The 114,574-nt window shown below is 44.8% G+C and overlaps 1 protein-coding gene and 1 long non-coding RNA gene across 6 annotated transcripts; one reads left to right on the top strand and one right to left on the bottom strand.

Moving 5' to 3' along the window:
• Positions 1 to 4,377: 4,377 nt before the first annotated feature.
• RALY (RALY heterogeneous nuclear ribonucleoprotein) lies at positions 4,378 to 85,982 on the bottom strand. 5 transcript variants are annotated; one of them, XM_061127093.1, is made up of 10 exons: positions 85,849 to 85,982; positions 50,408 to 50,490; positions 12,042 to 12,306; positions 10,852 to 10,924; positions 10,620 to 10,667; positions 8,450 to 8,616; positions 7,651 to 7,764; positions 7,247 to 7,443; positions 5,967 to 6,015; positions 4,378 to 4,741 (listed from the first exon to the last, which is right to left on the bottom strand). In XM_061127093.1, the coding sequence occupies exons 3-9, from the start codon at positions 12,295 to 12,297 to the stop codon at positions 5,971 to 5,973; spliced, it is 900 nt and encodes a 299-aa protein (XP_060983076.1). In that variant the 5' UTR covers positions 12,298 to 12,306; positions 50,408 to 50,490; positions 85,849 to 85,982; the 3' UTR covers positions 4,378 to 4,741; positions 5,967 to 5,970. The 5 variants fall into 5 exon arrangements, with proteins under 5 accessions (XP_060983076.1, XP_060983079.1, XP_060983077.1 ...); XM_061127096.1 differs by lacking the exon at positions 85,849 to 85,982 and adding an exon at positions 78,388 to 78,419; XM_061127094.1 differs by lacking the exon at positions 85,849 to 85,982 and adding an exon at positions 59,081 to 59,104.
• Positions 85,983 to 86,463: 481 nt separating this feature from the next.
• Positions 86,464 to 92,763, top strand: LOC133045041 (uncharacterized). Its single transcript, XR_009690109.1, has 2 exons — positions 86,464 to 86,521; positions 87,104 to 92,763. It is a non-coding gene; the product is annotated as an uncharacterized LOC133045041 (long non-coding RNA).
• Positions 92,764 to 114,574: the final 21,811 nt, after the last annotated feature.

Raw genomic sequence — 114,574 nt, 5'->3', positions numbered from 1 at the left:
TCTAGGTGCTTATATATATATTCACTTCCTCAGCTCAGCAATCCTCTGAGGTAGGTACACTGTTATCTCCATGTTACAGACGAAATGGTGACTTAGGATAACTAACTCACCCAAGGAGCCACACAGTTGGTTAATAAGGAGTGAAGATGTGGTCCCAGGCATTTGGGCTCCAGACCCTGTGCTCTGTAAGAGCTGTAATAAAAGTAGCACATGGGAGGGGCCGGTGCTAACTCAAGCCAGGAAGGTGTCTGCAAAGGTGACTTCTGAGCTGAGCTATACAGAATACATAGCGGTTAACCAGTGGGGTGAAGCACAAGCTGGAATCAAGATTGCCGGGAGAAATATCAATAGCCTGATACGCAGATGACACCACCCTTAGAGCAGAAAGTGAAGAGGAACTGAAGAGCCTCTTGATGAAAGTGATAGGGGCATGAAAAAGCCGGTTTAAAACTCAACATTCAACAAACAGATCACAGCAACTGGTCTCATCACTTCATGGCAAATAAATGGGGAAACAATGGAAACAGACTATTTTCTTGGGCTCCAAAATCACTGCAGATGGTGACTACAGTCATGCAATTAAAAGACACTTGCTCCTTGGAAGAAAAGCTACAACCAACCGAGACCTATTAAAGGTCTAGATCAACCTAGCATATTAAAAAGCAGAGACATTACTTTGTCAACAAAGGTCCCTCTAAAAGACAGGGTTTTTCCATTAGTCATGTATGGATGTGAGAGTTGGGACCAGAAAGAAAGCTGAGCGCCGAAGAGTCGATGCTTTTGAACTGTAGTGTTGAAGAAGACTCTTGAGAGTCCCTTGGACTGCGAGGAGATCCAACCTGTCAATCCTAAAGGAAATCAGTCCTGAATATTCACTGGAAGGACTGATGTTGATGCTGAAGCTCCAATGATTTAGCCAAATGATGCAAAGAAATGACTTACTGGAAAAGACCCTGATGCTGGGAAAGATTGAAGGCAGGAGGAGAAGCGGGCAACAGAGGATGAGATGGTTGGATGGCATCGCTGAAACAACAGACATGAATTTAAGCAAACTCCAGGAGATAGTGATGGATAGGGAAGCTTGGTGTGCTGCAGTCCATGGGGTCACAAAAAGACATGACTGAGTAACTGAACTGAAAGAGCAGACTGATGGGAAGTAAAAGACTAGTTAGGTTATTGTAAAAGTCTTTAAGAGATAAAAGGGGCTTAACCTACTGAAGGAGTGGGACAAAAAGCAGGTTAGAGCTAAGACGTACCTTGGAAAAACTAACATAATGCTGACATGAGCAATAGGGTAAACAAATACACCATTCTCCAAGATGCAGGATTCATGAAAATAAAGACATCATGTGTGTGTCTCAGTCATGTCCCAACTTTGCAACCCCATGGATTACATATAGCCCGCCAGGCTCCTCTGTCCATGGAATTTTCCAGCTAAGGATACTGGAGCGGGTTGCCATTTCCCACTCCAGGGGATCTTCCCAACCCAAGAATGGAAACCTGAGTCTCTTGTGTCTCCTGCATTGGCAGGTGGATTCTCTGTAACTGCACAACCTGGGAAGCCCAAAGATGGGGAGGGCAGGGCTCAACTGAGGGTCCTTGTGGACATCAAAGTGCAGCTATCAGGTGGGTCTCTCTATGTCCCCTGGCACTCCTGGGGAAGATGCAGTTAGAGGTAGAGATGGTGGAGGCATGAATGTAAAGTCTGAAGCCATGGGTTTGGGGAGCCAGGAACTCATACAGAAAAATGATGAGGTGCCAGCGTAAGAGGAAGAGTCAACAAAGGAAATTTGAGTATGTAGAGGAGGAGAGCCAGAAGAGGCGTGTCACAGGAATTGGGAGAGGAATTTCAGTTTACACTACATCCACCTAAAAAGTGGCTGTGGAGATTAACTTAGGGTAAAACGTGCCTTTTAGATTAATAACAAACCCTCAGAAGTGGTTTACTGTTGTTATGTAATAATTATTTATGAAGACTGTGGCCACAGGTAGAGGGATTTTGATTTGCCCAAAGCCAATCAGTGGTCCAAATGGGATTCAAACTCAGAACAGCTGGCTCAGAATCTTTTGCTGTTCTATTTTTGTGGTTTCATCAGATGGCCCGCTGCATATACAGTGTCCTTATGGGGGCTTCCCTGGTGGCTCAGACAGTGAAGAATCTGCCTGCAATGTGGGAGACCTGGGTTCGATTCCTGGGTTGGGAGGATCCCCTGGAAGAGGGCATGGCAACCCACTCCAGTATTCTTGCCTGGAGATCCCCATGGACAGAGGAGCCTGGCAGGCTACAGTCCGTGGGGTCGCAGAGAGTCAGACATGACTGAGCAACCAGGCACAGCACGTGGGACAAGATATGACCTAGCCAGGGTTAGCTAACACCTGACACTCACAGACCCATGTTTCAGTTGCTTGCCCATAAAAAACATGACTAAACTATCTTGTTACTATTTCCTAATAGTCTTTAAAAACTGCTCCAAATCCTCAGAAAGCACTCTAGCAGGTGCTACTGAATGTTTTGAATTGACAAGTGAAATGAAGCCTGAGATAGGTTAAAAACAAATTATGGTCATAAAGAGGAATTTGGGTTCCGCCATACAACTTGTGTTGGCCAGTGGAATGTTACAAGCATCACACGAGGAGCTTGATGAGCATCTACATATCAGTGCTTGCCTGTCTTGCTGGCTAGATACTAGGAGTATGTGGCCCCCACCATGCAACCACTTGACAAGTGGGTGGCTATCTCAGACCAATGAGTTTCCAGTAATCTGCCAGCTCACTTCAGCCACACGAGAGCCCAGATGAGATAGGCAGAACAATCACCCAGCTGGTTCACAGCCCAAATTGCCAAGCTACAGAATCAGAAGCAAATTAATGTTCACTAAAGGCACTAAATTTCAGAGTGGTTTTGAAATAAGGCCCACTTAACTGTCTAGGCCAACCCCTCACACAGATGAGCAAACCGAGACCCGGCAAACAAAAAGAACTGCTAGGGTCAAAAATCTTACTGGCAGCAGTACAGGCGGGAGAGTCTTGGTTCCCAATCCAGGAAACCCAACAGCAATGGGAATCTACTAGAATCACAACTGATTCTTTAAGATCTTGAAAATATCTAGAGAATGTCAGTCCTTTGGGCAGAATCACATATCACATTTCTTCATGATCTTTTGTTTTTCAAAGGTTGGAAAGAAAAATGAAACCTACAGAGCTCTCCTGGTCCCAGACACAGGGAGGACAGGCCTGTGTGTGCAGGGTTTTGTGGATGTGAACCTCCCGACTCAAGGGCCCAACTCTGGGCTTTCTTAGTGGCTGAAGTAGTTCTGGGGCTTTTCCAGGGTGCCAGGTTAGGGAATCCCAATACCTACTCCAGGGTATTTCCTGGTCCCAGGGTGATCAGACAGGGCCTCTGGGTAGGGCATATGCTTCCAACCCTGGCAAGGGTTTTCTCTGCTCTTCTGGTGGCCTCTATGCCTGGCATATTAAGCAAGCACGTGGCCCCTGCTGTTCTACCTGTCCCCCCAGCTCTGAAAAGTAAGTGCCTCAGTCTAGCATACTGAGTAGGCCCTGTGCAATCTGGAAGTGTTATATACAGTACAATGGACACACAGTACTAAGCTGTGGGGACACAGGAACATGGAGTCAGTCTCCGCTTAATGTTCACCAGGCACCAAAACCCCTTCTTTAGACTCTGCCCAAGTCCCAGTCCAGGGCAGCACTTCCCTGCCTTGAACAGAGAGAGATGTGCAAGGGGGGGTCAGCAAGAGCTGGGCTTGACCTTCTGGGTGCAAGGACAGACCACAGGTTCAGGGACGAGAGTGCTATGCTGCAGCAAGGGCCCTTCACGGGTAGAGGCGCTTCCAGCAACCCTTTCCTCTGTCTGGACACCCTCTTCATCTCTCCAGACTGACCAGTTCCTCAGGGTTACTTTTCAGTCCAGGTCTCGATCTCTGACTCGTGGCCTCAGCTACTAGCCTCTCTCCCCTTACTGCCCAAGATCCCTGTGAAAAAACAAGTGTCCTAAGCCAGGACCCAGAAGAGGAGAAAGTGGGGAACTGTAGAGCCATTTTAGAGTTGGGAAAGACCAGACTTACTGAGATTGAGGCCTGAATCTACCACTGCCTGACCAAGAGGATCAAAAATCGTTTGGTACTTCAACCAGTGTTCTTGTGGGCACTGACACATTTGACCCTCCCCGACAACACTACTGGTCATTTTAATCCCCATGGACACTACCGCCCAGGAAGATCAGTATTTGGCACCCTGGACAACGCTCTCTGGCAGGGAGGAGTGAAGGGGAGAACAGAAGGGCATGCAGCAGACCTGCTTTCTGATTGGACAGGAGGCCCTCGGTTCCTTCACAAAAAAAAACACAACCACCCCATCTCAGAGCAAGTTGGGATCCAATCTCTTTATTGTCAAGGTCCCCTCCCTGTGGGCCCCACCCCCCTCCAAACCTATAGAAAAACCCCAAGCCTGGGAATGTCCTGGGGAAGGGAGGCAGAGTATAGGGAGACTGTGCTCTGCCCTCTGGCCTGGGCAGTGCCAACAGGGAGGGTGCGTGAGGAAGGGATGCTGATAACTCCACCTGCAGAGAATGCGCCACTGGCTGATACACGTGAGGGAGGTGGTGCCTGCAGCCAGCTCTCCTCTGGGACCCGCTGGGGGTGCTATCCAGGGGTGGGTGCCCAGCTTGAGGCCTGGTACAGTGTACGCCTTTCTCCTGCTGGTGGCCATCGCTCCTGTCAGACTGAGAGAGACAAGAGAGAACTAAGGCTGAGAGGAAGAGCCCCTCTGTGCTCTAGGTAACATGGGCTGGGAAGACAAGAGTGCAATGGCGCTTGCTTTTGCAGACACAGGTATGCCTGTGCCCTCACTCTGGCTTCCTAACTTTCTGGCCATGAAACCTTGGGTGAATCTCCTCCTTCCCTAAGCCTCCATGTCCTCACCTGAGTCCCCAGCACCTCTCCTTCAAACTGGCTGAACAAGGTACAACTTAGCCTCCCAGGTAAAACAAATCACAAAGACTGCCTAAACTTAAAGGTATGGTGGAACATACACACACTCGTAGCACGAGTGTGTCATGCATAAAGATATCTCTGTTGTTTGAGACCTTCCTCCACCCAAGTCTGTCATACCCTGGAAAGGGTCCCCAAAGGAATGGGGCAGAGTCTGGGCAGAGCTGGTGTGGCCTGGCTTCCCTCTAGGGTGGGGCAAAGCAGGGTGGTAAATACCAACCAGAGAGTGAGCCTTGAGGCCACACAGCAACGGGTTAGAATCTAGGCTCCACCAATGACCACCCTGGGATCCTGTGGGGTATGTGCTTTATCTACTTGCCCTCTTCAGCGTGTCAGTCTCTACATCTATTACACTGGCACAATCACAACCCTGCGGGGCTGGGACACACAACACAGGACACTTCCTCCCAACAGGATCCAACCCCAGCCCCTAAGGCTGGCATAATCACCACCCTCTGAGGACGAGCAGCTCCCTGTCCCTACTGGGCAGAGTTGGGACTGCAGCTGCAGGAGACTGGCCCATTTCCCACACACCAAGGACAGCAGGTGTTCTGCCCCTGCTAAAGGTGTTCCCTTAGGTGCTTTTCCCTCAGTCCTCAACAGGCTCGGATACACATCACCTCTTCCACCGTACCCCTCTTTCACCCGCTGCCTCTCCAGTCCCTGTCATTCTGCTCACACTGGGTGGTAATGGTCTGTCTTCCTCCACTAGACTCAGAGCTCCTTACAAATGGGGACAGGGAACGCAGCTGGACACGTGCTGAGGAACTCCTGTTGGGTAGACCTGGCTAGCCCAACCATGATTCCTGATCCACGACCCACCAAGCCCCACCACAAATGGGCATGGCAGGATGGCGGGGGACCAGAGAGCTTTCATTGATGGACACAGCACTACCCTGCCAGGTCTACTTCATGGCAGGCCCTCTACTTCACCCTTCCCCACCAGGACCCCCATACCTGCTTACTGCAAGGCCCCATCCTCCGCGTCTGTGTCCTGGCTATGCTCCTGAAAGGAGGAGACAACAAAGGACCACACATCACTTCACGGCAAGTCTGTCCTGCCCTGGGGCCCAGAGCATATATGGAGACCACATTCGGAAAGGGGGAGGGACAGTCAAAGGGAATAAGTACAGCACCAGTCTAAATGAATAAACAAGGCTGCCTCGGGATTCCAACAGGGTAGTCTGAGGGCCCCTCAGGATAGAGAAAGGACCAGTCAAGAAGTTCTAGGTGTGGCAGGGGACACATTCTCCACAGAAAGACTTTCTCAGACTGGAGCAGACCGAAAGCCTAGTAGACTGGTGAGTTCCCCATCTTAGAAACATCTAAGCCTTCATTAGGACCTTTATGAAGACTATGCCTGAAAAGAGTAAAATGGGGTCTCTGGCTAGGTTCAAATAAGAAGAGACAGGCTGGGCACGAGGAAGACTTCTCCACTGTTATGGCCACAAACCCATCTATCGTCATACCAGGACCCAGCCATATGAAAACCCACTCAAGTCCAGGCTCCAATACTGCCTCCACCTTCATTAGCCACAAAGCCCTGGGACAAGGTACTTGACTCCTCTGAGTTTCAGTTTCTTCATGGGGTAAATGTAACAAAAGTAAAACTTTGAACAGTTCAGGGCTATTGTTAAGGTCAAATGAAGTTAAAAACTGTGAACTACAGGGCCTGGTGCTCAGTAAGTATGACGTAGAGGAGTAGTAGGCACACCTTGCCTTCAGAATCTGGTCGACCTTTCTAACTTAAGAGGAGCTCCTTGCCTCAATCTGAAGAATTCCAATACCAAACAGGAAGCTTGCTAGCCCCATCCTGAGACAGCCTGAGTCAAGCTCAGGCAACAATGGCTTTTAGAAAATTCTCAGGTGGAGCAGACCCCTGCACTCCCTGTGGTTGCCCCAGGCAATCCCCCTCTCCTATTCCCTGGAATTCTGCAGGCCATGAGCCCTTGACTCTTCCCTTCTCCAACTCAGGTGGAAGATGGAGTCTAGAATGGGCCTTGGGATAGAGACAGGGCCACCACAGTCTTCTGTGGGGTTTCTGACTGACAGCTGAAAGAGCTAAGTACTCTCTGTTCATTTCCCCCTCTTCCTCACAGGATTAGAACCCCTGGCAAGGAAGGACGGAGCGCACAGGGCGACCAAGCAGTCAAGAGGTCCCCCCCTACTCCCTGCAGCCCTCCTGCAGCCAGAGGTACACAGACCAGTCCCAGCCACCCCCCAAGGCAGGCCCTCACCAGCTCTTCCTCGCTGTGTGTTAGCAGCCCCTCCTCATCGCCATCGTCTCGCGCCTGTGCTTCTCCCTGGGGCGTGCCCGCCTCAGAAGCTGTGTCTTCCGGGGGGGCCGGTGGCCGGCTGCTGCCACCAGTACCGCTGCTGCCGCTGCCACCACCACTGCCGCCGCCACTGCTACTCTCGCCCTTCTTTTTGCCATCTTCAGGGAAAGGGATGAGGAAGGGAGAATAAAACTCAACCTGGGGCACCTGCCCAGGGGAGCACCTTGGTAGAACCAAGGCCTCAGCAAGGTGGGTCCAGGTGGGATCGGAGGCCACAGCCCCTTCTCTGCCCCATGCACCATCCTCCCCATGCTCTGCCCTGTGCCCCTGCTCACTGATCTGGGCAAGGACCCTTGGAAGCTGACCTGGATTGGCCTTTTGCTCCTCGGCAATCTGCTCCAAGCGCCCCAGCAGGGCGTCAATGTTGGACTTGATCTGGGTCAGCTCTGTCTTGATGGTCTGCAGCTCACTGCTCTTTACTGAGAGTGGAGGGAAGTACAGGGATGTCAATGGGGGCTGGGAGCTTGACGCTAACACTAGATCTTAGCCCCATTCTGTCAAGCAGGAAGATAGGCCAATGGCAGAGACGGTCCTCATCCATGGTCTTTTTCTGGCCAGGGAGAGGCCAGAGCTGCCTGCGGCACCCCCTGAGACTTTCTGGAGGCCATTCCTACAGTGACCGGCCTGGATTTCCTCCCCACCCCCAGGAAAGGGACAGGGATGGATAAAATGGGGTGTGTGGTGTATACCTCTGTGGGCACCTGAGCAAGCATGTTTCTCTGCTATGTTATAGGATGGTATCTGTCTTTCAAGATATGTAAAATGTGAGTGCCTTACAATCAGATTTCCTGAGTGCCTGACCACATGTGCAGACCAGAATGACTGTGGGGAAGCGAACCTGTGTGGACCTGTCCTTGTCCCGACTAAAAGATGACACTATTTCCTCACTGAACTCCAAGTCACAGCACTGGACACAGCCCCACCTCCACAAATGTTAGTCTTTTCCTCGTAGAAATGCATGAAAATACTCACTTGGTTGTATTAGAGCAGCAGAACTGTGGGAGATTTGTTCCTTTATCTATTTTCCAATGTAAAAAAATGCGATTCTATTATTTTGCTAATGACAAAATGAAAATTATCTAGGAAGAAGATAGAGTCACTCACACTTGATCTTGGCTGTGCCGGTGGTGATGGCTGTGGAGCGGGCAAAGAGCTTGACAGGTATGGTGGTTTTGACACGTCGGACCAAGGGGACGGTGACCCGGGGTCGCTTCACAGGGACTGCTCTGGGCACTGGCACTGGTGACAGGCGGCCCCGATAGTCGAAGAGCCTGTGAGAGCAAATGGGCCAGAGGCTGCAGCATGGCCTGTGGCCAGCAGGGGGCACTGTGGCCTTAGACCAACACATGTAGGGCTGAAGGGCTGGGCAGCTTGTACTGCATACCTTTGCCTGCTCCCAGTAAGTCCTGAGGGTGAAAAGGAAGGCCTTTCTGGACCTCAACAGCTACTGGGATCCTTACTACAACCACCTTTCCTACCATCCAGGCTGAGTAAGGGCACGGGAGGTGACAGGGGTTTACAGCCCCATTCAACAGAGGAACAAACTGAGAACTGCCCCCAGACAGACTTCCTAGATCACCCTAATGCCCAGGCCTGCTCAACTACCTGACTTGCCTTCTGCTCAGTCAACTTGCACCCTAAGCTCTGATCAGAGTTTGCAAATATCCCTAAAGCAGTACAAATGCCCAGCTGGACAGAGGTGTGGGAGTGGGAGTCAATTCCTCAACCTGCCTGAGCCTCAGTTTTCCCACATGCCTAGGGAGGATGACCACCCCAAATTCTGTCCTCCCACATCCCCACAAGACTGCCGTGAGGGTAGAACATGAGAGAACTTAGTTTAAAACACAAAGTTGTGATAGGTGAAAGGCTAGGGTACTGAGACCCTCACTCAACTCAATGGGCCTATGACTTCAGAGGCATGAGGCTGGACTCCAAGCCCCTTTCCTCATTCTGGGCTCCCAATCACCATATCCTTCTCACTCCACTTAGGGGGTGGGGGGGGGGGGGTGGGGGGTGGTGGCAGGAGGCCCAGTGGAGTATCAAGGTTGAGCAGCTCAGTCAGACCCTCTGTCCCAGACAGTATGCTGCCCCCCGAAGCCATCACTCATCCCTTTCCAGGAGGGCTTCTTTTCCTTATCAGGCAGGAGCTCCCGTACACTGAGTAGGGGTTTCTCCCACCACTGCTGCTCCTACCACCTCCCTGCAGCATCACTGTCCTGATGACAGCCAGGAAACCTGCCGACAGGAGGCAATGCAATGACCCATGCCTAGGTAACTCCTTTGTTTAGGGAGCTCCTGCCCTGGGGTGACGATGGCTGGAGATGGAGAGTCTCTGGGAATGGATCCAGTCCCAGACCCTGCATTTCTGCCCCTAAGGGGAGGGGGCGGCTCTGGCCTTGGTCAGAATCTCTGAACCACAGAATCCCAGAGCTGGAAGAGCCCTGAGGGATCACCTGATGCAAGCCCATTTCAGACTGGGAGGGGATGTGCCCAAAGTCACGTAACTCCTTCAGTGGCAGAGCTGAGATCAGCACCCAGGTCTTCTGACTCCCAGGCAAGGGCACTTTCTACCACACTGCACTGTCTCCTGAATCCTCTCTCAGGTGAGAAAACTGAGACTCAGAGAGGTTCTGTTCTTCCTGGACAGCCTGGGGAAGGCTGAGAGGGTGGGAGGGAGACAGAGAAGTGGAAGGAGAAGTTTGGGCCAGCCCCCACCATGATTTCCACAAGAATGTGGCTGGTGCCATGGAGGTTGGGGTCTGGGTGGGTTTGGGGGTAGGTCATAGCCTACCAGGCACTAATTCAGACTTCCCAAGGAGGGCTGGCCCCCTGGGTATAAACACAAGGCTAAGCGGCTCAGGCTGAGTGCTGCGGTGCCTTCAGCTGGCTGGACACTCAGGGAGTTAATGAGGAAACTGCACAGCAGCGTGAGGGCTCAAATTCCCCGCACCTGGCCCTGTGCTCCAACTTGCTACATGTATATGTCCCCTGGCTGGCCAGTCCCATCAGGTCTCACCCCAGGACCAGGAGGAAGAGGGGCAGTCAGAGAGCTGGGAGACAGTGTGGGCCGGGGAGAGCTCTGGCCTGGGCACCTATACAACTGGACCCTAGTCCCAGCTCTGCCACCAACTTGTGGAGCAGCCCTGGGAAGATGACTATCCACAACTCTGGGCCTCAGTTCCCACTTGGAGGACTGAGTGGGCTGCACCAGCAATCTCTCAGAACCCTTCCAGCTTGGCTGTTTCATGCCTGGGCACGCCCCTCCCCCGCTCACCTGTCGTAGAAGTCGTCCCGGTAGTAATCATAGTCAAAGCTGTAGCCACTGGGGAAACAAAGGGGAGAGGGCCGGGGCTTAGAGATGGCCACTCAGCCCACTCTCCACAGGCCCTCATCTCCAAACACCTCCCCAAATTCTAGGCTTGGCATCCCATCACCACCAAATCTCCCTCTGTGCAAAGAGGAACCAATCCCACCCAGACAGAGACAAACAAGACAGAGCGCCCCACCTGTATATGGCAGATGCTGCTCTCTTTAGCCCCTTGGGTCTGTTGGGCTTCGGCTCTCCAGCCATGTTGATGTCTATATGGAGGGAAGAGACAGAGTCAGATGCTGATATATTATCAGTGCCCATACACCCATCACCCCCATGGACATGTACAGCAATGTAAGTGTTTACACGAGATGCACATGGACTGTACTCCCTAACATGGACAACAGAGGTCTTCATAAATAAGACTCATACATTACATACACATAACTTTACATGTTCTTATACATTCAGACATATGCAGGCTTACAATCATACACGCATACACAGTGTACATCAAATTATATGCATTCCCAAGCTCTCTCACATAAGCACAGACATCAAACACACACCCTCAGGCATATGTCCACGTATCCAGGAAATAAGATCACACACTCAACTTCACTCACACTTGGCTCCAGCATCCTAAACGTAACTGCCCATATGCAAATGAGCACCAACCTTTCACTGAACATCTTTATGTCTAGAGTAGAGTTCAACAGATCTCAGGAACTCAATAAACACTTGGTAAATGAATATATGTACATCTGCTCACATACTCAAGTACATTCTGATACTTGGAAAAAAGCTGGCTGGGCACTACATATATACCCAGAAAGTAAGGTGTGTGTCCACATATTCTCCACGTGACTAGTTACATACACATACCACATATTTAGCAATACACATATACATATCCCTTCTCAAACATACACAAATACACAGAAGTAAGTGAACATATACAAACACTATACATGCTTCCAATGTGGCCACATCACACGCATGTAACACCAAGACCAAGCTTCACCTTATGCTCCCCTCCTCCTGGCTCTCAGAATGGGTTCTAACCCAAGCCAAAAGCAGCCCAACATAAGAGGCTGTGCTAGTCCACTCTCCCCTTTCTCTGGGGAATCTGCATTTTAACTGGAACCCTTTCACTGTGAAAGCAGGGACAGAAGTGTTTGCCTGAAACTTCTAAAATTCTCCCACACAGGCACTACCATAACTTAAACATAATTAACTTAATAACTATTTATGTTAAAACATCTCAGACAGGGGTAGTGGGTTATGGGGGACAAGACAGAAAACGGGATAAGAGGGGAGCTAAAGAACGTGGGTCAGCACCTGTCCAGGAGAAATCCTGGGGCAGGGCCATGAAGAGATGCTTACCCAGGGTCTGGCCGGCCAGCACTCGCCCATTCTCTCCCACCACAGCTGCCCGGGCATGGCGCTCATTGGCATATTGGACAAAGGCATAGCCCTTGTGCACAGAACAGCCGGCCACACGGCCATACTTGGAGAAGATGGTCTCCACATCTGACTTCTTCACCACAGCTGTGTTGAGGTTTCCAATGAAAACCCGAGAGTTGATGGATTTGGGGTCATTCTTGTTGGTTACGTTGCTCGTCTGGATCTTCAAGGACATGTTGGCCACCTGAAGAAAGAAAGCCACTGTGAGGCTGGGATCTGAGTTGGGTTCATGGGCTGCTCATGACCCACAACCTGGCTTGTACACTGCATGGCTTTGTTCCTTCCTACACACATGCCCCTGTCACATCCAGCCTCCCCACCTGTGCTCGTTTCACTGGCTGGTGACCTCATACAGGTGCTTTACCTATGTTCTATTATATGATGCTGACGTGATGAGCAGAACCAGGACATTTTACATGGGAGGAAATGCAGTCAGAGGTCACAATGCCAGTGAATAACAGGACAGGAATTTGAACCCTGTCTGCTTGACTCAATTCTTTTTTAATTAAGGTTACACATTGGTTTATAACATTACAAAAGTGTCATATTGACTTCCATTCTTTCAAACCCACTCCTTTAATGCTAATTTTGAATGTTACCCCTTGCAGGATCTAAATTTGAAGATCTTCCACAGTTTTTCTTCTGTTCCTTCAATGTAGAACCACAGCAAAAAGGTCACGGGGTAATTGCAAGTAATGTTTGCTCTAAAACAGTATCATATTATGTACAGTCTGATCCAGACATGGCCCATGGCTGTCTTTATTGGAACCAGCCATTTTAAGAAAGCGAGTTAAACCTCACTGAGCACTAAGGGTGGCGTGCAATACTGAATAATTACAAGACTCCGTAAGTGGTATCGCTATCATTCATATTTTACAAAAACAGACTCCAGCAAGTTCATTAACCTGCCAGGAATAGGCATTCAAACCCAGGTCACCGGTCCATAAAGCCCATTTGTATCAAAATTTATCACTCTCCTTCCCAGTGCTAAATCCAAGTTAAAGACAGTTGAACCAATTATGGGTTTCAACTGCATGGGTCCATTTTATGTAAATGTTTTTCAACAGTAAATATTACAATACTTGCCCATGGCCCATGGTTCCTGTGGTTGGTTGAATCCACAGGTGTGGAAGAACTGTGGATACGGAGGAGGCAGACTGTAAATTAAACACGAATTAAACCCTGTACTAAGGGTCGACTGTACTACAGTAAGTCAGCACATTTATCTGAGTATTGTTTTTAACAAATTAATTTTTGGAGTTATCCATTTTACACTTACTATTAAAATTCTGTTCTCTTTGCTTACAGATGATACTTTCTCTGCTCTTTGCTCTCTACACTCAGGCAATGTTTTTTAATCCCAAAGGGTTGTACAAATCTCTCCTACTCCCCTTTCTGGACAGGTTAGAATCTAGGCACAGGCTCCAAAGGGAAAGGGAAAAGGCGGTTCAGTTCCAGTAGGAAAGGCCTTGGCATTTATATTCCTGGCCCAGTGTTCTGCTCACTGGCATGGGTTGGTGCAACTCCCTTTTGGAACACTCCTATCTTGAATCTGACCCTAAAACTATTGGATACAGTGCTAAAGAACCACCAACCAGTGTGCATAAATCAGCTTTAACTAACCATAAACACCTGCCTCTTTACTTAATATTTGGGGGGAAGAGGGAACTTCTTTTTAGTGAATTAGAGAGGACCTGAGTGTAAGCTGGGAGATCTGTATCTTTTGTCCCAGTAGGGTAGAAGGCCCTTTCTCATCAATCCTCCCAGCTTAAAAGTTGGCACTTTCTGACCAGCAGATGGCACTGTTTGCAAGGAAACCACAAGCTGGGCTTCAGAGATTCTGGGGAAGAACCTGCTCCTGCGGTAGTTCTTACAGTAGCAAGGATACGCTGGGGTCGAGTGTGCATCATCACAGGAGATGAGGGGCTGAGAGGGCACTGCTACTGATGAAGAGCCTGATGCCAGCTTTGGAACTAGCCTGGAAGGACAGACTCCTGTTAATCAGTTTGCCTTTGCATCCAAGCATCAATATGTATTAACCTAACCAGTGAGGGACACATAAGAGATTGCCCACGAAAACACTTAGCATACTGTTTGTATGAAGAAGGAAATGCTCAATGTATGTGGGTTCCACCTCACAGTTCTCAGACAATCCCTCTCCTACCTGGATGACAAGCCAGGTTCAAAGTTCAAAGGTTAATTCCTTGCACATCCATGAGTATATAAGAAATTTGTGGGGCTCCATGAGCATCAGATAACTCTCCCCGTTGGTTCAGCTCAAAGTCATGAAGTTTTGGCCCAGGGAGATGCCACCTGCTTTTGGCTGGAGGGAGCCAACCAGGTCAGGTGTGCGGACCAAGACAGAAAGATGGGCAGGCGGGATGACAGTTCGGAGGTCTACTGGTGACTGCTGCTCCTGCCAGTTACCTGGCAGGGATTGGACCATAGCTGGGTCCCCTCAGACTTCTTTCTGTTCAGCACTGTTAATGACCTCTGCTGCTACTGAACAGGAAACACTGTTGTGCGCCTCTGCTTGGTGCTATAGCGGGATCAGCATTCATCCCTTGGCTGGTGAGCCAAGTCCTCTGGGTTTGGCTCTACCCAGTCTTTGCTCTCATCACCTAGGGTTTGGGACAATGTATACAGAAGGACTTTACAAACTCTGAAGCTCTTTATATGAAAAATTTACTCTGCCTAGTTGGAACATCTCTGTTCTACTAACACAGCCATTTAGGGGCTCATTCTAGCTGAGAGTCAAGGTCAAACTGGAACACATTCTGTCCAATGCCAAGGAGAAGAGGTCAGAAGCAGTATCAAACAGGGGTCAGTTTTCTGATCCACAGAGCAGAGACTTAGGAAATGTACATATGTGGCTGCTCTGCAAAGTCAAGGAGAAATGTCTGCCTGAAGCATGTTCCAGGCTGTATTCCCAATCTGCTTTCAAGGTCTACACACTCTTCAGAGGGCAGGCTGTGCTGCTGTTGTACATAATCTCAAAGGGCAGGTATCTTTGGGGGTTCAGAGGAATGGAGTTGGGGGTGCAAAATGAAAACGAAGTGTGCTGAGACCAGCTCTTCTGAAACTGCCAGGTTCAGGTACAAAATCCCAAAATCAGATATGGTCTTCCAGGGTGTTATGAACATACCAATTTGTTAGCCTCATTTATAAGTTATAACCTTTGAATGTTTAGACACATGGTACGTGGATCTCCATCTGTACTCCTGTTCTACCTTGCAAATGTCAGAGGCAAGCCTGACAAAGTTGCACAGTAAATGCTCAATGAATGTTAGGAGGAAGTGAGGATGATAATCCAGAAGGTGGTGAGAAGGGCTTGCAGTGGCCCTTAAATGGGCAAAGACAAGGGGGAGACTACATGAGACTGAGATTCTCAGGCACCTTTTTATAGCCTAGGACACAAACACCCTGGTCCACACACCAATATCCCCAACTCAATCCTCTCCACACAATTCTATCTTGGCTCTTCCAGGCTTCCCACTAGGTTAAGAGTGGGAGCCCTAGAAAATACCGACATCCTATTCAGCAGAAGCTGCTTGACTTGATAAGCTATTTCCCCCCCTGGGCCAAGCTCTGCCTCACAGATTAGCTGTGTAATTGAAAGCAAGGTGTTTGCAGCCCCAGAGGCCCCATGCTTAGCAATGAGCTAAGGAGAGGTGGGGAGAGGGATTGTTCTTGGAGGTGTGGGGGGGTCCGGTTGGGGGTGGGGGTGGGGATGGAGTCAAGAACCATGCTTGTTTCCAGAGACTTCTGCAATGTCAGATTAGCAGGGACTTTAGTGAGCATGGAGCTCATATGCCCTTATTCTGAGGAAGAAAGGGGAACGGACTTGACCAGGATGCCACAGCCAGTGAGCAGCAGGGCCAAGAACCCCATGGGTCCCTCTGACTCTACGTCTTGGGTTCTTATATTTCATTGTTCCTTCTGAGCTGCTGAGAGACAAGCCCCCAGGATAGTGAGGAGCTTGGAAGAGACAATATAGAAATGCTATGTGTGAGAAAACTGCAGACTGGCTCCCAAATAAACATCTTCACCTTTACCTGCTGAAACAACTGCTGCATAAAAGCTGGGCCCTTAAGCTAATTAAAACCCACCAGGAACACAGGTTTTGAAATGCAATTTACAGCTCAAAGAGACGGGCTTGCTCCTCTAGGCTAATAAGAACAGAGGAAATTTGGCAAAAAACAAATCGTTTTTCCCAGATGAAACATTTCAGATGGAAGCTGTATTGTGGAAGAGTCAAGCCTAAAGGTGGTAAAGTGCCAGAGCTTTGCAAAGGCAGAAAAGCCCTAAAAAGTACCTGCACCTCTGAACCACCCAGAGGGGCATCACATTAAGAATAGCCTCTAATTACTGACTGCAAGCTGTCAAGAGACTTTACATATCTCACCTTACTGTTAACTCTCACAACAGTCCTATGAGGAGGTCATTTAGATAGGAAAAGAAGCTCAGAGAGACAATGTAACTGGTTAACAGAACAAAACCAGACCTGCACCCAGGTCTGACTCCAAAAAACCTGTGCACAGAGATGCCTTGGGTATTGATTCCCATGGTGAGAATGTGTCACCCTGAGCTGGTCACATCCTCTCCTTGGTCCTTACCCTTTTCCCTTTTCTACTACAATGCCTCCCATCTGCATAGGATTTTAGTGAAGAAAGTCAGTTTCTATTCTTGGTCCTGACACTGTTAGTCCCATTTTATAGATGGAAAAGCTGAGGATCAGCAAAGATACATGACTTACTTAAGGCCCCCTGTTGGTGAAGGGAGTAGCTGGGGACTCGAATCCAGGCTCCCCGTGTGACACTCCGCCTGCCACTGTCTCTACTGGCCCCAGCACCCTGGCTCTGCCTTTCCAAGCCTCTCAGTGCTGCCTATCAGGACCCAGCCTTCAGCCTGACCTCTGAGGCACACAACCATCGCAACAGTCCCTTCCCCAACTCTATAAATCCTCCTCAGCACTGGATCTCCACTGCTCGTGGTCCTTACCTCCACCACCACCCCCACCCTCCACCATCACTCACCCCCATCCACCCAGTGCTACTTACAGCCTCTGTCTAGGCCAGTTCTGCGGGACAGCTCCAGCCTTATTCCCAAGACTGGAGATGAGTGGTCATACCAGCCTGTGGGCAGACCTCTGCCCTTAGATAAACCTGGAGACATCTGGGTGACTCTGAAGGAAAGCAGCTATCAGTGATGGGGAGACTATTTCTGGAGAAAGCCAAGCAATTGTACTGATCAGTACCCAGGGCCTCTTTGGTCCAGAGCCTTCTGGTTACCAGGCAGCTAGGGATGACAGAGCATCTATTAATCTCATTAAACTCACCAGGCCTCAGCTCATTATCACTGCCCAAATGATCATTACTGGCCAGATAGGACTAATTTTCCAAGGAGTGCTCTCTAGTTCCTGACCATTCCCACTCCCATGAGAAATCCTAGCTCCCAGCAAGCTGAACACTGAGGGCTCCTGGGATGGGTGGGAGTGTAAGGGGTCTAGGTTACATGTCCACGAGGCTTGGCTCTGCGGCTCAGTCACGTAACCTGCAACAAGTCATGAGATTTCTCGGAGCCTTGTCATCCTTATTCTAAAAACAGAAATCATCTTTTTCCTGATTACCTTTCAAATCCAATATGATGTGAAAGTTCTCTATTGCCTCTGTAACATACTGTAGACAAACAGGGGATTACACTTATTTCTATTATTATCGAACTCCTAACCCCTTCACTAGGTGCTGGGAAACAGTGCCCACAGGCCTTGTCCTCTACTTGCTTTTTAAGAAAGCCTTCTCTCTAGGTACCTGTTTCTTGACCGCTTCCTAAAAGCAAAACACTGCACATGAAATAGTAGAAACAGTGCAGGCTCTGCAATCAGAGAGGACTGGTTTCAACTGCAGCCTTACCACTTACAAGATATAAACTTGGTGATGTCCTTTATCCTCTCTGGGCCTCAGATTCCTCAACTGCAAAATGGGAATTGTACCAACCTCCCAGGATTAGACCAATATGTGGCAAGTGCCCAATATAACAGCTGTGACCAGGAGATATTTACAAAAGAAACACAAATGCCCAAATGTCCTGTGCAGAGATGAATCTAGCCTGGCAGTCTGGATCCTCCACATTCCAGCTCTAAAGCCTGACACCCACGTGTCAGCCTCCCAATGCTCCAACTCTTAACCTGAGAATAAGATAGTCAGGGGTAAAGGGCATGCTCTCTCCCCTGTCCTACTATCTTGGACCAAACCTAGAAACTTTGTAAGAGTGCCCCCTCCCCCATGACTCTATGGGCCTGGGAGAAGAAAGAACACCGGTGGGAGGAGTTCCAGGCCTTGCTGCACCACTGACTCACCTCTGAGTCCCACCATGAGGTCTCTAGTCTTACACTCCAACACCTGTATGAGCATCTCTTAGGCAGTGAAGGGAGATCCCAAAGCAGAAACAGAAGGTAGAGCTGGGGACTCAGCCATCTCTCCCCACAGTGTGGTCTGAGTATGAACGACCCCCCCCATCTTGTACTCTTAACTTCCAACCCTGCCTATGGCCTTAGGCTGAGGTTTAGCATTTGTGACAAGCAGCTCTTAGAGCTACCGGGAGAAAGGCAACAAAGAGTGGGGAGGTACAAACTTAGCCCACCAATCCCAAGTTAAGAGTTGGGGGGCTACAAATGATTGTCAACTTCTTTATTTTTGCCAAAGAGGTCATTCTCTCCAACCCCCAACAGGAAGACTGGCCCTGGCTTTGTGGCTGATATGCCATATGACCGTTAGTTTGGGAGCATGTGACCACAAAGGGCCCTTCCACAGTTAATCATTACCAATATTTGCTGAGCACTTACTACATGCTAGGTATTGTACTACATCTTCTGCTGAGGGAGGTGGTATATATTGTGTCCATTTCACCAATGAGTAAACTAAGGGTTGGAGCTTAGCCCTACACAAGCTAGGATATGGCAGAGCTGAGACCAGTCTGTATGAGACAAGGGCTAGTGCTCTCAACCTTGGCCCAGAATGGCTTTGTGTAAGCGTGCACTGTACCTGCCAAGACATCAGTTTCTAACATCTTCTGATCCTTTGGGGAGAAACTCATGAAGCCTTGCTAAGGGCACACTCTCAAGTCCAAGAGCCAATAAGCACTTACTGCGAGCCTGGGGGATGGACTCCTCCCCCTCCTCACACCTTAAGGGGCCGACTCCTCACAGTGATAATGTGGCAAGATTAGTCACTGCTTGCTGTTGGTTGATTATAGCTATTCTTTTCTGTAAATGAAGTTTAAAAGTCATCAAAGGGTTTGTCAGCTGTGACTTATGAGCCTCTTTTCCGCAGGGAAGTCAGGCAGTGACAAATGCCCCTCTCATTCTGCCATCCATTACAAGGCGGAAGGTGCCATGTTCCAATTACTGGAGACCCCGACAAAGTCCATGGAAAACCCTGGTCCAGGCTGCAGCCATTACTCAGACCTGGCAGGACTGCCAGCAGAGCTGCCCTAGGCCCAGACTTCACAGGCTAAGAATGGAGGAAGAGCAGGTTCCTGACTTTTGAGAGTCAGCCCCTCTACTCCATACTTGTGTTATGCCTGGTGGGTTTATCCTAGACACATTTCAAAAAGTCATGTGGGCTGTCTCAAAGTACCCAGAATCAAGACTGTCTGAGACAGACAGACATGAGGAAATAAATAAGGTCATGCTGCTGGTGGAGTAGGTAGGGAATACAATGTTCAAAGGGAAGGGGATAAAACAGCTATGATGTTCAGAGTAGAGACTAAAAAAACCTTAGAGATCATCTAGTACAATCAACTGCCTCAGTACTCAATACCCATTCTATGCTAAGCCCTGTCCAACTAAATGCTGGGGAGCCAAAAACTAATAAAACATAGTCCCTACCACTGAGGGTAGATGAGATAATTAAGGTTTAAAGAAGTGACTTAACCAAGGTCACAAAATAAGTTAGCGTCAGTGATGGAATGAGAAAGCAGGTCTTCAGTGAAGTTGAGAAAGTGGAATGACAGGGAGCCCTCCCGCGTGCCAGGCTCTTTGCACAGAACACGGCATAACAGTCAAGAGTGCTAGCTTCCATTTACATCCCAACTACACACTTACTACAGAGTTGGACTTCTGACAAGTCCTCAACCTATCCAAGTCCCAGAAAAATCAGGATGATAACAAAACTTACTTGAGTGTTGCGGTGAGAATTAAGTAAGATAATACATGTACAGTGCACAGTAGCAGGCACATAAGTATCCAAGATATTATTTAACGTCAAGTAGCTCAAAACAATTTGAGGTAGGCATTATAAATCTGATTCTACAGACAAGAAGACTGAAGCTCTATTTCACTTTGACACACTAAGTAAGCCAGTACTTCTCAAAACTACTTGTGGTGAAGAACCAGTTTTTTGTTCTCTGTTTAAACTCCCAATCCATTACAGACCAATACATTTGTAAAATACGATAAAAATATCAAATTACTGTAGAGTCTCTAAGCACTTAGTCTCAATTTCTGTACTCACCACAAACAAGCAAGCTTGCAAACTAGCATTCATCTATTCACTGGGCTACAATCTGAATAGCACAGCTCTAAGTCACGCTCTGCAGTCCATGGGGTCGCAAAGAGTCAGACACAACTGAGTGACTGAACTGAATTGAAGCTCACCCAGCTCTGTCAAGTTCTATTAAAAGCAAATCAAATCAAAGTATAGTTTATTTCATTTTTTTTGAGTCCTTTATGCCGATTTCTTATTTTTCATTTTTTTTGAGTCCTTTATGCTGATTTCTTATAAACTTTGGTGTTACACTAATTTACAAAAAACTATTCTGATCTCTTTTTTCTTTCTTCTCAAGAGAGAAAAGGGTAAGCAGACCAGGGATGAGTTCAAGGATTTGCCACCAAATATTTTAGGAGGTGATTTATCTTGGTCATCTGCTCCAGGTCATACTACATCCTGCAAGCCAAGATGATCTAGGCTTACTAAGGACTAACACCCTCCCTGAAGCCTGGAGGCCTGAAAGGCAGGTCTATTCCTAAAGAAACTAGTACTCCGAGACCCTCTCGCCCCACACTAGAGGGCATGAAGAAACCAGCCAGGAAGGGGAAGCATGTTGTAACTCTTCTTTTTGTTATTTCTAATTTTCAGTCTTTTATCATGGCTTCTCTCTCCTTCTAGGGAGTTTCTTGACAGCAAGATGGGTATCAGGTTCACAGTTCACTCCTGGGTGCCACTGTACACCCAAGAGTATGACTGGTTGGGGCAGATGAGTAGCTTTTCACCAGTGTGCCAAGACATAACAATGTATCAGGAAGCTTCCAGGTGCGTGGCTAAATTCTCCTCAGTGTACAAAACTTCCTTTTCTTCTGAACTAACGGGGTAGTATTATTTTTCAGCACAACCCAGAGCTGAGTAGGTCATATGATGTAGTGTATAGAGGCACGGCTGGCTCCTGTGAATAGGGGCCTGCCATCAAGCAGAAGCCAGAGCCTACATGTTTAGTGCCATGTGAGAAGCCACGTAAGATGGTCAAGAGAGTAATCTCTGAAGCCAAAATGCCTACATTCTGCCACTGAACTAGCTGTGTGACATGATTTTCAGTAAGTATCTTAAGTTCTTTATGCTTCAGTTATCTCACCTACAAAATAGGGGTAGTGATACGTATCTCAAGGGTTGTTGGAGGATAAAACTACCTAATTCACGTTTGGAACATCTGGCACATTATGAAGTATGCTGTTGTTATTAGTATTGTTATTGTTGGAACTCAGAAGAACTTTTTCTCAAGAGTATGAAAGGTGGTGAGTTCTACTGTAACATTAATCTAGAACTGAACTGTGATCAAGGAAAGAGTACTATCACTGTGATGCAATAAATTTTAGTATCTGGAAATGTGCCTTGAACATAATAAAAGGAATCACAGGAGTAGGCACTCATTAAGCATTAAATGAATAAATAAATAAGTATACAGAATAAAGCAGTCCCCAGAGAGTACAACTTGAGAAGGGGGTTGGGAAGAGGCCCCTAAGTGAAGGTTCTCAGAGAGGCCTCTTTGTACTTCAAGGACCCAGAAGGCAGGTTGGACTCCCCTTCTGAGCAGGGTTCCCAGGGCTGATAATGCAAGAACCCTCTGCTTGCTCACTGTTCTGTATCTCCAAAGGAACCCCCACATTCTGTGGCTACTCTATTCTGAACAAGGCTGCTGCAGGTTGTACCATGGTAGTGCATACATCCCCACTTTCCAGACTACATCAGAGGAAACAGAAAGGGCAGCCTAACTCCTCCCAAGAAAGGATTTGCCCTAAGTTAAAACAGTAACTGGGGATTCATAATTCAAAAAATAAAAAAAACAGTAACAGGGGAGAACTTGTCTGGTGGTCTAGCGGTTAAGAATTTGCCTTTGCAATGCAGGGGATGCAGATTCGATACCTGGTTGCGAAACTAAGATCCGTGTGGGGTAACTACATCTGCGCTTGGTAACTACTGAGCCTTTCACCGCAACAAAGGATCCACATGATGCAGTGAAGATCCTGAGTGCTGCAACTAAGAGCCGATCCAGCCAGGTAAATGTAACAAGACAGGATAGAAAACAGTGAAGTATACTTTTTTTAAAAAGTCATAGGGGATTGATTATCAGCTTTGAAATCCTGCTTGCCTGTGGAGTTCCAGGTCCCCAAACCCACTTCCAATAGCTGTGTGAACTTGGGAAGGCCTGTCAGTTCTCTGAGGCTCAAGGCTATTCATCTGTAAAATGGGAATAAAAATTCTTGCCTTGCCCACCTGCAACGCAGGCTGTTTTGCAGGTCTAAGGAGGTAACATATGGAAGGACACTGTTACCTGAGATTGCCACAAAAATGTGGACAGGGATATTCCCTGGGATGGACAGTTCCTGCGTATCTTCCTAGACAGAGGTACCCTGGCAGTTAGCCAGCTGGCTGGAAGCAGGCGGTGGATGGTGCACAATTTGACACTGCAGCCAAGCACTGTGCCCCTCAGGTGTAAGGGCAGTTGATTAAAATCCTTTCATGTGGAATCAATATTTTCCTCATTACCACAATCCTTCTCCTTGAGAACACCTAATGCCACCCCTCACAGCCTCACAAAGGCTTGATCTGGCCGAAAGCATATGCATTTGACATAATAAATATATATATTTATTTCCCCACATTCAGACAGGAAAAGAAAGCTGACCTCTCTCCAGGGTGCTGATCTAAACTTAACTCAGAGCTCTAAGCACCATCCCACAGTGCTTCATGTTTGACCCTAAAAGGACCACTGAGAATGACGCCACTCTGTCCCTCTGGTAACATTAATTTCACAAATATTACTAGGCTCTGCCTCTTAAGTGAACCACTGAGCAAGCCTGTCCCTGTCTCCTGTTTAAGACCCTTCAACAGCTTCCCATCACCAAGAATCAAGCCCAACTCCTTCAACATGGTTTACAAGTCCCTTCACTAGTTAGAGGTTACCAAATCCATATACAACAATCCTCTAAGAGGTTATAAGTCACGCCCACTTTATAGATGAGTAAACCCTAGTGCAGAAAGACAAAAGCAGTTGCCCAAGGTGACATACTGAGCAAGATGGTAAGAATTGACTTCTTCCCTAAGGGCTAGGTATCAGATTCCAAAGTATGGACTCAAATTCACAATAATCTTTTCTTGAACTAGTCTATATGATGCAGTATGGGGATGGGGCATTTATTGCTCAGGCAAACCCTTTCATTTCAGCTTTCTTTGTTGGAAAATGCCAATCTGAACTCTCACTCCCAGAGCATCATTAATAAACTTGGCACAATAACCAAAATATTCATTTTCTTGTAATATACTACACATTTGCATAACTAAATTCAGGAGGACACAAGTATAAAAGTAAACCAATAGATCACAACATCTTGGGGGTGGGGGTGGAGGAGGCCAGCCCTACAACCAACAAGCATAACATGCCCAATACCTAATGAACTTCTAATTTATTCAACTGATGACAGAAGCAGCTGTGGTGTCTATGGTTTTTTTCCCCTCCATCAGCCTCTTAGAATTCACTAACCCTTTCTGGCCCCCTTTCCCCTCACTAAACAAGTTTCTACACTGCAATAGCTAGTTAAAAAAAAAAATTTTTTTCCCCAAAACTTTTGCAGATGTCTCAGCTGCAGGATCAACAGCATGGGCTCTAGCCAGAGACAGACAAGGATCACTTATTTACTTACTGTGTGACTTTGGACAAGTCATGAAACTCCTCGAGCCAATGTTCTCTATTCTTTACTAGGCGTATACTGGCATATACTTCTTCCCTCCACATACTGAATCACTTCCTGGTTCTCACACTAAAACCAAGCCCTGTTGATTTGGCCCCCTGAATATTTTTAAAATGCAGCCCTTCTCTCTCCATTCATATTAGCATTCAAACTCATCCTCCACACAATCACAGTATCACTACACAATTCCACTGCCTAAAATCAAAGTTTTGCTTTATTATTTCAAAATCTCTGGCCATTAATTTTGGTGTCTGTTCTTGTGTGCTTATTTTTTGAATTATCGTAAGTAAATCACCTAAACCTCAACCCCTCTACAGAACAACTATTGTTAGCACCCTGGTATATTTCCTTCCAGTGCTTTTTCTTGTGTATTTTATTTGGATTACATAGTTAGATCATTCATTCAGTTCTGTAACATAATTTTTTCAATTAGCATTATTACACATTATATATATCTGCCTTACGGCCACATAGTTTTTAATAAGCACCATTTAAAAAATATTATCAGTTTTAATAACCCACTGTTTTCCCATGAGTGGATTTGTCATAGTTTAGACTGGTCATAGTTCAGGCGGTCATTTAAGCTTCTTCCGATTTCTCACTATTATAAATAACAGCATCCAAGGGAAAGTTCATTCTGTATACTGGATTATTTCCTTAAGACAGAGTCTCAGAAATGGAATTACTATGTCAAAATGTATGAGCATTTTCATGGCCCAAAGTGCTGTACCAATTTACACTGTATTAGTGCGGGGGCAGGAGGGAGAGCAGGTGATAGTTAACAGGGAAAAGGAAATCTTCACTGTTGTTTTCACGTATACATAAAAATAACAGTCTCCTATGATTGTTACACCAAGTTTTCAATCTACAGAATTTTGATTGCCCCCAAGAAGTTATTGTAGGTTCTTAAGCAGAGCAATAATATGCTGAAAATTTATTTACTCATTTATCAAAAAATCATTTATTGAACACCTGTTTCTGTCAGACACTGTACAAAGTACAGAAATGAACAAAGTATAATCCCTGCCTCCAAATGAATTCACAGTCCACACAGTCCAGCGGTGACGATCTCAGAAAAATCAGAAACTATGTTTCATCTCTTTCATCTCCATAAGGGCTATGACAGGAACATGTGGGAACTCAGAGGCATGTAACTTACCAAAGGGACAGGGTGGAAGGAAAAGGAAGAAGTCAGAGAAAGGAATGATCAAAAAGTTCTGATCTTGTCCACAGTCAAGCTGATGTTAGCCCACATGTAAGATGAGAGAAAACATTTAGAAAAGAGGAAATAGCATAAGCAAAGTTGTAGAAGCTGGACGGTGCTTCTATATGGAGTGAGTAATAATATGCATCATGGTTTGGCTAGAGTGTAGAATCTAAGACTGGATGTTGCAAGAGGTGACAGCAGAGAACCTAGAAGAGGTCAGATCAGAAAGCGGTTGTGGGCTGTTGAGCAGCTTAGACTTGGTGGTAGTCATGAGCCAGTCCCATGGCACACGTAGGGGGGTGCTCAGTAAGAAGGTCCTCTAAGTCCCCAGAGGTGCCGAGAGTCTGAATGGCACCAGACAACTCTCTGTCAGAGCACCCCACCTGGGTTCCTCCTCTTGTCTCACATGTTCATCTTCTCTCGCCAAGCAGTGCAGAACTTCTGAGGTGTTTTTCACATCACCCGAGCACATTACATTTCTAGGCACATGGTAGGGGCTCCAATAATGCTCACAGATCAACTCACTGGAGGTAGCTTGTGAAATAATATACATACTCATGAAACCCTTACTGCCCTGGCATAGCACCTGCCAATCTCAGCAGCTCAGTCACTGCCTCTCCTGGCAGATGTACTGCCTCAGAAAGCTGTCTCCCCTCTTCTTGCTCATTCTGCTAAATTAAAAAAAAATGTGCCTGGGTACAAGAAACTATGGGCTTCCCCGGTGTCTCAGATGGCAAAGAATCTGCCTACAATGCAGGAGACCTGGGTTCCATCCCTGGATTGGGAAGATCCCCTGGAGGAGGGCATGGCAACCCACTTCAGTCTTCTTGCCTGGAGAATCCCCATGGACAGAGGAGCCTGGTGGGCTACAGTCAGTGCGGTTTCAAAGAGTCGGACACGACTGAACGACTAGCACAGCATAAGAAACTATAGAGTAAGTGATAACCAAGGAGTATACTGGGTGGCCATCGGGGAGCTCTGAGGGACATAAATCCTTCCCCAGAGTACATTCCTCAAGCCAAGGACTCCCTCAGCCCTACTGGCAGTTTAGGAGTGCCACCAAAACCCCACCACCACCATAAAAATAAAATAGGTTTTTCCAATTGAGTGTATTAGAAGTCTCCTATGAATAGCTGACTACTTGACCCAGATAATCACAACGGTGTGATCACTCACCTAGAGCCAGACATCCTGGAATGTGAAGTCAAGTGGGCCTGAACAAAGCTAGTGGATGTGATGGAATTCCAGTTGAGCTATTTCAAATCCTGAAAGATGATGCTGTGAAAGTGCTGCACTCAATATGCCAGCAAATTTGGAAAACTCAGCAGTGGCCACAGGACTGGAAAAGGTCAGTTTTCATCCCAACCCCTAAGAAAGGCAATCCCAAAGAATGCTCAAACTACCACACAATTGCACTCATCTCACACGCTAGTAAAGTAATGCTCAAAATTCTCCAAGCCAGGCTTCAGCAATACGTGAACCGAGAACTTCCAGATGTTCAAGCTGGTTTTAGAAAAGGCAGAGGAAAAATAAAAAAATTAAAAAAAGGAAAGGCAGAGGAACCAGAGATCAAATTGCCAATATCCACTGGATCATCGAAAAAGCAAGAGAGTTCCAGAAAAACATCTATTTCTGCCTTATTGTCTACACCAAAGCCTTCGACTGTGTGGATCACAATAAACTGTGGAGAATTCTGAAAGAGATGGGAATACCAGACCACCTGACCTGCCTCTTGAGAAGCCTGCATGCAGGTCAGGAAGCAACAGTTAGAACTGGACATGGAACAACAAACTGGTTCCAAATAGGAAAAGGAGTACGTCAAGGCTGTATATTGTCACCATGCTTATTTAACTTATATGCAGAGTACATAATGAGAAACACTGGGCTGGAAGAAGCACAAGCTGGAATCAAGACTGCTAGGAGAAATATCAGTAACCTCAGATATGCAGATGACACCACCCTTATGGCAGAAAGTGAAGAGGAACTAAAAAGCCTCTTGACAAAAGTGAAAGAGGAGAGTGAAAAAGTTGGCTTAAAGCTTAACATTCAGAAAACTAAGATCATGGCATCTGGTCCCATCACCTCATGGGAAATAGATGGGGAGACAGTGGAAAACAGTGTCAGACTTTATTTTTTTGGGCTCCAAAATCACTGCAGATGGTGACTGCAGCCATGAAATTAAAAGACGCTTACTCCTTGGAAGGAAAGTTATGCCCAACCTAGATAGCATATTAAAAAGCAGAGACATTACTTTGCCAACAAAGGTCCGTCTGGTCAAGGCTATGGTTTTTCCAGTGGTCATGTACGGATGTGAGAGTTGGACTGTGAAGAAAGCTGAGTGCTGAAAAATTGATGCTTTTGAACTGTGGTGTTGGAGAAGACTCTTGAGAGTCCCTTGGACTGCAAGGAGATCCAACCAGTCCATCCTAAAGGAGATCAGTCCTCGCTGTTCATTGGAAGGACAGATGCTGAAGCTGAAACTACAATACTCTGGCCACCTCATGCAAAGAGCTTACTCGTTGGAAAAGACCCTGATGCTGGGAGGGATTGGGGGCAGGAGGAGGAGGGGATGACAGAGGATGAGATGGCTGGATGGCATCACCGACTCAATGGGCATGAGTTTGAGTAAACTCTGGGAGTTGGTGATGGACACGGAGGCCTGGCGTACTGTGAATCACAGGGTCGCAAGGAGTCGGACACGACTGAGCGACTGAACTGAACTGAACTGATTTTCTACATTAATAACATCTGCTTTAATGATGACAAGGATATTAATAGGATTATTTCAACAATTAATAAAATAGCCATTCATTCATGCTCTGCTCGTAGTGGCATGAGCTGGGGGCAAGAGGGTCTGATGTGCTGCCTAAGATCGACCTGAGGAGGCAGTGTTAAAACTATCTATTTAATATCAGCATCCCTTCGGCCTTTCAGCACAGACCCTGGCCCAGAGTGGGTGCTCAGGGAGTATCTGCTGATGGGAATCCCATGTACCACTGTCCCCGCTCCCTTCCTCATTCATGCTTGTTGAGAAACAAAGAAGTAGGCAGTACAGATAATGAAGCCCGAAGACTTGGGAGACAGAAAGGAGACATCTTTGCAAAAGCCCAATCCACTTCAGCATTTAGGAAAGGCTGATTTACAATATAATAAATGATCATTATGATTGATTAATTGTTTATTTTTGTGGCAGATGCATGACTAAGTATTATACTTCTCATTCTTAAACAACTCTTTGAGGTAAGAATTATATCAAGGTCACAATGGACCTTTCTGAGATTCTTTTAGAACTTCTGGGTTCAAACCCCAGCTCTGCCACGTATCGGCTGTATCATGCTGGGTAAATGCCTTAACTCCTCTGTGCCTTAGCTTTCTCATTTGTAAAACAGGAATAATATTACAGTACCTTCCCCATAAGGTTGTGAGAATTTGGTCAGGTAATATACCTGCAAGTGAAGCATTCAGGAATTTTCTAAATGAAATTACTGTTACTACTGGTCCCATTTAATAGATGGCTTCAAATATCACACTCTTTAAGATTGAGAGATATCACACTCTAAGAGATTGAGAGAGAGACTACTTCATCAATAAAGCAGGACCAGAACCAATTTTTGATTTGGTGACGGAAGCTGGGGCCAGAAGGGTTTTCGGTACACAGTCACTGATGTCATGCCCATGATGAAAACTCTTCAGGGTAGCCTTTGTTTTCCATCCCCCTCCTCTGTATCCTGATATGGACATTCTACAGACCTCTGTCGCAGCAACATTTGCTGCACCTTTGTATTTACCTACCTTTCTCCATTAGACTCTGAAGTCCTAGAAGGCAGAGACTCTGTTATTAATCTTTGCAATCCCAGCATCCAGCACTACCCAGACAACCAGTAGATGCTCAGTGAATTTCTGCTAACAGGTGATAGAATCCTAGGTGGACACTGCTTCAGTCAATGGTTTCCCAGTGTTCCTGACAAAGCAGCTCCTTAAGAGTGAACTGTGTGCATTTGATGTTCATGGGTCGAACACAAATCCCTCATCCATCAGTAGGGCAGAAGGACAGGCAAAAAATGATGAGAGAGAAGACAAAGGAGGGACAGAGTGAGAAGCTGGGGACCAGAGGTGTCTTTGTTCAGCAGACTCCAAGGAATAGGAGCTCAAAAGAGAGGCTGAATCTCCAGGCCAGAAACTGCTGAATTGAAGCTCTCCAGGGTGAGGAGGCGGCACAGGCTCCTCACCAAGTAGAAAGCAACAACAGCTAGAAACTGCCATCCTTGTCAGAAATCCACACAGCAAAGGGAGACCCAGTCCACACTCTGAATTATCTGCTGACCCTGAGATAAGCCCAACCACTGGGCCCCACTAGGCTGGCTTCATGCAAAGAATACTGGGCAAAGAGTCTACTAATGTTTAATCCTTTGAGGATCTACTATATGTCACAATTGTACTAGGCACCTGTAATACAATAAAGGTTTATCACTAATTTGCCGTCAGACCCTGGACAAGTCACTACTCCTTTCTCTGAGCCTCAGTGTCCTCATTAGACATGTGGACGATAATCTTTATGTCAGGATTGTTCTGAGTATCAGATGTGTTTTTGAAAAGTTTACTGCATAACTTTGCAAAGGTAAAGGTGGTATTTTTTACTAGAAGGCTTGGTAAATGCAAGGACAGCCCTCACCAAATAAATGCCAAAGACAACTCCCTCTGCCTGGTTCTGGACAGAAACCAGCAGCACATTCCTAACCACTGAATTCCATGGAAGATGGTGATGAAAGAACAGAAATTTGACACATTCTCTTCAAATTCCTCTCAGGATCTTTCCCATAATCACTGGTGTCAGTATTCATCACAGGGAACTACACTACAGGCCTCTTGGATGAGTCCCTTGGTTGCAACTGAAACTTCATAAAACAAGAACAGACTTAAAATTTTGTGGGTCAGAGGCACCTTTTCAGACATTGAGCTAAAATTACCTGATCCCTGGTCTTTCAACTGTTTGGAAACATTTGGCAGCCATTAAGCCTGTTGTTTCCACATTTTCCTGCTTACTAGCACAAACACATCAAAACAGAAAGCTTGATGCTCTAACAATGCTCTCTGATTAGTGGTTTGCAGAATCCTCTGTAATTTTATGATTTGCTGGCTAAAAGAGGAAGAGCAATGGAGTACAAATGGTGGTGTGGCCCGAGAGAGAGTCAGGCACCCTGAACTCTGGTTTTGGTTCTGCTGTGGACTGGCTCTGGAAGCCTGGCTGAGACCTTAACTGCCTCATCCAGAAAATGGAGAACTGAACCAGAGTAGTGGTGCATGAACTCTTTCATGAAAAACCAGTGCTCTTCAAGATGTTAGGGGCTCCAAGGTCAAATAAAAACAGGAAACTTGGCCTCCTCTATCCCTTCCTCCCCACCCACCCCAATCACATGCACACTAAGGCTCTGAGAAGTCAAAAGTAAAGAAATGTACTTTGCATTATCCAGTCTGACTTTTCTGAGATTATTAACATCTCTTCTGAGGAAGACACACTGGAACAGATCTCTAGGGTCTTTGTCAGCTCCAACCCACTGTGATTTGTATTAGAAGTACTCAGCCAGTGCCTGGAGCACCCCTGCTTCCCACTAATTCAGTTCTCTTAACCCAGTGAGGCACTTAAATGATACTCTAGCTTACAGAAATGTATTATATATAGCTCATTTTATTGTAGTAAGAGTACTAATTTTCAAAGATTCAGAATACAAGACACTTAAAACACTAAGATGGGAAACCTGCAGTTACTAAGGTCCTAATACTTGTTCCATTCTGTGTTGGCATTTTTCTATACACTATATCTTTTAATTCTCAGACAGGAGATAAATACTGTTATCCTCTTATCACAGAGAAGAAAACTGAGGCTTGAGGAAATTATGTAGCTTGCCCAAGATCATTCAGCTAGAATGTGATGAACACCAGATTTCAAACGTAGGACTATTTGGCTCCCAAATCTTGGTTCTCTTTGGGGCTCTGCCACCATGAGCACCAGACAATTGACCACTAATCTTCCCTGGTCACAACTGTCAAGTGAGGAAAGTAATCCTTGCACTGCTGCCCTCAAAGAGTTGCTCTAACACTCAAAAGGCAATAATAGATAGGAAAGCACTCTGTAATATATAAAAATATTAATATATAAGGGGCACGTAAAATATTGTGAACAAATGTTGATATTTCCTTTCATGATTTTTTTGAGGTACTTGAGGTTCTTACAGGCTTCCCATCATGAAGTCAATCGTCCTTATTCCAGTCACCCTCTAGCCCTGCTCCCTCAAAATAGAGTTCTTTACACTTTTCCAGTTAGGATTTCAGATAAACAGAAAACATGCCAATTTCTCAGTATTGATTACTCTTTAGGCTATTTGTCAGTCACACGAAGAGCCAATCTGCTGAAGGAGTTGGAAGTAAAAACAGCAGAGAGGGTGGGGAGTGTTGGGAGGCCTGTAGATAAAGGAGATGCCAGATTCCCCTTAAAATGTGAAACATGCCTGGGAAGTAGGTCCAAAGAGTCATTTGGGACAGCAGATCATAGAAGCCTTTGCATTAATCTATCCAGAAGATCAATAAGTATGTTGTGCACAGGGGGAGGAAGGGGCAGAGTTAGCCAGCTTCACTTTGTTCTGGGATGGAAAATACCTTGGCAGGGACCTGAGCATAGCAACAGCAGTAGATGGGTATAGGGCTCTTCACTCATCCTCTAGCCCAGAATGGGATCACACCCTTATAATCCACAATGCTGTGGCCATCTGCTCCCTTCAGCTTCTGGCAGAGTAAGGCCAAAAACAACAGCAGAGCATTCTTGGAACCAGGCCCTGGCTGGGGACAGATAAATAAATAGCAAAAGTCCCTGTGCTCTTAGAGGAAGGCACTGCATCAAGACAGCTTGAGCCTAACCAGAGGTTCTCTCGTAAAATAAAATTTCTGGCTCATAGGGTATATTCAAGAATTGTGTGACATGAATGAATCAGAGGAGCTTTCTTCTATGACTTAGGAGCACCTGTGGTGTCCATCCTCATTCTGGCACGAATAATTCAGTGACTCTGGGCAAAATACTTCACTTCTGTGGACCTCAGTTTACCCACCTGTAAAGCAGGCTCTGTCTACCCCACAAATAGCCTTTTGTAGCCAATGACACAGTAGCTGAGACAGCACTCTGTAAATGGCATGAGAAGGAATAGTGGGAGCTGACAAGAACATTGGAACACATGATCTTAAAAGTTCAGAGCCCAATCTGAGGAAGACTTGAAATAGGCTCTTTTTCTTTCTTCCCATCCAATTTAAGTTGCTTTTTCTCACAGTCAAGTCATTATTTGCATTTCAAGTGAAGGGAAAGGGAAACCAGGGTTACAAGTATGGAACAGAAAAGCTGCCATCTTTCTACTTTTCACTATCTGTTCAGAGCCACTGTACTGCAAAAGACAGCACAAGATCTGGACTTCTGATCCCTAGCTTTTCTTAATCTAAAGCTGTAAAACTATAAACAAGCCTCAACCTCTTTCAGCCTTAGTTTCCTCATCTGTAAATGGCTGAGAAATTTCCTAAGTTATAAGGTTAGGCTTAAGATTCAATTAATGATGAAAGAGTGTTTTGTAACTCACAAATGCCACACAAACACCAGTCATTACAGAGCTGTCTTCCCATCAGCTCATTAGCTACACAGGACAGTGGTTATCACTAAATTGATAGGTGAGATCATCAAACTCAGAGAAAATCCTGATGGTAACACAGTTCAACTCTGACTTCCTCCAACAAAAGTAATTACTCCTTTCATTTATTATAGGAGTTATTTATTAGTTTGTTAGCCTCATTAAACTAACATCTCGGGGGACAGAGCTACATATATTTTATGCATTTTTGTATCTCAGTGTCCAACACTGGCACACCAAAAAGATGCTAATAAATACTGGCAGCAGAAACACATCTAGAACATCCAGGACTCCTAATCTCAGGTATAGAGTTCTTCTAAGAGAAAGTGGCCCCAACCTCATAGGCTGACTCATCTGCTCATCCCTTCTTCAATTCTTCCACCCTAGCAAGACTTTCCATTACTGAAGAGTCTCCCAGCCTCTGTAGGCAGTGATCCCTCAGGCTTGATTACTCTTCATATGCTTCTTTGCCAAGCTAATTCCTATTCAGCCCTCAGATTTGGAGGCCTTTCTAGTCACCCATAATACTGGTTCAGGTTATCTCCTCTCCACCCTCCTTCCCACCCCCTGTCTGTTTTATCATAGAATCCTGGCACATAACATGTATCAACAAAAGTATCTTTTGATGGCTGAATGAATGAAATACTGGATCTAGAAATCCACAAGTGATGCAGGGGAAAGACTCCTGGCCTGGAAGTCAGGAGGACTGACTGTTTCTAATTCTAGCTCTACCACTTCTGTGGTTCAGTGATCTCAGGCAAGCCCCTCTTCTTCTGTGGACCATCTATGAATGAGCTACCATCTATGAATGATCTCAAAAGGTCCTCTCAGCACTGACAATAGATGAGACTTAGACTCATGCTAGGTCCTAACGGTGAGAAACCTCTGAGGCCAGCTGTGTGCTCCAGAGTATGGGAGGCCCCATATCCACACCCCATGAGCAGCACCAGTGCCAAGTACATGAACTGTGCTGTCAGCAGCCTCCCAGCCTGTTGGTTTACTTAATTCCTCCTGATGAAGTGCCAAGAATAAATGGTAGGTGAGCAGCAGAGCATTTTAATGAGTCCAGAGCCTAATGAATCTTTTCCTTCCTGTGTCAATTAGAATTTCAAAGCTAGGATCCCCAAGGACCAATTTATTGGGAACAGAGAGAAGCCTTTTGTTCATCAGCTGCTGCCTGAGCTACTTGCCCTGGCCCTGTATGTCTGCTATGTAACAATCTTGCTTACTCATAGATATGCCACCTGGTGAGACAGACTGCCTCATATTTCTGGGGTCTGAACTTGAGGAAGGAAAGGAGGGGTCAGGTCGACTTCTGGGGGCGAGTGGGGAGGCAGTGAGAGAATCAGAGCAGCACTGACTTGAATGTCACCTCCTAAGGATACTGGTCTTCAAAGAGCTAACAGTAGTTGATCAACTTGCTATTCATCCAACTAAGTATCAGGTATTGTGTGAGACCTATTTGTCTAAGGTATTTTTGAATCCTCATAACAACCCCCAAAGTAGGTATCAAAGGCACTACTTTCTTTTTCTGGCCACACTGTGAGGCTTGCAGGATGGGATCTCAGCTCCCTGACCAGGGATTGAACCCAGGCTGTGGCAGTGGAAGCCTAGAATCCTAACCACTAGGCCACCAAGGAATTCCCTCAACAACACTATTTTACAGACAAAGACACTGGCTCTAAAAATTTTAAAGAACTATAGAATTAGTTGAAGAACTAGACAAGGAACACAATCAGTAGTTGGCAAACAGGGATTTGAACTCACATTTGTGCAAACCCAAAGACTGGGCTCTTTCTATCAAATCACAGCAACCTTGCCAGAGGGCTGGCAGGGCCAGTGGCTGATGTCCTGAATGGCAGAGATGGCCTGTGGGCAGCCAGTCAGGTCATGTTGGACACTTGCCACAACACACTTGTCTTTTTGCAGGGCACAAGCAAGATTGCCCGTGCACTCCTGGTTCTTCCACTCAGTGGAGCTGGCAACTTCACTATTCCCAGAACATAATCCAAATCAAGTCACCATTGACACTAACCCCAGACTCCTATCCCAGAAATCTTTCTTTGGGGGGCTGTCCTGGGTCTTTGTTGCTGCAGGCGGGTTTTCTCTAGTCGCTGTGAGCAGGGTTTACTCTCTAGTTGCAGTGCAGTGGCTTCTCACTGCAGTAGCGTCTTTTGTTGCATAGCAGGGGCTTTAGAGCATCTGGGCTCAGTAGTTACGGCTCACAGGCTCGAGCAGTTGTGGCATACGGGTTTAGTTGTTCCACGGCTACTAAGTGCACTGGCGGGCAGATTCTTAACCACTGGACCACCAGGGAAGTCCCCAGAAATCATCTGACTTATGAGGAGTTGCCAATCCTTGATTTAATACCCCCAGGCACCCAGTTGTCTTGCCTCTCATACTGTCCTCTTCAAATCACACAGGGCCAGCCCAGCTGCCACTGCAAGTCATCAACAGTGGCACACTCCAGGGTGAGAAAGTAAACAAGTCAAGTTTCCAAATGGTTATGAAATGGAATTTTAGGACTCTAGTGGGAAAAACACTTAAGTGTGAGGTCAAGACAGTTTGTCCAAATTTACACAGCTAGAAAATAGCAACAACTGGAACACAGGCATATACACAAACTTAACATGGTATCTGTATCTGCAAAGAGCAAGAGTAATACAAAAAAATGAGATCAGTGGCTTAAAAATATTTAAAAATTTTTAATTTCAAGATAATTATAATTAACATCTCCATTTTACAGATAAGAAAATTGCTCTCTGAGGTCAACTAACTTATCCAAGAGAGAAAGAGCTAAGTGAGGGAGAGGAGAATAAAGGAATTAAATGGGATCCAAGTTAACCTTGGATCAATAGCTGCAAGGAAGCAGGGAGCCAAGGGAAGGGAGGCTGCACCAGGAGTGTTACCAATCCTGGCCTTGCTACTAACTTGCTGCATGGCCCTGAATATTAGCCTCATTTTCCCATCGGCCAAATGGACTTCAGGACCCTGCATCTGGCCTCAGCTGTCCCCTCTCCAACCTTACTCCCAAGGGGCCAAAAACCAAAACACCAAACAGAAACAATATTGTAACAAATTCAATAAAGACTTAAAAAAATGGTCCATATTAAAAAAAAGTATCAGGCACTTGTTGAATGGGCCAATGTATGAACTACTGATCTCTAAGGTCGCTTTCAATCCTGGCACGCTATGATTAACTTATGAGCTTAGAGAACTCAGAAACTCGAAATTCAAGCCTGGGTGAACTTAAGTTTAACCTGTCCTTTTGGCTCCAATTTTTGCAGGGTCTTCAAAAATCATCTCCAAATGTAACAATCACATCCTAACACACAACTGCACTCATGCACAGACAATTATATGTCACTTAATTCAACAATGCTAGGTATGAAACACAGTATTTCCTTAACGTGGAAAATGAGGCCTTACAGTTTAGTCTCAACTTACTTTGATAACTTTAACCCTAACCACATTCCATTCCTGAAAGGCTATGCTCTGGCTACACTGGACTGCTTACTCTTCTCTAAGACATACATGGAGGTTTCTACACCTTCGGTCCTCACTGGTCTCTTCGCTTGGAAGCTATAGACTACCCTTCTCAATGCCAAATACTTCATCTTTCAAGACTATCAAATATCTCATCTTTGAAGTTCAACTCAAATATCACCTCTTTTGTGAAGCCTTCCTTGATCAGGAGGGTAGGGCAGTTAGTCCCCATATTCCCAAAGCACTCCACATGCTTCCATTATAGTGATCATCACTGCCACCTACTTACTTTACCTACCTGTTCTCCTTGATCAGCTATGGGTTCCAAAGGTCCTGACCATGTGTTTGCCTTCTCCTTATCCCTAAGGACCTATCCCTGTGCCTGGCACAAATGCTTATCATATTGAATGCTAACGGCACCACATCTAGCACTTCTTAACCTTCACTGGCAGACTGGATTAGGTCAGTCTTCCTTCCTATTGTCCTGAAGTTGTGCAATACTTTCCCTAATACTTCTACCCACTAACATGAACTCTTACGGGACTGGAGAAGAAACTGAAAAGAAAAAAGAGAAACAGTATTTAAAGAGCCTTGAATGTCATGCTAAGGAGACTAGATTTTATTTCAGAGGTTTTATGAGTAGGAAACTGACAGCAATAAGATATGTATCTTAAAACCTATGGAGCAAAAAAGGAAGTTATATTTCAGGGGCAAACAGTGGAGGTAGGTAACCCCCGGGGCCATTAGGATGCAAAGAGGTCACAGAGTTCCACCTGGAGGAAGTTTGTTTTGAGCAGAGTTTTACTCAGAAAAAGGAAGTTATATTTCACTAGCAAAGACAAGTTTGTTGTTGTTGAGTCGCTCGCTAAGTTGTGTCCCACCCTTTTGTGACCACATGGACTGTAGCCCGCCAGGCTTCTCTGTCTGTGAGATTTTCCAGGCAAGAATACTGGAGTGGGTTGCCATTTCTTTCTCCAGGGGATCTTTCTGACCCACGCAATAGGTACCAAGTCTACTGCATTGGCAGGTGGATTCTTTACCACTGAGCCACGAGGGAAACCCAGGGAGGCAAATTAGTTAACAATTAAGAAGTCAGTGAGAGAGGATTAAAATCTGGCCTTGGATGATAGCACTGGGGATAAGAAAAGCAAAACAGCTAACACAAAAACTCATAATGAAAGCAGTTGCCTACTTTGCCCAAGTAAAACTCTGCTCAAAACAAACTTCCTCCAGGTGGAACTCTGTGACCTCTTTGCATCCAAGATGGTCCCAGGGGTAACCAGAAACAGGGAAAAAAGTCTCCATGACCGGGTGAAGGAGAAGAAGCAAGTCTAAGATTAGCAAAGGTCAAACTCCAAGCCAGTGACCAAGGCTGTAGGAGACAGGTTAAGGTCCTGCTGATGGATGCCAGCTGCAGAAGCTTCAGGAAGGAGTTGGGTCTGTGCCCTGAGCAGAAAGATGCCTTCCTGAATTGGAAGAGCTCTGGCCAGCTTTAATGCCAGAGACTCTGATCATGTTCAGTGGTGTTTTGTTAAGGAAAATTTTTCAAAAACTGGAAGTAAGGCAAAAAGAAAACTGTGTGACCTTTACTTACAGTCATGTTAGGACTTTTTTTCGTATGCATCTGAGAGTCACATGATACTCAGAGAAGAGAATTTTGTTGGACTTACTATTCACAAACAGGGCCCAAATATTTTAAAACTCTGCCAAGTTACAGGTTAATGTATAGAAAACTGAGAAAGTGCACTTTTTCTAAGTAGAGAAGACAACATGAAATGTTACGTTTTCATTAGGACATTAATTTTGGATCTCATTTAGCAACCTCATTTTAATCCTTTTTCCACTAACATAAATCCAACTTCTCAACAATTCTCGTTCTGCTAGTTCCCACTATGAGTTAAATACAACTTAACACACGCTCGCCACATGGATGAGAATTATGCCCTGACATGGTACACACATCCACAGGCCTGCCCACCTACACCTCCCAGGAATGAGATGCCAGGAGGCAAAAGACGCCTGACATCTAGGCACAGGACGTTAGTGAAAGGGAACATGTGTTCACTTATGAAATGACATGAAGTTCAGTGTTGCCAAAAGTGCACAAGGCTGAGAGTCAGACCTGCCACTAATTCACTGTGTAACCTTGGGCCTATTACTGCCCTGTGCTGGGCCTCAATTTCACAATTATAAAATGGGAAAGTTGACCGAAGTCAGTGTTGTTTTATTGCAACCCTGCAGGTTGATGTCAGATGCCTGAGGCTGTTTCTGATGAGGGTGAGGGGGAGGCTGGACCAGTGGCCTCTGGGGCCACCATTGCCACTTCTAACAGAGCAGCTGTTTGAGACATTGAATTATGTGTTTAAATAAAGGACTTCTCCAAAAAACGGGTAACTGTTAAGATCTCTTCCTACTGGCCATAAAATCCCATCATTTTATGGCAAATGATCTTGGGGAAAATATCTCCTCTTAGCCTACATTTAAAAACGTATCATTTAGAAGAGGGTCTCATTAAGAAGGCCCTACCAGCTGAGTAGGAAGGAGTGAGGCAAGGGACCAGTGGGCAGAGGAGGGCTCTCAGAAAAGGGCAGAGACTAAAGGTCTACTCCTTTTGCAAATGAAGATTGATGGGGACCCAAGGCCGCAGACAAGAACTCTTCCAGGAGGGCTGAGACTCATTGACCTTATCAAGACTAAGGATGTGAACTCTAGCCCCTGACTCTGCCAAATAAAGGCAGATGGCCTTTAGTTTCCTTATACAAGGAAGGAAGGATCTCTATAAGTAAGGCACTTTGTAAACTGAAAAGTGATGACAGGTTTGAAGACCTATTAGAGCAATCTTCTTCTTAACTCTTTTATATATGTATGCCTCTGCCTCCTCTCTTGCCAGGTCCCTGAAGGAAGCTCATCATACTTGAGATATTCACACCCCCTGCATTTCAGAGTTGGGCATACAAGGGGCTTATTACTTGAGTATTCCCCTCATTCAGCTTTGAAAATGACAAAGACACTTCTTACTACAGAATCCACGTTCCATGTTGAAGACGGAAACCTGGCCTCTCACTTAGTGATTGGACGTCTGGGCCACACACTTGGATCCTAGAGAACTTGGTCTGAGGCAGGGTAGAGCAGAAGAAATTAATGGGAAAATGCACCAAAGGCATGGAGATATTACCAATTGCCAATTTCTAAAGCCACTGAAGCCCCTTTCTGGGCACTCATGAACACTTTACCCTCCTGGAAAGGTGGGTACTGCCAGAGGCAGTACAATACTCAGGAAAGAGCTTACTGTACTAAATGCATGGGGTCTATGGAGGCAGGAGGACCTGAGTTCAAACACCAGCTCTTTCACGGACTAGGTAGATGACCTCTGACAAATTCATTTACTTCACTGAGCCTCAGCTTTTCCTTCTGGAGCTATTAATAACTTAAGGAGTTACTAAGATTAACAAAGATAGTTTTAATTTAAAGCAGCTATCACAATACCTGGCACACAGTAGGCACTCAATACACATGACTTCCTTCAAGAGGGAAAGAACCAATAGCAAAAGATGACTGAAGAGATTTACATGACAGGTGGGGGTTGGGGGGAACCTAGGGGCCAAACCCTAGCCAACAGCAGATCAGAGCTGTGAGTGGCTCAGAATGGGAATGGGCTGATTTGGAGAGTCTGCTGTGCTATTCTAAGAGCATCTGGATCCTGTACCAGCCAAAGCAAATCAAACAGGAGTGCTTGTGAAGAGCTTGTTTCTAAAACAAGTGCAGGCTGTGTTATTGACACACACCCCAGGGGAATTGAGAAGACTGTTGGCAGAGATGTTAAGAAAACTGACATGCTTTCAGTTCCAATCTTTGCTACTACATACGTAGCTGACCTTGGCTCTAGAGGACAAGAAAACCCTGGACAAGAGACAGAGATTCTGGTTTGAGCTTGACTCTGAGCAGGTGATACCATCTCTCAGGCCTCAATTTTTTTCTTTTCCAAATAACAACAATTCTTTATGTGCTATTATCACTATCCTCATTTTCAGATGATACTATGGCTCAGAGAGATTAAGTTAATTACTGGCAGGAATTTGAATTCAAGGTCTGCTGTCAAAGCAGGGAGTCAAAGCCAGCAAGCAGGATTTCAGCTGCCCAACAAGAAATCAAACTCATGCCCCCTGCATTGGGAATGCGGCATCTCAACCACTGAACAGTCAGGGAAGTCCCTTAGTAGTCTTTCTACTCTATTGCATCATCTTTCAGTGTTAAATAAGGGGGTCAGACCAGGTGGACCAAGGCATTTCTGGACTTGAAAGTTGTATGATTCATAGTGGCTTGAAACAGTGGTTTCAAGAGCTTTCTAAATATTACTCTAGTGCTAGCCTGGCAAGTTAAGAAGCCTTCTGTAAATGAAATCCTCAACACCAAGGGCACAAGCTGGATACAAACCAACATGAGAGCCAGGAAAGAGTGGATGATGAAATTTTAGGAAATCCTAAGAGGCCCGTGGAGAATACACTGCCTAATTCATTTTAGAGATGGGGATATGGAGGCTAAAAAAAGAGAAACAGCTTTACTGGCAACATCACCCAGAAAGCAGGTACTAGAGCACAAGCTGGGCTCTGTGCCTCATGGTCTCTCTCATACTCGATAATGACTCAGTCTCCAACCTTCCAGGCCATTCTGATTTTATCATTGTTTTCTCCTTCCCCGTCCCCCGACCGCCAAATGTTGAGAGATAGGCTACTGCCCCTGCAGCCAACTCCCAGACACTTCTCATCATACTTAGATAAGGACTCTTTCTAACTGTCCCTGTTGAAGCCTTAAGCAGGACTGAAGGTGAGCCTCCTCTTTTGCCTCACCCCCGACTCCTTTTTTGAACCACAGACCAAGTGCCTTTGGAGGCACAGAACTGGAAGAGATACACCAGCAATTATGGAACACCTTTCTGCTTCATTCCCTCTTTTTGGAGCTGAGGAAACTGAGGTTCAGAGATATCAAATACTTCCGCAAGGTTGAGTTAGTAGAAGACTTAAGAGCCTGGGTCACAATACTCACCTTCTACTACAATCTGACACTGAACACATGATATCAGAATTTATTCCAACCACCAGTGGCTGAACACCAATCCAAGCCAGGCATTTTCTCATCATCTCCTATTAGCACCACAATAACTGTATAGGCATTCCTCCCATTTTGCAGAGGAGGAAACTACAGCTCAGAGAGGTTAGTCACACAGGAAATGAATGTCCAAGCAAATTCAAATCTTTGGCTTTATAGCTTCCTCTCTTTCCCCAGCAGCATGTGGCCTGAGATTTTCAAGATTTACAATGGTGGTAAAGATGCAGTTAATTAAACTTCCTGAAGATCAGTTGTAATGTAGATAATGCTGTCTCTTGCCCTACGCACTTAAGTAAAATAACTCTTGACATATTATACTAATTGGGGGGTGGAGAGGGAAATGAAGGTAGAGGGTAACAGTAGAGACCCAGATAACACAAAATAATGGATAGTTCAAAAGAAGCAATTTCTGCTTTTCTGTTAATGTGATCTTTTGTAGAATAGTTTTGGGGCTTTTTTCCATATCTGCCCCATTAAATAATAAGTCCCCTTTTTCCATGTCCTACTCATCTCATGATTCCAGCATCACATCTGCTGATGGACCTTGGCTTCCTGATTTATGATTTCCCGGTTTGAGTTTCTGATCTCTTGGCCTTATTTTCAAGCTCAGATCCTACCTCTCCGCCACAGTCAATGGCCTTAAAACTTCCCTCTAGGAGCTGCCAGCCCCTCCTCTGTCAAGTTTGTTGCTCCAGCGGGACAGAAAGATCCTCTTTAATCTTAATGAAAATTGGGGAAGGAGGGGGACACAGGGCCTAACAGGACCCAGAGTCTTTTGCATACTACTCCTTCCCTCTAAGTGAGCTTGACCTTTTTGTTTCCTATGACAGTAACCCTCAAGAAAACCAGCTGCCTCTGGAACCAAGGTAATAAAATGTGGGCAAAATTCCTGGGTGGGGAGAGAACAGGGACAACTGCTTCTAAGCTGAACTGCTCTGGGGGCTTCCCTCAGAGTTTCTCCACAGAAACCCCTGGAAGCCATCGGATGACTACACTGGCAGACAATGAACCCCTGCCTTACATTAAGCTACAAAGTCCACTTTGGTCAGCCGTTCATGACCCACACCCTGAAGCGCACTGCCACTGCTCCTGCCCCTTCTCAGACTGTCCCAGTCCCTAGGACCATAGTTACTAACATTAATAGTCCCTTACATGCATACAGTATCTAACAGTTTCATACTGCACTTATTTGAAATGCGTCTTTCACAGCTGCTGGATAGAAATTGTTATTTCATGTCTACAGACGAGACGTGAGAAATAGATTCAAGGGATTAGATCTGATAGACAGAGTGCCTGATGAACTATGGACGGAGGTTCGTGACATTGTACAGGAGATAGGGATCAAGACCATCCCCAAGAAAAAGAAATGCAAAATAGCAAAACGGCTGTCTGAAGAGGCCATACAAATAGTTGTGAAAAGAAGAGAAGCAAAAAGCAAAGGAGAAAAGGAAAGATATACCCATTTGAATGCAGAGTTCCAAAGAATAGCAAGGAGAGATAAGAAAGCCTTCCTCAGTGATCAATGCAAAGAAATAGAGGAAAACGACAGGGAAAGACTAGAGGTCTCTTCAAGAAAATTAGAGATACCAAGGGAACATTTCATGCGAAGATGGGCTCAATAAAGGACAGTAATGGTATCGACCTAACAGAAGCAGAAGACATAAAGAAGAGGTGGCAAGAATACATAGAAGAACTATACAAAAAACATCTTCCCAACCCAGATAACCACGATGGTATGATGATGGTATGATAACTCACCCAGAGCCAGACATCCTGGAATGTGAAGTCAAGTGGGCCTAAGGAAGCATCATTATGAACAAAGCTAGTAGAGGTGATGGAATTCCAGTTGAGCTATTTCAAATTCTAAAAGACGATGCTGTGATGCTGTGAAAGTGCTGCACTCAATATGCCAGCAAATTTGGAAAATTCAGCAGTGGCCACAGGACTGGAAAAGGTCAGTTTTCATTCCAGTCCCAAAGAAAGGCAATGCCAAAGAAAGCTCAAACTACTGCACAACTGCACTCATCTCACACGCTAGTAATGCTCAAAATTCTCCAAGCAGGCTTCAACAGTACGTGAACCATGAACTTCCAGATATTCAAGCTGGATTTAGAAAAGGCAGAGGAACCAGAGATCAAACTGCCAACATCCTCTGGATCATCGAAAAAGCAAGAGAGTTCCAGAAAAAAATATCTATTTCTTCATTATTGTCTATGCCAAAGCCTTTGACTGTGTGGATCACAATAAACTGTGGAAAATTCTTCAAGAGATGGGAATCCCAGACCATCTGACCTGCCTCTTGAGAAATCTGTATGCAGGTCAGGAAGCAGCAGTTAGAACTGGACATGGAACAACAGACTGGTTCCAAATAGGGAAAGAAGTATGTCAAGGCTGTATATTGTCACCCTGTTTATTTAACTTATATGCAGAGTACATCATGAGAAACGCTGCGATGGAGGAAGCACAAGCTTCCTCCAGGAATCAAGACTGCAGGGAGAAATATCAATAAGCTCAGATATGCAGACGACATCACCCTTATGGCAGAAAGTGAAGAACTAAAGAGCCTCTTGATGAAAGTCAAAGAGGAAAGTGAAAAAGTTGGCTTAAAGCTCAACATTCAGAAAACTAAGATCATGGCATCTGGTCCCATCACTTCATGGCAAATAGATGGGGAAATAGCGGAAAACAGTGACAGACCTTATTTTCTTGGGCTCCAAAATCACTGCAGACGGTGACTGTAGCCATGAAATTAAAAGATGCTTACTCCTTGGAAGAAAAGTTATGACCAACCTAGACAGCATATTAAAAAGCAGAGACATTACTTTGCCAACAAAGGTCCTTCTAGTCAAGGCTATGGTTCTTCCAGTAGTCATGTATGGATGTGAGAGTTGGACTTATTATAAAGAAAGCTAAGCGCCTAAGAATTGATGCTTTGAAACTGTGGTGTTGAAGAAGACTCTTTAGAGTCCCTTGGACTGCAAGGAGATCCAACCAGTCAATCCTAAGGGAAATCAGTCCTCAATATTCATTGAAAGGACTGAAGTTGAATCGGAAGCTCCAATACTTTGGCCACCTGATGTGAAAAAAACTGACTCATTTGAAAAGACCCAGATGCTGGCAAAAACTGAAGGCGGGAGAAGGGGACAACAGAGGATAAGATGGTTGGATGGCATCACCAACTCAATGGACATGAGTTTGAGTTAACTCCGGGAGTTGGCAACGGAGAGAGAAGCCTGGCATGCTGCAGTCCATGGGGTCGCAAAGAGTTGGACACAACTGAGTGACTCAGCTGAACTGAACTGAACATTGAGGAAACTTTTAAAGGCCACAAATGAGTACCCTTATTTGTAACTGTACTTATTTGGTATCTGCCTTTAAGCCTTATTTCTTTGATGCACTCAAATTTCTGCTTAGAATCTGTCATTAACAGGAACTCGGTAAGGCCTCCAAAGCCATCTGTCTCTGAAGTCTGTGAGGTGGGCAGTGGTCTCCTCTAGCTCTGTATCAGGCAAAATCTCCTAGGAAAGTGAAGAAAGCTTGGTTTTCCATGTATCACCTCACTACCAACTAAACTGTCCCCATCTCAGGCCTGCTCCAGTCAGCATGGGGGCACATAGCCTTTGTATGAGGGTGAGGAATCTCAGGCCCACCCACACAAATCTCAGGTGGTGGTGGGGCACCTGAGGCAGGCAGGATCCAGGCTGCTCTGTGCTTCGGGTTAAGCCCTAGCCCCCTTCCTACTGGTGGCGCAACACTGCGGACCACTTGTCTCCCCCACTGTGCCTGGGTCAGGCCCTCCCTGAAGCTCCAGATAGTTCTCCAGAGACTACTACTCAGGAGCATGTGATAGTCCGCAGGTCAGTCATGCCTGAAGGGGAGTTTCATTTCGGATGCGAGTGCCTTAAAAAAGTAACCTAAGACTTGAGAAACTAGAAAAAGAACAAACTAAATGCAAACCAAGTTAAAGTTAGGAAAAACAAATATTAAAGAAAGAGCTCAGTGGAATAGAAAAACAATGAAACCAAAAGCTGGTTCTTTGAAAAAATCAACAAAATTAAACCTTCAGCAAGGCTGACCAAGAGAAAAACAGAGAAAATACAAATTGCCAAAATCAGGAATGAAAAAAGGGTTATTACTACTAAAAGTATGATCACTACTGACCTTCTAGAGTTTAAAAAGATTATAAGGCAATACTATGAACAACTTTAAGCCACAAAATTAAACAACTTAGATGAAGGAGACAAATTCCTAGACACACACAAATTATCGACTCAAAAGAGAAAAAAAAAACAAAACAGTACATCTGAGTAGACCTATTATGAGAATTTTTGAATTAGTAATTAAGACTCTTCCAACAGAGAAAAGTTCAGGTCCACATGGCTTCAGTGGTGAATTCTATCAAACATTTAAAAACAAAGACTTCGCGCTGGTGGTCCAGTGGTTAAGAATCTGCCTGTCAATGCAGGGAACTTGAGTTCAGTACCTGGTTCAGAAAGATTCCACACACCTCAGGGCCACTAAGCCCATAAGCCTTAACTACTGAGCCCACGTGCCTAAAGCCCATGCTCCAGAAAGAGGGAAGCCACCACAGTGAGAAAGAAGCCCGTGCACCACAACTAGAGAAGGACCAACTGCAACAACAAAGATCCAGCGCAGCCAAAAATAATTAAAATAAGAAATATATTTTTTAAAAACTCAAAAAAGAAATCACAATCCTTCACAAACTCTCCCAGAAAACAGAGGGAAGACTCTCCAGCCTAAGAGACCAGTATTACCCTGACACTAAAACCAAAGATATAACAAGAAAACTAGTGACCAACATCTCTCATGAATACAGGCAAAAATCTTTAACAAAATATTAGTAAACCAAACCCAACATCATACAAAAAGGATTATGTACTATAGCCAAGTGGGATTCATTCTAGGAATCATGTTGGTTTAATATCCAAAAATCAATTATCATAGTGCCATGTTAGTAGAATAAAGGATAAAAAAAACCACACAAACAAAATTCAACATCCATCCATAATAAAACCTCTGAATAAACTAGAAATAGAGAACTTACTTAGCCTGATAAATAGAAGTCTACCAAAAAGCCCTGCAGCAAACATCATACTTATTGGTATCACACTTAAGTACTCAGAAAGACTGAATCCCTTCTCTTTAAAACCGGGAACAAGGTAAGAGTGTCTGTTTTCACCAATTCTGTTCAACAACATATTGGAGGTCCTGGCCATTACAATCATGCAGAGGGATTTTTTTTTTAATGGATGTTACGTTATGTCATTCATCTACTCAAAACTGCCCAGCGGCTTCCTATTTCACTAAGAATAAAGTCCCACGTGATCTGAGTCCTTGTCTACCCTTGTGACTTCTCCATAATCCACTCCTTCTATTGCTCAATTCATCTCTAGCTACACTGACCTCCTTTGTTCCTCAAAACATTAAGCATGCTCCTGTTTTAGGGCCTCCAAACTTATTGAACTCTATGCCTGGCATGTTATTCCCCAAGATATACACACAGCTCACACTACTTCATCTTGTACATATTTCTGTACAGATTTTATTTTCTCATGGAGGCCTTCTTTCATCACATGGTCCCTCCCTATTCCCTTTTCCTGCTTTATTTCTCTTCATACATATTCATTTGTTTATATTCCACTAGAATTTAGGCTACAGGAGAGAAAACTATTTTCTTCATTGCTACATTTCAAACACTTAAAACTGTGCCTGGCACATAGAGGACACTCAATAAATAGGCACTGAATGAATGGATATCTTTAAAAGGAAAAGAAATCCATATTTAAGAGAATGAATAAAGGCAGGGGTTGGGGCCAGGGGGCTGGGGGAAACACTGTCCCAAGAGGCTGAGGAGGACTGGGGTTTTAGGCCACAGCTGAAGAGTCAGTGCAGAATAATAGAAAAAACTTGGCTTTTTAGAGCCAGATTCTTCTAAATTCTAAGTTTATTAGCTCTTCCAGTCACTGCCTGTGTGTCCATCTCTAAGTCTCCATAATTTATAAAATGAGAATATCACCACTTGCCTTTCAAGGTGTGATGAAAATGAAATCAATTTATGTACAGCATTCAATATAGCATCTGATACTATAGCAGACACTGCAAATAATTAAACATTCTTTGATACTACTGGCCTTTAAGAACTATCTTAAAAATTACCTAGCCCTACCTTACTGAAGTGTACAGATGCCTACAGGGCTGTTGCCCTTAAAGTACGGCCTTCATACCCATTTTAACTTCTCTGTCTTATCATTCTTCTTTTACCTCTCCCTTACAGTTGGCTTTCAGCTCTCACCTCTAGCTGCTGCTAATATAGCAGCTCCTCCTCCCCTTTATATGCCCTGTTCTTAATATTCTGGGGGTTTAGAAACCAGATTGTTAAGCTTGTTACAACAACACATAAAAATATGAATAAATTAGCACTGTGCAAGGTCTTAAGGATGACAACGCTTTGCTACCTTTTGTTTTTTAGCAGGATTCTGGAAAATTGAGGATGTTAGATAAATAAGCTACTATGTGAGTATCAGTATATTATACAGTTTTTTACATGGAACCATTCATATTTGAAAAGAATCAACAATGGAACTACTTCGCAGGGCAGTTGTCCTAAGAACAGTAAAACCCAAGCTTGATGCCCAGGCCATGGAAGGCCAGAAGCTAAAGAACATTAGATTAACCAAGACAAAAAGAGATGACAGCAAGTGTCTGGAGATTTAGAAAAGGAGGGAAGGCTGGCCAATGTGGATTTCCAGGAGCCTCAGGTTGGGGCACAGATCCCTCTGTGCACCCTCAGGCAGGCAGCGGAAGAACAGAATGTCCCTTACTACAGAGTACGACTACAGGGTACGAAGAGAGTATGAAGACCTGTATCACTGGCCAAGGGCAAGAGAAATGGTGGGAAAAGTGAAATGGTCACGGCCTCTGATAGGATATGAGGCTACAGTATACATGAGTTTTTCAGTAACAGTAGTGAGGGGTGGCAGTAGGTAGGGAACCTAGGGCCAAAATAGGAATAGCCCTCCTGGTCTAAGATAACAGTAGGTAACGAAGCAATATCCCAATGGAAGCAGTCAGTGAGCACAGACACACGCTGGGGATGGACTCCTTGAAACAGCCACAGGGTCTGCACCGGCAGTGGACTTGGAGCCAGGCTGTGACAGTGTGTTTGCACCTGTGCTCCTCAGCTTGTGCACTGCCAACGCGGCCTGGCTCTGTCTCTGTGCCCTGGAAAGACTGAATCTGCGGAACTTTTCAACTTTTTTCCAGTAGGGCCTACAGCAGAAGGAAAGGAAGAATAGGGCATGGGAGAAAATTTACAGTGTAGATTTCCAAGGCAAAACCTTCCCTTTTGCCTTTGGGGAGTGGGGTGGCTAAAGGTCAGGGACTGAGATGCCAGAGATACCTATAACGCTTTCTTCTCACTTCTCTCACTTCAGTTTTTACAATTCACAAAGCTTTCCAACTTGCATTTCTCATTTGATTCTCTACAACATCCTATATGGTTGGTGTACACAAAATAAACGCGTGAAGGTACATAGAGGCACTCCAACTTAAAAACAGGGAAACAGATTATCCAAAGGTAACTATTGAGAGACAATAAACACCCAGGTTTTCCAACTACAAGTCAGCTCACCAGGTCCCTGTCTATGCTACCACAAGTGCTCATGGGGTCCCAAGTGTTACAGATGTTTTCTTCTCCTTCCATTCACATTTAAACCTGGGTCTCCGCGTGCTTGGAGGTTCTTCCTTCCAGCCTCAGAAGGGACCCCCACCTCTTGCCTGCCTTGCTGGGCCTTTCAAATAACTAGGCCTCCTTCCTGAACCCTTAAGAAGGTCCATCTTCTTGAATTTTATAAGAAAAATCATGATTCCAAGGAGATTAGCAGTCCAAGGAAAGCATGCCAAGACAGAGAGAACAATGGTATTCACAGACTGACCTGGATTCTAAGATCAGCTTTACGGATTTCCAGGTGTAAACCCTGGGTGTATTACTTCAGTTTTCTAAGCCTCAACTCCCTCATCTATAAAATGGGATTTTATATAGTATAAATGAGATCCATAATACAATTGATTCTTAATATGTTGATTTCCCTTACTGTTTCATCATCTACAGTCTTCCTTCTAAAATTCCCTGGACTTTCCCTTCACAAAGCCCCACTCTAAAACTCCATCCCCAGCTCTACTGATGATCCATATTCTGCAGGACTGATAAAACCACAGGATTTCCCGAAATCGACTCTGGGCTTGGTAGGTCACACTCAAGACTGAAATCAGGAGTGTCTATGAAAGGCTATGAAGTCATGTTAAGAGAGCTTGTGGGAGAATGGGTTTAGCCAGGTTCAGGATACCAGGTAGCAAAAAGTAGCAGGCAGAAGCCAGAAGGAATTGAGAGTGCTTTTGCTTTATTCATGGCAAGTGATCCCAGACTGTCTGCCTACGACAGTCTCTTAGGCATGGAGTAGGAGAGTAATTACCTGTAAATTATCTGTACTAATGGTAAAAATAAGCCCCAAACTAGTCAGCCTGTCTCTTGGCCCAAGTTTGCCCAGGTACCCTCACTCACCAGTACCAAGACTGAGCTCAGCCGGCAAGTTCTTCTTTTGCGTTACAGCGTCAGCACCAACTGCCTCAGGGAAGAGGGCTCACCTAGAACAGAGAGAAGTCCGTCAGGGTCTTGCTCAGAACAGGCCTGAGCTTAGGTCAATGCATGCATTTGAAGTTCCTGCCCTTACAGGTCTTGCAACATAGCAAAAAACAGGTTAATAAACAGTTTCAGGTTGTGCTAAGGGCTACAAAGAAACATAAAGCAGATCAAGGAAAAAGAATGACTATGAGTGAGAATGAGGTCTATTTTAAAGTCAAGGAAGACTTCTCCAAGAAGCAGTCACTAGACAGAGACCCAAGTAAGGGGGTGAGATCTTCAAAGATCAGAGGGAAGAGAGCTTCAGAAAGGGGATTTAAGCACAAAAGCCCTGAGGCAATAATGGGAAAGAGGAAGCTTGTTACACTAAGGAACAAGAAAGTCTACAGAACTAGAATGTAGTGATAAAAAGAATGAGGTTCCTCCAGGCTTCCAAAACCTGGAACCCAGATGGGACAAACTTCCAAGCACTATGAGGTTGACTTTAGGTTTCTCTACTTACCCTGTCCTCTGTTGGGTAGGGACAGAGAAACTCCTATATATTACTTGGAATGTGGGGTAGAAATGACTGGGGTAAAGAGAAGAGTAGCACAGTGCCAAGCCTTGTTGTAAACCCTTTGTTTGTATTAACTCATTAAATCTTCACAAACTCTTGTAAGGCTGGTGTGATATTACATTCTTCACTTTTTCTAAGGGAAAACAGATACAGAGATGCTAAGTAAATTTGCCCCAAGTCACACAGCTAATAGATGGCAGACTTGGGACTTCAACCTGAGAAGTTCAACCCCCAGGGCTTGCCTTCTTAAGCACACATTATACCACTTCTCAAAAAACAGAAGGAGAAAAAAGACAGAAAACGCATGCTCTAGTCCTGGCTGACATGACTCAAGCCCTCATTTATATCCAAGCCTGGGATATTCTCCATTTACTTGCAGTCCAGGCTTTTTACTAAACACTAGTTGAATGACTCTTGAGTCCTTCAGCCAGGTAGTTCCAGAGGATACTGTGAGCACAAAGCTATGATAATCTCTACCACCACAACAGTCATTTAACTATCATTAACATTTAATGCACAGTTTGAAATAGTCTAGGTACTGGGTTAAGCACTTTACATGTACTATTTTATTTCAGAGAAGGAATGACAGCTGCTCTAAGACCTGGCTAGAAGGATCTGGGGACGGGGCTCCAGGTCTGAACAAAGCAGCGAACACAAGGAACTAAAGGATCTCTGCAGGCTGGGGTTAAAGCCCAAAAGCAAGCGGCAGAAGTGGAGGCACTAAGGAGTGGGAGGTACCAGGAAAGGACTATCAGCACCTCCGACTAAATAACATGTCAACAAACTGTGAACCCTCCTCCCGTTTCCCAGTCCCCATGGCTCAGCAAATGGTGTGACAATTCTCTCAAGTACATATTTAGACTTCAAAATGTATCAGGCTCTTCACCCTTCTTCCCTCATCCCCAAGTCCTTGAAGATTTTTTTTTTTCCCCCTAACAGCTCTATATCCAAACCATCTTTATTCCCTGCTGCGTCAACTTCCTCTTGGTTCAGGATCTCATTATCCCCTGCCTGCACTGCTGGAATACTTCTTAGAATTCACTGACATTACAAGGACAGGCTGTTAGAGTAGCCTCTTCCCTGGTCTCTCTTTCACTAGTCTTTCCCTGCCCCTTCTACTCCTATCTATTGGAGCCCACACTTTTAGACTCATGTTCCTAATGCCACTCCCCTGCTCAAAAAAATGGCATGGCTCCCAATCACCTCAGCCTGACTCTCTAGACTCTTACACCACGGGTCTGGTCATCACTTATGACTGTGGGCCTTCCAGTTACCATACTTTTATCCATGTTATTGTCTCACCTGGAACAACTCTCTTCATTTATTCATATTCAAATTCATCTTAGTCTTCAAGGCCTAGCAATTAGGTGAAATTATCCTGAACCCTTCCTCACCTCTCTGTTGTGTTCTTGAAATACCTCTGGCTGTGACTACAATCAAGCTCTGTCCTCACCATCCACTAAGGCTTCAGAACAGTTCCTCTGTGTTTCTTTCATGTAAATATTCCTACTGCTTCCAGATAATGAAGACCTAGTCAGTTAAGATTTCTGTTCAAATTTCTACTAGTCTTATTATGGATCTATCTCCTAACAAGAGACCTGGGTTTTAATCTGAGCCTCAGATTCCTTAATTACAAAATAGGGATACAATTCCCATCCTGTCTACAACACAAGGACTTTTTAAGAATCAATATGATACTGTAACAGGAGAGGAAAGGGGAAGAGTGAAGGTGGGAGACCCAGCCAAATCTTAACAGCTCTTTTTATCAGCTGCAAACCCCCCCAAGTCTTCTATCCAATCAATCAAAAAACAATTCCTGGGTCAAGATAGCCACGGTTACAACTCTGGGTTGGGGATTATAGAGGACACAGGGATGAAAGAGACCAAATCTTATCCTTGGGCTCCTAGTAGTCCAGGGCAGGACTGTGTCAACTTCCTTCAAATATACTAAGAATATTAGGCAGGCTATGGAAAAGAGAATGTAGGTTCTTAAAAACTAAAAACAGTTACTGTATGATCCCACTCCTGGGCATATAGCCAGAGAAAACTCTTAATTCAAAAAGATACATGCACACCCCAGTGTTCATAGAAGCACTATTTACAACAGCCAAGACATTAAAGATGTGGTTTGTACACACACACTGAAATTTTTATTTTTTGCTTTTCCTATCTATTTTTTTAAAAATCCAAAATAGGTCAAAAAGAACAATCATGAACCCCCCCCCCCCCCCCCCCCCGGTGACATAGTGGGTAAGACTCCACCTGCAAATGCAGAGGACACAGGTCAGATCCCTGGCCCAGGAAGACCCGCCTGCCGCGGAGCCACTAAGCCGGCGTCCGTGCTCTAGAGCCGTGAGCCGCAGCAAGACAGGCCACCGCAGTAAGGAGCCCGGGCGCCGCAGCTGGAGAGCCCACATGCAGCAATGAAGACACAGCACAATCAGAATTTTTTAAAATAAAAAAAAAAAATAGAACAATCATCAAGAATACAGGTACCAGACATAAGGCCAAAGGGTAGATAGGAAAGTATGCCTTCTTCAGAAAGTTTGGAAGACTTGTGTTTTAAAAGCTGGACTTAACATAAATAGCTAGCTGAGTTTTCCCCTGATTCAGCTTCTGCTGCCCTACCTCCCAACACGGCACAGCTGACTTGCCTCGCAAGGCCTTCGCTGAAGGACTCCATATACACACAGCCTGGCACAGCAGTACTCAGGTAACTGGAAGGATCTCATCCCACTATGGACTCATTCCAGACCTGTCTTCACTGTGTGAGTTCTGTCACCTCTTGAAAATATGGCTATGTCAGCACAAGACAACACTGAATCTTTACAATGATTAATAAAACCACAATGGAATATTACTCAGCCATAAAAAGAATGAAACAGTGCCATCTGCAGCAACATGGATGAACTGACAGATTATCATACTAAGTGAAATAAGCCAAAAAGAAAAATACTGTATGATACCATTACATGTAGAATCTAAAATATGATGCAAATGAATATTTACAAAATAGAAATAGATTCACAGACACAGAAAACAAACTTATGGTTACCAAAGGGGAAGAGGGGATATGAGAAGAATAGGAATTTGGGATTAGCAGATACAAACTATACATAAAATAAACAAGGTCCTATTGTATAGCATAGGAACCTACATTCAACATCCTACAATAAATCATATCGGAAAAGAATACGAAAAATACACATTCATATAACTGAATCACTTTGTTGTATACCAGAAACTAATACAAAATAACACAACCTTATAAATCAAATATACTTAAAAAAAAAAAAAGAATATTATGGCAGAACCTAACAGTTTCAAGAGCTCTATGTATTGTAAAAGGGTGGGGTGGGGGGGGAAATCAGTCTGACTACAAGTGGCCTCAGAAGCTTCATTTGAGCAACGGCTTAGGCCAGGCCTTAATGGAGGGTGACAGAAAGACCTGGGCTACTGCTGGCTAGGTGTTATGTTGGCAACCCTCCTAATCCTAATACTTGGTGAAGCAAGTGATGGAATGCCCACTTTATAGCCAAGGTAACTGAATATGGGTCTTCCCTGGTGGCTCAGTGGTAAAGAATCCACCTGCCAATGCAGGAGACACAGGTTCAACCCCTAGGTTAGGAAGATCCCTTGGAGAAGGAAATGGCAACCCACTCCAGTATTCTTGCCTGGGAAATCCCATGGACAGAGGAGCCTGGCAGGCTACAGGCCATGGGGTCACAAAAGAGCTGGACACGACTTAGTGACTAAAACTGAAGATGCGTGAGGAGGCTAAGTGTATCATTCAAAATCAAATAGCTGGTAAGCAGCAGAGCTAGGATTCGAACCTAGGTCTGCTTTACTTTACTCCAAAGTCTATGTGCTTGCTTCATGATCTGCCTTACTCATGTAGCAACATGAAAGGAAGACCATATAAACACTGGCACTCTTTCTACCTCAAAATCCAATGATTTGAATGGGGGTAGGAGGAGGGGAAGAACTATACAAAAAAATCTTCACAACCCAGATAATCACAATGGTGTGATCACTCACCTAGAGTCAGACATCCTGTAATGTGAAGTCAAGTGGGCCTTAGGAAGCATCATTATGAACAAAGCTAGTGGATGTGATGGAATTCCAGTTGAGCTATTTCAAATCCTAAAAGATGATGCTCTGAAAGTGCTGCACTCAATATGCCAGCAAATTTGGAAAACTCAGCAGTGGCCACAGGATTGGAAAAGGTCACTTTTCATTCCAATCCCTAAGAAAGGCAATCCCAAAGGATGCTCAAACTACTGCACAACAGCACTCATCTCATACGCTAGTAAACTAATGCTCAATATTCTCCAAGTCAGGCTTCAGCAATATGTGAACCGTGAACTTCCAGATGTTCAAGCTGGATTTAGAAAAGGCAGAGGCACCAGAAGTCAAATTGCCAACATCCACTGGATCATCGAAAAAGCAAGAGAGTTTCAGAAAAACATCTATTTCTGCTTTACTGACTATGCCAAAGCCTTTGACTGTATGGAAAATTCTTCAAGAGATGGGAATACCAGACCACCTGACCTGCCTCTTGAGAAATCTGTATACAGGTCAGGGAGCAACAGTTAGGACTGGACATGGAACAACAGACTGGTTCCAAATAGGAAAAGGAGTATGTCAAGGCTGGATATTGTCACCCTGTTTATTTAACTTATATGCAGAGTACATCATGAGAAATGCTGGGATGGAGGAAGCACAAGCTGGAATCAAGATTTCCAGGAGAAATATCAATAACCTCAGATACGCAGACGACATCACCCTTATGGCAGAAAGTGAAAAAGAACTAAAGAGCCTCTTGATGAAAGTCAAAGAGGAGAGTGAAAAAGTTGGCTTAAAGCTCAACATTCAGAAAACTAAGATCACGGCATCTGGTCCCATCATTTCATGGCAAATAGATGAGGAAATAGCGGAAACAATGGCTGACTTTATTTTGGGGGGCCCCAGAATCACTGCAGATGGTGATTGCAGCCACAAAATTAAAAGATGCTTACTCCTTGGAAGAAAAGTTATGACCAATCTAGACAGCATATTAAAAAGCAGAGACATTACTTTGCCAACAAAGGTCCATCTAGTCAAGGCTATGGTTTTTCCAGTAGTCATGTATGGATGTGAGAGTTGGACTATAAAGAAAGCTGAGCGCCAAAGAATTGATGCTTTTGGACTGTGGTGTTGGAGAAGACTCTTAAGACTGCAGTCCCTTGGACTGCAAGCAGATTCAACCAGTCCATCCTAAAGGAGATCAGTCCAGAGTGTTCATTGAAAGGACTGATGTTGAAACTGAAACTCCAATACTTTGGCCACATGATGCAAAGAGCTGACTCATTTGAAAAGACCCTGATGCTGGGAAAGACTGAGGGCAGCAAAAGGGGACGACAGAGGATGAGATGGTTGGATGGGATTACCAACTAAACAGCCATGAGTTTGGGGAGACTCCAGGAGTTGGTGATGGACAGGAAGGCCTGGAGTGCTACGGTCCATGGGGTCACAAAGAGTCGGACACAACTGAACAACTGAACTGAACTGAGGGGGAGGGGAGAAGAGAATGTTTACTGCTGCTGTGACCTTACAGCAGGTTTAGGGTCTTCTTAACTGTAACAGCTCAAGGATCTGACACAGTCTGGCAAGTCGAAGACACTAAGTACTTGGGGAACCTGTGACTGAATAAAACACCTGCCCCATCGACCTTTGTTCTAAGATCTAGAAGGTCTAACCAAAATCTCAAGCTCCATGTTCTGACTTTCCATGTCATTTCACCTTTCTGGATCTTTTTTCTGTATTTGTGAAATAAGGATCATAGCATCTACTTTCCTGCAGGATTGTCTGATGGATCAAACAAGATTGTCAAGAAACAGTTCAACTATTTAAGTCTATTTTTTAAAAAATAAACAACAGCAACCAAAAAAAAAAAAAGGTTATTAGGAATCAATGAGAATAACTAAGGCTTTGGGCCTTAATGATGAAAAAAATGAAAGCATTAGTCATTCAGTCATGTTTGACTCTTTGTGACCCCCATGGACTGTAGCCTACCAGGCTCCTCTGTCTGTATAATTCTCCAGGCCAGAATACTGAAGGGAGCAGTCATTCCCTTCTCCAGGGTATCTTCCAGATCCAGGGATCAAACCCTGGTCTCTTATACTGCCAGCAGATTCTTTACCACCTGAGCCACCAGGGAAGCCCCAATGATACATAATAAGTAACAGCAAAAGTCCATTTTTCCTTTCTCTTAGTCTTTTTGTTTGATTCATCTTTTGTGGTACTTAGATGGGAAAAAAATACCTATCATTGAGTCACTTATGCCAGGCCCAGTAGTCTTATACAGGTGTGAGAGTTGGGCCATAAAGAAGGCTGAATGCCAAAGAATTAATGCTTTCAAGCTGTGGTGCTGGGGAAGACTCTTGAGAGTTCCTTGGACTGCAAGGAGATCAAACCAGTCATCAAGGAAATCAACCCGGAATATTCATTGAAAGGACTGATGCTAAAGCTGAAGCTTTTTTTTTGCATCAGCCACCTGATGCAAAGAGCCGATTTATTGAAAAAGACCCTGATACTGGGAAAGACTAAAGGCAGGAGGAGAGGGCAAAGAATGAGATGCTTAGATAGCATCATTGACTCAATGGACATGAATTTGAGCAAACTCTGGGAGACAGGGGACAGAGGAGCCTGGCGTGCTGCCGTCCACAGGGTTGCAAAGAGTCAGACACGACTTAGTGACTGAACAGCAACATCCCTACAGAATCCCTGATGTTTAGAGTAGAGCAAACTCCAGGGACTACAGGAAGACTGACTGAAAAAGGTGTTTCTGAAGTGACATCTTCCTCGGGAGAGAGGAAAGAAAACGAAAACTAGTTCTCTAGGCCTCCAGGGTGACAACTAAGGCACGAGTGAGCACTCACAGGGCATTAACCATAGCATAACAGCTCCAGGTTCAATCCGGCAGGGCTCTCCTGCAGGTAGTCTCAGACCCATTTCTGCTACCATCAGCACGTGAAGGTGCACAACTGCCCAGACAGCAGGGAGTATAAGACTGGCCACAGAGCAAACAGTCTTTGTCCCAGGAGCCACATCTGCCAATCTATTTTAGTTCTATTCAGCCTGCCCCCTAACATCTTGGCCTCAAAACCCTAACTGCCTCAATCTTTGTGAGGTCACCTCTTCCCAGTCTGGACCAAATCCCATGGTCTTGCAGTTCCAAACTCCTTCCAAAGACAAGAATACCTGACCTTGACTCTGACTGACTCTATTGTGTGTTGCCTATGCCCCGGCATAATAAAACCAATTGGCTGTGTTACTGTGGGGGTTAAAAAGATGACCTCACAACATAATAAAAATGCAGCCAAGTCACAAAATGGCTCAGTAAAACCCTCTTCTACTCCCCAGTAAAGACAGGTGTTAGGATGCACAGCATATCACAAAGAGAGGCCTGGGAGGGCAGCTGCTTTCTTAATGACAGGTGACATTAGGGCTCTTGAGCCCAATTCATGTCCATGTATGAGAACACTATACATGCCATAAATAGATGAAACTCAATCCAGGCAGTCTCTAGGCTGCCTGGAGGAATGTCCAGAGAATATAACAGACATGCAAGACAATCATTCTTGCCTCTGCCTTTTCTGGGCAGCTAACAGCATTTCTCCCTCCTCAGCTGAAGCTGTCTCCAGTTCCCCCCTTTTCCTTCCCCGAAAAACCAACCCTGCAGGAATCATCAAGGGAGGCACAAGTAATTACTGTTTTCTTTTCTCCATGCTAATGAGACAGTTGGATGGTTCCCCTTCCCCCTCTGGAGCTGGAAGCGAGAATCTAAGGCTTTACAATCTGTAACCAACAAACCAAAGCTGGGGCGGGAGAGTGCTCTGCAGATGAACGGTGTAGAAGATGGCTTTCTGTCCCTGATGAGACCGGAGCTGGAAAACGCACCACCATTCTATAGAAGGGGTGTGAAACCAGAATGAGGAGAGAGCTGTCCGAAGTGGAAGGCAGGCAGGCAGTGGCAGGGCCCCAATCAGTCTCCTTACTTCTAACCAGAGCACGTCCCGCATCATTCAGACTTCCTATAGTACAGATAACTTTGAAGGTGTCCTCAATGTGGAACCTGGAAGTGCAAATTTCAAGTTCACATATAAGTTTTCAAATAGGTATTTAAAAAGCAATGACAATGCTCTGCATAAGTGGATTCAGTCCCAGAACTGGGGCTCTGGGGTGGAAGGCCAGGACCTCAGAGACAATGCCAATTTTACCCCAAATTTTAAGCCACAAATAGATGGTCAGGCAAAAACACAATCTGTGAATTTTAGCTGAGATTCAGTGTAGTTACATGAAGACTGTAGATAACAAGGGTGGGGTTAGAACTAACTTTAAGAATAAATTTCAGGCCTGATGGATAAAGGACCACTTTAGAACACTAGGACCTCAGCCAGCTAATCCAATCCTCGTATTTGACAGATGAAGAAATCAAATCTAGCACTATTGGATGCATCACAGGGAAAGACCCAGGGTGAAGCAGCAGACTGAAAGATGCTACGGTTCAAAGCTAGCCATGACCTGCCTGCCTGGTCAGAAAAAAAGGAAGACAGGGCCTCCGGGAAAAAGAGCCAGTATGCGCAAAGGCTGTGGTGAGAAGAAAATGGTTCAAGTTTTTAAACTGGAATAATCTGCAGAATCTTAACAAAAAATTTTTTTAACCTGAACACAAACTCCTCTCAGCCTCTAAAACTTCTTCCCTTCTCTCTCACTTCTATTCTAGCTCTATCACCTTAGGTTGGATTCAGCAACTCAAATTCAGCCCTCAAACAATTCTGACTCCTGGCAAGAAATATTTAATTCCCATCCCCTACCCATAGGGCCTGGGCATCAACCCTCTTCCCTGCTCTCCTGTATCACAGAGTTGATTGTGGGGCTCCTTGTCGTATGCCAGGACACTACCAGTGCTGACCACCAGACTTCACCTTCTAGTGGACACAAAATCACGTACCATATTCTACAAATAGGCCCAGGACCATGTGAGAACCCCTGCCTCACGTCAGCTGCCTAATACCTAAGGCCCTCCTAGGACTAAGGCCCAGCTCTGAATCCAAGGCTAGGCCTTCCTACCATCAGCCATTCTTCAGAGACTGCCAGCCAGCCTAGACTTGTACTTGAGTTTGCCACTCTCCCCATCCTTCTGCAGGGAAGGCAGCATGGCAGAGTGGAAATAGCAGGCATACAGATCTGGGTTTGCGCCCTGGATCTGGCCACCTAAACTGGGTATCCTTAGGCATTATTATTTAACTGCCTTCCTGAGCTTTGATGTCTGTTTTTCCCACCGTTCTCTCCTACTTGGGGAGAGGGACTACTTAGGTATTCCTCTGTATCTCAAAGAGTCAGTCTCTGTCTACTGAATGATCCTCTAAAACTCAGTTCCCACATCTGTAAAATGCTGTGATATATCACCTATCTCAGAGTTATGAGAAAGAACAACAAGAAAAAATGTAAATTGTCTGGATCAGTGCCTGGCCCTTATCCCTCTACTCTATCAAGGATGTCAGGGCCAAATGTTTGCCTGTACTGAACTAGATGGCCCATCCTCGAGGCACCATGCCTTGCTGAACCCTAAGGTCAGCTGGACCTGACCTCCAGCGTCTGTTCCACTCCAGTGATTAGACTGAGTGCCAGTTCCTGAAACCTTGCCAATAAAAACAGCTAATGATATGACTATTCTCCTCATAGTCAAAGGCAGTGAATCTGAAGCAAATGAGGTGTGTGTACATACACAAATACTCCAGATTGAAAGGAGAGGGGTACACAGGATAAAAGGGAAAAAAGGGAAAAGGCTGTGTTTCTAAGGTGGAGTCTTAAAGAAGTTCAGATCCCAAGAGGTGGCTAAAGTCATCTGAGGGGCCAGAGACCGAAACAAATTGGCTCAGGTCACACAGAAAGCTGAAGGGAGAAAGGAGTCTGGAACCCACCACTGTGGTCTCTCATCTAGGGATTTTTCCTGTCCTCCAGGGTAGACACATAGTCCTAGGAAAAAGGGAGTGAGGCACTGGGGGCTCAGGGTAGTGGCAGGAAGAACATAAGAGATGCCAAGTGGTACTTATGTCGTTTCCTGCTTTGAAAGGTGACTTAAGAAATAAATCAATTCAGCCTTTTGTTTTGCAGGAACCTAATACGCTCTGGAAGTTGAAGGGTAGAAATATCTGGCCAGAACAAGTGCCAGCAGTTAGGGAAGGGGAAGGGCACAGCATGTCCTCAAACTATCATGAGCCCCTCTCCCACAACCTCTGCCCACCTGTCCCCAACTTCACAACTCAAACTATAAACTATGTTCCAAGTTTTCTAGGATATCTATGGATATCTATGTCTTTCCCAGACATAACCTTGGGGGTGAAGCATAGATAAGTAACAGAATAAGAGTTCTGTGTCATGAGGAAAAACCTGATCGGTTCTTTTCTTTGTTTCATTCAACACATTCACCTGAACTTCTGGGAAAGTTAGGTGATTTGCCCAAGGTCACAGCTAATAAGGGTAAATAGGACTTACCCATGTCCTGTGTCCTTTGTGACATGGTGACTTTCAGAAAATTTGACTCTTACAAAGTTGTGAGAGGTAGGTAGGGCAGGTGTTCTCTGTTAAATCATACTGCCCCAGCTTCTGAAAAGTCTGATCTGACACCCCCAATTCATTTCAGGCTTACTCCTGACATTTATCTACTCTTAGAGAAGTTTCATGATTACTTTCTAACTCAGAGATCAGCAAACTTTCTGTATAGGGCCAGCAGTCTCTGTAGTAATTGACTCTGCCAAGGTAATATGAAAGCAGTCATAGATGAACAAATCAGTGTGGCTGTGTTCCAGTACAACTTCAAGGAAAGAGGCAGCAGACTGATTCAGCCCACAGGCCACAGTTTACTTGACATCTGTTCTAACCAATCTACTGTCTCCAATCACCCTGTCTCTCTCAATCCACCACACATAACTCCTATCACAACCCTACAGCCCCAACAGACTCCCTTTACCTACAGGATAGTTTAAACCCTATTCTCATCCTCTATCGTACCCTTCCCTGCTCACTGTATTCCAATTACAGCAGACTGTCACCTAGCAACTTCCTACCTTCCATCACGCTATTTCCTAAAAGCTGCAATGCCCCTCTCCATTCCTCTGCCAATATTATCTATTTGGGGCAAGTTCAAATGCTAACACCTGTGGGAAATCTTTCATTGTTCTGTCTTACGCAACTAGTTGTTATATGGCTGTCCCTCATCCACTGCTGCCTCCCTACTCCACCCATAATTCTAAGATTCTTAGGGGGCACAGAGTGTGTCTTACTCAACTCTGTTATCCTTTGCAGTACTTAAAACCCAGTGTCCACTGACTGAATAGGCTTCCAGGCTACGAGACAGTAACTAGAATATGGGGATCTTTGGTGCTAATAGAACCGTGAGATTATTCACAGCATCAACAGAGCCTTCAGGCTAATTCAAGGACTGTCTCCCTCCCTCCCCAATATGTTCCTTGTCTGTCCAGGTAACTAGTCAAGATATGGGTCAAGACCAGGCATTTCACTAACTTGCTTCTAGCCTATGCTGATACATGTGAAGAGAAGAGGAATCCTATTTTCAGAGCTCCTTGTTCCTGACCTCAAACTGTAACCTTAATACCAGCCATCAACTGATCCCAGACACAGATGTAGCCCTAGTTCAGAAGACAGCCTTCTAACAAGTGCAGGTCCCCACAGGCAAGTGGTTTCACCCAGGGACAGGCTCAGGGCATGCAGACCAACTGCAACTGAAGCGAGAACTCAAAGGTATACGGTAAGAATCATCAGGAGCATCACCCCGAATGCAAAGGGACCACTGTGGAGATTCAGGGGTCCTGTAGCCTGCAAGTGAGACTATCCTAGCTTGAGGAAGCCGTGAGGTCAAAGACTAAGGGCTGATAGGGAAAAACAAAACAAATACACAAAAGAATTTTTCTCCTAAGCCCAGAACAGAACATTCCATCTGGGTAAGTAAGCTTGTCACAGGCATGGGGTACTTAGCATATCTGCCATTCCAGGATTACAGCTGTCAAGTTTTAATTAGGGTAATTAGAGTTAAAAATGTAATTTCATTTCAGGGGTATTCTGAACAGATTCCATTAATTTCTTTTTTAAAAAGAACACAGGAAGGAGGGGCAGACATGCAGAGGATTCTGGCATCAGAGAAGTAAAGCCCTGTGCCTGGGTGGACAAGCTTTCAAACCATTGCCAAGAACCCCCAGCATCTCTGCAGGTTTGGCCCAGAGGGCAGAGGCTGCTGCTCTTCAGCTTTCTTCCCTAGTTTCCTCTCAGAAACTGTTTTAGTCAGCGTCTGCTAAGAAACCCACCCGTCTTCTCCCCACCTGCTCCTGTGTTACTACCACTGAGTGGCTACTATGACAGTCCTAAGTCTAGCAAGGGGCAGAGCTGTCAATCTGACTGGTTATGTTACATGTTCAGCACTACTCTAATGCCCGCCCCCCACCCTTATCAACTGCTCCTGGACTCATCTTTGTGGTTTCCTTTGTGCTAGTTCCCTGGTCTGGAGTGTTCTCCTTGTGCCCCTACTCTTCCTTCAGAGCCAGATTAAAGTTATCTCCTCCAGAAAATAACCTACCTTCATGCCTCTGTGATTCCAGAGTACCTTGGATATGCCTCTATTAAGGCACACAAAGAATACTGTGGTTTCTCTGACTCTGATGTTAGACTGTGAGGTCTTTCAGGGCAGGGACTGGGTCTTGATCTAGGAATCCTGAGCACTAGCACAAGCCCTGACACACAGAAGATACTCAACAAATACTTACTGGATGACCAACTCCTGGGGGAATTTGGTCTGAGCACATTAGCAGCTGAGCACTAAGCCCCTGGTTCTATGCACAGGAATGTCTGGTCTTGAGTCCCTTCTCCCTCTGTGCACAGGGCCAGTACAGAAGCCTGACGCAGCCCTCCCACTGATCCCAAATGATGATTGATCTCTCCCATTAGAGCCTACTCACTCCTTAGGGATCTTGGAAAGGCAATGAGAAAGCCAAAGCAAGCAGAGCATCTCCCCTTATCCTCCTCAACCACTGGTTTTAAGGAATTTCCTCCAGTGTTTGAAGGGTTCTGGTTTCCCTGGTGGCTCAGTGGTAAAGAACCTACCTGCCAAGGAGGAGACTTGGGTTTGATCCCTGGGTCGGAAGATTCCCAGGAGGATTCCCACTCCACTATTCTTCCTTGGGATATCCCATGGACAGAGGAGGCCTGGCAGGCTACAGTCCATGGCACTGCGAAAGAGTCGCACACAACTTTGTGACTAAACAACAACAATGGAAGGGTTCCAGGGAGAAGGTCTCAGCTCCAGTTCAGTCTACAGAAGGGTAAGGGACACCCCTGGTTTTAAAAAAAAAAAACAAAAAAAGTCCAGCAGCTTGGTTTAGGAAAAAAACTCCATCAACTTGGAATCAGTGTTATAGATGCTCAAAAATATTGTAGTGCAGTACAACAGAGAACATGCTATGTGACACAGGGCAGCCAAGTCACTTCACTTCTCTGAGCTCCAGTTTCCTTTTCAACCTACCCCAGTAAGTTGTTAGGGGAAATGAACATACAAAGAGGCTTTATCAACATTAACACTAAATGATTTTTCCATCTGAGGAAGGGGCCTGTATTACGTACCTAGCACTGTATTACATGAGTTTATAAAGGTGAGGAAAATATATCAAAGGGGGATACACATTAACCATTTCCCCATTTGCTCAGGACAGCCCTGCCTGCTGGTCCCTAGGGAAAAGGGCTACACCAGCAGGACCTTTGTGTCGACAAGCATAACCAGATCTATTTCACAGTAATCAGATTCTCCCCAGCTAGGAGCATTCCTCCAGCTTCCTTCCAGGCTCTGCAGGCCTGGCTGCAGGCCCATATCGATCCACTTCTAATTAGGAGCTGTGTCAGAGCTTCTGACAGAAGGTCAGGACCTAGGCTGCCTCTGCTGGCCTCTGGCCAAAGCCCAAAATACCCTGCCCAGGGTGGACAGAGAATGGACACTTTTGTGGTAGAAAAGTATCCCAGATTGAACTTATCATAAACCAGCAGGAAATTTTACAGCTGAAAAGATCCTCTATGAGCATGAGCTTTGTTATATTACAGTTGAGAAGGCAAATGTCCAGAAAAGATAACTTGTCCAAGGTGGTACAGAAAGGTAATGCAGATCTTCATACTTCCAGTTCTTCCTCTCTATCAGTGTTTCCCAGCCTGGCTGCACAACAGGACGACTCTGGGGACTTGTTAAAAATACAGCTCTCCCAGCCCCACCCTAGAAAGTCTGATTTGGAACATCTACAGTGGCTCTGGCTCTTCTGCCAGTATATAATCACCTTCCAATAGAAGTGAACCCTGATATCACAGGATCCAGTTTGGATCTAGACTGAAATACACCTTGGCACATAACAGTATCATTCAGAAGCGATCCACTATTGTTTGATCCAGCCCTCCCCCACCTGCCATAGTAACAGTTACTCTAGAGGCCTTAGTCAAAGCATCTGTCATAAATGGTTCTTACTTCCTAATGGTCTGCTAGCGTGGCTGTCAACAAAGACATTTCCTTCCAAAACTAGCCTGAAATTAACATGTCTCTTATGAAAATTAGAAATAGTTACTGAGGGAGATTTAAGGAATAGTGAGAAATGGTGTGGTATTGAGCGTGTAGCACTGGGGCATGGGCAGATGTCAGTGTCTGTACGCAGGGGAGTATTTGTGTGGATCATAAGGGAGAGGGCAGAGTGGTGTCTGTAAGACAGGTTTACAGATACTTGCACGGCACACACAATTCTGGGTATCTAGGTAGAAAACAGTGGGACAAGGGTATGGGAGGACAAGTGTGTGGGTACAAGGCAGGAGGAGGAAGTAAGATGACCTCAAGGTATAAGGGAAGGTAAGTATGGATATGTACAGAAGAGAAGAAATATGTGCACCTTTGTAACTCAATTGTGTGTTTATGTGTTGCAAAGCACATAAACCTATAGGGATAGAAGGGAGTGTGTGTGTGTGTGTGTGTGACCCAGACACCTGTATGCATGAAAAAACAGATCCATGAGCATTTCTGACTCATCTAGCCCGAGCTTTGCCTGAAGGCTCATTCCACTTAAGGGCAGGCCTGTCTGCAGAAATCCTCATTAAAACTGACATTTTGACAACTACTAAAAAAAATAAAATGATAACCACCCCCAGCATCGTGGGAGGTTAAAAAAAAAAAATCAATGCCAATAAAACATAAGAGACAGATGAGACGCAATTATGCCATGATTACTTCTCAGCTTCACAAGAGGAGGTGTTATTTGGAGTTAAACATTGTGTAGTTGATTCAGGTCTCAACCCAAAGGCCTGGATTTCCTGGGTTGCCTGGGGAAGAGGGCAAGAAAGAAGAAAGTAGGTAGAAAAAGGTAAAGAGTTGAAAAATCAAAAGACTGGACAATTGGGAAGATGAAAGGGAAAGGACTGACAAGAAACCAAAAATAAAAGACAAGGGCACCTCGAGAGAGGGAGAAGGGAAGGAAAGGAGAATAGAAAGAAAAAAAAGGTAGAAGAGGACAGGAGAAGAGAGTTTCCTTTTTAGGCTAGCCTGGAATTTTGGGCATGGGTAAATCAGTAGGTAGGGCCTGACTTCTACACTTCCTTCTTCATTGCTTTTCCTCTAACCATTTCCTCCATCTGGAATGTTCTTCCCACCATCCTTGCCAACTGATCTTCTAAATCTTCAACAGTCAAGTGCTACCAGCTTCTAAGATTTCTCTCAGAAGTTCTCTCTCAAGAACTCCCATAAACTGCCAGAGCACTTTGTCATATTGCACCTATAGCATTTAATGTTCAAACTTATACCACAGGAATCTGTGCAAGCATATTTCTGTCATTCATTCTGCAAGTACTATCTGTGCCAGGCCTGCTTCAGAGAAACAAAGGAAACAGAAATAAACAGCACACTGTCCCTTGGCCCACAAGGTCTCAATTTCATGAATGAGAGCAGATTCAGGGGTGACACAGCACCAAAGGACAACTATGGAAGTACAAGCAAAGTACAGAAAAGATCAAAATTAACTCTGCTTATGGAGTGACCAGGGAAAGCTTCACTGAGGAGGTAGCATTTGAACTGGTATGAAAAAATGAGTAGGAATTTGTCAGGCAAAGAGGACAAGGAGCTGAAGAGTTTCCACTCAGAGGGAACAGTCAAAACAAAGTCATTCTACTGAACAGGAGCACAGGGAAACAGTGGGTGTCAAAACACTGTGCTGCTGACAGAAGGCGGCAGCGTGAAGCGGCACCAGACTGTATGAGCCTTGTAGCCAAGTCCATAGTTGAAATTTAATCCTTTCCAACCTGGAGTGGAGGTGGAGAAGAGGGGGATATTTTAAATACATATAATCTCCCTTATTTAGTTGCCCTACTTTAGAGCAAGTCCTCCCAAAACTCCTAAAAAACAAGTCCAATCCCTGGCTCTGCCTACTGCAGTGGCATCACAAGAACTTCCCATGGAGAAGGGCCAACAGTGGGAGAAAAAGAAAAGGGGTGCAGAAGGGAGGTAGTAGGGTGTGCAGGAGGTGGTAAGGCTCAAGGAGGAAAGAGCTGGAAGGGAAGAAAAAGAGGAGGAAAAGAAGGGGCAGCGAAGGCACAGATCTATCTTGGCACTGAGGCTCTTTGTTGCTGAGTTGTCCTCTATATCTTTCCAGGTAGAAAAAATAAGGTCAACATGATGCTAGTGACAGAAATAGACCCTCCGCACCACGATGAGGCTGAGCATATTACTAACCGCCACCTCAACCCCTCCTTTGCTTTTGACAGCACTGCACTAAGGGGTGTTCACCCAGCTCTACCAGCGATCCCAAAGTATGCCAGAAACCCCAAGCCCATGCCCTCAGAGCATGAGGCAGGAAGCACCAAACAAAGGTCTGCAGTTTGAAGCAGGGGCCTTGCTGCTTAGGATCCTAGCAGAGAGCTGTGTTAAGTTAAAAAAACAAAACAAAAAACCACAGTTAACTGCCAACACTTAAAATCAGATCTCTTTTTTTTCTAATTAGATTTCTAGCTTCTCTTAAAAATACCAAAGATCTAGCAACACTAGACCCTCCATGGTGAAGGTCAAAGGGCCTATTATAACCCTGTAATTTATTTAATGCCTTTTCACTTAATCTAAAAAATTTATGCTAACTTACCATCCATTTAGGGCTTACCTGGTGGCTCAGTGGTAAAGAATCCACTTGCCAATGCAGGAGACATGGGTTCAATCCCTGGATCAGGAAGATCCCCTGGTGAAGGAAATGGCAACCCACTCCAGTATTCTTGCCTGGAAATCCCACAAACAGAGGAGCCTGGCTGACTACAGTCCACGGGGTTGCAAAAGTGTTGGGCACTATTTAGTGACTGAACAACAACAATCATCCATTTCATAACATGACAACATAAGCATAAACTTGTAAACTACAAGTAATAACATTTAAACTAACCCAACTACAAAAAAATATTTGAGCGTACTGAAACTTATCCTGTGATTTCATGCATCCCAGTCTGAAAACTCCAACACAGTACATCCATTCACTTAAAAAGTACTTAGGTCCTGTGATAAGTACTGGAAAAACATTAACTATAAAGATAGGTGTGGATCCTCCCTTCGTGGAGCTCATGGTGCAGCCATATAGAACAGGAGGCACGAAGAAAGAGGCACGCTGAGGATCTCAAGTATATTCCACAACCAAGGGACCCCTTAAGGCGAGTTAACTTCTCTAGACCTGTTTCCTTGTCTATAAATGGGGAAGATTTAATTAGGCAGTTGCTGCTCAAAGTTCTTTCCAGCTCCAAATTCTACTAGTATCATAAAAACTTAGCCCAATACCCTTTTCAAATTCCTAACACTTACTAGCTTCCTCCCTTTATCTGGGAAATCATGATCAGTTGTCATGGAAATTACCATAGTGCTCCACATACTGGATGATGATGTTATAGTAATTACAAGAAACCAAAGGGAACAGGCAGCAAGAACAGTCACTTACTCAGAAAGTCACCTGCTTTCAACACATAGGAGCTGCTCTCACTGAAGCTAGCGGCTGCGGGGGCAGGGAGGTGGAGACCAGGAACTACCTCATAAGTGAAACAGCATTGCTTTGTATTTAGATGTTGTGGTTTCTTCCATGAGACAGCAAATTTCATCTCAGCTTGGAGTTGTTAGATGCAAAAAAAAAAAAAAGCCAATATTACAAGGACAAGGTTCACTGAGCCTTGATTAGTTCGCCATCCTTGTGAAATCCTAAGAGAACCCAGGAGACAGACCTCCTAGGCATCAGGGGGATCAAAAGTTACTGGCAAAATGAAGATAATCCACCTAGTCCCATGGACCAAGACTGTAACTGGGTGAAGTTCCTCCAAAAAAGGAAATGGCAACCCACTCCAGTACTCTTGCCTGGAAAATCCCATGGACGGAGGAGCCTGGGAGGCTGCAGTCCATGGAGTCGCAAAGAGTCAGACAAGACTGAGCAACTTCACTTTCATCCAGTGCTGAGTTGGCCCAGAGGGACCAAGCAGGTAGCAAAAATAAGTACAGCTGACCAAGTGTTTCAAAGAAAAAAGTGCTAGCCTGGTGATATATGGCAACTGGCACTGGGCTTGGATAGCAAAGAAACAACAGGAAATGGTATGGGCTCTGACAAACTTGAGAATAAATATTCTCTACCTAAGAGAGTCAGCCAATAAGGAGCAGAATGTGGAATGAGGGAGGGAGAAATGAAGAACACGATTCTGTAAACTCAAGCATTCTGCCAAAATGGTATGCAACCAATTATGATACAAGGAGCCCCTGGTGGAAGCTCAGGGAGTGGAGCCTTGTAGAATAGCTGAGGGCCTCTTACCACTCCTGAGAACAGGAAAAAGCTCATGGTCAGCATCTGGGTCCAGCCCCTTCCTCCAAAGTCCTACTCCCTCTTCAGGAGAAACCAGTCACATGCCAGGGCCTCTGGCCTCATACACAGTATCTCCACTGAAAGCCCTAATACCCCCAGGCTGGGTTCCAACTCAAAGTAAATATACTACAGGCTAGACACAATCTAAGATGCTGCCAGTCTGCAAACTCTGATCCAAAAGTAAGATCCTCTGAAAAGATCTAGAACAGAAAGGACTTAGGAGTCCTCTGTTTTTCCAAGGCGCTATCCAGGGTCCTAGATCACTTGGATCCTGAGTTTACAATTCACGACTTCAGAGCCTTCTCCTCTGGCTTGGGCTTCCCTGGTGGCTCAGACAGTAAAGAATCCGCTTGCAATGCAGGAGACCAGAGATCAATCCCTGGGTTGCAAAGATCCCCTGGAGAAGGAATGGCTACCCCCTCCAAGTATTCTTGCCTGGAGAATTCCATGGACAGAGGAGCCGGGCAGGCTACAGTCCACGGGGTCCCAAAGAGTTGAACATGACTGAGCAACTAACACTCCTCTGGCTTGCTCTACTGTCAAAGTATTTTCTTTAAAGACTTTAAAAAATATATTCAGTTCAGTTCAGTTCAGTTGCTCAGTCGTGTCCGACTCTTCTGCAACCCCATAGACTGCAGCACACCGGGCCTCCCCGTCCACTGTCAACTGCCAGAGTTTACTCAAACTCATGTCCACTGAGTCAATGATGCCATTCAACCATCTCATCCTCTATTGTCCCCTTCTCCTCCTGCCCTCAATCTTTCTCAGCATCAGGGTATTTTCAAATGAGTCGGTTCTTCACATCAGGTGGCCAAAGTATTGCAGCTTCAGCTTCAACTTCGGTCCTTCCAATATATTCAGGACTGATTTCCTTTAGGATTGACTGGTTGGATCTCCCTGCAGTCCAAGGGACTCTCGAGAGTAGTCTTCAACACCACAATTCAAAAGCATCAATTCTTTGGCACTCAATTTTCTTTATAGTCCAACTCTCACATCTATACATGACCATAAAAACCATAGCCTTGCCTAGACAGACCTTTGTTGACAAAGTAATGTCTCTGCTTTTTAATATGCTGTCTAGGTTGGTCATAACTTTCCTTCCAAGGAGCAAGCGTCTTTTCATTTCACAGCTGCAGTCACCATCTGCAGTGATTTTGGAGCCCCCCCAAAAATAAAGTCTGATGCTATTTACAATGTTTCCCCATCTATTTGCCATGAAATGATGGGACCAGATGTCATGATCTTAGTTTTTCTGAATGTTGAGTTTTAAGCCAACTTTTTCACTCTCCTCTTTCACTTTCATCAAGAAGCTCTTTAGCTCTTCTTTGCTTTCTGCCATAAGGGTGGTGTCATCTATATATCTGAGGTTATTGGTATTTCTCCTGGAAATCTTGATTCCAGCTTGTGCTTCCTCCATCCCAGCATTTCTCATGATGTACTCTGCATATAAGTTAAATAAACAGGGTGACAATATACAGCCTTGACATACTCCTTTCCCTATTTGGAACCAGTCTGTTGTTCCATGTCCAGTCCTAACTGTTGCTCCCTGACCTGTATACAGATTTCTCAAGAGGCAGGTCAGGTGGTCTGGGATTCCCATCTCTTGAAGAATTTTCCACAGTTTGTGGTGATCCACACAGTCAAAGGCTTTGGCATAGTCAATAAAGCAGAAATAGATGTTTTTTCTGGAACTCTCTTGCTTTTTCAATGATCCAGCAGGTGTTGGCAATTTGACTTCTGGTTCCTCTGCCTTTTCTAAATCCAGCTTGAACATCTGGAAGTTCACGGTTCATGTACTGTTGAAGCCTGCTTGGAGAACTTTGAGCATCACTTTACTAGCGTGTGAGATGAGTGCAACTGTGCAGCAGTCTGAGGATTCTTTGCCACTGTCTTTGGGATTGGAATGAAAACTGACCTTTTCCAATCCTGTGGCCACTGCTGAGTTTTCCAAAGTTCCTGGTATACTGAGTGACGCACTTTCACAGCATCATCTTTTTGGATTTGAAACAGCTCAACTGGAATTCTATCACCTCCACTAGCTTTGTTCATAATGATGCTTCCTAAAGCCCACTTGATTTCGCATTCCAGGATGTCTGGCTTTAGGTTGGTGATCACACCATCATGATTATCTGAGTGGGGAAGATCTTTTTTGTATAGTTCTTCTGTGTATTCTTGCCACCTCTTCTTAATATCTTCTGCTTCTGTTAGGTCCATACCATTTCTGTCCTTTACTGTGCCCATCTTTGCATGAAATGTTCTCTTGGTATCTCCAATTTTCTTGAAGAGATCTCTAGACTTTCCCATTCTATTTTTTTCCTCTATTTCTTTGCACTGATCACCGAGGAAGGCTTTCTTATCTCTCCTTGCTATTCTTTGGAACTCTGCATTCAAATAAGTATATCTTTCCTTTTCTCCTTTGCCTTTCACGTCTCTTCTAATCACGGCTATTTGTAAGGCCTCCTCAGACAACCATTTTGCCTTTTTGCATTTATTTTCCTTGGGGATGGTCTTGATCCCTGCCTTCTTTACAAGGTAAAGAACCTCCGCCCATAGTTCTTCAGGCACTCTATCAGATCTAATCCCTGGAATTTGTCACTCCACTGTATAATCGTAAGGGATTTAATTTAGGTCATACCTGAATGGTCTAGTGGTTTTCCCTACTTTCATTCAATTTAAGTCTGAATTTGGCAATTAGTAGTTCATGGTCTGTGCCACAGTCAGCTCCCAGTCTTGTTTTTGCTGACTATATAGAACTTCTCCATCTCAGGCTGCAAAGAATATAATCAATCTGATTTCGGTATTGACCATCTGGTGATGTCCATGTGTACAGTCTTCCCTTGTGTTGTTGGAAGAGGGTGTTTGCTGTGACCAGTGTGTTCTCTTGGCAGAACTCTATTAGCCCTTGCCCTGCGTACTCCAAGGCCAAATCTGCCTGGGTAACTGCTATATTCAAGGCACTTCAGTGATACAAATGTCCTAAACTATACTTCTCCTGAAATCTGAAATTTACTACCTATGCTAGCTGTACATCAACCTGGACTCCTGTTCCCGTCTGCCACCAGAATTACTACAGACCCAAAACACTGCTCTGCTTGACTTCACTCCTATATAAGACATTCATTTAAAAGCGTGGTTAGCCAACGAGATAAAAGTTTAGCAATGAGATCAAAGTATCTCAAGAGGATACCTTTAAGACTCGTCTCTCTGGACTCCACAACTAAAATTTCCTTTTCTTTGCAAAACAGCACTATTGCCCCATTACAGTCAGGTGTCCTTGGAAGTAAACAGTACAATGCTAAATGTATGCTCTCCTCTGAATCAAGACGGCATTCCCCAAGCTTCACTCCATCATTATTCTATCATCTCCAGATTCTATTTCCATAAAAGTAATAACACCTTTGCCAAACAGAAAAGAAAAAAGACTAACTGCCCTTGAAATAGTAACTCAATCCAAGGAGGGAAGGTTTATTGCTAGAAAAACTTTGTTTCTTATTTATCAGATCCCTCAAGCTGGATTTATGAGCAGGAGAACACAACAAAAATGGTTTTTAGGAAAAAGCACCTGGCAGCAAAGACAAACGTGGCTTAGAAGAGGGCAAGACAGGATGCAGGGAGGTTAATTAGGAATCCTGCTGCTGCTGCTATGTCGCTTCAGTCGTGTCCGACTCTATGCGACCCCATAGACGGCAGCCCACCAGGCTCCCCTGTCCCTGGGATTCTCCAGGCAAGAACACTGGAGTGGGTTGCCATTTCCTTCTCCAATGCATGAAAGTGAAAAGTGAAAGTGAAGTCGCTCAGTTGTGTCTGACTCTTAGCAACCCCGTGGACTGCAGCCCACAAGGCTCCTTGGTCCATGGGATTTTCCAGGCAAGAGTACTGGAGTGGGTGCCATTGCCTTCTCCCCCAATTAGGAATCCTAAGGGGGGAATTAATGATCCTATAGCCCCACAATGGCCAAAACTGGCTCTATGTCTGAAACAGGTTATGGTGCTCAGTTCCTGGCTGACTATGTGCTCCTTGAAAACAAGGTTATTCATATGAATATCACTCACAGCATCCAGTATCATGCCGTCAAATGGCGGGCACTAAAATGGTCATAGGAACATAGAAAGCTACTCCTGTAAGGGCCCTCAGTGCACAAAAAGAAACTAAGGCTCAAAGACCTGAAAATGATTTGCTCAAGGACACAGAATGGGTGAACGGTGAAAGAAAAGAGCGGAGGTTGTGAAAACAAGATGGTCTGTTCAAATCCAAGGTTGCTGTAAGGCCTTGGGCCAATTACCCAACCTTTCTCAGTCTATTTTTGTAGAGCTGCTATGGGGATTCTAAGAGATATTGCCCTCTAGATACAACCACAAATTTACAGGAAATACAGAGGATAGAGATATATTAAACACACCACAGATAATGCAATGAGCAAAATTTCTACAGGAAAAACAATCCAGCTCCTTCAACAAATAAAGGGGGGAGGGTTTTCCAGGTGGCTCAGTGGTAGAGAATACACCTGCCAATGCGGGAGATGTGAGTTTGATCCCTGATTGGAGGAAGATCCCACATGCTGCAGGGCAACCAAGTCCATGCATCACAACTATTGAGCCTGTGCCCTAGAGTCCTGCAACAAGAGAAGCCACCACAATGAGAAGCCTGTGTGCTGCAACTGGAAAGTAGCCCCCACTCTTTGCAACTAGAGAAAAGCCTGCGCAATAACAAACACCAGCACAGCCAAAAATATATAAATGAAATGTCAAAAAAATAATAATAAAGGGGGGAAAGTGAACTTATAGTATCTGGAGTGGTGATGGCTGCACAATGATATGAACATACAGAACGTCACTGCACTGTATGGCTAAAGTGGTAACTTTTATATTGTATATATTTTTTACCACAATAAAAAAAAGTTCAAAAAATTCTTAAAAAGGAATACATTGTGAAATACTTAAGGACAAAATATGATCATAGCTAAATTTCAAAGCACAGGATAAGGAAAAGTAGATAAAGGCATAAATGAAATAATACTGACCATGAATAAATAACTCCCAAAGCTGAATGATGGGTACAACATGCTTCATTAACCTACTCTGTCTACTTTGCATATGTTTGAAATTTTCAATATTAAAAATAAAGATTTGCTTAGGTTTAAATCCTGGCAACTCCATTTAGTAGCACTGTGGCTGTGGGCTTATTTCTTAACCTACTGGTGTCTCAGTTTCTTACCTATATGATGAGGAACAATAGCACCTACTTCTAGGGTTGAGATAAGAATGATTTTTTATATTTAGACATATCTAAAATTTATATACAATATACAAAAATCTTATATGTAAATATCTTATATATGTGAATTCTCTAAGACTATATATAAATTTATATTATCTAGGTTACACACACACAAATGGCCCAGCACATAGTAACCTTTAGTAAGTATCAGCTCTATTAGTATGAACACAAGGAACTAATACAGTGTCTCAATACAATGGGCACCCAAATCATGGCAGCTGTTGTTAATATAAACGGCCGTTAGGTCTAGAACCCAGGCAAGATTTTTAATCAAGTATTTGACACGTCTCCTTGAAAGACCAGGTCAATGACCCACTGGCAACTCTAACATCCCTGGTGTCTCCTGACAAATACCCGAGGACCTAATACAGGATCAGGAGCTGACTAATATTTAACATGCTTCTTTGGAAGCAGGCAAGCCACCTTGTTTCCCAAAACCAGGTAATTTATGGTACATTTCCTAATATTTGCTGACAGAACAAAGAAGAAAGGCTCTAAGACGTGATCAATGTTCACAGCAGCTTTCAAAGTGATTTGATAAAACTATAAAAAATAAACACCCAAATAGGGTGCACCAGGCAGGATAAGAGCTGACAAAGAAATGGTAATTTTTCCCTGAGCAAATATACAATAGATGAGTGCTGAGACTAAGCTCTTTAGGTCTTCACACTCTCCTTCCTACCCCCCTCCATTTTAAGAGAAGACAAACTCTCTTTCAACATACTTCAAGTACGATTGTTTGCTGGATTGCTTTCTTGAAATGATAAAATTATAGACAAAGAGCTCATTCTAATCCTTCTATCAATTTAAATACAAATTGGCTTAGGAATATTATCACCTTTTCCACCTGCTCTAGGAGACTAAGTGACGGTATCACGCACTCCAGTTATGGGACATGTCCTCCCCACTCTGATCAAAAGCAGGAATATGGATGCCACTTGATCTATCAGTAGTCACACATCTCAAGTTTCTGCTCAAGTTGCTCCCACTGCACACAGTGTCCTCTCTCTATGTCCAAAGCCTAAATCACCTGTGACCATACTTTCTAGAAACAAAGGGGAAGAGAAGAGAAGCACTGCATGAGAAAAGGTATCTGGGTGCTGCTTCTGGGTAATCTGGGAGATTTGGCCCAAACACAGAAGCACTGGTATTTCATATTATAAGCACAACCAGAAGGAATATTAGAAATTAAGATGGTCCTGGACAATACATGGTCACTATCTTTATCCTACAAGGCCCAGTGTAAATGCTCGCTTCTCCAAAAATGTTCCCTAGGCAGAACAATCCCTCCCTCCTCTGAACTTCCCTATCACTTTACCCCTTTATGGTACTGTTAAAGAGTTTATACCGTGTTTCTTACAACTCTCTTGTGTAACTACACACCAAACAGAATAACAAAAAATGAAAAAGACAGATAATGCTAAGTGTTGACAAGGACATGGAGCAACAGGAATTCTCTCATGCACAACTGATGAGTGTGATCTGATATGCCTCTGAAAACTGTTTGTCAATAACCGCTAAAGCTGAACCCTATGGACTTGAGTTATGTGGTTGGAGACCACTCACTGTTGTCCCTTGACAGTTCTGCCCACAGACCTTTGCTCCATCACTGCCTCTGTCTAAAATGCTTCCAGCATTCTTTCTCCTAACCCAAGGCTGATCCAGACCACTCTTCCTGGTCACTCCAGCCCAAAGAGATCTCTTCTATAGCAAACTCTGCTATTTACCTATTTCCTCTGACAAACAACTTGGATTCTTCATGTGTTAACTGTATCATCTGGTTTTATAATGTACTTTTAGTAACATCTAACCTGCTCCTCACAATACATTGTGAGGAAAGCAAGATATAGATTATTAACCCTATTTTATAGATGCTTCTGAATTGCGGTGCTAGAAAAGACTCTTGGGAGTCCCTGGGACAGCAAGGAGATCAAAGCAGTTAATCCTAAAAGAAATGAACACTAAATATTCATCAACTGAATACTTTAGCCACCTGATGCAAAGAGCTGACTCACTGGAAAAGACCTTGATACTGGGAAAGACTGAGGGCAGGAAGAGAAGGGGCAACAGAGAATGAGATGGCTAGATGGCATCACTGACTCAGTGGACATGAGTTTGAGCAAACTCCAGGAGATAGTGAAGGACAGGGAAGCCTGGCATGAAACAGTCTATGGGGTCAAAAAGCCGGACATGACTTAGCGACTGAACAATAATAGATGAGAAAACGAAGTTTCACACAGGAGAAAATGACTTTTTCCAGTTTTTCTGACCAAATTAGTTCCAGGAAACAAAAGATCTTAGTCTTCTAAACCAAACTGTCTTATCAGCTACAACTTCATGATTACCTTATCTCCCCAGAGACCACAGGTTCCCTGAAGACAAGAGACTGTTTTACACATTTACATCCCTCACAGCACCAAGGGAGGCACTCAGCGAGCTCCATACAGTTTGACCGATTGATTTCAATACTGTCCCCAAACTATGAGACTGAACACAGGCATATTTCCTCTTCCTCCAGACCTCACGGACAAAGCTAAATTGTTGGAAGAAATCGTGAACAAAACACGGCATCCCAAATAACATTTCTTTTTTGAGGGAAGGGACAAGGAAGAGCCCTTCAAGACAGGGTAAGCTCAACGTCTCCTCCATTTCTTAGGGCTCCATGCTGCTAAGTGTTCAAAGAAGGCTGGCAGAGGCAGTAGCAATGGGTTTCAAAAACCACAGAGTAGTCATAATTAACAAGTCAAACATCGATCAAATGGGAATTCCCTGACAGTCCGGTGGTGAGGACTCCACACTGTCACTGCTGAAGGCCTGGGTTCAATACCTGGTTAGGGAACTAAGATCCCACAAGCTGCACGACACAGCCAAAATCAAAACAAAAAACAACTAATGCCAGAAACCACACCTCAATTCTACTTGCAAGCAAAACAGAGAGCTATCTTATTTTAAGACTGCATATAAAACTTAAAATAATTAAATCTGAAACTTAATTTTCTTCATCCTTAAATAAGCAGCTAGACATCATCAACTCTGGAAATCAGTCAAAGAACTGATGTGAGAAGAATAGGGCAAGCACTAAGCAGATGTCTGCACCCCCAAGCCTGAAGGACAACGTTGCCTCTTACCCTAAGGTTCTTGACTTTACACACTGGCTGACAGACACCTCGGCAACAGAGGAGAAAATCTAGATAACAAGCAGAAGAAAGGAAAAGAGGGAGGGGAGGTCAAAAACAAATTGAAACACTGAAAGTGAGATATTCAAATAGGCCTCATGGCCTAATGCTACACCCACCAATGCTGCTATTTTCAGTTTGAACCCTCAACCAAAATATCCAGGCCAAGGCAGTAGAGGTAAGTATAAGCTAGGACCTGTTGTATTTATCTGAATGTAATTTGAAGGCAGCAATCATGTCTTGTTTGGTTTGTATGTTCTCCATAGGGAGAACTCATAGTTGGTACTCCAAATTCCTGGAACAAATAGTTGGACTTCGGGATGGAAAGCAGCTGACATAACCCTGCTACAGCAGCTAGGTACTTAACCTACTTATCATGGTAACTCTACCCAAGACCCTAATTTTAGTAAAGTTAATTTTAATTGGTGTGAAAATCAATTTAGGATGAGTCTTTAAGATATGAAGAAAAGTTATTCTTGTGTTCAACTGATTCAGGCGCATCATTATTATATTGAGAGCATTGTTTCTCAGTGCCAGCTTACTGCTATTTGGAAGAACAAAGTCTCAAAGACCTTTTAACATGGTCTGTGTAAGCAGAGAACAGCTGATTTCTCAGTGCAGCATGATCATACCTTCCAGAAAGGAAACCCAGACCTAGAGAAATAATGAGTTATGGACACGATTCTTTTCAATCTACTACTGCATTTGCTTTCACTAGCATGAAGAATTACAAAGGAAAACCAGACAAACAGATCAACAGACACCAGGCAAACACTACCTTTAACTAGGCTTAGTGAAATCCTTCATAAAACAAACAGCAGATAGCTAAATATCAGCTAAATGCCTCTAGAACGAAAACCTGGCCAACAACACTAAATCTGACCTTCTAAATGAGACTACTTACTTGGAATAAAGCAATGATTTTTACCTTGACAAATAAACAGAACTATTCAGTCTCTACAGATGGCATTTTAAGGGCCAGGTAACCTCAGCAGACGTTATCTCATAAAGCCAAAGCTCTAAGGAAATGCAAATTTCTGGTCCAGTGTTTTTCCAGTCCTAGTGGTGTTTGGGAATCTTACAGTGTTTTTTTCAATTTTCCTTTTATTCTATGATTTTAAACAGCTTGCTACATTTTTGAATATAACTTTTTAGTCGTGGGATCCAAGTTTGCCCCATGGAACAAAAGCTCTAAGTTTACAGTGGAACTCAGTAGATAATTTGGTAAATTCATCTCACAAGCAATTTTTCAGCAATTTGTCCACTCTAAAAAGCAATACCCATCTGTTTATATACTGAAAGGTATCTATGAACCCAGAATTTAACCCTGTGAGATACTCTCAATACTCTCACAAAGCCTGTCCTCCTTTCAGAGATAAATTCTCAACCCACATGTTGAAGCTGAAACTCCAATACTTTGGCCACCTGATGCAAAGAGCTGACTCATTTGAAAAGACCCTGATGCTGGGAAAGATTGAGGGCAGGAGGAGAAGGGGACGACAGAGGATGAGATGGTTGGATGGCATCACCGACACAATGGACATGGGTTTAGGTAGACTCCAGGTGTTGGTGATGGACAGGGAAGCCTGGCGTGCTGCAGTTCATGGGGTCGCAAAGAGTCGGACACGACTGAGTGACTGAACTGAACTCCCATAAAACCAGACATTCAGACTGTTGAGAGGTAAAAGTATGACCCAATATTATCCAGTCCAACCCTAGTGTTTTACAGACAGGAAGACTGAGATCAAGGGAGTATTAGGTAATTAGAATTAACATGAGTTTGGCAAGTATCAAAAGCCCACTGAATGCTATCCCTGCTCCCCCAGTGGAACAGCACTGGGCATGGTGGGAGGATACTCAGATTTGCACTTTAATCAGTGGAAAACTCCAAATACATGTGTCTGAGCCTAAGAAAATCTGAATATTCAACCACAAACTCCAGACCCCTACCCCAACATAGAGAGCAGGAGACAGCACAGTCTGCATGGCTTCTTTGAGATGCAGACTAGAACCTTGAGATAATATATCCAATCCTTCCTCCCCTCCTCCTAAGAGGCACAGCACATTTATTCACATGGAGGCCATTATGAAGTGACAGAAAGACTGAGGAAATGGAAGGGCTGCAGAAACAGAAGAAATAACTAACAATACTTGAGCAGATGCCTGTCTTCAGGTTATTCAATAGTTAACTCCCCACTAGAAGAACGTCAAATCCTTTTTGTCACCAGGCCTCACCCTTCAGCCCTCTGACTATTTTATGAAGCAATAAGGAAAGGGGCTTGGCCAATCCCATGCACTGAATGAGTAGCCAAGGACTAGACCAAACATCCTCAGGCCCACGACTAGACTCTCAATGTACCCCACTGCCCCTTTCTTTCTCGTCCTGAGAGTCTGTGAGCTATATCCCACCATGAGTCTGAAACTTTCCTTACAGTACCAAGGGGGCAGTTGTAGGACAGCAGGCTAACATTACTGCTGCCATCTTCCTCCCTCCAGTTGTACATTTTATATATAAAGCTAAAATTGAATTAAAACTAGGTTTTCAAAAAAAAAAAAAACTAGGTTTTCAGGCACTCGTGAAAATCCTATCTCCACCTCTACACCCCTACCACTGCCTAAGGAAGAAAGGGGAGGGAAGGGAAGAGAGGGAAGAGAAAGGAAGAAAGAAAACACCTCTCCAAAAGATACAGTGGCTTAAAATTCAACATTCAAAAAAAAAAGATCATGGCATCCAGTCCCATCACATCATGGCAAATATATGGAGAAACAATGGAAACAGTGAGAGACTTTTATTTTCTTGGGCTCCAAAATCACTGCAGATGGTGATTGCAGCCATGAAATTAAAAGACGCTTGCTCCTTGGAAGAAAAGCTACGACCAACCTAGAAAGCATATTAAAAAGCAGAGACATTTCTTTGCCGACAAAGGTCCATCTAGTCAAAGCTATGGTTTTTCCAGTAGTCATGTATGGATGTGAGAGCTGGACCATAAAGAAAGCTGAGCACCAAAGAACTGATGCTTTTGAACTGTGGTGTTGGAGAAGACTCTTGAGAGTCCCGTGGATTACAAGGAGATCAAACCAGTCAATCCTAAAGGAAATCAGTCCTAAATACTCATTGGAAGGACTGATGCTAAAGCTCCAATACTTTGGCCACCTGATTCAAAGAACTGACTCATTAGAAAAGACCCTGATGCTGGGTAAGACTGAAGGCAGGAGTAGGGGATGACAGAGGATGAGATGGTTGGATGGCATCACCCGACTCGATGGATGTGACTCTGAGCAAGCTCTGGGAGTTGATGGCCAGGGGAGCCTTGCATGCTGCAGTCCATGGGGTTGCAAAGAATCAGACACGACTGAGTGAACTGAACTGAAAACAGTCTTACCTGTCTTCTCCTCAGCTCCCCAGACTTCTCCTCCTGGCTTAGTCTTTTCTCTGAAGTCTAGGCTTAAACAATTTCTCCGATGACCTCCCACGCTTACCATCCATGGATGGGTTAGTTCCCTTCATCCATGCTCTGACGGTGCTTGTTTCTGTCACAACACTTCTCACACTGCCTGTTTCTTTGCCTGTCTTCCCCGAGACACCCAAATTCCCAAGCTTAGTGCTGTGTGTGGCAGATGCTTAATAACTGTTCTGTAAATGGAAAACTTTCCAGTAACGAGGTTCCCGATGAAACACAATCTCAACAGGTAGCCTATTCAAATGTTAGCCAGGTGGCCAGCTGGTCTATGACTTTAAGTCCGTCAACTATAAGATTCTCTCCAATAAACAATTCAGAACTTTCTGACTTCATTATCATACTCAGGGGTTTGGGCTTTAATATGTAAGCAATATTGGGCCATCAGATTTTTAAGGCAAGTGCAACATGATCAAATCTGTTTTTGTTGCCCTATTATACATCTTTGGAACACCTCCCAACCCAACCCTCTGTTGGCTTCAAATAAAAATTCCAACTACACTTCACAAACATAAACATCACATGCTACCACCACACCCCCCAAAGCACACAAAGACACAGAAGCAGTCAAACCAAAGGGAATTTTGAAAGACTAAATGCAGCATTTAATTCCATCTTAACCACCTGCAAGCAACGAGGATCCATAAATACCCTCTAGAAACCCAAAACCTAATTCCTCTTGTGTGCCTTTATGGAAAGAAGAGGGCAGGGAGAGGGAGCATTTCATAAAGGTAATCCATTTAACCATCCTGAGTAGTTCTGATCTGAGCTGCTGCCTAGCACTGCTATTCTTGATCACTGCAGCCCCATTCGCCAAAACCCAGGATGACCAGAAAGGAAGACGAAAACAAAGTGAGGCTGGGAAGTCCCCTGGGTTCTATTTCAACAGCAGGAGTTCCCTTTGGAAGATACAGAAGGGGCAAGCAGAAATCTGCAAAAAAAAAAAGGCTTCAGTGATAAGGAACTTTAATCTGCAGAGTTGGGGAAAGGGGGTAAGGAAGTTTAACCAAAGGGGCACAAGCAGACCTGGGTTCTTGTCGGGGAACTGCATGCCACACCCTACTGCAGATGAGGCCTAATCACCATTTTGCATTTACAGAGCACTCTGGGCTTAAGGGAGGCTCTAAGAGTGCCTGCTTTGCCAGTCACAAAAGGACAAATATTGCATGATTCCATTTATATGAAGTACTGAGAGTAGTCAAATTCACAGAGACAGACAATAGAATGTTAGTTGCTAGGAGGGAAAAAGGAATGGGAAGTAAGTGTTTATATGTAGCTTCAGTTGAAGAAGATGAAAAAGTTCTAGACACAGATGGTGATAGTTGCACAACAATGTAAATATATTTAATGCCATAGAACTGTACGTTTTAAAATGGTTAAAATGGTAAAATTTTATCTTATGTGTACCTTTACCAAAAAAAACCATACCAGCTTTAAAATTATATTGTCTGCAGTTATCAATTACATGACCCTGAGCAAGTCATATAAACTCTCTAACTCCTGTTTCTTCTGCAAAACAGGTTTAATAATAGTAGCTAATTCACACAGTAACTCTTGAGAGCTAAATGAGATACTTCACACAAAGTCCTTAATCTAGCGACTGGTACATGGAAAGTACTTAATAAATGTTAGCCTACTGCCACAATGCACTTCTCACAGCCATTTCTCATAGGCCCCACACAACCCTGTGAGAGTTTACAGATAAAGAAACTGAGGCTCAGAGAATCACAATGAGTGGCCAAGTTCACTGTGCCAGAGCCAATCAAATCCTTTGCCCATAAGAGATGTCCTGTCCTCTCCACTTGTTAATTTGGTGATCTAAGGCAAGTGCCCTAAACCTTGCTATGTTTCAATTCTCAACTAGAGCTGTAAAAAAGGAAATATAAACAAAATGCCACAAGCTACCTCACAGAACTAGATGAGAAATGAAATCAGATAATGGTTACAAAAGAGAACTATAAAACATAAACAAAGTACTATGCAACGAAAGTGGTAATTTATGAGAGTGCCTGCTTTGCCAGTCACTAAAGGACAAATATTGCATGATTTGTTTTGCAGCGCATAAAACCTGGCCTCCTTTTAATGCTGGGACTAAACAACTTCCTGGTGATTTCATTTCACTCGGGATTCCGGGTCTTAAGGCCTGAATAAGTAGTTTAGTGTTCTTTCAAAAGGTGGCAAACTATGGTAGAAACAAAAATATTACTGGGAAAAAATATATGTTACTGGACTGGGAGTCAGAAGACTGAAATCCTAGTTCTGATTCTGTCACTAAAGCAGTCTGTGAATTTAGACAACTTACTTACTCCTTCCAAGGTTCAGTTAACAGGAAAGAGGGAAAAGGCAGGAAAAAAAGTTAAGACTAGAGAGGACCCCTTGGCAGCCCTATTTACCACTACTCTTAAATCCACGATCTTGCAAAAGGAATCCTCCAGACTCCAGAGAACTACAGCAAGTATCAGGAGACTCGAGACCTGGCCTAGGAACACCCCTACCTGATCTTTAGACACGAGGCATCAAACACACTGGAAAACTAGAACACTTGCCAAGTTAATTTTAGTCCACTTTTACCCCTCTGGGCCTTATCTGAAAATAAAAGAAATAAATCTCTAGTTGAAAGCAGCAGAGTCTAAGCAATTGACTTGAGCCACTTTCTGCTCCCCCTCCCTTTAAACACTATAGAATGGGCAAGATTTGGAGGAACATGCCAAACAAAAGATGGACCTCACTGCTTTAAATGACCTACGCTTTCCTTGAGCCAAAACCCCAGGGAACTTTAGTGTGCTGGAAATCTGGAGTCCTCTGTATCCATCCACTTCTAAGGGGCAATATTAGCAAGAAATCTGTAAGAACTTCCTTTCCCTCCGACCTCGCACAGATCCAGGATGGAATTCCATCCATAGTAGACACTGACCCGTGAACGAGGGAGGACGGAGACAGGTCTCTCATCTAATGATGTGACTCCAAATCCGTTCTGCACTAAGAGATTACACAAGCTCACACTAAGAAATAAATAACAGACACCAGCACTACGGCTTTACACTTCGGTGGCTACACACTGTGATTTGGAACATATTCTTTAACCTCTCGGAGCCTTGATTTCTGTTTTTGTAAATGGGGGTAACCTCAGAAGGCCGTCTTGAGCATTCTATGAAACAGCTGCCGAAGTTCCTGCGTCAAGTCCGTTAAATGTTACCTGTTGGTATTAAACACTTCTCTCACACATCAGTTTCCTCCCTGAATCCACAAAATACCCTGCAAGGCGACTTTCTTTCTCCCGGTTCACTGAAAGGCAAACTGAGGCTCTGCCGGGAAAAGGCTGCGTGAACTGCGGCGCGCGGCCCCAGCTCGAGGGCCTGCTGTTGTTCCTCTAAGAAGCCCAAGGTGTGCCACGAGCCCAGGACCGGGAGAGGCGGGGACCGAGGGGGCACTCAGGTCCTTAGGGAGCCAAGCGGGTCCAGTTTTGCGCGCCTCGGGGACCCGGCAGACCCAGCCCGGGAGGGAGAGTCGGAAAATGCCCCAGGTCTGGGCCGGAGCCGGAGCCGGGCCCGCCCGAGGCCTCCCCGGCGCGGCCTCCACTCCCCCCTCCTCCCCTCGGCGGGCGGGGCGGGGCGCGAGCACAAAAGACTCCCAACTTCCGAGCGGGCGCGGGCCCACCCCGCCAACTCCTGGCCCAGGCCCGGCCCGCGGAGAGGAGGCGGGCAGGGAACGCCAGGGCGGCCGGGAGCGGGAGCGGGCGGGCCCGGCCGGCGACCCAAGGCGGCGGGGCCGAGTGGAGGGGAAGGTGCGGGGGAAGGGGGCTGGGAGTTACTCCGGCTCCCGGGACTCCCAGAAGGGCCGAAAAAAGAGTTTCTAAAAATAGGCAGCGGTCCGCGCGAAGAGGTGGGTGACCGAAAAGGAACCAGGAGCACCCACTCCCCGCACCTTGAAGGAGACGCCCGCGGCCCCCACTCACCCGCGCTGAGAGGTCTGGAGGAAGCCGCGCGGCGCGGAAGGAGGCGGTGCCGCCGCACTCGGGGGCGGAAGGGCGGGAGCGAGGGAGGGAGGAAGAAGGCGGCCCCGGCCGCAGCGTGAGGAGCTGAGCACACGCGCGGGAGTCGCCCCCGTCGGCCCCTCGGTTTCTCTCGGCTCAACCCTCCCTGCGCCCGCGCTGCTCGCGCACCCCGCCGCACTGACAGCGGTGCGAGCCCAGCAGCCGCGAGTCCTTCCCTTGGCCCGGACCACTGAGGCGCGCGGCGGTGGGGGTGCCCGGAGCGGCTTCTCTCAGCTCGGCCCCGCCCGCCGTTACCGCCTTGGTCCTGCCACCCCTTGCCCCCGCCTAGGTCTCCAGGGAAGAGCCTGGCGACTCTCGCGCGGCGTCCGCAGCCCCGCCCTAACAGCCTGGCTCCCGAGACCTAGATGCTCTTCCTACCCCCTCAACCTAGCTTTGGAAAGGTCCAGAGCTTCGGCGGGGAGAAGAGAAAGGAGGGGTCGGGGCGGGGCCTAACGGGGAGGAAGGCCTGAGGTGGGAGCCTGAGGAGGCGGGGCTAGGGCGGGAGGAGACAGACGCTCTCTTACACCAGTACGGAGCGTAAGGCGGGGCGGGGCCGAGAGGGTGCCAAGGCCGAGAAGAGAGGCGCGCAAGACAAGTATGGAAGGCAGCGGCGGTCTCGCAAACCCGGGAAAGCCGAGCTTGAAAAAGAGGGGGAGTGGGCGGGGCGGCGCGGGGCGGGGCCTACCCAGAGGAGGGGTCAAGAGTGGAGGGAGGCCCGGGCCAGCTTGGGGGAGTAGGGACCTTTAGAGGAGGGTGTTGGAGGCGGGGGCTGAAGAAAAGCCTAAAAGGGAGGAGAGATTGAAGCGGGACAGAAGGAGGCGGGCCCGGAAGCCGAACCGGGAGGAGGGAACCCGAAGGTGGCCACTTGAGGAGGAGCCGGAAGGAGGGCGATGGGGGTGGGGCGGGAGGAGGAAAGTAGGGCTGGAGGCGGGCGGAGCCTGGAGAGGGGGCCCAAACAAGTTGTCGGTGGGCGGTGCCAGGAGGATGCGGAAGAGACGAAGTAGGAAGGAAAGCCAGGTCCTTTCACTTTCAAGGGAGCCTGGTGCGCGGACAGGGCCAGGGTCCACGCTGTTGGTTGGGACTGGGCGGAGACGCCACCGTGAGGGGCGGGAGGAGGTGCCACTTACACCTGAAAAAAAATGTTAAATTCGAGTAACTTAATCTTTCCGGGGTGCAGGAAATGTTATAACTGGGTCTCGATCTGGATGCTTGTCCTGCCTCCTGAATATTTCTCCTATCGAAAACTCAACCTAAATCAGTAGTGCAACCTCCGCGGAGCAGCCGGTGCATTCCCAAAGCACGCGAAGACCGCAAGCCCTTCAGCTGTAGACTTCCCTGAAGGCTGGAAAGAAGATTCTCCATGCATCGTCCGACTTGTGATTCTGTGATTGTATTTTTCACATCCCAGTGAGAGACTTTATTTTGGGGGGCTCCAAAATCACTGCAGATGGTGACTGCAGCCATGAAATTAAAATACACTTGCTCTTTGAAAGAAAAGCTATGACCAACCTAGACAGCATATTAAGAGGGACATTACCAACAAAGGTCTGTCTAGTCAAAGCTGTGGTTTTTCCAGTAGTCATGTATGGATGTGAGAGTTGGACTATAAAGAAAGCTGAGCGCCAAAGAATTGATGCTTCTGCACTGTGGTGTTGGAAAAGACCCTTGAGAGTCTGTTGGACTGCAAGGAGATCTAACCAGTCCATCCTAAAGGAAATCAGTTCTGAATATTCATTGGAAGGACTGATGCTGAAACTCCAATACTTTGGCCACCTGATGCAAAGAACCGACTCATTGGAAAAGACCCTGATGCTGGGAAAGATTGAAGACAGGAGGAGAAGGGGACGACAGAGGATAAGATGGTTGGATGGCATCACCGATGGGATGGATATGAGTATGAGTAGGCTCTGGTAATTGGTGATGGACAGGGAAGCGTGGCATGCTGCAATCCATGGGGTCGCAAAGAGTTGGACACGACTGAGGGACTGAACTGATTTTTCACATCACTTCTCCCAGAAACCACCTAAGAGACTGGATTCCTGAGCACAGAGCCGAGTTTGAAATGAACCCCTCCTGATTCTGCCAGACCAGCAGTTAAAGCTACACTTGTGTTGTTTAATTACCCCCGTTTCTTGCTTCAAAAGGAAGAGAAATCAAATTTGAAAGATGGTGACAACTGAGCCCAAGGCCAAGAGTGTCCTTCTCCACCCCTTCTAACTGCTGGTTTCTTCTTATGCCTCAGGTCTCTGCTTAAATATCACCTCCTGGGAGTTCCCTTTTGGTCCAGTGGCTAAGACTCTGTGCTCTCAATGCAAGGGGCCTGAGTTTGATCCCTAGTCAGGGAACTAGGTCCCACATGCTGCCACTAAAAGATCCCCCATGCAGCAACTAAGACCCAGCATAGCCCCCCCCCCAAAAAAGTTTAGAAAAAAAAAACCTCGGAAAGGTCTTCCCTGAACAGTCACCTTAAAGATATTCTCTAGTTTGCCAAACTAGGCCTCTTGTTCATGTCTTTCATGGCATTTCTTAGTCTTGTCATTTATTGATCAGTTTATGTGGTTTTGCCCATGTTCTGCACTGGAAGGTAAGTTCCATGAGGTCAGGAATCTTAGACTGTTGTGTATATCACTGTGTCACTAGATCTAGTGCATAAACCCAGTGTTCATAAAACACTTGAGGGAATGAATGAGTCAATCAAAAACCAGTTAATGAATCTGGTCCCTGCCAGCCTCCTCTGCTATGTTTCTGGCTGCTCCCTGGTGCCTCACCTCCCTTTCTGTGTACTAGCCTTACCATGTTTGTTTGACTAGACCACAGTCTCTTAGCTCTCTCTGATATAGCACATTCTCTACTTGAATTGCTCTTTCCCTTCTGCCTAGATGCCTCCTGTTCAACACTCAACTCATGGAGGACCTCCTCTGAGAGGTCTTCTCTGACCATCCCCCACCAGGAAAGTTGAAGCACTCACCCCTTCCTGTTCACGGCCTCAATTATAAAACTTCTCTATGCTGGTGACATCATCTTCCCTCCTGGCATCCTGCTGGCACTGAGGATTATGATCATGGCCTATAAAATCCTGTGCGATCTGCCTCCTACTCTTCAGACCTTATCCCCTATTGTATTCCTCTTACGTCATCTCACTCTACTCCAGCCACATGGCCTCCATCCTGTTCTCTGGCCATGCCAAACATACTGCTGACCTTAGGGCCTTTGCACTGGCTCTTGTGTCTGCCTCAAATGCTCTCTTCCCAGATATTGGCATGGCTCGCTCCTCCTTCAGGTCTCTGCTCAAATGTCACTTTCTTAGGGAAGCCTGAGGAAATGACCCACATTTAAAATAGCAGCACTCCACTCCTCTGCACTTCCTCACACCCTTTCTTAGTGAATTTTTCTCCATTGCAGTTATCACAACATGAAATATTACATTTATTGTGTCTCCTACCCCCTACCTTTCACTGCAGTGTGATCGCCACAAGGATTTTGTCTGTTTTGTTCATTCCCCAGAACCTAAAACAGTAGGTCCTCATTTAACATTAGTTGAATGCATGGTTATGAATTCAACAAAGAAATGCTAGGAGTACTCTGCGTCATCCAGAAGAATCCCTGAAGATTAGAGTATAAAGGGAGACGTTTCTGAGGAAATATACTGGCAACACTAGCTAACACGGAGCATTTACTAGTTGCCAGGCAATCTGCTAAGTGCTTTTCAAGCTTGTTCCCACAACAGCCCTATATTCAGTTCCATTCAGTCGCTCAGTCCTACTCTTTGCGACCCCATGGACTGCAGCACACCAATTTTCCCTGTCCATCACCAGCTCCTGGAGCCTACTCAAACTAATGTCCATGGCGTCAGTGATGCCATCCAACCATCTCATCCTCTGTCGGCCCCTTCTCCCACCTTTAATCTTTTCCAGCATCAGGGTCTTTTCTGAAGAGTTGGTTCTTTGCATCAGGTGGCCAAAGTATTGGGGTTTCAGTTTCAGCATCAGTCCTTCCTATGAGGTAGTTACTATTATAATCCCTATTGTACAGAAACTGGCGAAGAGGTTAACTTTCCCAAGGTCATACAGTTAATAAGTGGTGGAGTCCAACTTTAGAGCCTGCATGCTGAGTCACTATACTGCCTACCTTCTGATTATTAAAGATCAACCACTATTGGTCTAATAAGGGTGAAGCGTGAAGATGAGATATCCTTTTCTGAACAGTGTGGTGCCTAGAGTTGTGGCAGAATTTTTTCTTAGCCACTATATTAGGGTTCTCCAAAGAAACAGAACCAATAGGATATGTTGAGATATATAGAAGAAGAGATTTATTACAGGAATTGGTTCACAGTTATGTGGGCTTGAGAAGTCCCGTGATCTGCCATCTGCAAGCTAGAGAACCAGGAAAGTCAATGGTATGATTCAGTGCAAGTCCAGAAGCCCAAGAGCCAGGAGCACCAATGTCCAGTGTCCTGGGCAAGAGAAAATGGATGTCTCAGCTCAAGCAGAGGAGCAAATTCATCCTTTCATCTTTCTGTTCTATTCAGGCTTCAACAGATTGTAAGATGCCCACCCACATTGCCCTTCTTTACTTAGCCTACCAATTCAAATGCTAATCTCTTCCAGAAACACCCTCACAGTCACACCCAGAAATGTTTTACCAGCTATCTGGGCATAATTTAGCCCATCATTTAAGTTAAAAATTAACCATCACAGGGACTTCCCTGGTGGTCCACTGGTTAAGACATCACCTTCCAATATAGGAGGTGTGGATTTGATCCCTGGCCGGGGAACCCATAAGACCCCACCTGTCTTGCATCCAAAAAACAGAAGCAATGTTTTAACAAATTCAGTAAAGACTTTTTTTTTTTTTTTAGTTTTTTAAAAAAATTAACCGTCACAACCACCATGAGAGAAGCCAGATAGAGAACAAAACCCAACACACAGAAGAGGGCAGGATGAAGAAAATGTTGCTGGAAAAACTGAACCAGAGACCTGATAAAGACATACCCGAAGCCTGACATACCTCTGGACTTTTCTGTGCACCAGTGTATCTTTAGAGGTTGAATAATTTGAGTAGGAATTTTTTTTTTTTTTCTTACAACAAAAAAAGATTTCCTAATGGAAGCAAATGAGTAGGGTTCAACAGGTGGAGGTATTAATGTCTCACATTTTTATGAGATATTTGTTTACAGAATGCTGGAGGGTATTCCAGACAGAGGGAAAAGCAAGTATGCAGGCAGGAATGTAAGAGCTTGAGGTTTCTGCAGCACAAGGTATAAACTGAGTTAGATTTCCCTGGTGGTCCAGTGGGTGAGACTATGAACTCCCAATGCAGGGGGCGCGGGTTCACTGCCTGGTCAGGGAACTAGATCCCATGCCACAACTAAAGGTTCCATAGGCCTCAAGTAAGACCTAGTGCAGCCAAATACATAAATTTTTAAAAAGAAGTAAGGTAGAACTAGTATCTGGAAGAACTGATTTCTCCACTCAACTTTGTAGGCAGTGGGAATAATTGAAAGCTTCTGAGCAGAAGTTGCTTTAAAATGGTGACGTGTCAAGGTTGGAAGAACTTTTGGAAGCAATCTGATTTGACTCTAGGTTCTGTGTTTGTCCCCATCTCACAAACATGTGAGAAAATGTGGCAGGCCGATGTCTCATAGATGGTAGGTGAAGGAACAAAGATTTGAACGTAGGGTCATCTGAGCCCCAACTCATGCTGTCAGTGATCTCCTGTCTCCACCATTGGAATTAATTTCTGCCCTCTGAGCTCACCCAGAATGGGCGAATCCTTTTTCAGAGATTTGACAGTGACATTGGTAGAGCTACCCAGATCTGAATTAGGAAGATGGATTCAAGGGGAGGGAAGAGTAGAGGGACTCCGCCTTTGTGGGAGACAAAGGAAAAGGCAGATGAGGAAAGCAGGCGAATGAAGAGGAGGGAGCAGATGACAGAGAAGTGATGAGAATCAGCAGGACCTGGAGAAGGAACAGATGGCGATGGAGGGATGAAAGAAGGAAGAAATTAAGGCAGACACAGGCTTGTGTTTAGAACAGAGGTTGCCAGATCAGATACCTACAGGGCCAGGCGAGTACCATAAATAAGCAAAGTGATCAGGTTTAAGATAATGGGGAGTCATGGAGTCTAGCAAGCCTAGAGTTCATGCCCCTTCTAAAGGAGGTACCTACAACTCATGTGGGAGTATAAGCTCCCAGTGTGGGCAGTTGCCAGGTATGAGGAGAAAAATAAGCTCTAAATTCAAATTTTTACACAAAATCTGTTGGTTTTTAAATGCTGGAAACTAATTCAGATTTTAAAAAGAAAAAAAGCATGGTGCTGGCCGAAAGACGCATATCTTAAGGCTGAATTTGGCCTGTGGGCTGCCAGTTCATGCCTTCTAATCTGTTTGGATCCAAACACTTGTTAACTACTTAGCAACACTGTGTGCTCTCGAGGAAATTACTTCACCTTTCAAGTCCCAGGTTCTTTTTTCCCCTCTAATTTAATTGATTTTGAGTTTAAATATAGTTGATTTACAATGTTGTGTTAATTTCTACTGTACAACAAAGAGATTCAGTTATATATATATATATTCTTTTTCATACTATTTTTCATTGTGGTTTATCACAGAATATTGAAAAGAGTTCCCTGTGCTATACTGGAGGACCTTGTTTATCCATCCTATATGTAATAGTTTGCATCTGCTATTCCCAAATTCCCAATCTTTCCCTCCCCCACCTGACCCCCATTGGTAACCACAAGTCTGCTCTTTACATTTGTGAGTCTGTTTCTGTTTTGTAAGTATGTTCATTTGTCTCATATTTTAGATTCTACATATAAACAATATCATACAGTACTTGTCTTTCTCTTTATGACTTACTTCACTTAGTATGATAATCTCTAGGTCCATCTATGTTGCTGCAAATGGCATTATTTCATTCCTTTTTATAGCTGAGTAATATTCCTTCATATACATATATGTTGTTGTTGTTGTTCAGTCACTGAAGCACATCTGACTCTGTGATCGCATGGACTGCAGCACACCAGGCTTCCCTGTCCTTCACTATGTACCACAGTTAGCTCAGATTCATGTCCATTGAGTCAGTGATGCTATCCAACCATCTCATCCTCTTCTGCCCTCTTCTCCTTTTGCCTTCAATCTTGCCCAGGATCAGGGTCTTCTCCAGTGAGTTGGTTCTTCGCATCAGGTGGCCAAAGTATTGGAGCTTCAGCTTCAGTCCTTCCAATGAATATTCAGGGTTGATTTTCTTTAGGATTGACTGGTTTGATCTCTTTGCTGTCCAAGGAACTCTCAAGAATCTTCTCCAGCATCACAATTCAAAGGTATCAGTTCTCTATGTCCCAAACTCACATCCATACATATCTACTGGAAAACCATAACTTTGACTAGACAAACCTTTGTCAGCAAAGTGATGCCTTTACTTTTTAATATATATAAAATCTCACATCTTCTTTATCCATTTATCTGTTAATGGACATTTAGTTTCTTTCCAGGTCTTGGCTATTGTGATTAGTGCTACTATGAACATAGGGGTGCATATATCTTTTCAAATTGTAGTTTTCTCTGGATATATGCCCAGGAGTGAGATTGCTGGATCATGTGGCAACCCTGTTTTTAGTTTTTTGAGGAACCTCCATACTGTTTTCCATAGTGGCTGCAGGTTCTTATTTGCAAAGTCCCACGTTCTTATTTGCAAAATGGGGATAATTAATTCCCTACATCCTGGACTTCCCTGGTGGTCCAGTGGCTAAGGCTCTGAGCTCCCAATGCAGGGGGCCTGGGTTCAATGCCTGATCAAGGAACAAGATCCTGCATGCTGCAACAAAGATCAAAGATCCCCCATGCTGCAGTTAAAACCCAGTGCAGTCAAGTAAATATTTTTTTTTAAATTCCCCGCACCATAAGGTTGCTATACTGTTTTTTTTTTTAAACAAGATAAATGTATGTAGAACACTTAGCATTCAGTGCCTGACATAGAGCAAAACACCCAGAATGGTTTTATCATCAGTGTGAAAGTTATTCTTTCTCCTGTAACTCATAAACTCACAAAAAAAGTAGAACAGGAAAGATCTCTAAAGACATCTTATCCAGGGGTCTTTAAACCTGTTAAGCTACAGAGCCCTCTCTTAAGCCAGACCTTTCACAGAAAGGCAGCGCATAAGTGGATGAGAGAGGGGAGTTGGCTTTGTTTGAAGTTTGGGCAGGGAACCCAGAGTGCTGCCTTCTAGGCTTCCCCATCCCAACCACCAACCATCCTCCGTAAACAGTGGTTGCTCCACAGGGTGCTGCAGAACCAACTTTTGAGAATCATCATTCTGTGCCAGGTGGTGCTAGTGGTGAAGAACCTGCCAATGCAGGAGACGTAAGAGGCATGGGTTCAAGCCCTGGGTCAGAAAGATCCCCTGGAGGAGGGCATGGCAACCTACTCCAGTATCCTTGCCTGGAGAATCCCATGGAGAGAGGAGCCTGGAAGGAGGCAGTCCATAGTGTTGCACAGAGTCAGACATGACAAATGACTTAGCACACATGTGCCTATTCTATGCCAGGTCCCATTTCACAAATAAGAAAACTGAAGTTCAGAAAGGTACAATGATTTGTCTAAGATTGAGTAATGGGGAGGGATTCCTGCTTCCCAGACTAATGCACTTCTCAACTGGAATGACACTCTCCTGGTCCACCTGCTTGAGAATGAACCCTCTGGGGTGAGGAGTAGCCCCACTAGCATTGCTCCAGAGCCCCAGGATATAGCCAGGGTTCTCAGTTCTCAGGCTAACAGAAAGAGAAAAGGAATTTATCAAGAGGGTATCGGGGAGCTCCCAGAACTGACGGGAAGGCTGGACAACCAAGCTTAGAGAATTGAAATGATGGATGGGATCAGGGACTTGGATGTTACTAGGACTCTTTCCTCAGTCCTTGTCTTTCATTCTCTGTGTGTAAGCTTTCCTCCTCAAAGCTGGACAGGTGGCTGCAGCAGCTCTCAGCCCTCAGAATTTTCAGCTGCTCCACTAGTAAGACCAAAGCTTTCTGCTTCTGCTCTTGACAGGATTTTAAGCCTTCCTTAAGGGAAGAACTTGGATTGGTCCAACATGAATGGGGGCTCATCCCTTTACCAGTTATCTGTGGGTGCAGGGCCAGGTACTGTGACTGGCCCACCTTGAGCCAGGTGCCTACTCTTTAACCAATTATTGTAAATAGGGAGGTGGCGTGAATGAGGAGATAACAGTGCCCGTTGGAACCCTATGGTCAGAGAAGGGAAGAAGAATTTCTCTCCTCCAAGAAGCCTATCTTATCTCCTTTGCCAGACATACTTGCCGTTTGCTAAGTATAAACAAAATGATTCACTCTCCAAGATCCGTTGCCCTTTGTTTATAACTATTAAGGCATGCATTCTGCTTAGCTAGGGGATGGAGGCCTGTCTTGTCCACTTTTGCATCCTACCAGCACAAACAAGAACCCCCAGTGAGTGCTGTCAGGTTAAGTTGGACTGAATTGACCTTTGGAGACATTTAGTCCCACTTGCCCATTTTACAGATAGAACAATAGGCCTAGAGAGGGGAACTCACACATCATGTACAACGAAAAGAGGAAAGTTGCCGAACTAGGGCTGGAACCCTCTCACCTTGATTTCTACTCTAGTACTAATTTCTACTTAAAACTGTATAAGTGTAATCCTTGCCCATATGGGTGTCTGAGACCTGAAGAAAAGACATTTCTCATTTTGGATGCACCTGCTGGCAAGTCTTAGGAGGCTGGACCTCCCAAGTATTCAGTCATTGCTGACATCAGAGCCAGAAATCAAATAATCAGGACTCAGTTCCAACCCCAAACCTGTCTCTTACTAAACAAGCTCCTGAAGCTAAATCCCAAATTGCACCTCTATAAAATGGGCATAAGTTATATTTACCTTGACACTTGCTGGGAAGAATAGAAATAATGTGTATATTGTCCCCAACACATAGAAGTTCTTCAAGAAATGGTAATGTCTTCTAATGATTGTTACTGATGACGAAGATGAAAAACAAGAGCCCTGACTTCTCAAAAGGAAGAGAATCATCCCTGAGGTTGGTCTCTTGGAAGACATGATTCCATATCTTCTCTATCCCAAGCAAATTCCCTTTGGAAGGGAACAAAGGAAATCCCTTTGTTGGGAAGAGAAAGAAGAACTGGCAGGCTGTGACCGTCTCTACCTCTCCCTGAACCTTGTTCTGTTTCCCCTACTCCAGACTGCTCCAGCCCACTGCCCTGCTGAACTCAAGTCACACTCACACTGGTGTGAGACCACCAGCTTTGAGACATGCTAGCTGGGAGGGAAGGAAGTGCATGTGACAGAATGAGGAGACTCCCATGATAGTAGACGGCAGGTTTGGAACACCTGCTCCTGACAGCTCTAGGTATGGAGGAAGCTCTCAAAGGTCACTGCAAGGTTGTGTGTGTCTCCTTTCTCACTGGCTCAACCCTCAGAGCCTTGTCCCTCCTCTCTACCTTACTACTTGGTCTCCAAATTAGGTTTCTAAAATATATTTCTTTGGCTGTGCTGAGTCTTAGTTGTGGCATGTGGGGTCTTAGTCTTAGTCACTGGACCACCAGGGAAATCCCCAATTTAGTTTGTTTATTTTTAATAAAACAAAAGACAGGCTGGCCTCTTTAAAATATGGCCTTTAAGTAGGGAGCAAATCATTCCACATCTTCCCTCCCAATGCCTCCCTTACCAGAGCTTGCATGTCTCTGGCAGGTGATAGAGTTCTGGCCAATAATATGCAAGTGGGAGTCGCTTGATGTTACTTACCAGAAAAGTTCTTTTTTTTTTTTTAAGAGACAGACTCAGCTGATATTCTTCAGCCTTTTGCACTTACCTTCATGTTCTGCCTGGAACACAGATGTGATGGAAAGAGGCACAGCAGCCATTTTGAAATCTTGGGAACAGAAACTGACTTGATAAGAATGTTAAAGCAGAAAGAGCCTGGATTCCTCCAGACTTCCTATGCGAGATGAATGAAGTTCCATAAAAAGTATGTGCCACTGTTAATTTTCATCTGTGCAGCACATTTCTGACTCATACAATATAATATCTGTAATACTCAATAAATATTAGCTATTGTTATTTTACCTGTGTTACTTTCCATAATCATAACCATGAGTGGGTGGTTGTGCTGTGGGTGTTATCACCCTTAGTTTAGAAGTGGAGGAAGTCAAACTTCTTCCCAGAGTGGGTTGTAAAGTTTCAATGAGATGGGCAGCCATAATAACAGGAAACATTTATCCTTGCTCGCTATGTTGCTAGCACAGTTCTAAGTGTTTCACATATCTTAACTCACTTACTTCTTACAGTAAGTGTAAGAAGTGGACAAAAACACTTTTATTCCCACTTAAAAGATGAGGAAACAGATTCAGAGAGGTTAAACGATTTGCAAGGTCAAATACCCAGCAAGCTCTAGGTTCAGGACTTGAACTCTGCAGTCTTGGGACTGTGTCTGGCATGTGTATATGTGTTTAATTTAAAAAAAAAAAAAAAAAGAGTGCAGGGATTTCTCTGGTTCAGTTCAGTTCAGTCGCTCAGTCATGTCCGGCTCTTTGCGACCCCATGGACCACAGCACGCCAGGCCTTCCTGTCAATCACCAACTCCCGGAGTGCACTCAAACCCATGTCCATTGAGTGGATGATGCCATCCAACCATCTTATCCTCTGTCGTCTCCTTCTCCTCCTGCCCTCAATCTTTCCCAGCATCAGGGTCTTTTCAAATGAGTCAGCTCTTTGCACCAGGTGGCCAGAGTATTGGAGTTTCAGCTTCAACATCAGTCCTTCCAATGAACACCCAGGACTGATTTCCTTTAGAATGGACTAGTTGGATCTCCTTGCAATCCAAGGGACTCTCTAGAGTCTTCTCCAACACTACAGTTCACAAGCATCAATTCTTTGGCGCTCAGCTTTCTTTATAGTCCAACTCTCACATCCATACATGACTACTGGGAAAACTATAGCCTTGACTAGACAGACCTTTGTTGACAAAGTAATGTCTCTGCTTTTTCATATGCTGTCTGGGTTGGTCATAGTTTTTCTTCCAAGGTGCAAATGTCTTTTAATTTCATGGCTGCAATCACCATCTGCAGTGATTTTGGAGCCCAGAAAAATAAAGTCAGCCACTGTTTCCACTGTTTCCCCATCTATTTGCCATGACGTGATGGGACTGGATGCCATGATCTTAGTTTTCTGAATGTTGAGCTTTAAGTCAACTTTTTCACTCTCCTCTTTCACTTTCATCAAGAGGCTCTTCTCTGGTAGTCCAGGGCTTAATAATCTGCCTAGGAATGCAGGCAATGGCAACCCACTCCAATACTCTTGCCTGGAAAATCCCATGGACGGAGGAGCCTGGTAGGCTGCAGTCCAAGGGATGGCAAAGAGTTGAACACAACTGAGCAACTTCACTTTCACTTTTCACTTTCATGCATTGGAGAAGGAAATGGCAACCCACTCTAGTACTCTTGCCTGGAGAATCCCAGGGACAGTGGAGCCTGGTGGGCTGCCGTCTATGGGGTCGCACAGAGTCGGACACAACTGAAGCGACTTCGCAGCAGCAGCAGCAGAAATGCAGGGGATGCAATTTTGATACCTGGTCGGGTAACTAAGATTCCACATGCCAAGGAATAACTAAGTTTATGAGCTGAAACTATGAGCCCATGTGTCTCAGCTAGAGAGTCCAGACACTGCAAGAGAAGATCCTGCATAATGCAAAAAAGGTCCCACGTGCTGCAACCAAGGCAGCCAAATAAATAGTTTTTTTTTAAAAGAAAAAATGTGTGTAGCTCATAGATGTGTAGCAACTTGTCTAAAGCCATATAGCCAAGGGACTTCCCTGGCGGTCCAATGGTTAAGACTTCACCTTCCAGCACAAAGAGTGGAGGTTCGATCCCTGGTCCAGGAGCTAAGATCCCACATGTCTCATGGCCAAAAAAACAAAACATAAAACAGAAGCCATGTTGTAACAAACTCAATGAAGATTAAAAAAAAAAAAAAATGGTCCACATTAAAAAATCTTAAAAAAAAAAAAAGTTAAATAATAGTCATACAGCCAAAAAGAGGTGGTGAAATTGAACCCAGGATTTGGACCCAGGACTGGCTAACTGAAAACCCACATCATGAAGGGAATCCCCATGGGTGAAGAAGTGTATGGCCTGCCATGTTGAAGAGTCTCATGTGTTTCCCCTGTGAGGCAAGGCTTTGCAGAGAGAAAAGCCTACAAGGCTGCTGCCTTATCCAGATGAAGAATCTGAGGCTCAGAGAGGAAACACAACTCACCCAAGTTCGTCCAACTAAAAGAGGGCAGCAATGGGCCAGGAATCCCGCTGTACTGCACAACAGTGGGGACATAAGTGGTTTGAGGAGCAGTGTTCATCCCTGATTGCAATAAGCGTTAGAGACAGAAGCATATCAGCAGCAAAGGAGAACCTAACCATTACTTATATTCATTAAAAGGGCATTAAATTGAAGGGACACACGCCAGCCATCAGTTACCAGCCAGTGCTCTGACAGCCTCACCACCCTCTGTGAATCCAGCTGGGCTTGTGGGGGGCACATAGAGCAGCCCCTCACTCCCTGGCTCTTTACTAAAGTGCTTAATTGTCCGAGAGAAAACACCCAGCACTCCTGCCCAGCTCCGGGTGAAGCTGCAATAAACTAACTGAAACTAAATGGCTTGAATCTTCACAGGGAAGGCAGCCACTCGCAGGAAAATATAGAACACATGTTCATTCAACAAATATTTGTTCAGCATCTTTGATGTGCCAGGCACGGTGCTATGAGCTATGAATATGACCACAACCAAAGCAGGTGAAAGGCCCTGTCCTCGTGGAGATGGTATTTGTGGGAGGATGGAAATCTACCCTCTACAACTCACAGGCACAAAAAAGTATAGGTTCTATATTTTTTATGTGACAGTTTTTTTTTTTCTTGTGCCTCATCTATTTATTAATAAGACAAAATACGAACCTGATTATTAATAGTAATTTAGTCTCTTCCAGTTTGAAAGTCTCAAATGAGTTAGTACTTAGTATTTTTTGAGTAAAAGGTTCCTCTTTCTGTGCCTCTACCCCTTCCTTTCTTTAAGACGGTGTATAGATGTTGACCAATCCACACATATGGATCCTTGGGCTGTTCTTGGACTGTGACCTAAGAGGTCAGGGGACAGCACATGGACCTCATTGATTCAACAGTAGGGTGGAAAACCCTAGGATATCTTGGTTTGGGGGAAGGAAAACCCAACTGCAGCCAGCTGGCAGAGCCCTAGCCATACCTCCTCAGCACTCCAGCCATGCTCCAAGCATAATTACCGCAGCTATAATCCAAAGGACCTGGCCACTGGAGCATGCTTGGCGCATGTGCTGGACAAGGCAGTAGTACTAGTAATGTAAAGCCCACAAAAATAACCTTCAACCAATGAGCAGCCGGCATCTTCACCCATTGTATAGAATACCTCTGAGGGGTGTTCTTAATTGCCTTCCAGAGTTCCCCAGTGGAATTCGGCTCCAGTTGCCTCAGTGGTGATTATTTGACCACACATGATTTTGTTGGCAGCCTTTCCTTCTCTGTCTCACTCCCCACTCTACTATCAACACTTTCTGGCATCATCCCCCACCCCCCCCCCCCACCAAATAAACTAGTTGGTCTCAAATCTGGACCCAGGATCTGCATCTGAGGGAACCCTGAGACATCATCCATTTAATATTTTTTTAAATGTCGTATTCATTATATATTTTATTGAGAGATGATAGATAATAAACAAATATGATAGAAGCTCTTTTTTCTCATGTTATCAAGAGAGATATTTGATCAGTGCATTAAAAATATTAGTTCAGGGACTTCCCTAGTGGTCCAGTGATAATCATAACATGATACATGCATACCTTAAACATTTTGTTGTTCTTGTTCAGTCGCCAAGTCGTGTCTAGCTCTTTGTGACATCACGGATTGCAGCACGCCATGCTTCCGTGTCCTTCACTATCTCCCAGAGTTTGCTTAAACTCATGTGCATTGAGTCCAACTATCTCATCCTCTGTCGTCCCCTTCTCCTCCTGCCTTCAATCTTTCCCAGCATCGGTGTCTTTTCCAATGAGTCAGCTCTTCGAATCAAGTGGCCAAGGTTTGGAGCTTCAGCTTCAGCATCAGTCCTTCCAATGAATATTCAGGGTTGAAAACACTTTAGTCTAATTTAAAATAAGTAAATGTACAGTTAGGTGACAATTTTTTGACATAGGGCTAATCTTCAGAAACTCCTGCATTGCTCACTAAGGCTTCTGAGCGCAAAAGTGAGTGCAGATATGCTTGGGGAGAGCTTGGAAAGGCAAGAGGCTGACAGAAGGGAATTGATCAGTGGCATGGCACAGCCAGTCCTAGAACTCAAGGTTTTCAAGTCTGGAGACTTGTAAGACCAAGGCATGTCAAGGGAGGATGGATGCCCCACACTTTTTTTTTTTTTTTTCTTGCCCCATGCTTTAAATGGAGTCAAAATTGCAGTGAAACTGGCTGGTCACCAGCCTTTCCAGGAGTCCAGGGGCAATGGGTGATCATGTTTCCCAGCAACACTACTCCAGAGGTAGACAACTGCTGTGTAGTGTCACACTGCAGGCCAGCTACTCTGGAGGAATTGGACCTGACCCGCCCACTGACCCACAGAGACAAAATTCAGAGGGCTCCCAAAAAGGGGGTGAGAGAGAGCTGCCTCGTGGAATAGTGTGTTAGTTTATGGCAGGGTCACAGGACATCCATGTGGGAGGTTTTTCCAGATCACCCCACCTCCAGCCATTGTACGGATGGACCTTCTATGGAGCAAAGTGGAGAAAAGGCTTGGGGCAAATTTTAAATTTCTCATAAGGAGCATAAAGGGCTTTCCTGGTAACTCAGTGGTAAAGAATCCGCCTGCCAATGTAGGAGACATGGGTTCAATCACTGAGTTGGGGAGATCCCCTGGAGAAGGAAATGGCAACCCATCCAGTATTCTTGCCTGGGAAATCCCATGGACAGAGGAGACTGGCGGGTTACAGTCCATGGAGCTGCAAAGTCAGACGTGACTTAGCTACTAAAGAACAACAACTTAGTGATTAAACAACAACAACAACAAAAGGAGCACAATAATTCACACGACTTAAAGTGGTTTCATGGTTCCTAATGATCTTCCCCAAGGCCCTCCTAGTGCTCCCCATCATTATTCTGGAAATGGAGCCATGGTTATGTGACTCAAGCCAGGCCAGTTAGTGATATCTGGAATTTTTCCTATCAGAGCTGAGAAATAGATGTTCTCTATCCTCCAGGAGCTACTAAAGCTGGAAGGCTATGATGCTGGAGTTGCCAGAGGCCACATTCTCCTCCAAGTAGAGAAAGACCATCTGTGAGAGGCAGGAATGACTCCAACAAGCAAAGAGCAGCAGAGAGAAGAGAGAGAGAAAACTCTGACAGTGTTTGCACGTCTAAATCCAGTCCTTGCCGGGGTCAGCTCCACTTTGTACTGTCCATGGTTTGGTTACGTGAGCCAATACATCCCCTTTTCATGCTCAAAGTAGTTAGAGTTGAGTTTCTATCGCTTCAAACATAGAGTCTTTGACTAACACAGATATTCTTGGTGATAGAAAAGATGAGGAGCCTTCAAAAGGCCTCCAGGCAACAGATGTTCACAGGCAGGAGCTGGGACAAGAGAGGAAGAGCCATAGAGAGACTGCACATAGGCAATACCTTCTGGGGACTCCTAGGAATACATATACCCTTGCTTAATTCTTTTCACACACACACACACACAAACACACACCAGGAATAAAGGGGAAAAAGAGCCTTGAGGAAAAGATATTTACAACACTCCTGAGTCAGGTACTTTTTTTTTTTTCCAACTGTTTTCTTTCTTTTTATGTGTATCCATTTTCTCCAATCACAGTCATTTTTTGTCTCTAGCTGTTTTTTGGGGGGAGGGGGGCGGGTTGTGCTGGGTCTTTATTTCAGTGTACAGGCTCTTTATTGCAGCATGCGGGCTTCTCTCTAGCTGTGACGGCTGAACTTAGTTGCCCTGTGGCATGTGGGATCTTAGTTCCCCAACCAGGGATAGAACCCATATCCCCTGCATTGGAAGGCGGATTCTTAACCACAGAACCTCCGGGGAAGTCCTTGAGTCAGGTACTTATTATTTAACCTCCTTGTAACGCCCAGCCCCTCAGTGTATTCTCTCACTCTATAAGACAGCAAAGAAAATATACACTTTAGCTATTATTCTCTTACTCTCTCTCTTTCCTGAATCATTTCTAAATTAATTTATTACCTTTTATAACCTTATATAACCGTAAAAGCTAGAACAGATCCATTCTCTATGAGGAATGGCACAATTCGTATCTCTTCTCAAACAGAAGGCCTCATGTGCATGTAAAAGCTGGAATATAAAGCACTGGGGTTATTTGTCAATCCAAGAGCAGGCCTCAGCCTGGTGGGCAGAGGAGGGAGCTCAGAAAAATGAACTTGGGATCCATGTGTTATTTCTTTTTTATTCTTGGGAAGAAATGTTAGTTAATTGAGAAAAATGAATGTAAGTTTTTTTAAAGCCCTGTTCTTGGAGCAAGAGGAGGAGTTCATTGTGTGAAGAGTCATCATTTGAGGCTTAATTGTTCTTTAATACTTCGAGATTGAAGGGGAAATATGGAGGAGGCTTTGTAAAGAGGTCTTGAGGTCTTACATGAGTAAAAAATGCTAAAAAGAGACACCATGGGCTTTTGATAAATGAAAAGATTAGATTGTTTTTTCAGGAGTATCTCTTCCTTCCCCTCTTACCTCCATGGATGGAGTATACTTACTTACCCCTTGGCTTTGGGCGTGGCCATGAGACTTGCTGTGGCCAAAGGGTTTGAGGTGTACTTGTGCAGCTGAATACCCTCTCTTATAATTCAGCCATCATCAGGAGAAAATCCTGTTCTGGTTAGCCCACTGGTTCGAGGAGGAGAGTGAGAAAAACATAGAGCAGAGTCACCCAGCTACCAAGAAACTCACAACCCCAAACCAAATGCTGTTGTATCACACCTAGAGTTTGAGGTTAATAGTTTTGTGGTATTACCAGCGCATTAGCTAATGGATATAACACATTAGTGTGATTTCCCTTGAACAGGAAAACTAGTGAAGACTGGAAACATCTGGGTTATTTTACTAACAAAAAACACCCCTGACATGAGTGATCCTTTTATCTTTTATTATTACTAGTGGAAGTGGAATCAGGAGTTGGGGAGAGAATGATGGAGTTTTAGCCCTGGGACCTCACAGCACAATTTCGCCTATCTGATCCAGGTCATGGAGTTTGAAGCCAGCATATCCATGGATGTGGTTTATTGGGAGAGGCAACCCACCATAGGCCCTATGTCTTCATGCATATTCTTGCTGGATATGCGAAGAATGCAAGGCACTGATTGCCCTCTACCCAGGCCATTTCTCAGGATTGTGTTTGTAGGAAGCAACCTTACAGCAACCTAATATCTTCCCCAGACAAAGAGTTGACTCATTACTGTTGACGATAAAAGTGGTAGATTCTTGAAGCTCAGTAGTCTCTCCTGTAACACAACTTAGCTGTGTGTGCAGGCCCACCTGTATCACCTCCTTGGGCCTTGGGAGACATGGGGAATCAGAGTAAGCCTGACTGTCTGGCTACACTTTCTCTGTAAGTACAGCAGTCCCGGCTCTGCCTGAAGACTCTGTTTTCTGCTAACACTCAGGAAGCTGGCTAGCTTCGCCGCTTGTAAGTAGGGTAAATTCACAGACCCTTCATGGCTCCTGACTTGAGTCATCTCTCATGAATGTTAACTGTCCCAAAGCTCTACACAGGAATAAAGTTTGTGAACTCTTTCAGAGAGCAGGATCCCCCCGACCCAGGGCAACTTTTCAGCACCAACTTGGGAAAGAGAACTTCATAAATTCTCAAATGTAAAAGTTAGAAGGGACCATCGTGATCAGCAGAAAAGCTTAGCGCAGTGATTCCCAGAAGGTGGGATGTACCCTTGTGGGTCACGAGATGATTTTAGATGATATATCCTCTTTGAAGACATATTTAAACAAAAAAATAGATTAACAGAAATATAAGTCGTTGTTCAGTCGTTAATTCGTGTCTGACTCTTTGTGACTCCATGCACTACAGCACACTAGGCTTCCCTGTCCTCCACTATCTTCTGGAGTTTGCTAAAATTTCTGTCCATTGAGTCAGTGATGTTATATAACTATCTCATCCTCTGCCACCCTCTTCTTCTTTTGCCTTCAATCTTTCCCAGCACCAGGGTTAGGCAAGGCTAAAAGTATGTTTAAGTTAGGCTGGGATTATTTAAAGGCTGGAATCAGTAAGGACTCTTGACCACAGCATCTACACATAGCTCTTCTACGTTGCTTGGGCTTCCTTATAGCGTGGCAGGTTCAGGGTAGTCAAACACCTTGCACAGTGGCTCAGGGCTTCAAGAGCAACCCCTAGGAGAGGTCATTAGGATAAGTCCTAATTCAATATGACTGAAGTCCTTACAAGAAGAGGAGATTAGGACACAGGCTCGCATATGTGAAGACACAGGAAGGCCATCTATGAGCCAAGGAGAGACTCCTCAAAAGAAATGAATCCTGCCAACAGCTTTATCTCATACCTTTAGCCTCCGGAATTGTGAGTAAATTTCTGTTGTTTAAACCACTCAGTCTGTGATACTTTGTTGTGACAGCCCTATCAAACTAATACAGGAGTCTAGAGCAAAGCAAAGAGATCTTAGATGTGACACCAACAGCGTGATCCACAAAAGGTAAAATAGATAAATTGGACTTATTAAAAACTTGCTCTGAGAAAGACCTTGTTAAGAGGATGAAGGCACAAGCTACAGACTGGGAGAAAATTGGTGCAATTCACATATCTGACAAGGGACTATGCAGAATACATAAGAATTTCAATACTCAACAGTGAAAAAGGATCCAATTAGGAAATGGGCAAAAGACATGAATAGACATTTCACCGAAGAAGATAAACAGACGGCAAATAAGTACATGAAAGATGTTCAACATCATTAGCCGTGGGGAATTGTAAGTCAAAACTGTAATAAGACATGCCTATCAGAATAGCTAAAATGAAAAATAGTGGACTTCCCTGGGTGGTCCAGTAGTTAAGAATGTGCCAGCCAATGATGCAGGTTCAATCCCTGGTCTGGGAAGATTCCACATGCTGCAGGGCAACTAAGCCCATGGATCACAACTACTGAGCCCACAACTACTGAAGTCCATGCGCCTACAGCCTGTACTCCACAATAAGAGAAGCCACTGCAATGAGAAGTCCTCACACTGCAACTAGAAAGTAGTCCCCACTTACTGCAGCTAGAAAAAGCCCACGCATAGTGATGAAGACCCAGCAGAGCCAAAAATAAAAACTGAAAAAAATAAAGATGAAAAAAAAGAAAAATGACAATGGCAAATTCTGGTTAGAGTGCAGAGAAATCAGATCAACGTTGTTGGTAGAAATGTAAAATGGTACGGCTACTCTGAAAATTGTTTTGGTAGTTGCTTACAAAATTAAATATACAATTATCATACAATCCAAACTGTTTGGAAGAGCCCCACAGTAGAAACATCCCAGATGTCTTTCAGTGGGTGAATAGTCAAAAAAAAGAAGCTGTGGCGTGTCCATGTCACGGTATACTAGTCAGCGAAGGAACAGACTGTTGATGCACGCAACAACCGGGATGAACCTTTGGGAATTAGGCTGAGTTAAAAGCTTAACCCAAAAAGGTTACATACTTTATGATTCTATTTGCACAGAATTCTTCAAATGACAAAATTATAGATGTGTGAAACAGAATAGTGGTTGCCAGGAGGAAGGAAAGGCGGTGTGGTTGTAAAGTGCAACACACAAGATCCTTGTGGAGATGGAACTGTTCTGCACATTGACTGCGTCAGTGTCCATATGCTAGTGGTGGTTTCACACCACAGTTTTGCAAGATGTTACCATTTGGGGAAACTGGATAAATGGTACATGGAATCTTTCAGTATTATTTCTTATACTCACATGTGAATCTATGAATATTTTGTGTTAAACGAGAGAGAGAATGGAAAAGTTTTCTTTACTATTGTAATAAGATCTCCCTGTTAAGCAAAAGAAAAAAAGGATCAGAAGAGAGTGTTTGCTTGCATAGAGAAATCTGGGAGGATACATACAAAACTAATTCAAGTGATTCCCTGAGGAATCCCCGAGGGTGGGGAGAGGTGGATGCGGTGGGGAGAGGTGGATGCGGAAAGGAGCAGGTGGGAGAAGTATATCCATTTTGATAATGTCGGCCTTTTTAGCTTTTGAGTCATGTGAAAAACAAGAAAAACAAACAACAAAAAAAGATTCTTCTAGCTGCTGTATGGAGAGTAGATTTAGAGGGACCACGGGAAGACTTGAAAAGGCCAGAAAGACTTTACCTACCTAGAGAATAGCAGGGTTCTTCAATAGCACACTCTTCATTGCAGCATAATCTGCCTTTTGTGGGTTTTTCTTTTTTTTAATTTTATTTATCTATTTCTGGTTGTGCTGGGTCTTCGTTGTGGTTCGCGGGCTTCTTATTATAGTGGTTTCTTTTGTTGCGGAACATGGGCTCCAGGGTGCGAAGGCTTCAGTAGTTGCAGCACTTGGGCTCAGCAATTGTGGCACACAGGCTTAGTTTCCCCATGGACTAGGGATCAAACCCATGTCCCCTGCATTGACAAGCAGATTCTTATATGCTAGATCTCCAGGGAAGTCCCTATTATTACTTTTTTAAATCTTTTGGCTGCACAGCATGGCATGTGAGATTTTGTTTCCCCAACCAGGGATTGCACCTACACTCTCTGCATTGGAAGCTCTGGAAGCTCGGAGTCTTAACCACTGGACCACCAGGGAAGTCCCATAACCTGCCTTTTAAAACAAATCTGTTGGCCCCCGCTTAGAAAGGTTTTTCACCCACAGGATTAGGAACAGCAGCCCAGCATGACACTGAAGACATTTCACAATGTGATTCCCAGCTGATCTTCCCAGGCTCATCCTCTCGCCACCCCTTGAATCATGATGTTCTTTTTATCTGAACACTGGAAGTACTGTCACACCTCTGTGCCTTTGCCCATGCTGTTTCTTCTTCCTGGAATGCCCTTCCGGTATACATCATCCTTACAATCTTCAACTCCTTAAGACCAAATTCAAGGTTCTCTGTCCTTGGAGGCTTTTCTGACCCATCCATCTCCTAAAGTCCCATACACAATTAATTGCTGTCTGTTGACTAACTGCCATTTTATCCCTTGTGACATTGGCATACACTCAGGTGTGAGTTTAATTAATTGTTTTTATTTTATTTTTTTAAATTTATTTGTTTATTTATTTTACTTTACAATATTGTATTGTACCCACCTCCCTCCCCATCCCATTTCTCTGGGTCGTCCCAGTGCACCAGCCCTGAGCACCCTGTCTCATGCATCGAGACTGGACTGGCGATTCATTTCATATATGATAATTTACATGTTTCAATGCCATTCTCCCATATCATCCTGCCCTTAATTGTTTTTGAATAATTAATTGATTTGCTTAATATCTTTCTCCCCTGCTAGACTGCCAATTCCAGGAGGGTAGGGACCAGGTCTGTCAAATAATCTTACTGACTGAGGCAGTGTCTAGGACCCTGGAGCTTACAGCTAAGGGGTTCTCAGAAAGGCTTGGGATCTTGAGCCCCCATTTTCTTTCTCTCTTTTTTTTTTTTTTCAGCTGTGCCACCAGACATGTGGGATCTTAGTTCCCAAACCAGGGATCGAACCTGTGACCCCTGCAATGGAAGCACGCAGTGCTAACCACTGGACTTCCAGGGAACTCCCTTGAGCCCCCATTCTCTTAAAGAAGCAGCATTCTGAATGGTGATGCCCAGAGTATGTTCTAATTGGCACTGGAAAGGACTGAACTGTCACCTCCTTGTTCGGCTCATAGGTTCCAATCAAGCCTGTGATTGGACCCCTATCTAGCAAGCCACTAATCTCCCGGTGCTTCTAGCAGATGTAAGGGGTTAAACCCCTCCAGCAGGACTGAGAGTAGGTGGGGGAGCCTAGAACTGCATGTCCCACACAGTAGCCACTAGCTGCAAATGAGTAAACTTAAACTAATTAAAATTCAATTCAATTAAAATTCAGATCTTTAATCAAGCTAGCCGCATTTCAAATGCTCAACAGCCATCTGTGGCTAGTGGCCACTGTATCCGACACCACAGAATTAGAAAATATTTCCATCATTATAGGAAAATCTACTGAGGGTCACAGTCTAGAGAATTATACTCCCCCTACTTTTCTTTTCTTTTTTTTTTCTTGGTCACACAGCTTGCAGGATCTTATTTTCTTAACCAGGGATTGAACCCATGGCCACGGCAGTGAACATGCCAAGTCCCAACCACTTGGACTACCATGGAACTCTCAAGAATCACCCTTTACTTTGTGCTTCACACAAAACAGAGCACTGTGTTAAAGCATCTCGAAGGGCGTGCTTAGGGGCCAGACTGCCTGGGTTTGAATCCTACTAGCTGTGTGGCCTTGAGCAAGTTATTTCACCTCTCTGAGCTTCATTTTCTTCAACTGTAAATTGGAAGTCATGATAGTATCTACCTCATGAGGTTGCTGTGAGGATTCAATGAGATCATACACATAATACACTTGGGATATTACTGGTCCACAGTATTAACTGGCTCAGAGCATTAGTTCAGTACTTGGTTGGTTTATTGTCATTTTTTGTTTTTATTTAAATCTCACAACAATCCTATTAAATAAGTGCTATTATGATTCCCATTTGCAAAGGGGGAAATTGAGTCTCAAACAGCTGAAGCTACTTATGCAAATTCACATGGTGAGATAGTGGCAGAGCTGGTTTTGAACCCCCAAGTCCCTCAGTTTTCTAGGCTTCTTCCTTTATGAGGGGTGGGGATGGATCTGCCCCGAGCTCCAACTGTAACTTGGTCTAGTTCCACAGTCCTCCTTGCCAAGAAGAGCTCCTGCCAACCTTCCTACGGGCTCCAAGCACTTGACTGATGCCCCAGCCCCATCAGCGGGGGGCCTCTGCCATCAGCTGGCATCCATCAGAAAGCCTTCTCCTTCCTGCTGCCCTCGATGAGATGCTGGACCCAGAGCGCTGTGCAAATAGAACATGAATTCTGCTGACAGGGTAATAACAAGGCTCCTAAATCAGCACTTGGACTTTTTGCTTTACATATATTACTCAAATTACATGTCAGGGATTAATATACATTATAAACCAGATGCGCCAGTTACATATTTCTCTCTGGAATGTCTCTTGGGTGCCTCCTGAAACTGCTACTGGTGTTAATCACACATTCTTCCCACCATGCCTGGGCCCTGGCGGGGCCACACCGAGAGCAGGAGGGCCAAGGAGGGGTCAGGAAGGATGGGAGGCCTAGAGGAGCTACGAGGAACCAGAGGCTGATTTTCATACTTTGGAACCAGCCCAGCTGCGCTGAGTTTCACAACCATGTCTGTAGCTTTCTGCCGTGCAGGCTGTGGCAATCAGCCTGCTGTGTCCAGGGCTCAGTCAAGGTCTGGTCCATAGTACCTATTCTGAGGAGGTGGCAGAGGCTGCTGATTGCCTACCCGAGGTCTATTTTCTCCTTGTTTCCATGAACAGAACCCTGATATTGTTTGGGGCTGCAATGTATCAAGCTAAAAATATTCACCTTCATAATATCTTTGTGGCTAGATACGGCTATGTGAGTCAGTTCTGGCCAACGAGACGGAAGAAGAAATATGCTGGCCATTTGTGGGAAATCCTTACATAAGGGCTGTCCCTCACGTCTTGACTCCTTTTCTCTCTGCCTGGAACACAGTCATGATGGTCACAGCTGCAGCCATCTTGCAGCCATGAGGTAACAAGCTTGAAAATGAAAGCCTACAAGCTGAGATGGAGGTGTGGAAAGGTGGAAGGAATCTGGAATCATGTGGCTGTATCTGAACCTTTCTACCAGCCCTGTTCTGCTCCTTTCAGACACATTTTTACATAAGATCAATAAGCTACCATCTTAAGTTTGCAGTCACTGGAGTTTATCACATTTCTGATACATTTGCCTTCAGTGTCTCTGTCATCCACAGAGAAGCAGCTCTTGGGGAACATCCTCAGTCCTTGCTTCTCTTCTCTGAAATGTGCTCTTCACCACATGCTTGCCCACACCTGCTTCTCAGAGAGTTCTCACCACATTCCCTGTTGGGTAAGCAGTGGACCATGGCCATAGTTGATGGAGTCAGTGGACTAAACCCAACCCAACCAGATTCTCTCCCTGAGAATTTCAACTGAGCCCAGAGATTTGTATTTAGAACACACACTGGCATCAACAGCCCATAATGACCCTGAGGTGGTTTAATTATTCCTGTATAGTGTTTTTGTCCTGTATAGTATGCTTTCCAGGTAGTGCCAGTGCTAAAGAACCCGCATGCAAATGCAGGAGACATAAGAGACTTGGGTTCGATCCATGGGTCAGGAAGATCCCCTGGAGGAGGGCATGGCAACCCACTCCAGTACTCTTGCCTGGAGAATCCCCATGGATGGAGGAGCCTGGTGGGCTATAGTCTATGGGGTCACAAGGAGTTGTACACTACTGAAGCGACATAGCACACATAGTGTTTTTGTTTTTTAATATTAGAAACATCATTTCCAATAAAAATCTGGATCTCTGGCTACCCTTGAAATAGTGGAAGTTTGGCATCACTGGGTTCACATTCCATGCAGCAATAAATGGCTGCTGGTGAGAAGTGGAAATTCCCTCTAGATGGACACATGTTCTTCCATATTCCATAGTCCTCACTTTGCCCCGATGTGTTATTGCACATCCATGCCATTTATTCCTGTTGCCTGCCTGGCTCCTTTTGGCACTGGAGTTTACAACATCTGCTCTAATTAGTCACCATAAGGCCTTCGAATCATGATAATGATAATAATGCTGCTGGTGAAGATAACAATAGCAACAATTATTGATGGCTATTATGAGCCAAGTAGTTTAGGGAGGGCTCTACATATATTATCTTATTTAGTCCTCAAAACAAGAAGGCCCCTACTAGGATCACTGTGTGTGTGTTCAGTCGCTCTGTCGTGTCCGGCTCTTTGACTTTGCGGGCTGTAGCCCTTCAGACTCCTCTGTCCATGGAATTCTCCAGGCAAGAATGCTGGAATGGGTTGCCATTTCTTACTCCAGAGGATCTTCCCTGTACAGAAGAGGAAGTGCAGTAACTTGACCAAAACCTCACAGTTAGAAAGCAATATATCTGGGATTCAAATCCAAGCATTCTGGCCTCAGAGTGGGTGCTTCCCAACCAATAGATTACAGCTACCTTCTCATGAATTAAGACAAAGAGGCGGAGAAGGACACGGCAGATCTGCAGAGAGAGTGGAAGAAACAGATATCAGAGTGGGAGGCAGAGAATGGCCACTGTGGACCCTGGCTATTTTCTGGTTCCTTGTGAAGCTTGGATGCACTCCACACAAGGAAACTTCCACCAGTTGGAATTCACATATGCAAGCAACAGAAACAAACTCTGGTAGATTTCAGCAGAAGAGGAATCAGTGAAATAGACATTGGAGAGTTCTCAGAAATGCTGGGAAGGCTGGAGAACGAGAATGGCCATCAGGGTGGCAGAAGTATGGGCTAGTCTGATAAGGACCCTGATGACCCAACCACAGAATGTCAGACCCTTCAGCCTCGCCTTTAACCCCGCTAAAAGTTCACCCCTGGTGCTAGGCACAGCCACTGGCCCTCCTGCCTGGGCTGCCCCAGAGACTGAATATTGCTGCCTCTATGGCCACTAACACCAGATTGGGCTTCTCCATTGCTTCTGTGTCTTCATGTCTCTGGCTCCTCAAACCAAATCTAGTGTGTCCCTCTAAATGCCAAACACCAGCTGCAGAGGAGACTGGGAAAGCAAGTAGCAAGCATTTCTACATTCTACATCAGGAAGGGAGCTCTACTTACCACTAAGATTCATCATGGTGGGAAATTCTCCAGACATACACATGGGTCTCTGAGTCTGTGTAAGAAAACTTTCTTTCCTTCCTTCCTCCCTTCCTTTCTATTTTGGCGGTGCTGGGTCTTCGTTGTGGCATGCAGGCTTTCTCTAGTTGTAGCACACTGACTTCTCTTGTCGTGGAGCATGGGCTCTACAGCACCATGGGCTCAGTAGTTATGGATTCTCTAGTTGCAGCTCATGGTCTCAATTGCCCCATAGTATGTGGAATCTTAGGTCTCTGATCAGAGATCAACCCATACCACCTGCATTGGAAGGCGAATTCTTAACCACTGGACCGCCAGGGAAGTCCCAAAAGTCAATGCCTTTTGTTTCCAAAATGTAGAATCTTTTCTGTGTGATCACAGGGATTCTCTTTTGCTGCAGGTGGAAACAATTCTCCATGCTACTCCCCAAATCCTGAGTTGGTGACTCCTCTGGAATTTCTCCACATGGAGCCACTCATCTTTCTAAGTTATAAAATGTCTGCCCAGATCTCAGTAGCTGCCTGGTTGGAGCTGTTTATGTACCCTTTAGTGCCTTGCACATTCCCATCTTCCTCTCACAACTTGATCCTCTAGCAAATTCCCATCCTGACTTCCCACCTTCTCTTCAAGTGCTCGTCTCTCTGTGATCCAGATTTTAACCTCTCTCTCCAGTTCCTGCAAAGAACAACATCACATCTCTAACTTAATTACATTTTAGTGATTCCATTGCCAGCGTGGTTTTAAATTGTTCTTGCCTACGTTTCTGGTGGCAAAAGTCGAGTTTCTCCTTATTCTTTAAAGTTTTGAGTGGATGACCTAGATAAGTGAGCAATGAAACTATGAAGACCGAGCTCAAAGAAGTGATGTTTAGCACTGTGATCATATAAAATCTGGGCACAGTTAAGACAACACAGTAAATACATGATTACAAAAGTTTGATGTACACGATAACAAGCAACAATCATATTATTTTTAAAAAATTGCACCACAATTCTTGGGGAGCTGTGGCTGTATTGTGAACTCTGACATTCCACACAGACAGCCCAACTATCTTGAGGAATGAAGGACTTGTTCCACCAGCTACTGCAAGTACTTTTGGCAGGTGACCCTTAGCTGTGAGCCTTCTTTGAGAATTTCCTTGGCAGCTGTCTTTTTGAGGCAGCCTGCATACAATGACTGACCCACTTGAGAGTGAAGAGACCTGATCCTCTTGAAGATTTATCCCAGCTTTAGTGCAAAAGAGTTAGTTGCTCACTCATGTCCAACTCTTGCGACCCCATGGACTGTAGTCCGCCAGGTTCCTCTGTCCATGGAGTTCTCCAGGCAAGAATGCTGGAGTGGATAACCATTCCCTCCTCCAGGAGATCATCCCTCTGGGATCAAACCTGGGTGTCTTGCATTGCAGGTGGATTCTTTACTGTCTTAGCCAGCCTTAGAGTCCGCCATGGAATCGGAGGCTTATGTTCTGACATCGTGGTTTGACTTCTCCCTCCTATTGTTTCCTCTTTCTTCCACAGACCACTCCCCAAATAATTTCCTGCATGCTAATCTCCATCTCAGAGTTTACTTCCCAGAGAACTCAACCTGCAATCCTCCACGCACACACACAAACACACCCCTGTGTCCACACTCATTGGAATGTGAT

The sequence above is a fragment of the Dama dama genome, chromosome 23, assembly GCF_033118175.1.
Source record: "Dama dama isolate Ldn47 chromosome 23, ASM3311817v1, whole genome shotgun sequence".
Taxonomy (NCBI): Eukaryota; Metazoa; Chordata; class Mammalia; order Artiodactyla; family Cervidae; genus Dama; species Dama dama.
This window is presented reverse-complemented; position numbering and strand designations above follow the sequence as displayed.

Excerpts from the sequence above, each read along its gene's own strand:
- RALY (XM_061127093.1), bottom strand. The coding sequence starts at position 12,297 with ATGTCCTTGAAGATCCAGACGAGCAACGTAACCAACAAGAATGACCCC. Across the intron at positions 10,925-12,041 it reads GCTGGCCGGCCAGACCCTGG|ACATCAACATGGCTGGAGAG; the intron begins GTAAGCATCTCT and ends CCCTCCATATAG. Across the intron at positions 6,016-7,246 it reads CACACAGCGAGGAAGAGCTG|GAGCATAGCCAGGACACAGA; the intron begins GTGAGGGCCTGC and ends TCCTCCTTTCAG.